This window comes from Dama dama, unplaced genomic scaffold (assembly GCF_033118175.1).
Source record: "Dama dama isolate Ldn47 unplaced genomic scaffold, ASM3311817v1 ptg000085l, whole genome shotgun sequence".
NCBI lineage: Eukaryota > Metazoa > Chordata > Mammalia > Artiodactyla > Cervidae > Dama > Dama dama.
The window spans coordinates 3,480,679-3,624,857 of NW_026870902.1; positions in this window are offsets into that span (position 1 = coordinate 3,480,679).

Consider the following 144,179-nt stretch of genomic DNA (forward strand, 5'->3'; position numbering starts at 1 on the left):
CCTCACGTGGAGATGCGTCCCAATTGCCATGCCAAGACTCGAGGAGAATCCGGAGGTGTCCCTCGCACCTAGGCAGGAGTCCTGACGTCGCTGAACAAACACATGTCTGGAAGGGCCCTCCCCGTCGTAACTCAAGAATATACCCCAGGTTCCGGCCGGAACTCAAGAAAAACCATGAGACTTCCCCCTCGCCGCGAGATGAGGCCCGATGCCCCTGCACTGCGTGCAGAGCAATTCCGTGTTCCACATCAAACGTGAAAGGAGCCTTGATTTCCTTGATGGCACTCCAGAGAAAACCCAAGTTCACTGTCTCAAGTCTAGAGGGATCCTGAGGTCACTGGAGCAACAAGAAAGGGCTCCGTGGACCCCAAATCAACTCGGGATGAGAGCTTAGTCCCTGGCTTCGTCTGAAGAGGAATACCAACTTTCCAGAAGCACATCAAGAGGAGGCTTCTCTAAGCTACAGGTATGTGAGAGGGACATTGAGTTTGTGGCCTCAAGTGGAATGGACACCGAGATGCTCTGACTCGAAGTAAGGCCGGATATGCCTGCAGTGAATGGAATGCAGGCTCGTCTTGCATCTCCGAAGACGAAGGGATGTCTGAATCCCCTGTGGAGACCACAGAGAAAGAACTAGTCGTCCGACTCCACGCGACCGGAGGCCTCACATCCTTTGAAAACTCGAGAGGTCCGCGGAGATCAATGCTTCCAAAGGAGACGATGCCTCACTCCTCTTGAAAATGGATAGCAGTCCCAGGATCAGTGTGGCATGTGGAAAAGGACCCTGGGTCTCCTGCCTCACGTGGAGACGCGTCCCAATTGCCATGCCAAGACTCGAGGAGAATCCCGAGGTGTCCCTCGCACCTTGGCAGGAGTCCTGACGTCGCTGAACAAACACGTGTCTGGAAGGGCCCTCCCCGTCGTAACTCGAGAATATACCCCAGGTTCCGGCCGCAACTCGAGAAAAACCATGACACTTCCCCCTCCCCGCGAGATGAGGCCTGATTCCCCTGCACTGCGTGCAGAGCAATTCCGTGTTCCACATCAAACGTGAAAGGAGCCTTGATTTCCTTGATGGCACCCCAGAGAAAACCCAAGATCACTGTCTCAAGTCTAGAGGGATCCTGAGGTCACTGGAGTAACATGAAAGGGCTCCGTGTACCCCAAATCAACTCTAGATGAGAGCTTAGTCCCTGGCTTCGACTCAAGAGGAATACCAACTTTCCACAAGCACCTCAAGAGGAGGCTTCTCTCAGCTACATGTATGTGTGAGGACCCTGAGTTTGTGGCCTCAAGTGGAGTGGACACCGAGATGCTCTGACTCGAAATAAGGCCGGATATCCATGCAGTGAATTGAATGCAGGCTCGTCTTGCATCTCCCAAGACGAAGGGTTGTCTGAATCCCCTGTGGAGACCACAGAGAAAGACCAAGTTCTCCGCCTCATCGCAACCGGAGGCCTCACATCCTTTGAAAACTCGAGAGGTCCCCGCAGAACAAAGCTTCCAATGGAGACGATGCCTGACTTCTCTTGAAAATGGATAGGAGTCCCAGGATCCCTGTGGCACGTGGAAAGGTACCCTGGGTCTCCCGCCTCACGTGGAGACGCGTCCCAATTGCCATGCCAAGACTCGAGGAGAATCCCGAGGTGTCCCTCGCACCTAGGCAGGAGTCATGACGTCGCTGAACAAACACGTGTCTGGAAGGGACCTCCCCGTCGTAACTCGAGAATATACCCCCGGTTCCGGCCGCAACTCGAGAAAAACCAAGAGACTTCCCCCTCGCCGCGAGATGAGGCCCGATGCCCCTGCACTGCGTGCAGAGCACTTCCGTGTTCCACATCAAACGTGAAAGGAGCCTTGATTTCCTTGATGGCACTCCAGAGAAAACCCAAGTTCACTGTCTCAAGTCTAGAGGGATCCTGAGGTCACTGGAGCAACAAGAAAGGGCTCCGTGGACCCCAAATCAACTCGGGATGAGAGCTTAGTCCCTGGCTTCGTCTGAAGAGGAATACCAACTTTCCAGAAGCACATCAAGAGGAGGCTTCTCTAAGCTACAGGTATGTGAGAGGGACATTGAGTTTGTGGCCTCAAGTGGAATGGACACCGAGATGCTCTGACTCGAAGTAAGGCCGGATATGCCTGCAGTGAATGGAATGCAGGCTCGTCTTGCATCTCCGAAGACGAAGGGATGTCTGAATCCCCTGTGGAGACCACAGAGAAAGAACTAGTCGTCCGACTCCACGCGACCGGAGGCCTCACATCCTTTGAAAACTCGAGAGGTCCGCGGAGATCAATGCTTCCAAAGGAGACGATGCCTCACTCCTCTTGAAAATGGATAGCAGTCCCAGCATCAGTGTGGCATGTGGAAAAGGACCCTAGGTCTCCTGCCTCACGTGGAGACGCGTCCCAATTGCCATGCCAAGACTCGAGGAGAATCCCGAGGTGTCCCTCGCACCTAGGCAGGAGTCCTGACGTCGCTGAACAAACACGTGTCTGGAAGGGCCCTCCCCGTCGTAACTCGAGAATATACCCCAGGTTCCGGCCGCAACTCGAGAAAAACCATGACACTTCCCCCTCGCCGCGAGATGAGGCCTGATTCCCCTGCACTGCGTGCAGAGCAATTCCGTGTTCCACATCAAACGTGAAAGGAGCCTTGATTTCCTTGATGGCACCCCAGAGAAAACCCAAGATCACTGTCTCAAGTCTAGAGGGATCCTGAGGTCACTGGAGTAACATGAAAGGGCTCCGTGTACCCCAAATCAACTCTAGATGAGAGCTTAGTCCCTGGCTTCGACTCAAGAGGAATACCAACTTTCCACAAGCACCTCAAGAGGAGGCTTCTCTCAGCTACAGATATGTGAGAGGGACCCTGAGTTTGTGGCCTCAAGTGGAATGAACACCGAGATGCTCTGACTCGAAGTAAGACCAGATATGCCTGCAGTGAATTGAATGCAGGCTCGTCTTACATCTCCGAAGACGAAGGGATGTCTGAATCCCCTGTGGAGACCACAGAGAAAGACCTAGTCCTCCGCCTCAACGCGAGCTGAGGCCTCACATCTTTGAAAACTCGAGAGGTCCGCGGAGATCAATGCTTCCAAAGGAGACGATGCCTGCCTCCTCTTGAAAATGGATAGGAGTCCCAGGATCCCTGTGGCACGTGGAAAGGGACACTGGGTCTCCCGCCTCACGTGGAGACGCGTCCCAATTGCCATGCCAAGACTCGAGGAGAATCCCGAGTTGTCCCTCACACCTAGGCAGGAGTCCTGCCGTCGCTGAACAAACACGTGTCTGGAAGGGCCCTCCCCGTCATAACTCGAAAATATACCCCAGGTTCCGGCCGCAACTCGAGAAAAACCATGAGACTTCCCCCTCGCCGCGAGATGAGGCCCGATTCCCCTTCACTTCGTGCAGAGCAATTGCGTGTTCCACATCAAACGTGAAAGGAGCCTTGATTTCCTTGATGGCACTCCAGAGAAAACCCAAGATCACTGTCTCAAGTCTAGAGCAATCCTGAGGTCACTGGAGCAACACGAAAGGGCTCCATGGACCCCAAATCAACTCGAGATGAGAGCTTAGTCCCTGGCTTCGACTCAAGAGGAATACCAACTTTCCACAAGCACCTCAAGAGGAGGCTTCTCTCAGCTACAGGTATGTGAGAGGGACCCTGAGTTTGTGGCCTCAAGTGGAATGGACACCGAGATGCTCTGACTCGAAGTAAGGCCAGATATCCCTGCAGTGAATTGAATGCAGGCTCGTCTTGCATCTCCGAAGAAGAAGGGATGTCTGAATCCCCTGTAGAGACCACAGAGAAAGACCTAGTTCTCCGCGTCATCGCGACCAGAGGCCTCACATTCTTTGAAAACTCGAGAGGTCAGCGCAGAACAAAGCTTCCAAAGGAGACGAAGCCTGACTAATCTTGAAAATGGATAGGAGTCCCAGGATCCCTGTGGCACGTGGAAAGGGACCCTGGGTCTCCCGCCTCACGTGGAGACGCGTCCCAATTGCCATGCCAAGACTGGAGGAGAATCCCGAGGTGTCCCTCACACCTAGGCAGGAGTCCTGCCGTCACTGAACAAACACGTGTCTGCAAGGGCCCTCCCCGTCGTAACTCGAGAATATACCCCCGGTTCCGGCCGCAACTCGAGAAAAACCATGAGACTTCCAGCTCGCCGCGAGATGAGGCCCGATTCCCCTGCACTGCGTGCAGAGCAATTCCGTGTTCCACATCAAACGTGAAAGGAGCCTTGATTTCCTTGATGGCACTACAGAGAAACCCCAAGATCACTGTCTCAAATCTAGAGGGATCCTGAGGTCACTGGAGCAACACGAAAGGGCTCCGTGGACCCCAAATCAACTCGAGATGAGAGCTTTTCCCTGGCTTCGACTCAAGAGGAATACCAACTTTCCACAAGCACCTCAAGAGGAGGCTTCTCTCAGCTACAGCTATGTGAGAGGGACCCTGAGTTTGTGGCCTCAAGTGGAATGGACACCGAGATGCTCTGACTCGAAGTAAGGCCGGATATCCCTGCAAAGAATTGAATGCAGGCTCGTCTTGCATCTCCCAAGATGAAGGGATGTCTGAATCCCCTGTGGAGACCACAGAGAATGACCTAGTTTTCCGCCTCATCGCGACCGGAGGCCTCACATCCTTTGAAAACTCGAGAGGTCCGCGCAGAACAAAGCTTCCAAAGGAGACGAAGCCTGACTCATCTTGAAAATGGATAGGAGTCCCAGGATCCGTGTGGCACGTGGAAAGGGACCCTGGGTCTCCGCCTCAGGTGGAGACGCGTCCCAATTGCCATGCCAAGACTCGAGGAGAATCCCGAGGTGTCCCTCGCACCTAGGCAGGAGTCCTGACGTCGCTGAACAAACACGTGTCTGGAAGGGCCCTCCCCGTCGTAACTCGAGAATATACCCCAGGTTCTGGCGGCAACTCGAGAAAAACTATGAGACTTCCACACGCCGCGAGATGAGGCCCGATTCCCCTGCAATGCGTGCAGAGCAATTCCGTGTTCCACATCAAACGTGAAAGGAGCCTTGATTTCCTTGATGGCACTCGAGAGAAAACCCAAGATCACTGTCTCAAGTCTAGAGGGATCCTGAGGTCACTGGAGCAACACGAAAGGGCTCCGTGGACCCCAAATCAACTCGAGATGAGAGCTTAGTCCCTGGCTTCGACTCAAGAGGAATACCAAATTTCCACAAGCACATCAAGAGGAGGCTTTTCTCAGCTACAGGTATGTGAGAGGGACCCTGAGTTTGTGGCCTCAAGTGGAATGGACACCGAGATGCTCTGACTTGAAGTAAGGCAGGATATCCCTGCAGTGAATTGAATGCAGGCTAGTCTTGCATCCCCCAAGACGAAGGGATGTCTGAATCCCCTGCGGAGACCACAGAGAAAGACCTAGTCCTCCGCCTCAACGCGAACGGAGGCCTCACATCCTTTGAAAACTCGAGAGGTCCGCGGAGATCAATGCTTCCAAAGGAGACGATGCCTGACTCCTCTTGAAAATGGATAGGAGTACCAGGATCCCTGTGGCACGTGGAAAGGGACACTGGGTCTCGCGCCTCACGTGGAGCCGCGTCCCAATTGCCATGCCAAGACTCGAGGAGAATCCCGAGGTGTCCCTCGCACCTAGGCAGGAGTCCTGACGTCGCTGAACAAACACGTGTCTGGAAGGGCCCTCCCCGTCGTAACTCGAGAATATACCCCAGGTTCCGGCCGCAACTCGAGAAAAACCATGAGACTTCCCCCTCGCCGCGAGTTGAGCCCCGATTCGCCTGCACTGCGTGCAGAGCAATTCCGTGTTCCACATCAAACATGAAAGGATCCTTGATTTCCTTGATGGCACTCCAGAGAAAACCCAAGATCATTGTCTCAAATCTAGAGAGATCCTGAGGTCACTGGAGCAACACGAAAGGGCTCCGTGGACCCCAAATAAACTCGAGATGAGAGCTTTTCCCTGGCTTCGACTCAAGAGGAATACCAACTTTCCACAAGCACCTCAAGAGGAGGCTTCTCTCAGCTACAGGTATGTGAGAGGGACCCTGAGTTTGTGGCCTCAAGTGGAATGGACACCGAGATGCTCTGACTCGAACTAAGGCCGGATATCCCTGCAGTGAATTGAATGCAGGCTCGTCTTGCATCTCCGAAGACGAAGGGATGTCTGAATCCCCTGTGTAGACCACAGAGAAAGACCTAGTTCTCGGCCTCATCGCGACCGGAGGCCTCACATCCTTTGAAAACTCGAGAGGTCAGCGCAGAACAAAGCTTCCAAAGGAGACGAAGCCTGACTCATCTTGAAAATGGATAGGAGTCCCAGGATCCCTGTGGCACGTGGAAAGGGACCCTGGGTCTCCCGCCTCACGTGGAGACGCGTCCCAATTTCCATGCCAAGACTCGAGGAGAATCCCGAGGTGTCCCTCACACCTAGGCAGGAGTCCTGCCGTCACTGAACAAACACGTGTCTGGAAGGGCCCTCCCCGTCGTAACTCGAGAATATACCCCAGGTTCCGGCCGCAACTCGAGAAAAACCATGAGACTTCCCCTTCGCCGCGAAATGAGGCCCGATTCCCCTTCAACTTCGCGCAGAGCAATTCGTGTTCCACATCAAACGTGAAAGGAGCCTTGATTTCCTTGATGGCACTCCAGAGAAAACCCAAGATCACTGTCACAAGTCTAGAGGGATCCTGAGGTCACTGGAGCAACACGAAAGGGCTCCGTGGACCCCAAATCAACTCGAGATGAGAGCTTAGTCCCTGGCTTCGACTCAAGAGGAATACCAACTTTCCACAAGCACCTCAAGAGGAGGCTTTTGTCAGCTACAGGTATGTGAGAGGGACCCTGAGTTTGTGGCCTCAAGTGGAATGGACACAGAGATTCTCTGACTTGAAGTAAGGCCGGATATCCCTGCTGTGAATTGAATGCAGGCTCATCTTGCATCTCCCAAGACGAAGGGATGTCTGAATCCCCTGTGGAGACCACAGAGAAAGACCTAGTCCTCCGCCTCAACGCGAACGGAGGCCTCACATCCTTTGAAAACTCGAGAGGTCCGGGCAGATCAATGCTTCCAAAGGAGACGAGGCCTGACTCCTCTTGCAAATGGATAGAAGTCCCAGGATCCCTGTGGCACGTGGAAAGGGACCCTGGGTCTCCCGCCTCACGTAGAGACGCGTCCCAATTGCCATGCCAAGACTCGAGGAGAATCCCGAGGTGTCCCTCGCACCTAGGCAGGAGTCCTGACGTCTCTGAACAAACACGTGTCAGGAAGGGCCCTCCCCGTCGTTACTCGAGAATATAAATCAGGTTCCGGCCGCAACTCGAGAAAAAATATGAGACTTCCCCCTCGCTGCGAGATGAGGCCCGATTCCCCTGCACTGCGTGCAGAGCAATTCCGTGTTCCACATCAAACGTGAAAGGAGCCTTGATTTCCTTGATGGCACTCCAGAGAAAACCCAAGATCACTGTCTCAAGTCTAGAGGGTTCCTGAGGTCACTGGAGCAACACGAAAGGGCTCCCTGGACCCCAAATCAACTGGAGATGAGAGCTTAGTCCCTGGCTTCGACTCTAGAGGAATACCAACTTTCCACAAGCACCTCAAGAGGAGGCTTCTCTCAGCTACAGGTATGTGAGAGGGACCCTGAGTTTGTGGCCTCAAGTGGAATGGACACCGAGATGCTCTGACTCGAAGTAAGGCCGGATATGCCTGCAGTGAATTGAATGCAGGCTCGTCTTGCATCTCCGAAGACGAAGGGATGTCTGAAACCCCTGTGGAGACCACAGAGAAAGACCTAGTCGTCCAACACAACGCGACCGGAGGCCTCATATCCTTTGAAAACTCGAGAGGTCCGCGGAGATCAGTGCTTCCAAAGGAGACGATGCCTGCCTCCTCTTGAAAATGGATAGGAGTCCCAGGATCCCTGTGGCACGTGGAAAGGGACCCTGGGTCTCCCGCCTCACGTGGAGACGCGTCCCAAATGCCATGCCAAGACTCGAGGAGAATCCCGAGGTGTCCCTCGCACCTAGGCAGGAGTCCTGACGTCGCTGAACAAACACGTGTCTGGAAGGGCCCTCCCCGTCGTAACTCGAGAATATACCCCAGGTTCCGGCCGCAACTCGAGAAAAATCATGAGACTTCCAGCTCGCCGCGAGATGAGGCCCAATTCCCCTGCACTGCATGCAGAGCAATTCCGTGTTCCACATCAAACGTGAAAGGAGCCTTGATTTCCTTGATGGCACTCCAGAGAAAACCCAAGATCACTGTCTGAAGTCTAGAGGGATCCTGAGGTCACTGGAGCAACACGAAAGAGCTCCGTGGACCCCAAATCAACTTGAGATGAGAGCTTAGTCCCTGGCTTCGACTCAAGAGGAATACCAACTTTCCACAAGCAACTCAAGAGGAGGCTTCTCTCAGCTACAGGTATGTGAGAGGGACCCTGAGTTTGTGGCCTCAAGTGGAATGGACACCGAGATGCTCTGACTCGAAGTAAGGCCGGATATGCCTGCAGTGAATTGAATGCAGGCTCGTCTTGCATCTCCCAAGACGAAGGGATGTCTGAATCCCCTGTGGAGACCACAGAGAAAGTCCTAGTCCACCGCCTCATAGCGACCGGAGGCATCAGATCCTTTGAAAACTCGAGAGGTCTGCGGAGATCAATGCTTCCAAAGGAGACGATGCCTGACTCCTTTTGAAATTGGATAGAAGTCCCAGGATCACTGTGGCACGTGGAAAGGGACGCTGGGTCTCCCGCCTCACGTAGAGACGCGTCCCAATTGCCATGCCAATACTCGAGGAGAATCCCGAGGTGTCCCTCGCACCTAGGAAGGAGTCCTGACGTCGCTGAACAAACACGTGTCTGGAAGGGCCTTCCCCGTCGTAACTCGAGAATATACACCAGGTTCTGGTCGCAACTCGAGAAAAACCATGAGACTTCCATCTCGCCGCGAGATGAGGCCCGATTCCCCTGCACTGCGTGCAGAGCAATTCCGTGTTCCACATCAAACGTGAAAGGAGCCTTGATTTCCTTGATGGCACTCCAGAGAAAACCCAAGATCACTGTCTCAAGTCTAGAGGGATCCTGAGGTCACTGGAGCAACACGAAAGGGCTCCGTGGATCCCAAATCAACTCGAGATGATAGCTTAGTCCCTGGCTTCGACTCAAGAGGAATACCGACTTTCCACAAGCACCTCAAGAGGAGGCTTCTCTCAGCCACAGGTATGTGAGAAGGACCCTCAGTTTCTGGCCTCAAGTGGAATGGACACCGAGATGCTCTGACTCGAAATAAGGCCGGATATCCCTGCAGTGAATTGGATGCAGGCTCGTTTTGCATCTCCCAAGACGAAGCGATGACTGAATCCCCTGTGGAGACCACAGAGAAAGACCTAGTTCTCCGCCTCATCGCGACCGGAGGCCTCACAACATTTGAAAACTCGAGAGGTCCGTGGAGATCAATGCTTCCAAAGGAGACGATGCCTGACTCTTCTTGAAAATGGATAGGAGTGCCAGGATCCCTGTGGCACGTGGAAAGGGACACTGGGTCTCCCGCCTCACGTGGAGACGCGTCCCAATTGCCATGCCAAGACTCGAGGAGAATCCCGAGGTGTCCCTCGCACCTAGGCAGGAGTCCTGACGTCACTGAACAAACACGTGTGTGGAAGGGCCCTCCCCATCGTAACTCGAGAATATACACCAGGTTCTGGTCGCAACTCGAGAAAAACCATGAGACTTCCCCCTCGCCGCGAGATGAGGCCAGATTCCCCTGCACTGCGTGCAGAGCAATTCCGTGTTTCACATCAAACGTGAAAGGAGCCTTGATTTCCTTGATGGCACTCCAGAGAAAACCCAAGATCACTGTCTCAAGTCTAGAGGGATCCTGAGGTCACTGTAGCAACAAGAAAGGGCTCCGTGGACCCCAAATCAACTCGAGATGAGAGCTTAGTCCCTGGCTTCGACTCAAGAGGAATACCAACTATCCACAAGCCCCTGAAGAGTTCGCTTCTCTCAGCCACAGGTATGTGAGAAGGACCCTGAGTTTGTGGCCTCAAGTGGAATGGACACCGAGATGCTCTGACTCGAAGTAAGGCCGGATATCCCTGCAGTGAGTTGAATGCAGGCTCGTCTTGCATCTCCAAAGACAAAGGGATGCCTGAATCCCCTGTGGAGACCACAGAGAAAGACCTAGTCCTCCGCCTCAACGCGACCGGAGGCCTCACATCCTTTGAAAACTCGAGAGGTCCGCGGAGATCAATGCTTCCAAAGGAGACGATGCCTGACTCCTCTTGAAAATGGGTAGGCGTCCCAGGATCCCTGTGGCACGTGGAAAGGGACCCTGGGTCTCCCGCCTCACGTGGAGACGCGTCCCAATTGCCATGCCAAGAATCGCGGAGAATCCCGAGGTGTCCCTCGCACCTAGGCAGGAATCCTGACGTCGCTGAACAAACACGTGTCTGGAAGGGCCCTCCCCGTCGTAACTCGAGAATATACCCCAGGTTCCGGCCGCAACTCGAGAAAAACCATGAGACTTCCCCCTCGCCGCGAGATGAGGCCCGATTCCCCTGCACTGCGTGAAGAGCAATTCCGAGTTCCACATCTAGCCTGAAAGGAGCCTAGATTTCCTTGATGGCACTCCAGAGAAAACCCAAGATCACTCTCTCAAGTCTAGAGGGATCCTGAGGTCACTATACCAACACGAAAGGGTTCCGTGGACCCCAAATCAACTCGAGATGAGAGCTTAGTCCCTGGCTTCGACTCAAGAGGAATAAAAACTTTCCACAAGCACCTCAAGAGGAGGCTTCTCTCAGCTACAGGTATGTGAGAGGGACCCTGAATTTGTGGCCTCAAGTGTAATGGACACCGAGATGCTCTGACTCGAAGTAAGGCCGGATATTCCTCCAGTGAATTGAATGCAGGCTCGTCTTGCATCTCCCAAGACGAAGGGATGTCTGAATCCCCTGTGGAGACGACAGAGAAAGACCTATTCCTCCGCCTCATCGCGAACGGAGGCCTCACATCCTTTGAAAACTCGAGAGGTCTGCGGAGATCATTGCTTCCAAAGAGACGTTGCCTGACTCCTCTTGAAAATGGATAGGAGTCCCAGGATCCCTGTGGCACGTCGAAAGGGACCCTGGGTCTCCCGCCTCACGTGGAGATGCGTCCCAATTGCCATGCCAAGACTCGTGGAGAATCCCGAGGTGTACCTCGCACCTAGGCAGGAGTCCTGACGTCGCTGAACAAACACGTGTCTGGAAGGGCCCTCCCCGTCGTAACTCGAGAATATACTCCAGGTTCCGGCCGCAACTCGAGAAAAACCATGAGACTTCCCCCTCGAAGTGAGATGAGGCCCGATTTCCAAGCACTGCATGCAGAGCAATTCCTTGTTCCACATCAAACGTGAAAGGAGCCTTGATTTCCTTGATTGCACTCCAGAGAAAACCCAAGATCACTGTCTCAAGGCTAGAGGGATCCTGAGGTCACTGGAGCAACACGAAAGGGCTCCGTGGACCCCAAATCAACTCGAGATGAGAGCTTAGTCCCTGGCTTCGACTCAAGAGGAATACCAACTTTCCACAAGCACCTCAAGAGGAGGCTTCTCTCAGCTACAGATATGTGAGAGGGACCCTGAGTTTGTGGCCTCAAGTGGAATGGACACTGAGATGCTCTGACTCGAAGTAAGGCCGGATATGCCTGCAATGAATTGAATGCAGGCTCGTCTTGCATCTCCGAAGACGAAGGGATGTCTGAATCCCCTGTGGAGACCACAGAGAAAGACCTAGTCCTCCGCCTCAACGCGACCGGAGGCCTCACATCCTTTGAAAACTCGAGAGGTCCGCGGAGATCAATGCTTCCAAAGGAGACGATGCCTGCCTCCTCTTGAAAATGGATAGGAGTCCCAGGATCCCTGTGGCACGTGGAAAGGGACCCTGGGTCTCCCGCCTCACGGGGAGCCGCGTCCCAATTGCCATGCCAAGACTCGAGGAGAATCCCGAGGTGTCCCTCGCACCTAGGCAGGAGTCCTGACGTCGCTGAACAAACACGTGTCAGCAAGGGCCCTCCCCGTCGGAACTCGAGAATATTCCCCCGGTTCCGGCCGCAACTCGAGAGAAACCATGAGACTTCCAGCTCGCCGCGAGATGAGGCCCGATTCCGCTGCACTGCGTGCAGAGCAATTCCGTGTTCCACATCAAACGTGAAAGGAGGCTTGATTTCCTTGATGGCACTCCAGAGAAACCCCAAGATCACTGTCTCAAATCTAGAGGGATCCTGAGGTAACTGGAGCAACACGAAAGGGCTCCGTGGACCCCAAATCAACTCGAGATGAGAGCTTTTCCCTGGCTTCGACTCAAGAGGAATACCAACTTTCCACAAGCACCTCAACAGGAGGCTTCTCTCAGCTACAGGTATGTGAGAGGGACCCTGAGTTTGTGGCCTCAAGTGGAATGGACACCGAGATGCTCTGACTCGAAGTAAGGCCCGATATCCCTGCAAAGAATTGAATGCAGGCTCGTCTTGCATCTCCCAAGACGAAGGGATGTCTGAATCCCCTGTGGAGACCACAGAGAATGACCTAGTTCTCCGCCTCATCGCGACCGGAGGCCTCACATCCTTTGAAAACTCGAGAGGTCCGCGCAGAACAAAGCTTCCAAAGGAGACGATGCCTGACTCCTCTTGAAAATGGATAGGAGTCCCAGGATCCGTGTGGCACGTGGAAAGGGACCCTGGGTCTCCGCCTCAGGTGGAGACGCGTCCCAATTGCCATGCCAAGACTTGAGGAGAATCCCGAGGTGTCCCTCGCACCTAGGCAGGAGTCCTGACGTCGCTGAACAAACACGTGTCTGGATGGGCCCTCCCCGTCGTAACTCGAGAATATACCCCAGGTTCTGGAGGCAACTCGAGAAAAACTATGAGACTTCCACACGCCGTGAGATGAGGCCCGATTCCCCTGCACTGCGTGCAGAGCAATTCCGTGTTCCACATCAAACGTGAAAGGAGCCTTGATTTCCTTGATGGCACTCCAGAGAAAACCCAAGATCACTGTCTCAAGTCTAGAGGGATCCTGAGGTCACTGGAGCAACACGAAAGGGCTCCGTGGACCCCAAATCAACTCGAGATGAGAGCTTAGTCCCTGGCTTCGACTCAAGAGGAATACCAAATTTCCACAAGCACATCAAGAGGAGGCTTTTCTCAGCTACAGGTATGTGAGAGGGACCCTGAGTTTGTGGCCTCAAGTGGAATGGACACCGAGATGCTCTGACTTGAAGTAAGGCCGGATATCCCTGCAGTGAATTGAATGCAGGCTAGTCTTGCAACCCCCAAGACGAAGGGATGTCTGAATCCCCTGCGGAGACCACAGAGAAAGACCTAGTCCTCCGCCTCAACGCGCACGGAGGCCTCACATCCTTTGAAAACTCAACAGGTCCGCGGAGATCAATGCTTCCAAAGGAGACGATGCCTGACTCCTCTTGAAAATGGATAGGAGTCCCAGGATCCCTGTGGCACGTGGAAAGGGACACTGGGTCTCGCGCCTCACGTGGAGCCGCGTCCCAATTGCCATGCCAAGACTCGAGGAGAATCCCGAGGTGTCCCTCGCACCTAGGCAGGAGTCCTGACGTCGCTGAACAAACACGTGTCTGGAAGGGCCCTCCCCGTCGTAACTCGAGAATATACCCCAGGTTCCGGCCGCAACTCGAGAAAAACCATGAGACTTCCCCCTCGCCGCGAGTTGAGCCCCGATTCGCCTGCACTGCGTGCAGAGCAATTCCGCGTTCCACATCAAACATGAAAGGATCCTTGATTTCCTTGATGGCACTCTAGAGAAAACCCAAGAACATTGTCTCAAATCTAGAGAGATCCTGAGGTCACTGGAGCAACACGAAAGGGCTCCGTGGACCCCAAATCAACTCGAGATGAGAGCTTTTCCCTGGCTTCGACTCAAGAGGAATACCAACTTTCCACAAGCAACTCAAGAGGAGGCTTCTCTCAGCTACAGGTATGTGAGAGGGACCCTGAGTTTGTGGCCTCAAGTGGAATGGACACCGAGATGCTCTGACTCGAAGTAAGGCCGGATATCCCTGCAGTGAATTGAATGCAGGCTCCTCTTGCATCTCCCAAGACGAAGGGATGTCTGAATCCCCTGTGGAGACCACAGAGAAAGTCCTAGTTCTCCGCCTCATCGCGACCGGAGGCCTCACATCCTTTGAAAACTCGAGAGGTCCGCGGAGATCAATGCTTCCAAAGGAGACGATGCCTGCCTCCTCTTGAAAATGGATAGGAGTCCCAGGATCCCTGTGGCACGTGGAAAGGGACCCTGGGTCTCCCGCCTCACGTGGAGACGCGTCCCAATTGCCATGCCAAGACTCGAGGAGAATCCCGAGGTGTCCCTCGCACCTAGGCAGGAGTCCTGACGTCGCTGAACAAACACGTGTGTGGAAGGGCCCTCCCCATCGTAACTCGAGAATATACCCCTGGTTCCGTCCGTTACTCGAGAAAAACCATGAGACTTCCCCCTCGCCGCGAGATGAGGCCAGAATCCCCTGCACTGCGTGCAGAGCAATTCCGTGTTTCACATCAAACGTGAAAGGAGCCTTGATTTCCTTGATGGCACTCCAGAGAAAACCCAAGATCACTGTCTCAAGTCTAGAGGGATCCTGAGGTCACTGTAGCAACACGAAAGGGCTCCGTGGACCCCAAATCAACTCGAGATGAGAGCTTAGTCCCTGGCTTCGACTCAAGAGGAATACCAACTATCCACAAGCCCCTGAAGAGTTGGCTTCTCTCAGCCACAGGTATGTGAGAAGGACCCTGAGTTTGTGGCCTCAAGTGGAATGGACACCGAGATGCTCTGACTCGAAGTAAGGCCGGATATCCCTGCAGTGAATTGAATGCAGGCTCGTCTTGCATCTCCCAAGACGAAGGGATGTCTGAATCCCCTGTGGAGACCACAGAGAAAGACCTAGTTCTCAGCCTCATCGCGACCGGAGGCCTCACATCCTTTGAAAACTCGAGAGGTCCACGGAGATCAATGCTTCCAAAGGAGACGATGCCTGACTCTTCTTGAAAATGGATAGGAGTCCCAGAATCCCTGTGGCACGTGGAAAGGGACCCTGGGTCTCCCGCCTCACGTGGAGACGCGTCCCAATTGCCATGCCAAGACTAAAGGAGAATACCGAGGTGTCCCTCGCACCTAGGCAGGAGTCCTGACGTCGCTGAACAAACACGTGTCTGGAAGGGCCCTCCCCGTCGTAACTCGAGAATATGCCCCAGGTTCCGTCCGCAACTCGAGAAAAACCAATGAGACTTCCCCCTCGCCCCGAGATGAGGCCCGATTCCGTGCACTGCGTGCAGAGCAATTCCATGTTCCACATCAAATGTGAACGGAGAATTGATTTCCTTGATTGCACTCCAGAGAAAACCCAAGATCACTGTCTCAAGTCTAGAGGGATCCTGAGGTAACTGGAGCAACAGGAAAGGGCTCCATGGACCGCAAATCAACTCGAGATGAGAGGTTTGTCCTTGGCTTCGACTCAAACGGAATACCAACTTTCCACAAGCACCTCAAGAGGAGGCTTCTCTCAGCTACAGGTATGTGAGAGGGACCCTGATTTTGTGGCCTCAAGTGGAATGGACACCGAGATGCTCTGACTCGAAGTAAGGCCAGATATCCCTGCAGTGAATGTAATGAAGGCTCGTCCTGCATCTCCTAAGACAAAGGGATGCCTGAATCCCCTGTGGAGACCACAGAGAAAGACCTAGTCCTCCGCCTCATCGCGACCGGAGGCCTCACATCCTTTGAAAACTCGAGAGGTCTGCGGAGATCATTGCTTCCAAAGAGACGTTGCCTGACTCCTCTTGAAAATGGTTAAGAGTCCCAGGATCCCTGTGGCACGTCGAAAGGGACCCTGGGTCTCCCGCCTCAGGTGGAGACGCGTCCCAATTGTCATGCCAAGACTCGAGGAGAATCCCGAGGTGTCCCTCGCACCTAGGCAGGAGTCCTGACTTCGCTGAACAAACACGTGTCTGGAAGGGCCCTCCCCGTCGTAACTCGAGAATATACCCCAGGGTCCGTCCGCAACTCGAGAAAAACCATGAGACTTCCCCATCGCCCCGAGATGAGGCCCGATTCCGTGCACTGCGTGCAGAGCAATTCCATGTTCCACATCAAATGTGAACGGAGCCTTGATTTCCTTGATGGCACTCCAGAGAAAACCCAAGATCACTGTCTCAAGTCTAGAGGGATCCTGAGGTCACTGGAGCAACACGAAAGGGCTCCGTGGACCCCAAGTCTACTCGAGATGAGAGCTTAGTCCCTGGCTTCGACTCAAGAGGAATACCAACTTTGCACAAGCACCTCAAGAGGAGGCTTCTCTCAGCCACAGGTATGTGAGAGGGACCCTGAGTTTGTGGCCTCAAGTGGAATGGACACATAGATTCTCTGACTCGAAGTAAGGCCGGATATCCCTGCAGTGAATTGAATGCAGGCTTGTCTTGCATCTCCCAAGAAGAAGGGATGTCTGAATCCCCTGTGGAGATGATAGAGAAAGACCTATTCCTCCGCCTCATCGCGACCTGAGGCCTCACATCCTTTGAAAACTCGAGAGTTCCGCGGAGATCAATGCTTCCAAAGGAGACGATGCCTGACTCCTCTTGAAAATGGATAGGAGTCCCAGGATCCCTGTGGCACATGGAAAGGGACCCTGGGTCTACCGCCTCACTTGGTGACACGTCCCAATTGCCATGCCAAGACTCAAGGAGAATCCCGAGGTGTCCCTCGCACCTAGGCATGAGTCCTGACGTCGCTGAACAAACACGTGTCTGGAAGGGCCCTCGCCGTCGTAACTCGAGAATATACCGCAGGTTCCGGCCGCATCTCGAGAAAAACCATGAGACTTCCCCTCGCCGTGAGATGAGGCCCGATTCCCCTGCACTGCGTGCAGAGCAATTCCGTGTTCCACATCAAACGTGAAAGCAGTCTTGATTTCCTTGATGGCACTCCAGAGAAAACCCAAGATCACTGTCTCAAGTCTAGAGGGATCCTGAGGTCACTGGAGCAATACGAAAGGACTCCGTGGACCCCAAATCAACTCGAGATGAGAGCTTAGTCCCTGGCTTCGACTCAAGAGGAATACCAACTTTCCACAAGCACCTCAAGAGGAGGCTTCTCTCAGCTACAGGTATGTGAGAGGACCCTGAGTTTGTGGCCTCAAGTGGAATGGACACCGAGATGCTCTGACTCGAAGTAAGGCCAGATATCCCTGCAGTGAATTGAATGCAGGCTCGTCTTGCATCTCCCAAGACGAAGGGATGTCTGAATCCCCTGTGGAGACCACAGAGAAAGACCTAGTTCTCCGCCTCATCGCGACCGGAGGCCTCACATCCTTTGAAAACTCGAGAGGTACGCGCAGAACAAAGCTTCCAAAGGAGACGAAGCCTGACTCATCTTGAAAATGGATAGGAGTCCCAGGATCCCTGTGGCACGTGGAAAGGGACCCTGGGTCTCCCGCCTCACGTGGAGACGCGTCCCAATTGCCATGCCAAGACTCGAGGAGAATCCCGAGGTGTCCCTCGCACCTAGGCAGGAGTCCTGACGTTGCTGAACAAACACGTGTCTGGAAGGGCCCTCCCCGTCGTAACTCGAGAATATACCCCAGGTTCCGGCCGCAACTCGAGAAAAACCATGAGACTTCCCACTCGCCGCGAGATGAGGACCGATTCCACTGCACTGTGTGCAGAGCAATTCTGTGTTCCACATCAAACGTGAAAGGAGCCTTGATTTCCTTGATGGCACTCCAGAGAAAACCCAAGATCACTGTCTCAAGTCTAGAGGGATCCTGAGGTCACTGGAGCAACACGAAAGGGCTCCGTGGACCACAAATCAACTCGAGATGAGAGCTTAGTCCCTGGCTTCGACTCAAGAGGAATACCAACTTTCCACAAGCACCTCAAGTGGAGGCTTTTGTCAGCTACAGGTATGTGAGAGGGACCCTGAGTTTGTGGCCTCAAGTGGAATGGACACCGAGATGCTCTGACTTGAAGTAAGGCCGGATATGCCTGCAGTGAATTGAATGCAGGCTCCTCTTGCATCTCCCAAGACGAAGGGATGTCTGAATCCCCTGTGGAGACCACAGAGAAAGACCTAGTCCTCCACATCAACGCGACCGGAGGCCTCACATCCTTTGAAAACTCGAGAGGTCCCCGCAGATCAAAGCTTCCAATTGAGACGATGCCTGACTCCTCTTGAAAATGGATAGGAGTCCCAGGATCCCTGTGGCACGTGGAAAGGGACCCTGGGTCTCCCGCCTCACGTGGAGACGCGTTCCAATTGCCATGCCAAGACTCGAGGAGAATCCCAAGGTGTACCTCGCACCTAGGCAGGAGTCCTGACGTCGCTGAACAAACACCTGTCTGCAAGGGCCCTCCCCGTCGTAACTCGAGAATATACCCCCGGTTCCGGCCACAACTCGAGAAAAACCATGAGACTTCCAGCTCGCCGCGAGATGAGTCCCGATTCCCCTGCACTGCGTGCAGAGCAATTCCGTGTTCCACATCAAACGTTAAAGGAGCCTTGATTTCCTTGATTGCACTCCAGAGAAAACCCAAGATCACTGTCTCAAATCTAGAGGGATCCTGAGGTCACTGGAGCAACACGAAAGGGCTCCGTGGACCCCAAATCAACTCGAGATGAGAGCTTTTCCCTGGCTTCGACTCAAGAGGAATACCAACTTTCCACAAGCACCTCAAGAGGAGGCTTCTCTCAGCTACAGGTATGTGAGAGGGACCCTGAGTTTGTGGCCTCAAGTGGAATGGACACCGAGATGCTCTGACTCGAACTAAGGCCGGATATGCCTGCAGTGAATTGAATGCAGGCTCGTCTTGCATCTCCGAAGACGAAGGGATGTCTGAATCCCCTGTGTAGACCACAGAGAAAGACCTAGTTCTCGGCCTCATCGCGACCGGAGACCTCACATCCTTTGAAAACTCGAGAGGTCAGCGCAGAACAAAGCTTCCAAAGGAGACGAAGCCTGACTCATCTTGAAAATGGATAGGAGTCCCAGGATCCCTGTGGCACGTGGAAAGGGACCCTGGGTCTCCCGCCTCACGTGGAGACGCGTCCCAATTGCCATGCCAAGACTCGAGGAGAATCCCGAGTTGTCCCTCGCACCTAGGCAGGAGTCCTGACGTTGCTGAACAAACACGTGTCTGGAAGGGCCCTCCCCGTCGTAACTCGAGAATATACCCCAGGTTCCGGCCGCAACTCGAGAAAAACCATGAGACTTCCAGCTCGCCGCGAGATGAGGCCCAATTCCCCTGCACTGCATGCAGAGCAAGTCCGTGTTCCACATCAAACGTGAAAGGAGCCTTGATTTCCTTGATGGCACTCCAGAGAAAACCCAAGATCACTGTCTGAAGTCTAGAGGGATCCTGAGGTCACTGGAGCAACACGAAAGAGTTCCGTGGACCCCAAATCAACTCGAGATGAGAGCTTAGTCCCTGGCTTCGACTCAAGAGGAATACCAACTTTCCACAAGCACCTCAAGAGGAGGATTCTCTCAGCTACAGGTATGTGAGAGGGACCCTGAGTTTGTGGCCTCAAGTGGAATGGACACCGAGATGCTCTGACTCGAAGTAAGGCTGGATATGCCTGCAGTGAATTGAATGCAGGCTCGTCTTGCATCTCCCAAGACGAAGGGATGTCTGAATCCCCTGTGGAGACCCCAGAGAAAGTCCTAGTCCTCCGCCTCATAGCGACCGGAGGCATCACATCCTTTGAAAACTCGAGAGGTCTGCGGAGATCAATGCTTCCAAAGGAGACGATGCCTGACTCCTTTTGAAATTGGATAGAAGTCCCAGGATCACTGTGGCACGTGGAAAGGGACACTGGGTCTCCCGCCTCACGTAGAGACGCGTCCCAATTGCCATGCCAAGACTCGAGGAGAATCCGGAGGTGTCCCTCGCACCTAGGCAGGAGTCCTGACGTCGCTGAACAAACACGTGTCTGGAAGGGCCCTCCCCGTCGTAACTAGAGAATATACCCCAGGTTCCGGCCGCAACTCGAGAAAAACCATGAGACTTCCCCCTCGCCGCGAGATGAGGCCCGATTCCCCTGCACTGCGTGCAGAGCAATTCCGTATTCCACATCAAAATTGAAAGGAGCCTTGATTTCCTTGATGGCACTCCAGAGAAAACCCAAGATCACTGTCTCAAGTCTAGAGGGATCCTGAGGTCACTGGAGCAACACGAAAGGGCTCCGTGGACCCCAAATCAACTCGAGATGAGAGCTTAGTCCCTGGCTTCGACTCAAGTGGAATACCAACTTTCCACAAGCACCTCAAGAGGAGGCTTCTCTCAGTTACAGGTATGTGAGAGGGACCCTGAGTTTGTGGCCTCAAGTGGAATGGACACCGAGATGCTCTGACTCGAAGTAAGGCCGGATATCCCTGCAATGAATTGAATGCAGGCTCCTCTTGCATCTCCCAAGACGAAGGGTTGTCTGAATCCCCTGTGGAGACCACAGAGAAAGACCTAGTCCTCCGCCTTAACGCGAACGGAGGCCTCACATCCTTTGAAAACTCGAGAGGTCCGCGGAGATCAATGCTTCCAAAGGAGACGATGCCTGACTCCTCTTGAAAATGGATAGGAGTACCAGGATCCCTGTGGCACGTGGAAAGGGACCCTGGGTCTTCCGCCTCAGGTGGAGACTCGTCCCAATTGCCATGCCAAGACTCGAGGAGAATCCCGAGGTGTCCCTCGCACCTAGGCAGGAGTCCTGACGTCGCTGAACAAACACGTGTCTGGAAGGTCCCTCCCCGTCGTAACTCGAGAATATACCCCAGGTTGCGGCCGGAACTCAAGAAAAACCAAGAGACTTCCCCCTCGCCGCGAGATGCGGCCCGATTCCCCTGCACTGAGTGCAGATCAATTCCGTGTTCCCATTCAAACGTGAAAGGAGCCTTGATTTCCTTGATGGCACTCCAGAGAAAACCCAAGATCACTGTCTCAAGTCTAGAGGGATCCTGAGGTCACTGGAGCAATACGAAAGGACTCCGTGGACCCCAAATCAACTCGAGATGAGAGCTTAGTCCCTGGCTTCGACTCAAGAGGAATACCAACTTTCCACAAGCACCTCAAGAGGAGGCTTCTCTCAGCTACAGGTATGTGAGAGGACCCTGAGTTTGTGGCCTCAAGTGGAATGGACACCGAGATGCTCTGACTCGAAGTAAGGCCAGATATCCCTGCAGTGAATTGAATGCAGGCTCGTCTTGCATCTCCCAAGACGAAGGGATGTCTGAATCCCCTGTGGAGACCATAGAGAAAGACCTAGTTCTCCGCCTCATCGCGACCGGAGGCGTCACATCCTTTGAAAACTCGAGAGGTACGCGCAGAACAATGCTTCCAAAGGAGACGATGCCTGACTCCTCTTGAAAATGGATAGGAGTCCCAGGATCCCTGTGGCACGTGGAAAGGGACCCTGGGTCTCCCGCCTCATGTGGAGACGCGTCCCAATTGCCATGCCAAGACTCGAGGAGAATCCCGAGGTGTCCCTCGCACCTGGGCAGGAGTCCTGACGTCGCTGAACAAACACGTGTCTGGAAGGGCCCTCCCCGTCGTAACTCGAGAATATACCCCAGGTTCCGGCCGCAACTCGAGAAAAACCATGAGACTTCCCCCTCGCTGCGAGATGAGGACCGATTCCCCTGCACTGTGTGCAGAGCAATTCTGTGTTCCACATCAAACGTGAAAGGAGCCTTGATTTCCTTGATGACACTCCAGAGAAAACCCAAGATCACTGTCTCAAGTCTAGACGGATCCTGAGGTCACTGGAGCAACACGAAAGGGTTCCGTGGACCACAAATCAACTCGAGATGAGAGCTTAGTCCCTGGCTTCGCCTCAAGAGGAATACCAACTTTCCACAAGCACCTCAAGAGGAGGCTTTTGTCAGCTACAGGTGTGAGAGGGACCCTGAGTTTGTGGCCTCAAGTGGAATGGACACCGAGATGCTCTGACTTGAAGTAAGGCCGGATATGCCTGCAGTGAATTGAATGCAGGCTCCTCTTGCATCTCCCAAGACGAAGGGATGTCTGAATCCCCTGTGGAGACCACAGAGAAAGACCTAGTCCTCCACATCAACGCGACCGGAGGCCTCACATCCTTTGAAAACTCGAGAGGTCCGCGGAGATCAATGCTTCCAAAGGAGACGATGCCTGACTCCTCTTGAAAATGGATAGGAAGCCCAAGATCCCTGTGGCACGTGGAAAGGAACCCTGGGTCTCCCGCCTCACGTGGAGACGCGTCCCAAATGCCATGCCAAGACTCGAGGAGAATCCCGAGGTATCCCTCGCACCTGGGCAGGAGTCCTGACGTCGCTGAACAAACACGTGTCTGGAAGGGCCCTCCCCGTCGTAATTCGAGAATATACCCCAGGTTCCGGCCGCAACTCGAGAAAAACCAAGAGACTTCCCCCTCGCCGCGAGATGAGGCCCGATTCCCCTGCACTGCGGGCAGAGCAATTCCGTGTTCCACATCAAACGTTAAAGGAGCCTTGATTTCCTTGATTGCACTCCAGAGAAAACCCAAGATCACTGTCTCAAGTCTAGAGGGATCCTGAGGTCACTGGAGCAACACGAAAGGACTCCGTGGACCCCAAATCAACTCGAGATGATAGCTTAGTCCCTGGCTTCGACTCAAGAGGAATACCAACTTTCCACCAGCACCTCAAGAGGAGGCTTCTCTCAGCTACAGGTATGTGAGAGGGACCCTGAGTTTGTGGCCTCAAGTGGAATGGACACCGAGATGCTCTGACTCGAAGTAAGGCCGGATATCCCTGCAGTGAATTGAATGCAGGCTCGTCTTGCATCTCCCAAGACGAAGGGATGTCTGAATCCCCTGTGGAGACCACAGAGAAAGACTTAGTTCTCCGCATCATCGTGAACGGAGGCCTCACATCCTTTGAAAACTCGAGAGGTCCGCTTAGATCAATGCTTCCAAAGGAGACGATGCCTGACTCCTCTTGAAAATGGATAGGAGTCCCAGGATCCCTGTGGCACGTGGAAAGGGACCCTGGGTCTCCCGCCTCACGTGGAGACGCGTCCCAATTGCAATGCCAAGACTCGAGGAGAATCCCGAGGTGTCCCTCTCACCTAGGTAGGAGTCCTGACGTCGCTGAACAAACACGTGTCTGGAACGGCCCTCCCCGTCGTAACTCGAGAATATACCCCAGGTTCCGGCCGCAACTCGAGAAAAACCATGAGACTTCCCCCTCGCCGCGAGATGAGCCGCGATTCCCCTGCACTGCGTGCAGAGCAATTCCGTGTTCCACATCAAACGTGAAAGGAGCCTTGATTTCCTTGATGGCACTCCAGAGAAAACCCAAGATCACTGTCTCAAGTCTAGAGGGATCCTGAGGTCACTGGAGCAATACGAAAGGACTCCGTGGACCCCAAATCAACTCGAGATGAGAGCTTAGTCCCTGGCTTCGACTCAAGAGGAATACCAACTATCCACAAGCCCCTGAAGAGTTGGCTTCTCTCAGCCACAGTTATGTGAGAAGGACCCTGAGTTTGTGGCCTCAAGTGGAATGGACACCGAGATGCTCTGACTCGAAGTAAGGCCGGATATCCCTGCAGTGAATTGAATGCAGGCTCGTCTTGCATCTCCCAAGACGAAGGGATGCCTGAATCCCCTGTGGAGACCACAGAGAAAGACCTAGTCCTCCGCCTCAACGCGACCGGAGGCCTCACATCCTTTGAAAACTCGAGAGGTCCGCGGAGATCAATGCTTCCAAAGGAGACGATGCCTGACTCCTCTTGAAAATGGGTAGGCGTCCCAGGATCCCTGTGGCACGTGGAAAGGGACCCTGGGTCTCCCGCCTCACGTGGAGACGCGTCCCAATTGCCATGCCAAGAATCGCGGAGAATCCTGAGGTGTCCCTCGCACCTAGGCAGGAGTCCTGACGTCGCTGAACAAACACGTGTCTGGAAGGGCCCTCCCCGTCGTAACTCGAGAATATACCCCAGGTTCCGGCCGCAACTCGAGAAAAACCATGAGACTTCCCCCTCGCCGCGAGATGAGGCCCGATTCCCCTGCACTGCGTGCAGAGCAATTCCGAGTTCCACATCTAGCCTGAAAGGAGCCTAGATTTCCTTGATGGCACTCCAGAGAAAACCCAAGATCACTGTCTCAAGTCTAGAGGGATCCTGAGGTCACTATACCAACACGAAAGGGTTCCGTGGACCCCAAATCAACTCGAGAGAGAGCTTAGTCCCTGGCTTCGACTCAAGAGGAATACCAACTTTCCACAAGCACCTCAAGAGGAGGCTTCTCTCAGCTACAGGTATGTGAGAGGGACCCTGAATTTGTGGCCTCAAGTGTAATGGAAACCAAGATGTTCTGAATCGAAGTAAGGCCGGATATCCCTGCAGTGAATTGAATGCAGGCTCGTCTTGCATCTCCCAAGACGAAGGGATGTCTGAATCCCCTGTGGAGACCACAGAGAAAGACCTAGTCCTCCGCCTCATTGTGACCGGAGGCCTCACATCCTTTGAAAACTCGAGAGGTCTGCGGAGATCAATGCTGCCAAAGGAGACGATGCCTGACTCCTTTTGAAAATGGATAGAAGTCCCAGGATCCCTGTGGCACGTGGAAAGGGACCCTGGGTCTCCCGCCTCACGTGGAGACGCGTCCCAATTGCCATGCCAATACTCGAGGAGAATCCCGAGGTGTCCCTCGCACCTAGGCAGGAGTCCTGACGTCGCTGAACAAACACGTGTCTGGAAGGGCCCTCCCCGTCGTAACTCGAGAATATACTCCAGGTTCCGGCCGCAACTCGAGAAAAACCATGAGACTTCCCCCTCGAAGTGAGATGAGGCCCGATTCCCCAGCACTGCATGCAGAGCAATCCGTGTTCCACATCAAACGTGAAAGGAGCCTTGATTTCCTTGATGGCACTCCAGAGAAAACCCAAGATCACTGTCTCAAGTCTAGAGGGATCCTGAGGTCACTGGAGCAACACGAAAGGGCTCCGTGGACCCCAAATCAACTCGAGATGAGAGCTTAGTCCCTGGCTTCGACTCAAGTGGAATATCAACTTACCACAAGCACCTCAAGAGGAGGCTTCTCTCAGCTACAGGTATGTGAGAGGGACCCTGAGTTTGTGGCCTCAAGTGGAATGTACACCGAGATGCTCTGACTCGAAGTAAGGCCGGATATCCCTGCAATGAATTGAATGCAGGCTCCTCTTGCATCTCCCAAGACGAAGGGTTGTCTGAATCCCCTGTGGAGACCACAGAGAAAGACCTAGTCCTCCGCCTTAACGCGAACGGAGGCCTCACATCCTTTGAAAACTCGAGAGGTCCGCGGAGATCAATGCTTCCAAAGGACACGATGCCTGACTCCTCTTGAAAATGGATAGGAGTACCAGGATCCCTGTGGCACGTGGAAAGGGACACTGGGTCTTCCGCCTCAGGTGGAGACTCGTCCCAATTGCCATGCCAAGACTCGAGGAGAATCCCGAGGTGTCCCTCGCACCTAGGCAGGAGTCCTGACGTCGCTGAACAAACACGTGTCTGGAAGGGCCCTCCCCGTCGTAACTCGAAAATATACCCCAGGTTCCGGCCGGAACTCAAGAAAAACCAAGAGACTTCCCCCTCGCCGCGAGATGTGGCCCGATTCCCCTGCACTGAGTGCAGATCAATTCCGTGTTCCACATCAAACGTGAAAGGAGCCTTGATTTCCTTGATGGCACTCCAGAGAAAACCCAAGATCACTGTCTCAAGTCTAGAGGGATCCTGAGGTCACTGGAGCAATACGAAAGGACTCCGTGGACCCCAAATCAACTCGAGATGAGAGCTTAGTCCCTGGCTTCGACTCAAGAGGAATACCAACTTTCCACAACCACCTCAAGAGGAGGCTTCTCTCAGCTACAGGTATGTGAGAGGGACCCTGAGTTTGTGGCCTCAAGTGGAATGGACACCGAGATGCTCTGACTCGAAGTAAGGCCAGATATCCCTGCAGTGAATTGAATGCAGGCTCGTCTTGCATCTCCCAAGACGAAGGGATGTCTGAATCCCCTGTGGAGACCACAGAGAAAGACCTAGTTCTCCGCCTCATCGCGACCGGAGGCCTCACATCCTTTGAAAACTCGAGAGGTACGCGCAGAACAATGCTTCCAAAGGAGACGATGCCTGACTCCTCTTGAAAATGGATAGGAGTCCCAGGATCCCTGTGGCACGTGGAAAGGGACCCTGGGTCTCCCGCCTCATGTGGAGACGCGTCCCAATTGCCATGCCAAGACTCGAGGAGAATCCCGAGGTGTCCCTCGCACCTGGGCAGGAGTCCTGACGTCGCTGAACAAACACGTGTCTGGAAGGGCCCTCCCCGTCGTAACTCGAGAATATACCCCAGGTTCCGGCCGCAACTCGAGAAAAACCATGAGACTTCCCCCTCGCCGCGAGATGAGGACCGATTCCCCTGCACTGTGTGCAGAGCAATTCTGTGTTCCACATCAAACGTGAAAGGAGCTTTGATTTCCTTGATGGCACTCCAGAGAAAACCCAAGATCACTGTCTGAAGTCTAGAGGGATCCTGAGGTCACTGGAGCAACACGAAAGGGCTCCGTGGACCACAAATCAACTCCAGATGAGAGCTTAGTCCCTGGCTTCGCCTCAAGAGGAATACCAACTATCCACAAGCCCCTGAAGAGGAGGCTTTTGTCAGCTACAGGTATGTGAGAGGGACCCTGAGTTTGTGGCCTCAAGTGGAATGGACACCGAGATGCTCTGACTTGAAGTAAGGCCGGATATGCCTGCAGTGAATTGAATGCAGGCTCCTCTTGCATCTCCCAAGACGAAGGGATGTCTGAATCCCCTGTGGAGACCACAGAGAAAGACCTAGTCCTCCACATCAACGCGACCGGAGGCCTCACATCCTTTGAAAACTCGAGAGGTCCGCGGAGATCAATGCTTCCAAAGGAGACGATGCCTGACTCCTCTTGAAAATGGATAGGAAGCCCAAGATCCCTGTGGCACGTGGAAAGGAACCCTGGGTCTCCCGCCTCACGTGGAGACGCGTCCCAAATGCCATGCCAAGACTCGAGGAGAATCCCGAGGTGTCCCTCGCACCTGGGCAGGAGTCCTGACGTCGCTGAACAAACACGTGTCTGGAAGGGCCCTCCCCGTCGTAATTCGAGAATATAAACCAGTTTCCGGCCGCAACTCGAGAAAAACCAAGAGACTTCCCCCTCGCCGCGAGATGAGGCCCGATTCCCCTGCACTGCGTGCAGAGCAATTCCGTGTTCCACATCAAACGTGAAAGGAGCCTTGATTTCCTTGATGGCACTCCAGAGAAAACCCAAGATCACTGTGTCATGTCTAGAGGGATCCTGAGGTCACTGGAGCAACACGAAAGGGCTCCATGGACCCCAAATCAACTCGAGATGAGAGCTTAGTCCCTGGCTTCGCCTCAAGAGGAATACCAACTTTCCAAAAGCACCTCAAGAGGAGGCTTCTCTCAGCTACAGATATGTGAGAGGGACCCTGAGTTTGTGGCCTCAAGTGGAATGAACACCGAGATGCTCTGACTCGAAGTAAGGCCGGATATGCCTGCAGTGAATTGAATGCAGGCTCGTCTTGCATCTCCCAAGACGAAGGGATGTCTGAATCCCCTGTGGAGACCACAGAGAAAGACCTAGTTCTCCGCATCATCGTGACCGGAGGCCTCACATCCTTTGAAAACTCGAGAGGTCCGCGGAGATCAATGCTTCCAAAGGAGACGATGCCTGACTCCTCTTGAAAATGGATAGGAGTCCCAGGATCCCTGTGGCACGTGGAAAGGGACCCTGGGTCTCCCGCCTCACGTGGAGACGCGTCCCAAATGCCATGCCAAGACTCGAGGAGAATCCCGAGGTGTCCCTCGCACCTAGGCAGGAATCCTGACGTCGCTGAACAAACACTTGTCTGGAAGGGCCCTCCCCGTCGTAACTCGAGAATATACACCAGGTTCCGGCCGCAACTCGAGAAAAACCAAGAGACTTCCCCCTCGCCGCGAGATGAGGCCCGATTCCCTTGCACTGCGTGCAGAACAATTCCTTGTTCCACATCAAACGTGAAAGGAGCCTTGATTTCCTTGATTGCACTCCAGAGAAAACCCAAGATCACTGTCTCAAGTCTAGAGGGATCCTGAGGTCACTGGAGCAACACGAAAGGGCTCCGTGGACCCCAAATCAACTCGAGATGAGAGCTTAGTCCCTGGCTTCGACTCAAGAGGAATACCAACTTTCCACAAGCACCTCAAGAGGAGGCTTCTCTCAGCTACAGGTATGAGAGAGGGACACTGAGTTTGTGGCCTCAAGTGGAATGGACACCGAGATGCTCTGACTCGAAGTAAGGCCGGATATCCCTGCAGTGAATTGAATGCAGGCTCGTCTTGCATCTCCCAAGACGAAGGGATGTCTGAATCCCCTGTGGAGACCACAGAGAAAGACCTAGTTCTCCGCCTCATCGCGACCGGAGGCCTCACATCCTTTGAAAACTCGAGAGGTCTGAGGAGATCAATGCTTCCAAAGGAGACGATGCCTGACTCCTCTTGAAAATGGATAGGAGTCCCAGGATCCCTGTGGCACTTAGAAAGGGACCCTAGGTCTCCCGCCTCACGTGGAGATGCGTCCCAATTGCCATGCCAAGACTCGAGGAGAATCCCGAGGTGTCCCTCGCACCTAGGCAGGAGTCCTGACGTCGCTGAACAAACACATGTCTGGAATGGCCCTCCCCGTCATAACTCGAGAATATAAATCAGATTTCGGCCGCATCTCGAGAAAAACCAAGAGACTTCCCCCTCGCCGAGAGATGAGGCCCGATTCCCCTGCACTGCGTGCAGAGCAATTCCGTGTTCCACATCAAACGTGAAAGGAGGCTTGATTTCCTTGATTGCACTCCAGAGAAAACCCAAGATCACTGTCTCAAGTCTAGAGGGATCCTGAGGTCACTGGAGCAACACGAAAGGGCTCCGTGGACCCCAAATCAACTCGAGATGAGAGCTTAGTCCCTGGCTTTGACTCAAGAGGAATACCAACTTTCCACAAGCACCTCAAGAGGAGGCTTCTCTCAGCTACAGGTATGTGAGAGGGACCCTGAGTTTGTGGCCTCAAGTGGAATGGACACTGAGATGCTCTGACTCGAAGTAAGGCCGGATATCCCTGCAGTGAATTTAATGCAGGCTCGTCTTGCATCTCCCAAGTCGAAGGAATGTCTGAATCTGATGTGGCGACCACAGAGAAAGACCTAGTCCTCCGCCTCATCACGAGCTGAGGCCTCACATCCTTTGAAAACTCGAGAGGTCCGCTGAGATCAGTACTTCCGAAGGAGACGATGCCTGACTCCTCTTGAAAATGGATAGGAATCCCAGGATATCAGTGGCACGTGGAAAGGGATCCTGGGTCTCCCGCCTCACGGGGAGAGGCATCCCAATTGCAATGCAAAGACTCGAGGAGAATCCCGAGGTGTCCCTCGCACCTAGGCAGGGGTCCTGACGTCGCTGAACAAACACGTGTCTGGAAGGGCCCTCCCCTTCGTAACTCGAGAATATACACCAGGTTCCGGCCGCAACTCGAGAAAAAGCATGAGACTTCCCCCTCGCCACGAGATGAGGCCTGATTCCCCTGCACTGCCTGCAGAGCAATTCCGTGTTCCACATTAAACCTGAAAGGAGCTTTGATTTCCTTGATGGCACTCCAGAGAAAACCCAAGATCCCTGTCTCAAGCCTAGAGGGATCCTGAGGTCACTGGAGCAACACGAAAGGGCTTCGTGGACCCCAAATTAACTCGAGATGAGAGCTTAGTCTCTGGCTTCGACTCAAGAGGAATACCAACTTTCCACAAGCACCTCAAGAGAAGGCTTCTCTCAGCTACAGGTATGTGAGAGGGACCCTGAGTTTGTGGCCTCAAGTGGAATGGACACCGAGATGCTCTGACTCGAAGTAAGGCCTAATATCCCTGCAGTGAATTGAATGCAGGCTCGTCTTGCATCTCCAAAGACGAAGGGATATCTGAATCCCCTGTGGAGACCACAGAGAAAGACCTAATTCTCCGCCTCTTCGCGAGCGGAGGCCTCACATCCTTTGAAAACTTGAGAGGTCCACGGAGAAAATGCTTCCAAAGGAGAAGATGCCTGACTCCTCTTGAAAATGGATAGGAGTCCCAGGATCCCTGTGGCACGTGGAAAGGGACGCTGGGTCTCCCGCCTCACGTGGAGACGCGTCCCAATTGCCATGCCAAGACTCGAGGAGAATCCCGAGGTGTCCCTCGCACCTAGGCAGGAGTCCTGACGTCGCTGAACAAACACGTGTCTGGAAGGCCCTCCCCGTCGTAACTCGAGAATATACCCCAGGTTCCGGCCGCAACTCGAGAAAAACCATGAGACTTCCCCCTCGCCGCGAGATGAGGACCGATTCCCCTGCACTGCGTGCAGAGCAATTCCGTGTTCCACATCAAACGTGAAAGGAGCCTTGATTTCCTTGATGGCACTCCAGAGAAAACCCAAGATCACTGTCTCAAGTCTAGAGGGATCCTGAGGTCACTGGAGCAACACGAAAGGGCTCCGTGGACACCAAGTCAACTCGAGATGAGAGCTTAGTCCTTGGCTTCAACTCAAGAGGAAAACCAACTTTCCACAAGCACCTCAAGAGGAGGCTTCTCTCAGCAACAGGTATGTGAGAGGGACCCTGAGTTTGTGGCCTCAAGTGGAATGGACACCGAGATGCTCTGACTCGAAGTAAGGCCGGATATCCCTGCAGTGAATTGAATGCAGGCTCCTCTTGCATCTCCCAAGATGAAGGGTTGTCTGAATCCCCTGAGGAGACCACAGAGAAAGACCTAGTCCTCCGCCTCAACACGACCGGAGGCCTCACATCCTTTGAAAATTCGAGAGGTCCGCGGAGATCAATGCTTCCAAAGGAGACGATGCCTGACTCCTCTTGAAAATGGATAGGAGTCCCAGGATATCGGTAGCACGTGGAAAGGGACCCTGGGTCTCCCGCCTCACGTGGAGACGCGTCCCAATTGCCATGCCAAGACTCGAGGAGAATCCCGAGGTGTCCCTCGCACCTAGGCAGGAGTCCTGACGTCGCTGAACAAACACGTGTCTGGAAGGGCCCTCCCCGTCGTAACTCGAGAATATACCCCAGGTTCCGTGCACAACTCGAGAAAAACCATGAGACTTCCCCCTCTCCGCGAGATGAGGCCCGATTCCCCTGCACTGCGTGCAGAGCAATACCGTGTTCCACATTAAACGTGAAAAGTGAAATGTTCCACATTACCTTGTTGGCACTCCAGAGAATACACAAGATCACTGTCTCAAGTCTAGAGGGATCCTGAGGTCACTGGAGCAACATGAAAGGGCTCCGTGGACCCCAAATCAACTCGAGATGAGAGCTTAGTCCCTGGCTTCGACTCAAGAGGAATACCACCTTCCACAAGCACCTCAAGAGGAGGCTTCCCTCAGCTACAGGTATGTGAGAGGGCCCCTGAGTTTGTGGCCTCAAGTGGAATGGACACCGAGATGCTCTGACTCGAAGTAAGGCCGGATATCCCTGCAGTGAATTGAATGCAGGCTCGTCATGCATCTCCCAAGACGAAGGGATGTCTGAATCCCCTGTGGAGACCACAGAGAAAGACCTAGTTCTCCGCCTCATCGCGACTGGAGGCCTCACATCCTTTGAAAACTCGAGAGGTCCGCGGAGATCAATGCTTCCAAAGGAGACGATGCCTGACTCCTCTTGAAAATGGATAGGAGTCCCAGGATCCCTGTGGCACGTGGGAAGGGACCCTGGGTCTCCCGCCTCACGTGGAGACGCGTCCCAATTGCCATGCCAAGACTCGAGGAGAATCCCGAGGTGTCCCTCGCACCTAGGCAGGAGTCCTGACGTCGCTGAACAAACACGTGTCTGGAAGGGCCCTCCCCGTCGTAACTCGAGAATATACCCCAGGTTCCGGCCGCAACTCGAGAAAAACCATGAGACTTCCCCCTCGCCGTGAGATGAGGCCCGATTCCCCTGCACTGCATGCAGAGCAATTCCGTGTTCCACATCAAACGTGAAAGGAGCCTTGATTTCCTCGATGGCACTCCAGAGAAAACCCAAGATCACTGTCTCAAGTCTAGAGGGATCCTGAGGTCACTGGAGCAACACGAAAGGGCTCCCTGGACCCCAAATTAACTCGAGATGAGAGCTTAGTCCCTGGCTTCGACTCAAGAGGAATACCAACTTTCCACAAGCACCTCAAGAGGAGGCTTCTCTCAGCTACAGGTATGTGAGAGGGACCCTGAGTTTGTGGCCTCAAGTGGAATGGACACCGAGATGGTCTGACTCGAAGTAAGGCCGGATATTCCTGCAGTGAATTGAATGCAGGCTCGTCTTGCATCTGCCAAGACGAAGGGGTGTCTGAATCCCCTGTGGAGACCACAGAGAAGACCTAGTTCTCCACCTCTTCACGACTGGAGGCCTCACATCCTTTGAAAACTCAAGACGTCCGCGGAGATCAATGCTTCCAAAGGATACGATGCCTGACTCCTCTTGAAAATGGATAGGAGTCCCAGGATCACTGTGGCACGTGGAAAGGGACCCTGGGTCTCCCGCCTCACGTGGAGACGCGTCCCAGTTGCCATGCCAAGACTCGAGGAGAATCCCGAGGTGTCCCTCGTACCTAGGCAGGAGTCCTGACGTCGCTGAACAAACACGTGTCAGGAAGGGCCCTCCCCGTCGTAACTAGAGAATATACCCCAGGTTCCGGCCGCAACTCGAGAAAAACCATGAGACTTCCGCCTCGCTGCGAGATGAGGCCTGATTCCCCTGCACTGCGTGCAGAGCAATTCCGTGTTCCACATCAAACGTGAAAGGAGCCTTGATTTCCTTGATGGCACTCCAGAGAAAACCCAAGATCACTGTCTCAAGTCTAGAGGGATCCTGAGGTCACTGGAGCAACACGAAAGGGCTCCGTGGACCCCAAATCAACTCGAGATGAGAGCTTAGTCCCTGGCTTCGACTCAAGAGGAATACCAACTTTCCACAAGCACCTCAAGAGGAGGCTTCTCTCAGCTACAGGTATGTGAGAGGGACCCTGAGTTTGTGGCCTCAAGTGGAACGGACACCGAGATGCTCTGACTCGAAGTAAGGCCGGATATCCCTGCAGTGAATTGAATGCAGGCTCGTCATGCATCTCCCAAGACGAAGGGATGTCTGAATCCCCTGTGGAGACCACAGTAAAGACCTAGTTCTCCGCCTCATCGCGACTGGAGGCCTCACATCCTTTGAAAACTCGAGAGGTCCGCGGAGATCAATGCTTCCAAAGGAGACGATGCCTGACTCCTCTTGAAAATGGATAGGAGTCCCAGGATCCCTGTGGCACGTGGGAAGGGACCCTGGGTCTCCCGCCTCACGTGGAGACGCGTCCCAATTGCCATGCCAAGACTCGAGGAGAATCCCGAGGTGTCCCTCGCACCTAGGCAGGAGTCCTGACGTCGCTGAACAAACACGTGTCTGGAAGGGCCCTCCCCGTCGTAACTCGAGAATATACCCCAGGTTCCGGCCGCAACTCGAGAAAAACCATGAGACTTCCCCCTCGCCGTGAGATGAGGCCCGATTCCCCTGCACTGCATGCAGAGCAATTCCGTGTTCCACATCAAACGTGAAAGGAGCCTTGATTTCCTCGATGGCACTCCAGAGAAAACCCAAGATCACTGTCTCAAGTCTAGAGGGATCCTGAGGTCACTGGAGCAACACGAAAGGGCTCCCTGGACCCCAAATTAACTCGAGATGAGAGCTTAGTCCCTGGCTTCGACTCAAGAGGAATACCAACTTTCCACAAGCACCTCAAGAGGAGGCTTCTCTCAGCTACAGGTATGTGAGAGGGACCCTGAGTTTGTGGCCTCAAGTGGAATGGACACCGAGATGGTCTGACTCGAAGTAAGGCCGGATATTCCTGCAGTGAATTGAATGCAGGCTCGTCTTGCATCTGCCAAGACGAAGGGGTGTCTGAATCCCCTGTGGAGACCACAGAGAAGACCTAGTTCTCCACCTCTTCACGACTGGAGGCCTCACATCCTTTGAAAACTCAAGACGTCCGCGGAGATCAATGCTTCCAAAGGAGACGATGCCTGACTCCTCTTGAAAATGGATAGGAGTCCCAGGATCCCTGTGGCACGTGGAAAGGGACCCTGGGTCTCCCGCCTCACGTGGAGACACGTCCCAGTTGCCATGCCAAGACTCGAGGAGAATCCCGAGGTGTCCCTCGTACCTAGGCAGGAGTCCTGACGTCGCTGAACAAACACGTGTCAGGAAGGGCCCTCCCCGTCGTAACTAGAGAATATACCCCAGGTTCCGGCCGCAACTCGAGAAAAACCATGAGACTTCCGCCTCGCCGCGAGATGAGGCCTGATTCCCCTGCACTGCGTGCAGAGCAATTCCGTGTTCCACATCAAACGTGAAAGGAGCCTTGATTTCCTTGATGGCACTCCAGAGAAAACCCAAGATCACTGTCTCAAGTCTAGAGGGATCCTGAGGTCACTGGAGCAACACGAAAGGGCTCCGTGGACCCCAAATCAACTCGAGATGAGAGCTTAGTCCCTGGCTTCGACTCAAGAGGAATACCAACTTTCCACAAGCACCTCAAGAGGAGGCTTCTCTCAGCTACAGGTATGTGAGAGGGACCCTGAGTTTGTGGCCTCAAGTGGAACGGACACCGAGATGCTCTGACTCGAAGTAAGGCCGGATATCCCTGCAGTGAATTGAATGCAGGCTCGTCATGCATCTCCCAAGACGAAGGGATGTCTGAATCCCCTGTGGAGACCACAGAAAAGACCTAGTTCTCCGCCTCATCGCGACAGGAGGCCTCACATCCTTTGAAAACTCGAGAGGTCCGCGGAGATCAAGGCTTCCAAAGGAGACGATGCCTGACTCCTCTTGAAAATGGATAGGAGTCCCAGGATCCCTGTGGCACGTGGAAAGGGACCCTGGGTCTCCCGCCTCACGTGGAGACGCGTCCCAATTGCCATGCCAAGACTCGAGGAGAATCCCGAGGTGTCCCTCGCACCTAGGCAGGAGTCCTGACGTCGCTGAACAAACACGTGTCTGGAAGGGCCCTCCCCGTCGAAACTCGAGAATATACCCCAGGTTCCGGCCGCAACTCGAGAAAAACCATTAGACTTCCCCCTCGCCCCGAGATGAGGCCCGATTCCCCTGCACTGTGTGCAGAGCAATTGTGTGTTCCACATCAAACGTGAAAGGAGCCTTGATTTCCTTGATGGCACTCCAGAGAAAACCCAAGATCACTGTCTCAAGTCTAGAGGGATCCTGAGGTCACTGGAGCAACACGAAAGGGCTCCGTGGACCCCAAATCAACTCGAGCTGAGAGCTTAGTCCCTGGCTTCGACTCAATAGGAATACCAACTTCCCACAAGCACCTCAGGAGGAGGCTTCTCTCAGCTACAGGTATGTGAGAGGGACCCTGAGTTTGTGGCCTCAAGTGGAATGGACACCGAGATGCTCTGACTCGAAGTAAGGCCGGATATCCCTGCAGTGAATTGAATGCAGGCTCGTCTTGCATCTCCTAAGACGAAGGGATGTCTGATACCCTGTGGAGACCACAGAGAAAACGTAGTTCTCCACCTCTTCACGACTGGTGGCCTCACATCCTTTGAAAACTCGAGACGTCCGCGGAGATCAATGCTTCCAAAGGAGATGATGCCCGATTCCTCTTGAAAATGGATAGGAGTCCCAGCATCCCTGTGGCACGTGGAAAGGGACACTGGGTCTCCCGCCTCACGTGGAGAGGCATCCCAATTGCCATGCCAAGACTCGAGGAGAATCCTGAGGTGTCCCTCGCACCTAGGTAGGAGTCCTTACGTCGCTGAACAAACACGTGTCTGGAAGGGCCCTCCCCGTCGTAACTCGAGAATATACCCCAGGTTCCGGCCGCAACTCGAGAAAAACCATGAGACTTCCCCCTCGCCGCGAGATGAGGCCCGATTCCCCTGCCCTGCGTGCAGAGCAATTCCGTATTCCACATCAAAAGTGAAAGGAGACTTGATTTCCTTGATGGCACTCCAGAGAAAACCCACGATCACTGTCTCTAGTCTAGAGGGATCCTGAGGTCACTGTAGCAACACGAAAGGGATCCGTGGACCCCAAATCAACTCGAGATGAGAGCTTAGTCCCTGGCTTCGACTCAAGAGGAATACCAACTTTCCACAAGCACCTCAAGAGGAGGCTTCTCTCAGCTCCAGGTATGTGAGAGGGACCCTGAGTTTGTGGCCTCAAGTGGAATGGACACCGAACTGCTCTGACTCGAAGTAAGGCCGGATATTCCTGCAGTGAATTGAATGCAGGCTCGTATTGCATCTCCCAAGACGATGGGATGTCTGAATCCGCTGTGGAAACCACAGAGAAAGACCTAGTCCTCCGCCCCATCGCGACCGGAGGCCTCACATCCTTTGAAATCTCGAGAGGTCCGCGGAGATTAATCTTTCCAAAGGAGACGATGCCTGACTCCTCTTGAAAATGGATAGGAGTCCCAGGATCCCTGTGGCACGTGGAAAGGGACCCTGGGTCTCCCGCCTCACGTGGAGACGCGTCCCAATTGCCATGCCAAGACTCGAGGAGAATCCCGAGGTGTCCCTCGCACCTAGTCAGGAGTCCTGACGTCGCTGAACAAACACGTGTCTGGAAGGGCCCTCCCCGTCGTAACTCGAGAATATACCCCAGGTTCCGGCCGCAACTCGAGAAAAGCCATGAGACTTCCCCCTCGCCGCGACATGAGGCCCGATTATCCAGGACTGCGTGCAGAGCAATTCCGTGTTCGACATCAAACGTGAAAGGAGCCTTGATTTCCTTGATGGCACTCCAGAGAAAACCCAAGATCACTGTCTCAAGTCTATAGGGATCCTGAGGTCACTGTAGCAACACGAAAGTGCTCCGTGGACCCCAAATCAACTCGAGATGAGACCTTAGTCCCTGGCTTCGACTCAAGAGGAATGCCAACTTTCCACAAACACCTCAAGAGGAGGCATCGCTCAGCTACAGGTATGTGAGAGGGACCCTGAGTTTGTGGCCTCAAGTGGAATGGACACCAAGATGCTCTGACTCGAAGTAAGGCCGGATATCCCTGCAGTGAATTGAATGCAGGCTCGTCTTGCATCTCCCAAGACGAACGGTTGTCTGAATCCCCTTTGGAGACCACAGAGAAAGACCTAGTCCTGCGCCTCCTGGCAACCGGAGGCCTCATATCCTTTGAAAACTCGAGAGGTCCGCTGAGATCAATACTTCCGAAGTAGAAGATGCCTGACTCCTCTTGAAAATGGATAGGAGTCCCAGGATATCTGTGGCACGTGGAAAGGGACCCTGGGTCTCCCGCCTCACGTCGAGACGCGTCCCAATTGCAATGCAAAGACTCGAGGAGAATCCCAAGGTGTCCCTCGCACCAAGGCAGGGGTCCTGACGTCGCTGAACAAACACGTGTCTGGAAGGGCCCTCCCCGTCGTAACTCGAGAATATACCCCAGGTTCCGGCCGCAACTCGAGAAAAAGCCTGAGACTTCCCCCTCGCCGCGAGATGAGACCTGATTCCCCTGCAATGCGTGCAGAGCAATTCCGTGTTCCACATCAAACGAGAAAGGAGCCTTGATTTCCTTGATGGCACTCCAGAGAAAACCCAAGATCACTGTCTCAAGTCTAGAGGGATCCTGAGGTCACTGTAGCAACACGAAAGTTCTCCGTGGACCCCAAATCAACTCGAGATGAGAGCTTAGTCCCTGGCTTCGACTCAGGAGGAATACCAATTTTCCACAAGCACCTCAAGAGGAGGCTTCTCTCAGCTTCGGGTATGTGCGAGGGACCCTGAGTTTGTGGCCTCAAGTGGAATGGACACCGAGATGCTCTGACTCGAAGTAAGGCCGGATATCCCTGCTGTGAATTGAAGGCAGGCTCGTCTTGCATCTCCCAAGACGAAGGGATGTCTGAATCTGCTGTGGAGACCAAAGAGAAAGACCTAGTCGTCCACTTCATCGCGAGCTGAGGCCTCACATCCTTTGAAAACACGAGAGGTCTGCAGAGATCAATGCTTCCAAAGGAGACGAGGCCTGACTCTTCTTGAAAATGGATAGGTGTCCCAGCATCCCTGTGGCACGTGGAAAGGGACACTGGGTCTCCCGCCTCACGTGGAGACGCATCCCAATTGCCATGCCAAGACTCGAGGAGAATCCTGAGGTGTCCCTCGCACCTAGGCAGGAGTCCTGACGTCGCTGAACAAACACGTGTCTGGAAGGGCCCTCCCGGTCGTAACTCGAGAATATACCCCAGGTTCTGGCCGCAACTCGAGAAAAACCATGAGACTTCCCCCTCGCCGTGAGATGAGGCACGATTCCCGTGCCCTGCGTGCAGAGCAATTCCGTATTCCACATCAAAAGTGAAAGGAGCCTTGATTTCCTTGATGGCACTCCAGAGAAAACCCAAGATCACTGTCTCAAGTCTAGAGGGATCCTGAGGTCACTGTAGCAACACGAAAGGGCTCCGTGGACCCCAAATCAACTCGAGATGAGAGCTTAGTCCCTGGCTTCAACTCAAGAGGAATACCAACTTTCCACAAGCACCTCAAGAGGATGCTTCTCTCCGCTCCAGGTATGTGAGAGGGCCCCTGAGTTTGTGGCCTCAAGTGGAATGGATACCGAAATGCTCTGACTCGAAGTAAGGCCGGATATCCCTGCAGTGAATTGAATGCAGGCTCGTCTTGCATCTCCCAAGACGATGGGATGTCTGAATACACTGTGGAGACCACAGAGAAAGACCTAGTCCTCCGCCTCATCGCGACCGGAGGCCTCACATCCTTTGAAAACTCGAGAGATCCGCGCAGATCAATGCTTCCAAAGGAGACGATGCCTGACTCCTCTTGAAAATGGATAGGAGTCCCAGGATCACTGTGGCACGTGGAAAGGGACCCTGGGTCTCCCGCCTCACGTGGAGACGCGTCCCCATTGCCATGCCAAGACTCGAGGTGAATCCGGAGGTGTCCCTCGCACCTAGGCAGGAGTCCTGACGTCGCTGAACACACACGTGTCTGGAAAAGCCCTCCCCGTCGTAACTCGAGAATATACCCCAGGTTCCGGCCGCAACTTGAGAAAAACCATGAGACATCCCCCTTGCCACGAGATGAGGCCCAATTCCCCTGCCCAACGTGCAGAGCAATTCCAAGTTCCACATCAAACGTGAAAGGAGCCTTGATTTCCTTGATGGCACTCCAGAGAAAACCCAAGATCACTGTCTCAAGTCTAGAGGGATCCTGAGGTCACTTTTGCAACACGAAAGGGCTCCATAGACCCCAAATCAACTCGAGATGAGAGCTTAGTCCCTGGCTTCGACTCAAGAGGAATACCAACTATCCACAAGCACCTCAAGAGGAGGCTTCTCTCAGCTACAGGTATGTGAGAGGGACCCTGAGTTGGTGGCCTCAAGTGGAATGGACACCGAGAAGCTCTGACTCGAAGTTAGGCCGGATATCCCTGCAGTGAATTGAATGCAGGCTCGTCTTGCATCTCCCAAGACGAAGGGATGTCTGAATCCCCTGTGGAGACCACAGAGAAAGACCTAGTTCTCCGCCTTATCGCGACCGGAAGCCTCACATCCTTTGAAAACTCGAGAGGTCCGCGGAGATCAATGTTTCCAAAGGAGACGATGCCTGACTCCTCTTGAAAATGGATAGGAGTCCCAGGATCCCTGTGGCACGTGGAAAGGGACCCTGGGTCTCCCGCCTCACGTGGAGACGCGTCCCAATTGCCATGTCAGGACTCGAGGAGAATCCCGAGGTGTCCCTCGCACCTAGGCAGGAGTTCTGACATCGCTGAACAAACACTTGTCGGAAGGGCCCTCCCCGTCGTAACTCGAGAATATACCCCAGGTTCCGGCCGCTACTCGAGATAAACCATGAGACTTCCCCCTCGCCGCGAGATGAGGCCCGATTCCCCTGCACTGCGTGCAGATCAATTCCGTGTTCCACATCAAACGTGAAAGGAGCCTTGATTTCCTTGATGGCACTCCAGAGAAAACCCAAGATCACTGTCTCAAGTCTAGCGGGGTGTTGAGGTCACTGTAGCAAAACGAAAGGGCTCTGTGGACCCCAAATCAACTCGAGATGAGAGCTTAGTCCCTGGCTTCGAATCAAGAGGAATACCAACTTTCCACAAGCACCTCAAGAGGAGGCTTCTCTCAGCTACAGGTATGTGAGAGGGACCCTGAGTTTGTGGCCTCAAGTGGAATGGACACCGAGATGCTCTGACTCGAAGTAAGGCCGGATATCCCTGCAGTGAATTGAATGCAGGCTCGTCTTGCATCTCCCAAGACGAAGGGATGTCTGAATCTGCTGTGGAGACCAAAGAGAAAGACCTAGTCGTCCACTTCATCGCGAGCTGAGGCCTCACATCCTTTGAAAACTCGAGAGGTCTGCAGAGATCAATGCTTCCAAAGGAGACGATGCCTGACTCCTCTTGAAAATGGATAGGAGTCCCAGCATCCCTGTGGCACGTGGAAAGGGACACTGGGTCTCCCGCCTCACGTGGAGACCCATCCCAATTGCCATGCCAAGACTCGAGGAGAATCCTGAGGTGTCCCTCGCACCTATGCAGGAGTCCTGACGTCGCTGAACAAACACGTGTCTGGAAGGGCCCTCCCCGTCGTAACTCGAGAATATACCCCAGGTTCCGGCCGCAACTCGAGAAAAACCATGAGACTTCCCCCTCGCCGCGAGATGAGGCCCGATTCCCCTGCACTGCGTGCAGAGCAATTCCGTATTCCACATCATAGTTGAAAGGAGCCTTGATTTCCTTGATGGCACTCCAGAGAAAACCCAAGATCACTGTCTCAAGTCTAGAGGGATCCTGAGGTCACTGTAGCAACACGAAAGGGCTCCGTGGACCCCAAATCAACTCGAGATGAGAGCTTAGTCCCTGGCTTCGAATCAAGAGGAATATCAACTTTCCACAAGCACCTCAAGAGGAGGCTTCTCTCAGCTCCAGGTATGTGAGAGAGACCCTGAGTTTGTGGCCTCAAGTGGAATGGACACCGAGATGCTCTGACTCGAAGTAAGGCCGGATATCCCTGCAGTGAATTGAATGCAGGCTCGTCTTGCATCTCCCAAGACGATGGGATGTCTGAATCCACTGTGGAGACCACAGAGAAAGACCTAGTCCTCCGCCTCATCGCGACCGGAGGCCTCACATCCTTTGAAAACTTGAGAGATCCGCGCAGATCAATGCTTCCAAAGGAGACGATGCCTGACTCCTCTTGAAAATGGATAATAGTCCCAGGATCACTGTGGCACGTGGAAAGGGACCCTGGGTCTCCCGCCTCACGTGGAGACGCGTCCCAATTGCCATGCCAAGACTCGAGGTGAATCCGGAGGTGTCCCTCGCACCTAGGCAGGAGTCCTGACGTCGCTGAACAAACACGTGTCTGGAAGGGCCCTCCCCGTCGTAACTCGAGAATATACCCCAGGTTCCGGCCGCAACTTGAGAAAAACCATGAGACATCCCCCTTGCCGCGAGATGAGGCCCGATTCCCCTGCACTGCGTGCAGAGCAATTCCGTGTTCCACATCAAACGAGAAAACAAGCCTTGATTTCCTTGATGGCACTCCAGAGAAAACCCAAGATCACTGTCTCAAGTCTAGAGGGATCCTGAGGTCACTGGAGCAACACGAAAGGGCTCCGTGGACCCCAAATCAACTCGAGATGAGAGCTTAGTCCCTGGCTTCGATTCAAGAGGAATACCAACTTTCCACAAGCACCTCAAGAGGAGGCTTCTCTCAGCTACAGGTATGTGAGAGGGACCCTGAGTTTGTGGCCTCAAGTGGAATGGACACCGAGAAGCTCTGACTCGAAGTTAGGCCGGATATCCCTGCAGTGAATTGAATGCAGGCTCGTCTTGCATCTCCCAAGACGAAGGGATGTCTGAATCCCCTGTGGAGACCACAGAGAAAGACCTAGTTCTCCGCCTCGTCGCGACCGAAAGCCTCACATCCTTTGAAAACTCGAGAGGTCCGCGGAGATCAATGATTCCAAAGGAGACGATGCCTGACACCTCTTGAAAATGGATAGGAGTCCCAGGATCCGTGTGGTACGTGGAAACGGAACCTGGGTCTCCCGCCGCACGTGGAGACGCGTCCCAATGGCATGCCAAGACTCGAGGAGAATCCCGAGGTGTTCCTCGCACCTAGGCAGGAGTCCTGAAGTTGCTGAAAAAACACGCGTCTGGAAGGGCCCTCCCCGTCGTAACTCGAGAATATACCCCAGGTTCCGGCCACAACTCGAGAAAAACCATGAGACTTCCCCCTCGCCTCGAGATGAGGCCCGATTCCCCTGCAATGCGTGCAGAGCAATTCCGTGTTCCACATCAAAGTTGAAAGGAGCCTTGATTTCCTTGATGGCACTCCAGAGAAAACCCAAAGTCACTGTCTCTAGACTAGAGGGATCCTGAGGTCACTGGAGCAACACGAATGGGCTCCGTGGACCCCAAATCAACTCGAGATGATAGCTTAGTCCCTGGCTTCGACTCAAGAGGAATACCAACTTTCCACAAGCACCTCAAGAGGAGGCTTCTCTCAGCTACAGGTATGTGAGAGGGACCCTGAGTTTGTGGCCTCAAGTGGAATGGACACCGAGATGCTCTGACTCAAAGTAAGGCCGGATATGCCTGCAGTGAATTGAATGCAGGCTCGTCTTGCATCTCCCAAGACGAAGGGATGTCTGAATCCCCTGTGGAGAACACCGAGAAAGTCCTAGTTCTCCGCCTCATCGCGACCGGAGGCCTCACATCCTTTGAAAACTCGAGAGGTGGGCGGAGATCAATGCTTCCAAAGGAGACGATGCCTGACTCCTCTTGAAAATGGATAGGAGTCCCAGGAACCCTGTGGCACGTGGAAAGGGACCCTGGGTCTCCCGCCTCACGTGGAGACGCGTCCCAATTGCCATGCCAAGACTCGAGGAGAATCCCGAGGTGTCCCTCGTACCTAGGCAGGAGTCCTGATGTCGCTGAACAAACACGTGTCTGGAAGGGCCCTCCCCGTCGAAACTCGAGAATATACCCCAGGTTCCGGCGGCAACTCGAGAAAAACCATGAGACTTCCCCCTCGCCGCGAGATGAGGCCCGATTCCCCTGCACTTGGTGCAGAGCTATTCCGTGTTCCACATCAAACTTGAAAGGAGCCTCGATTTCCTTGATGACACTCCAGAGAAAACCCAAGATCACTGTCTCAAGTCTAGAGGGATCCTGAGGTCACTGTAGCAACACGAAAGGGCTCCGTGGACCCCAAATCAACTCGAGATGAGAGCTGAGTCCCTGGCTTCAACTCAAGAGGAATACCAACTTTCCAAAAGCACCTCAAGAGGAGGCTTTTCTCAGCTACAGGTATGTGAGAGGGACCCTGAGTTTGTGGCCTCAAGTGGAATGGACACCGAGATGCTCTGACTTGAAATAAGGCCGGATATCCGTGCACTGAATTGAATGAAGGCTTGTCTTGCCTCTCCCAAGAAGAAGGGATGTCTTAATCCCCTGTGGAGGCCACAGAGAAAGACCTAGTCCTCCGCCTCAACGCGACCGGAGGCCTCACATCCTTTAAAACTCGAGAGGTCCGCGGAGATCAATGCTTCCAAAGGAGACGATGCCTGACTCCTCTTGAAAATGGATAGGAGTCCCAGGATCACTGTGGCACGTGGAAAGGGTCCCTGGGTCTCCCGCCTCACGTGGAGACGCGTCCCAATTGCCATGCCAAGACTCGAGGAGAATCCCGAGGTGTCCCTCGCACCTAGGCAGGAGTCCTGACGTCGCTGAACAAACACGTGTTTGGAAGGGCCCTCCCCGTCGTAACTCGAGAATATACCACAGGTTCCGGCCGCAACTCGAGAAAAACCATGAGACTTCCCCCTCGCCGCAAGATGAGGCCCGATTCCCCTGCACTGCGTGCAGAGCAATTCCGTGTTCCACATCAAACGTGAAAGGAGCCTTGATTTCCATGATGGCACACAAGAGAAAACCCAAGATCACTGTCTCAAGTCTAGAGGGATCCTGAGGTCACTGGAGCCACAGGAAAGGGCTCTGTGGACCATAAGTCAACTCGAGATGATAGCTTAGTCCTTGACTTCGACTCAAGAGGAACACCAACTTTCCACAAGCACCTCAAGAGGAGGCTTCTCTCAGCTACAGGTATGTGAGAGGGACCCTGAGTTTGTGGCCTCAAGTGGAATGGACACCGAGATGCTCTGACTCGAAGTAAGGCCGGATATCCCTGCAGTGAATTGAATGCAGGCTCGTCTTGCATCTCCCAAGACGAAGGGATGTCTGAATCCCCTGTGGAGACCATAGAGAAAGACCTAGTTCTCCGCCTCATCGCGACCGGAAGCCTCACATCCTTTGAAAACTCGAGAGGTCCGCGGAGATCAATGCTTCCAAAGGAGACGATGCCTGACTCCTCTTGAAAATGGATAGGAGTCCCAGGATCCCTGTGGCACGTGGAAAGGGACCCTGGGTCTCCCACCTCACGTGGAGACGCGTCCCAATTGCCATGTCAAGACTCGAGGAGAATCCAGAGGTGTCCCTGGCACCTAGGCAGGAGTCCTGACGTCACTGAACAAACACGTGTCTGGAAGGGCCCTCCCCGTCGTAACTCGAGAATATACCCCAGGTTCCGGCCGCAACTCGAGAAAAACCATGAGACTTCCCCCTCGCTGCAAGATGAGGCCCGATTCCCCTGCACTGCGTGCAGAGCAATTACGTGTTCCACATCAAACGTGAAAGGAGCCTTGATTTCCTTGATGGCACTCTAGAGAAAACCAAAGATCACTGTCTCAAGTCTAGAGGGATCCTGAGGTCACTTTAGCAACACGAAAGGGCTCCGTGGACCCCAAATCAACTCGAGATGAGAGCTTAGTCCCTGGCTTCGACTCAAGAGGAATACCAACTTTCCACAAGCACCTCAAGAGGAGGCTTCTCTCAGCTACAGGTATGTGGGAGGGACCCTGAGTTTGTGGCCTCAAGTGGAATGGACACTGTGATGCTCTGACTCGAAGTAAGGCCGGATATCCCTGCAGTGAATTTAATGCAGGCTCGTCTTGCATCTCCCAAGACGAAGGGATGTCTGAATCCCCTGTGGAGACCACAGAGATAGACCTAGTTCTCCGCCTCATCGCGACCGGAGGCCTCACATCCTTAGAAAACTCGAGAGGTCCACGGGGATCAATGCTTCCAAAGGAGACGATGCCTGACTCCTCTTGAAAATGGATAGGAGTCTCAGGATCCCTGTGGCACGTGGAAAGGGACCCTGGGTCTCCCGCCTCACGTTTAGACGCATCCCAATTGCCATGCCAAGACTCGAGGAGAATCCCGAGGTGTCCCTCGCACCTAGGCAGGAGTCCTGAAGTCGCTGAACAAACACATGTCTGGAAAGGCCCTCCCCGTCGTAACTCGAGAATATACCCCAAGTTCCGGCCACAACTCGAGAAAAACCATGAGACTTCCCCCTCGCCGCGAGATGATGCCCGATTCCCCTGCACTGCGTGCAGAGCAATTCCGTGTTCTACATCAAACGTGAAAGGAGCCTTGATTTCCTTAATGGCACTCCAGAGAAAACCCAAGATCACTGTCTCAAGTCTAGAGGGATCCAGAGGTCACTGGAGCAACACCAAAGGGCTCCGTGGACCCCAAATCTACTCGAGATGAGAGCTTAGTCCCTGGCTTCGACTCAAGAGGGATACCAAGTTTCCACAAGCACCTCAAGAGGAGGCTTCTCTCAGCAGCAGGTATGTGAGAGGGACCCTGAGTTTGTGGCCTGAAGTGGAAAGGACACCGAGATGCTCTGACTCGAAGTAAGGCTGGATATCCCGGCAGTGAATTGAATGCAGGCTCGTCTTGCATCTCCCAAGACGAAGGGATGTCTGAATCCCCTGTGGAGACCACAGAGAGACCTAGTCCGTCTCCTCAACGGGACCGGAGGCCTCACATCCTTTGAAAACTCGAGAGGTCCACGGAGATCAATGCTTCCAAAGGAGACGATGCCTGACTCCTCTTGAAAATGGATAGGAGTCCCAGGATCCCTGTGGCACGTGGAAAGGGACCCTGGGTCTCCCGCCTCACGTGGAGACGCGTCCCAATTGCCATGCCAAGACTCGAGGAGAATCCCGAGGTGTCCCTCGCACCTAGGCAGGAGTCCTGACGTCGCTGAACAAACACGTGTCTGGAAGGGCCCTCCCCGTCTTAACTCGAGAATATACCACAGGTTCCGGCCGCAACTCGAGAAAAACCATGAGACTTCCCCCTCGCCGCAAGATGAGGCCCGATTCCCCTGCACTGCGTGCAGAGCAATTCCGTCTTCCACATCAAACGTGAAAGGAGCCTTGATTTCCATGATGGCACACAAGAGAAAACCCAAGATCACTGTCTCAAGTCTAGAGGGATCCTGAGGTCACTGGAGCAACATGAAAGGGCTCTGTGTACCATAAGTCAACTCGAGATGATAGCTTAGTCCTTGACTTCGACTCAAGAGGAACACCAACTTTCCACAAGCACCTCAAGAGGAGGCTTCTCTCAGCTACAGGTATGTGAGAGGGACCCTGAGTTTGTGGCCTCAAGTGGAATGGACACCGAGATGCTCTGACTCGAAGTAAGGCCGGATATCCCTGCAGTGAATTGAATGCAGGCTCGTCTTGCATCTCCCAAGACGAAGGGATGTCTGAATCCCCTGTGGAGACCACAGAGAGACCTAGTCCGTCTCCTCAACGGGACCGGAGGCCTCACATCCTTTGAAAACTCGAGAGGTCCACGGAGATCAATGCTTCCAAAGGAGACGATGCCTGACTCCTCTTGAAAATGGATAGGAGTCCCAGGATCCCTGTGGCACGTGGAAAGGGACACTGGGTCTCCCGCCTCACGTGGAGAAGCGTCCCAATTGCCATGCCAAGACTCGAGGAGAATCCCGAGGTGTCCCTCGCACCTAGGCAGGAGTCCTGAAGTTGCTGAAAAAACACGCGTCTGGAAGGGCCCTCCCCGTCGTAACTCGAGAATATACCCCAGGTTCCGGCGGCAACTCGAGAAAAACGATGAGACTTCCCCTCGCCGCGAGATGAGGCCCGATTCCACTGCAGTGCGTGCAGAGCAATTCCGTGTTCCACATCAAACATGATAGGACCCTTGATTTCCTTGATGGCACTCCAGAGAAAACCCAAGATCACTGTTTCACGTCTAGAGGGATCCTGATGTCACTGGAGCAACACGAAAGGGCTCCGAGGACCCCAAATCAACTCGAGATGAGCGCTTAGTCCCTGGCTTCGACTCAAGAATAATACCAAGTTTCCACAAGCACCTCAAGAGGAGGCTTCTCTCAGCTACAGGTATGTGAGAGGGACCCTGAGTTTGTGGCCTCAAGTGGAGTGGACACTGAGATGCTCTGACTCGAAGTAAGGCCGGATATCCCTGCAGTGAATTGAATGCAGGCTCGTCTTGCATCTCCCAAGACGAAGGGATGTCTGAATCCCCTGTGGAGACCACAGAGAAAGTCTAGTCCTCCGCCTCAACGCGACCGGAGGCCTCACATCCTATGAGAACTTGAGAGGTCTTCGGAGATCAATGCTTCCAAAGGAGACGATGCCTGACTCCTCTTGAAAATGGATAGGAGTCCCAGGATCCCTGTGGCACGTCAAAGGGACCCTGGGTCTCCCGCCTCACGTGGAGACGCGTCCCAATTGCCATGCCAAGACTCGAGGAGAATCCCGAGGTGTCCCTCGCACCTAGGCAGGAGTCCTGAAGTCGCTGAAAAAACACGTGTCTGGAAGGGCCCTCCCCGTCGTAACTCGAGACTATACCCCAGGTTCCGGCCGCAACTCGAGAAAAACCATGAGATTTCCCCTTCACCACGAGATGAGCCCCGATTCCCCTGCACTGCGTGCAGAGCAATTCCGTGTTCCACATCAAACGTGAAAGGAGCCTTGATTTCCTTGATGGCACTCCAGAGAAAACCCAAGATCACTGTCTCAAGCCTAGAGGGATCCTGAGGTCACTGGAACAACACGAAAGGGCTCCGTGGACCCCAAATCAACTCGAGATGAGAGCTTAGTCCCTGGCTTCGACTCAAGAGGAATACCAACTTTCCACAAGCACCTCAAGAGGAGGCTTCTCTCAGCTACAGGTATGTGAGAGGGACCCTGAGTTTGTGGCCTCAAGTGGAATGGACACCGAGATGCTCTGACTCGAAGTAAGGCCGGATATCCCATAAGTGAATTGAATGCAGGCTCGTCTTGCATCTCCCAAGATGAAGGGATGCCTGAATCCCATGTATAGACCACAGAGAAAGACCTAGTACTCCGCCTCAAAGCGAACGAAGACCTCACATCCTTTGAAAACTCGAGAGGTCCGCGGAGATCAATGCTTCCAAAGGAGACGATGCCTGACACCTCTGGAAAATGGATAGGAGTCCCAGGATCCCTGTGGCACGTGGAAAGGGACCCTGGGTCTCCCGCCTCACTTGGAGACGCGTCCCAATTGCCATGCCAAGACTCGAGGAGAATCCCGAGGTGTCCCTCGCACCTAGGCAGGAGTCCTGACGTCGCTGAACAAACACGTGTCTGGAAGGGCCCTCCCCGTCATAACTCGAGAATATACCCCAGGTTCTGGCGGCAACTCGAGAAAAACCATGAGACTTCCCCCTCGCTGCGAGATGAGGCCCGATTCCCCTGCACTTGGTGCAGAGCAATTCCGTGTTCCACATCAAACTTGAAAGGAGCCTCGATTTCCTTAATGACACTCCAGAGAAAACCCAAGATCACTGTCTCAAGTCTAGAGGGATCCTGAGGTCACTGTAGCAACACGAAAGGGCTCCGTCGACCCCAAATCAACTTGAGATGAGAGCTTAGTCCCTGGCTTCGACTCAAGAGGAATACCAACTTTCCACAAGCACCTCAAGAGGAGGCTTCTCTCAGCTACAGGTATGAGAGAGGGACCCTGAGTTTGTGGCTTCAAGTGGAATGGACACCGAGAACCTCTGACTCGAAGTTAAGCCGGATATCCCTGCAGTGAATTGAATGCAGGCTCGTCTTGCATCTACCAAGACGAAGGGATGTCTGAATCCCCTGTGGAGACCACAGAGAAAGACCTAGTTCACCACCTCATCGCGACCGGAAACCTCATATCCTTTGAAAAGTCGAGAGGTCCACGGAGATCAATGCTTCCAAAGGAGACGATGCCTAACTCCTCTTGAAAATGGATAGGAGTCCCAGGATCCGTGTGGCACGTGGAAAGGGACCCTGGTCTCCTGCCTCACGTGGAGACAAGTCCCAATTGCCATGTCAAGACTCGAGGAGAATCGAGAGGTGTCCCTCACACCTAGGTAGGAGTCCTGACGTCGCTGAACAAACACGTGTCTGGAAGGGCCCTCCCCGTCGTAAGTAGAGAATATAACGCAGGTTCCGGCCGCAACTCGAGAAAAACCTTGAGACTTCCCCCTCGCCGCGAGATGAGGCCCGATTCCCCTGCACTGCGTGCAGAGCAATTCCGTGTTCCACATCAAAGGGGAAAGGAGCCTTGATTTCCTTGATGGCACTCCAGAGAAAACCCAAGATCACTGTCTCAAGTCTAGAGGGATCCTGAGGTCACTGGAGCAACACGAAAGCGCTCCGTGGACCCCAAATCAACTCGAGATGAGAGCTTAGTCCCTGGCTTCGACTCAAGAGGAATACCATCTTTCCACAAGCACCTCAAGAGGAGGCTTCTCTCCGCTACAGGTATGTGAGAGGGACCCTGAGTTTGTGGCCTCAAGTAAAATGGACACCGAGATGCTCTGAATCGAAGTAAGGCCGGATATCCCTGCAGTGAATTGAATGCAGGCTCGTCTTGCATCTCCCAAGACGAAGGGATGTCTGAATCCCCTGTGGAGACCACAGAGAAAGACCTAGTTCTCCGCCTCATCGAGACTGGAGCCCTCACATCCTTTGAAAACTCGAGAGTTCCGCGCAGAACAATGCTTCCAAAGGAGACGACGCCTGACTCCTCTTGAAAATGGATTGGAGTCCCAGGATCCCTGTCGCACGTGGAAAGGGACACTGGGTCTCCCGCTTCACGTGGAGAAGTGTCCCAATTGCCATGACAAGACTCGAGGAGAATCCCGAGGTGTCCCTCGCACCTAGGCAGGAGTCCTGACGTCGCTGAACAAACACGTGTCTGGAAGGGCCCTCGCCGTCGTAACTCGAGAATATACCCCAGGTTCCGGCCGCAACTCGAGAAAAAATATGAGACTTCCCCCTGGCCGCGAGATGAAGCCCGATTCCCATGCACTGCGTGCAGAGCAATTCCGTGTTCGACATCAAACGTGAAAGGAGCCTTGATTTCCTTGATGGCACTCCAGAGGAAACCCAAGATCACTGTCTCAAGTCTAGAGGGATCCAGAGGTCACTGGAGCAACACGAAAAGGCTCCGTGTACGCCAAATCAACTCGAGATGATATCTTAGTCCCTGGCTTCGACTCAAGAGGAATACCAACTTTCCACAAGCACCTCAAGAGGAGGCTTCTCTCAGCTACAGGTGTGTGAGAGGGACCCTGAGTTTGTGGCCTCAAGTGGAATGGACACTGAGATGCTCTGACTCGAAGTAAGGCTGGATATCCCTGCAGTGAATTGAATGCAGGCTCGTCTTGCATCTCCCAAGACGAAGGGATGTCTGAATCCCCTGTGAAGACCACAGAGAAAGACCTAGTTCTCCGCCTCATCGCGACCGGAGGCCTCACATCCTTTGAGAACTTGAGAGGTCTGCGGAGATCAATGCTTCCAAAGGAGGCGAGGCCTGACTCCTCTTGAAAATGGATAGGAGTCCCAGGATCCCTGTGGCATGTCAAAGGGACCCTGGGTCTCCCGCCTCACGTGGAGACGCGTCCCAATTGCCATGCCAAGACTCGAGGAGAATCCCGAAGTGTCCCTCGCACCTAGGCAGGAGTCCTGAAGTCGCTGAAAAAACACGTGTCTGGAAGGGCCCTCCCCGTCGTAAATCGAGAATATACACCAGGTTCCGGCCGCAACTCGAGAAAAACCATGAGACTTCCCCCTCGCCCCGAGATGAGGCCCGATTCCCCTGCACTGCGTGCAGAGCAATTGCCTGTTCCACATCAAACGTGAAAGGAGCCTTGATTTCCTTGATGGCACTCCAGAGAAAACCCAAGATCACTGTCTCAAGTCTAGAGGGATTCTGAGGTCACTGGAGCAACACGAAAGGGCTCCATGGACCCCAAATCAACTCGAGATAAGTGCTTAGTCCCTGGCTTCGACTCAAGAGGAATACGAACTTTCCACAAGCACCTCAAGAGGAGGCTTCTCTCAGCTACTGGTATGTGAGAGGGACCCTGCGTTTGTGGCCTCAAGTGGAATGGACCCCGAGATGCTCTGACTCGAAGTAAGGCCGGATATCCCTGCAGTGAACTGAATGCAGGCTCGTCTTGCATCTCCCAAGAAGAAGGGTTGTCTGAATCCCCTGTGGAGACCACAGAGAAAGACCTAGTCCTCCGCCTCAACGCGAACGGAGGCCTCACATCCTTTGAAAACTCGAGAGGTCCGCGGAGATCAATGCTTCCAAAGGAGACGACGCCTGACTCCTCTTGAAAATGGATAGGAGTCCCAGGATCCCTGTGGCACGTGGAAAGGGACCCTGGGTCTCCCGCCTCACGTGGAGACGCGTCCCAATTGCCATGCCAAGACTCGAGGAGAATCCCGAGGTGTCCCTCGCACCTAGGCAGGAGTCCTGACGTCGCTGAACAAACACGTGTCTGGAAGGGCCCTCCCCGTCGTAACTCGAGAATATACCCCAGGTTCCGGCCGCAACTCGAGAAAAACCATGAGACTTCCCCCTCGCTGCAAGATGAGGCCCGATTCCCCTGCACTGCGTGCAGAGCAATTACGTGTTCCACATCAAACGTGAAAGGAGCCTTGATTTCCTTGATGGCACTCTAGAGAAAACCAAAGATCACGGTCTCAAGTCTAGAGGGATCCTGAGGTCACTTTAGCAACACGAAAGGGCTCCGTGGACCCCAAATCAACTCGAGATGAGAGCTTAGTCCCTGGCTTTGACTCAAGAGGAATACCAACTTTCCACAAGCACCTCAAGAGGAGGCTTCTCTCAGCTACAGGTATGTGAGAGGGACCTTGAGTTTGTGGCCTCAAGTGGAATGGACACTGAGATGCTCTGACTCGAAGTAAGGCCGGATATCCCTGCAGTGAATTTAATGCAGGCTCGTCTTGCATCTCCCAAGACGAAGGGATGTCTGAATCCCCTGTGGAGACCACAGAGATAGACCTAGTTCTCCGCCTCATCGCGACCGGAGGCCTCACATCCTTAGAAAACTCGAGAGGTCCACGGGGATCAATGCTTCCAAAGGAGACGATGCCTGACTCCTCTTGAAAATGGATAGGAGTCTCAGGATCCCTGTGGCACGTGGAAAGGGACACTGGGTCTCCCGCCTCACGTTTAGACGCATCCCAATTGCCATGCCAAGACTCGAGGAGAATCCCGAGGTGTCCCTCGCACCTAGGCAGGAGTCCTGAAGTCGCTGAACAAACACATGTCTGGAAAGGCCCTCCCCGTCGTAACTCGAGAATATACCCCAAGTTCCGGCCACAACTCGAGAAAAACCATGAGACTTCCCCCTCGCCGCGAGATGAGGCCCGATTCCCCTGCACTGCGTGCAGAGCAATTCCGTGTTCCACATCAAACGTGAAAGGAGCCTTGATTTCCTTAATGGCACTCCAGAGAAAACCCAAGATCACTGTCTCAAGTCTAGAGGGATCCAGAGGTCACTGGAGCAACACCAAAGGGCTCCGTGGACCCCAAATCTACTCGAGATGAGAGCTTAGTCCCTGGCTTCGACTCAAGAGGGATACCAAGTTTCCACAAGCACCTCAAGAGGAGGCTTCTCTCAGCAGCAGGTATGTGAGAGGGACCCTGAGTTTGTGGCCTCAAGTGGAAAGGACAACGAGATGCTCTGACTCGAAGTAAGGCTGGATATCCCTGCAGTGAATTGAATGCAGGCTCGTCTTGCATCTCCCAAGACGAAGGGATGTCTGAATCCCCTGTGGAGACCACAGAGAGACCTAGTCCGTCGCCTCAACGCGACCGGAGGCCTCACATCCTTTGAAAACTCGAGAGGTCCGCGGAGATCAATGCTTCCAAAGGAGACGATGCCTGACTCCTCTTGAAAATGGATAGGAGTCCCAGGATCCCTGTGGCACGTGGAAAGGGACACTGGTCTTCCGCCTCACGTGGAGACGCGTCCCAATTGCCATGCCAAGACTCGAGGAGAATCCCGAGGTGTCCCTCGCACCTAGGCAGGAGTCCTGAATTTGCTGAAAAAACATGCGTCTGGAAGGGCCCTCCCCGTCGTAACTCGAGAATATACCCCAGGTTCCGGCCACAACTCGAGAAAAACCATGAGACTTCCCCCTCGCCGCGAGATGAGGCCCGATTCCCCTGCAATGCGTGCAGAGCAATTCCGTGTTCCACATCAAAGGTGAAAGGAGCCTTGATTTCCTTGATGGCACTCCAGAGAAAACCCAAAGTCACTGTCTCTAGACTAGAGGGATCCTGAGGTCACTGGAGCAACACGAATGGGCTCCGTGGACCCCAAATCATCTCGAGATGAGAGCTTAGTCCCTGGCTTCGACTCAAGAGGAATACCAACTTTCCACAAGCACCTCAAGAGGAGGCTTCTCTCAGCTACAGGTATGTGAGAGGGACCCTGAGTTTGTGGCCTCAAGTGGAATGGACACCGAGATGCTCTGACTCAAAGTAAGGCCGGATATGCCTGCAGTGAATTGACTGCAGGCTCGTCTTGCATCTCCCAAGACGAAGGGATGTCTGAATCCCCTGTGGAGAACACCGAGAAAGTCCTAGTTCTCCGCCTCATCGCGACCGGAGGCCTCACATCCTTTGAAAATTCGAGTGGTGGGCGGAGATCAATGCTTCCAAAGGAGACGATGCCTGACTCCTCTTGAAAATGGATAGGAGTCCCAGGAACCCTGTGGCACGTGGAAAGGGACCCTGGGTCTCCCGCCTCACGTGGAGACGCGTCCCAATTGCCATGCCAAGACTCGAGGAGAATCCCGAGGTGTCCCTCGCACCTAGGCAGGAGTCCTGATGTCGCTGAACAAACACGTGTCTGGAAGGGCACTCCCCGTCGTAACTCGAGAATATACCCCAGGTTCCGGCCGCAACTCGAGAAAAACCATGAGACTTCCCCCTCGCCGCGAGATGAGGCCCGATTCCACTGCACTGCGTGCAGAGCAATTCCGTGTTCCACATCAAACATGATAGGACCCTTGATTTTTTTGATGGCACTCCAGAGAAAACCCAAGATCACTGTCTCAAGTCTAGAGGGATCCTGATGTCACTGGAGCAACACGAAAGGGCTCCGAGGACCCCAAATCAACTCGAGATGAGCGCTTAGTCCCTGGCTTCGACTCAAGAATAATACCAAGTTTCCACAAGCACCTCAAGAGGAGGCTTCTCTCAGCTACAGGTATGTGAGAGGAACCCTGAGTTTGTGGCCTCAAGTGGAATGGACACTGAGATGCTCTGACTCGAAGTAAGGCCGGATATCCCTGCAGTGAATTGAATGCAGACTCGTCTTGCATCTCCCAAGACGAAGGGATGTCTGAATCCCCTGTGGAGACCACAGAGAAAGTCTAGTCCTCCGCCTCAACGCGAACGGAGGCCTCACATCCTTTGAAAACTCGAGATGTCTGCGGAGATCAATGCTTCCAAAGGAGACGATGCCTGACTGCTATTGAAAATGGATAGGAGTCCCAGGATCCCTGTGGCACGTGGAAAGGGACCCTGGGTCTCCTGCCTCATGTGGAGACGCGTCCCAATTGCCATGCCAAGACTCGAGGAGTATCCCGAGGTGTCCCTCGCACCTAGGCAGGAGTCCTGACGTCGCTGAACAAACACGTGTCTGGAAGGGCCCTCCCCGTCGTAACTCGAGAATATACCCCAGGTTCCGGCCACAACTCGAGAAACATCATGAGACTTCCCCCTCGCCGCGAGATGAGGCCCGATTCCCCTGCACTGCGTGCAGAGCAATTCCGTGTTCCACATCAAACGTGAAAGGAGCCTTGATTTCCTTGATGGCACTCCAGAGAAAACCCAAGATCACTGTCTCCCGTCTAGAGGGATCCTGAGGTCACTGGAGCAACACGAAAGGGCTCCGTGGACTCAAAATCAACTCGAGATGAGAGCTTAGTCCCTGGCTTCGACTCAAGAGGAATACCAACTTTCCACAAGCACCTCAAGAGGAGGCTTCTCTCAGCTACAGGTATGTGAGAGGGACCCTGAGTTTGTGACCTCAAGTGGAATGGACACTGAGAAGCTCTGACTCGAAATAAGGCCGGATATCCCTGCAGTGAATTGAATGCAGGCTCGTCTTGCATCTCCCAAGACGAAGGGATGTCTGAATCCCCTGTGGAGACCATAGAGAAAGACCTAGTTCTCCGCCTCATCGCGACCGGAAGCCTCACATCCTTTGAAAACTCGAGAGGTCCGCGGAGATCAATGCTTCCAAAGGAGACAATGCCTGACTCCTCTTGAAAATGGATAGGAGTCCCAGGATCCCTGTGGCACGTGGAAAGGGACCCTGGGTCTCCCGCCTCACGTGGAGACACGTCCCAATTGCCATGTGAAGACTCGAGGAGAATCCAGAGGTGTCCCTGGCACCTAGGCAGGAGTCCTGACGTCGCTGAACAAACACGTGTCTGGAAGGGCTCTCACCGTCGTAACTCGAGAATATACCTCAGGTTCCGGCCGCAACTAGAGAAAAACCATGAGACTTCCCCCTCGCTGCAAGATGAGGCCCGATTCCCCTGCACTGCGTGCAGAGCAATTACGTGTTCCACATCAAACGTGAAAGGAGCCTTGATTTCCTTGATGGCACTCTAGAGAAAACCAAAGATCACTGTCTCAAGTCTAGAGGGATCCTGAGGTCACTTTAGCAACACGAAAGGGCTCCGTGGACCCCAAATCAACTCGAGATGAGAGCTTAGTCCCTGGCTTCGACTCAAGAGGAATACCAACTTTCCACAAGCACCTCAAGAGGAGGCTTCTCTCAGCTACAGGTATGTAAGAGGGACCCTGAGTTTGTGGCCTCAAGTGGAATGGACACTGAGATGCTCTGACTCGAAGTAAGGCCGGATATCCCTGCAGTGAATTTAATGCAGGCTCGTCTTGCATCTCCCAAGACGAAGGGATGTCTGAATCCCCTGTGGAGACCACAGAGATAGACCTAGTTCTCCGCCTCATCGCGACCGGAGGCCTCACATCCTTAGAAAACTCGAGAGGTCCACGGGGATCAATGCTTCCAAAGGAGACGATGCCTGACTCCTCTTGAAAATGGATAGGAGTCTCAGGATCCCTGTGGCACGTGGAAAGGGAAACTGGGTCTCCCGCTTCACGTTTAGACGCATCCCAATTGCCATTCCAAGACTCGAGGAGAATCCCGAGTTGTCCCTCGCACCTAGGCAGGAGTCCTGAAGTCGCTGAACAAACACATGTCTGGAAAGGCCCTCCCCGTCGTAACTCGTGAATATACGCCAAGTTCCGGCCTCAACTCGAGAAAAACCATGAGACTTCCCCCTCGCCGCGAGATGATGCCCGATTCCCCTGCACTGCGTGCAGAGCAATTCCGTGTTCCACATCAAACGTGAAAGGAGCCTTGATTTCCTTAATGGCACTCCAGAGAAAACCCAAGATCACTGTCTCAAGTCTAGAGGGATCCAGAGGTCACTGGAGCAACACCAAAGGGCTCCGTGGACCCCAAATCTACTCGAGATGAGAGCTTAGTCCCTGGCTTCGACTCAAGAGGGATACCAAGTTTCCACAAGCACCTCAAGAGGAGGCTTCTCTCGGCAGCAGGTATGTGAGAGGGACCCTGAGTTTGTGGCCTGAAGTGGAAAGGACACCGAGATGCTCTGACTCGAAGTAAGGCTGGATATCCCTGCAGTGAATTGAATGCAGGCTCGTCTTGCATCTCCCAAGACGAAGGGATGTCTGAATCCCCTGTGGAGACCACAGAGAGACCTAGTCCGTCGCCTCAACGCGACCGGAGGCCTCACATCCTTTGAAAACTCGAGAGGTCCGCGGAGATCAATGCTTCCAAAGGAGACGATGCCTGACTCCTCTTGAAAATGGATAGGAGTCCCAGGATCCCTGTGGCACGTGGAAAGGGACACTGGGTCTCCCGCCTCACGTGGAGACGCGTCCCAATTGCCATGCCAAGACTCGAGGAGAATCCCGAGTTGTCACTCGCACCTAGGCAGGAGTCCTGAAGTTGCTGAAAAAACACGCGTCTGGAAGGGCCCTCCCAGTCGTAACTCGAGAATATACCCCAGGTTCCGGCCACAACTCGAGAAAAACCATGAGACTTCCCCCTCGCCGTGAGAAGAGGCCCGATTCCCCTGCAATGCGTGCAGAGCAATTCCGTGTTCCACATCAAAGGTGAAAGGAGCCTTGATTTCCTTGATGGCACTCCAGAGAAAACCCAAAGTCACTGTCTCTAGACTAGAGGGATCCTGAGGTCACTGGAGCAACACGAAAGGGCTCCGTGGACTCAAAATCAACTCGAGATGAGAGCTTAGTCCCTGGCTTCGACTCAAGAGGAATACCAACTTTCCACAAGCACCTCAAGAGGAGGCTTCTCTCAGCTACAGGTATGTGAGAGGGACCCTGAGTTTGTGACCTCAAGTGGAATGGACACTGAGAAGCTCTGACTCGAAATAAGGCCGGATATTCCTGCAGTGAATTGAATGCAGGCTCGTCTTGCATCTCCCAAGACGAAGGGATGTCTGAATCCACTGTGGAGACCATAGAGAAAGACGTAGTTCTCAGCCTCATCGCGACCGGAAGCCTCACATCCTTTGAAAACTCGAGAGGTCCGCGGAGATCAATGCTTCCAAAGGAGACAATGCCTGACTCCTCTTGAAAATGGATAGGAGTCCCAGGATCCCTGTGGCACGTGGAAAGGGACCCTGGGTCTCCCGCCTCACGTGGAGACACGTCCCAATTGCCATGTCAAGACTCGAGGAGAATCCAGAGGTGTCCCTGGCACCTAGGCAGGAGTCCTGACGTCGCTGAACAAACACGTGTCTGGAAGGGCCCTCGCCGTCGTAACTCGAGAATATACCCCAGGTTCCGGCCGCAACTCGAGAAAAACCATGAGACTTCCCCCTCGCTGCAAGATGAGGCCCGATTCCCCTGCACTGCGTGCAGAGCAATTACGTGTTCCACATCAAACGTGAAAGGAGCCTTGATTTCCTTGATGGCACTCTAGAGAAAACCAAAGATCACTGTCTCAAGTCTAGAGGGATCCTGAGGTCACTTTAGCAACACGAAAGGGCTCCGTGGACCCCAAATCAACTCGAGATGAGAGCTTAGTCCCTGGCTTCGACTCAAGAGGAATACCAACTTTCCACAAGCACCTCAAGAGGAGGCTTCTCTCAGCTACAGGTATGTGAGAGGGACCCTGAGTTTGTGGCCTCAAGTGGAATGGACACTGAGATGCTCTGACTCGAAGTAAGGCCGGATATCCCTGCAGTGAATTTAATGCAGGCTCGTCTTGCATCTCCCAAGACGAAGGGATGTCTGAATCCCCTGTGGAGACCACAGAGATTGACCTAGTTCTCCGCCTCATCTCGACCGGAGGCCTCACATCCTTAGAAAACTCGAGAGGTCCACGGGGATCAATGCTTCCAAAGGAGACGATGCCTGACTCCTCTTGAAAATGGATAGGAGTCTCAGGATCCCTGTGGCACGTGGAAAGGGAAACTGGGTCTCCCGCCTCACGTTTAGACGCATACCAATTGCCATGCCAAGACTCGAGGAGAATCCCGAGTTGTCCCTCGCACCTAGGCAGGAGTCCTGAAGTCGCTGAACAAACACATGTCTGGAAAGGCCCTCCCCGTCGTAACTCGAGAATATACCCCAAGTTCCGGCCACAACTCGAGAAAAACCATGAGACTTCCCCCTCGCCGCGAGATGATGCCCGATTCCCCTGCACTGCGTGCAGAGCAATTCCGTGTTCCACATCAAACGTGAAAGGAGCCTTGATTTCCTTAATGGCACTCCAGAGAAAACCCAAGATCACTGTCTCAAGTCTAGAGGGATCCAGAGGTCACTGGAGCAACACCAAAGGGCTCCGTGGACCCCAAATCTACTCGAGATGAGAGCTTAGTCCCTGGCTTCGACTCAAGAGGGATACCAAGTTTCCACAAGCACCTCAAGAGGAGGCTTCTCTCGGCAGCAGGTATGTGAGAGGGACCCTGAGTTTGTGGGTGAAATGGAAAGGACACCGAGATGCTCTGACTCGAAGTAAGGCTGGATATCCCTGCAGTGAATTGAATGCAGGCTCGTCTTGCATCTCCCAAGACGAAGGGATGTCTGAATCCCCTGTGGAGACCACAGAGAGACCTAGTCCGTCGCCTCAACGCGACCGGAGGCCTCACATCCTTTGAAAACTCGAGAGGTCCGCGGAGATCAATGCTTCCAAAGGAGACGATGCCTGACTCCTCTTGAAAATGGATAGGAGTCCCAGGATCCCTGTGGCACGTGGAAAGGGACACTGGGTCTCCCGCCTCACGTGGAGACGCGTCCCAATTGCCATGCCAAGACTCGAGGAGAATCCCGAGGTGTCCCTCGCACCTAGGCAGGAGTCCTGAAGTTGCTGAAAAAACACGCGTCTGGAAGGGCCCTCCCCGTCGTAACTCGAGAATATACCCCAGGTTCCGGCCACAACTCGAGAAAAACCATGAGACTTCCCCCTCGCCGCGAGAAGAGGCCCGATTCCCCTGCAATGCGTGAAGAGCCATTCCGTGTTCCACATCAAAGGTGAAAGGAGCCTTGATTTCCTTGATGGCACTCCAGAGAAAACACAAAGTCACTGTCTCTAGACTAGAGGGATCCTGAGGTCACTGGAGCAACACGAAAGGGCTCCGTGGACTCAAAATCAACTCGAGATGAGAGCTTAGTCCCTGGCTTCGACTCAAGAGGAATACCAACTTTCCACAAGCACCTCAAGAGGAGGCTTCTCTCAGCTACAGGTATGTGAGAGGGACCCTGAGTTTGTGACCTCAAGTGGAATGGACACTGAGAAGCTCTGACTCGAAATAAGGCCGGATATCCCTGCAGTGAATTGAATGCAGGCTCGTCTTGCATCTCCCAAGACGAAGGGATGTCTGAATCCCCTGTGGAGACCACAGAGAGACCTAGTCCGTCGCCTCAACGCGACCGGAGGCCTCACATCCTTTGAAAACTCGAGAGGTCCGCGGAGATCAATGCTTCCAAAGGAGACGATGCCTGACTCCTCTTGAAAATGGATAGGAGTCCCAGGATCCCTGTGGCACGTGGAAAGGGACACTGGTCTTCCGCCTCACGTGGAGACGCGTCCCAATTGCCATGCCAAGACTCGAGGAGAATCCCGAGGTGTCCCTCGCACCTAGGCAGGAGTCCTGAATTTGCTGAAAAAACATGCGTCTGGAAGGGCCCTCCCCGTCGTAACTCGAGAATATACCCCAGGTTCCGGCCACAACTCGAGAAAAACCATGAGACTTCCCCCTCGCCGCGAGATGAGGCCCGATTCCCCTGCAATGCGTGCAGAGCAATTCCGTGTTCCACATCAAAGGTGAAAGGAGCCTTGATTTCCTTGATGGCACTCCAGAGAAAACCCAAAGTCACTGTCTCTAGACTAGAGGGATCCTGAGGTCACTGGAGCAACACGAATGGGCTCCGTGGACCCCAAATCATCTCGAGATGAGAGCTTAGTCCCTGGCTTCGACTCAAGAGGAATACCAACTTTCCACAAGCACCTCAAGAGGAGGCTTCTCTCAGCTACAGGTATGTGAGAGGGACCCTGAGTTTGTGACCTCAAGTGGAATGGACACCGAGATGCTCTGACTCAAAGTAAGGCCGGATATGCCTGCAGTGAATTGACTGCAGGCTCGTCTTGCATCTCCCAAGACGAAGGGATGTCTGAATCCCCTGTGGAGAACACCGAGAAAGTCCTAGTTCTCCGCCTCATCGCGACCGGAGGCCTCACATCCTTTGAAAATTCGAGTGGTGGGCGGAGATCAATGCTTCCAAAGGAGACGATGCCTGACTCCTCTTGAAAATGGATAGGAGTCCCAGGAACCCTGTGGCACGTGGAAAGGGACCCTGGGTCTCCCGCCTCACGTGGAGACGCGTCCCAATTGCCATGCCAAGACTCGAGGAGAATCCCGAGGTGTCCCTCGCACCTAGGCAGGAGTCCTGATGTCGCTGAACAAACACGTGTCTGGAAGGGCCCTCCCCGTCGTAACTCGAGAATATACCCCAGGTTCCGGCCACAACTCGAGAAACATCATGAGACTTCCCCCTCGCCGCGAGATGAGGCCCGATTCCCCTGCACTGCGTGCAGAGCAATTCCGTGTTCCACATCAAACGTGAAAGGAGCCTTGATTTCCTTGATGGCACTCCAGAGAAAACCCAAGATCACTGTCTCCCGTCTAGAGGGATCCTGAGGTCACTGGAGCAACACGAAAAGGCTCCGTGGACTCAAAATCAACTCGAGATGAGAGCTTAGTCCCTGGCTTCGACTCAAGAGGAATACCAACTTTCCACAAGCACCTCAAGAGGAGGCTTCTCTCAGCTACAGGTAGGTGAGAGGGACCCTGAGTTTGTGGCCTCAAGTGGAATGGACAACGAGATGCTCTGACTTGAAGTAAGGCCGGATATCCCTGCAGAGAATTGAATGCAGGCTCGTCTTGCATCTCCCAAGACGAAGGGATGTCTGAATCCCCTGTGGAGACCATAGAGAAAGACCTAGTTCTCCGCCTCATCGCGACCGGAAGCCTCACATCCTTTGAAAACTCGAGAGGTCCGCGGAGATCAATGCTTCCAAAGGAAACGATGCCTGACTCCTCTTGAAAATGGATAGGAGTCCCAGGATCCCTGTGGCACGTGGAAAGGGACCCTGGGTCTCCCGCCTCACGTGGAGACGCGCCCCAATTGCCTTGTCAAGACTCGAGGAGAATCCACAGGTGTCCCTGGCACCTAGGCAGGAGTCCTGACGTCGCTGAACAAACACGTGTCTGGAAGGGCCCTCGCCGTCGTAACTCGAGAATATACCCCAGGTTCCGGCCGCAACTCGAGAAAAACCATGAGACTTCCCCCTGGCTGCAAGATGAGGCCCGATTCCCCTGCACTGCGTGCAGAGCAATTACGTGTTCCACATCAAACGTGAAAGGAGCCTTGATTTCCTTGATGGCACTCTAGAGAAAACCAAAGATCACTGTCTCAAGTCTAGAGGGATCCTGAGGTCACTTTAGCAACACGAAAGGGCTCCGTGGACCCCAAATCAACTCGAGATGAGAGCTTAGTCCCTGGCTTCGACTCAAGAGGAATACCAACTTTCCACAAGCACTTCAAGAGGAGGCTTCTCTCAGCTACAGGTATGTGAGAGGGACCCTGAGTTTGTGGCCTCAAGTGGAATGGACACTGAGATGCTCTGACTCGAAGTAAGGCCGGATATCCCTGCAGTGAATTTAATGCAGGCTCGTCTTGCATCTCCCAAGACGAAGGGATGTCTGAATCCCCTGTGGAGACCACAGAGATAGACCTAGTTCTCCGCCTCATCGCGACCGGAGGCCTCACATCCTTAGAAAACTCGAGAGGTCCACGGGGATCAATGCTTCCAAAGGAGACGATGACTGACTCCTCTTGAAAATGGATAGGAGTCTCAGGATCCCTGTGGCACGTGGAAAGGGAAACTGGGTCTCCCGCCTCACGTTTAGACGCATCCCAATTGCCATGCCAAGACTCGAGGAGAATCCCGAGTTGTCCCTCGCACCTAGGCAGGAGTCCTGAAGTCGCTGAACAAACAAATGTCTGGAAAGGCCCTCCCCTTTGTAACTCGAGAATATACCCCAAGTTTCGGCCACAACTCGAGAAAAACAATGAGACTTCCCCCTCGCCGCGAGATGATGCCCGATTCCCCTGCACTGCGTGCAGAGCAATTCCGTGTTCCACATCAAACGTGAAAGGAGCCTTGATTTCCTTAATGGCACTCCAGAGAAAACCCAAGATCACTGTCTCAAGTCTAGAGGGATCCAGAGGTCACTGGAGCAACACCAAAGGGCTCCGTGGACCCCAAATCTACTCGAGATGAGAGCTTAGTCCCTGGCTTCGACTCAAGAGGGATACCAAGTTTCCACAAGCACCTCAAGAGGAGGCTTCTCTCGGCAGCAGGTATGTGAGAGGGACCCTGAGTTTGTGGCCTGAAGTGGAAAGGACACCGAGATGCTCTGACTCGAAGTAAGGCTGGATATCCCTGCAGTGAATTGAATGCAGGCTCGTCTTGCATCTCCCAAGACGAAGGGATGTCTGAATCCCCTGTGGAGACCACAGAGAGACCTAGTCCGTCGCCTCAACGCGACCGGAGGCCTCACATCCTTTGAAAACTCGAGAGGTCCGCAGAGATCAATGCTTCCAAAGGAGACGATGCCTGACTCCTCTTGAAAATGGATAGGAGTCCCAGGATCCCTGTGGCACGTGGAAAGGGACACTGGGTCTCCCGCCTCACGTGGAGACGCGTCCCAATTGCCATGCCAAGACTCGAGGAGAATCCCGAGGTGTCCCTCACACCTAGGCAGGAGTCCTGAAGTTGCTGAAAAAACACGCGTCTGGAAGGGCCCTCCCCGTCGTAACTCGAGAATATACCCCAGGTTCCGGTCACAACTCGAGAAAAACCATGAGACTTCCCCCTCGCCGCGAGAAGAGGCCCGATTCCCCTGCAATGCGTGCAGAGCAATTCCGTGTTCCACATCAAAGGTGAAAGGAGCCTTGATTTCCTTGATGGCACTCCAGAGAAAACCCAAAGTCACTGTCTCTAGACTAGAGGGATCCTGAGGTCACTGGAGCAACACGAAAGGGCTCCGTGGACTCAAAATCAACTCGAGATGAGAGCTTAGTCCCTGGCTTCGACTCAAGAGGAATACCAACTTTCCACAAGCACCTCAAGAGGAGGCTTCTCTCAGCTACAGGTATGTGAGAGGGACCCTGAGTTTGTGACATCAAGTGGAATGGACACTGAGAAGCTCTGACTCGAAATAAGGCCGGATATCCCTGCAGTGAATTGAATGCAGGCTCGTCTTGCATCTCCCAAGACGAAGGGATGTCTGAATCCCCTGTGGAGACCATAGAGAAAGACCTAGTTCTCCGCCTCATCGCGACCGGAAGCCTCACATCCTTTGAAAACTCGAGAGGTCCGCGGAGATCAATGCTTCCAAAGGAGACAATGCCTGACTCCTCTTGAAAATGGATAGGAGTCCCAGGATCCCTGTGGCACGTGGAAAGGGACCCTGGGTCTCCCGCCTCACGTGGAGACACGTCCCAATTGCCATGTCAAGACTCGAGGAGAATCCAGAGGTGTCCCTGGCACCTAGGCAGGAGTCCTGACGTCGCTGAACAAACACGTGTCTGGAAGGGCTCTCGCCGTCGTAACTCGAGAATATACCTCAGGTTCCGGCCGCAACTAGAGAAAAACCATGAGACTTCCCCCTCGCTGCAAGATGAGGCCCGATTCCCCTGCACTGCGTGCAGAGCAATTACGTGTTCCACATCAAACGTGAAAGGAGCCTTGATTTCCTTGATGGCACTCTAGAGAAAACCAAAGATCACTGTCTCAAGTCTAGAGGGATCCTGAGGTCACTTTAGCAACACGAAAGGGCTCCATGGACCCCAAATCAACTCGAGATGAGAGCTTAGTCCCTGGCTTCGATTCAAGAGGAATACCAACTTTCCACAAGCACCTCAAGAGGAGGCTTCTCTCAGCTACAGGTATGTGAGAGGGACCCTGAGTTTGTGGCCTCAAGTGGAATGGACACTGAGATGCTCTGACTCGAAGTAAGGCCGGATATCCCTGCAGTGAATTTAATGCAGGCTCGTCTTGCATCTCCCAAGACGAAGGGATGTCTGAATCCCCTGTGGAGACCACAGAGATAGACCTAGTTCTCCGCCTCATCGCGACCGGAGGCCTCACATCCTTAGAAAACTCGAGAGGTCCACGGGGATCAATGCTTCCAAAGGAGACGATGCCTGACTCCTCTTGAAAATGGATAGGAGTCTCAGGATCCCTGTGGCACGTGGAAAGGGAAACTGGGTCTCCCGCCTCACGTTTAGACGCATCCCAATTGCCATGCCAAGACTCGAGGAGAATCCCGAGTTGTCCCTCGCACCTAGGCAGGAGTCCTGAAGTCGCTGAACAAACACATGTCTGGAAAGGCCCTCCCCGTCGTAACTCGAAAATATACGCCAAGTTCCGGCCACAACTCGAGAAAAACCATGAGACTTCCCCCTCGCCGCGAGATGATGCCCGATTCCCCTGCACTGCGTGCAGAGCAATTCCGTGTTCCACATCAAACGTGAAATTAGCCTTGATTTCCTTAATGGCACTCCAGAGAAAACCCAAGATCACTGTCTCAAGTCTAGAGGGATCCAGAGGTCACTGGAGCAACACCAAAGGGCTCCGTGGACCCCAAATCTACTCGAGATGAGAGCTTAGTCCCTGGCTTCGACTCAAGAGGGATACCAAGTTTCCACAAGCACCTCAAGAGGAGGCTTCTCTCGGCAGCAGGTATGTGAGAGGGACCCTGAGTTTGTGGCCTGAAGTGGAAGGGACACCGAGATGCTCTGACTCGAAGTAAGGCTGGATATCCCTGCAGTGAATTGAATGCAGGCTCGTCTTGCATCTCCCAAGACGAAGGGATGTCTGAATCCCCTGTGGAGACCACAGAGAGACCTAGTCCGTCGCCTCAACGCGACCGGAGGCCTCACATCCTTTGAAAACTCGAGAGGTCCGCGGAGATCAATGCTTCCAAAGGAGACGATGCCTGACTCCTCTTGAAAATGGATAGGAGTCCCAGGATCCCTGTGGAACGTGGAAAGGGACACTGGGTCTCCCGCCTCACGTGGAGACGCGTCCCAATTGCCATGCCAAGACTCGAGGAGAATCCCGAGGTGTCCCTCGCACCTAGGCAGGAGTCCTGAAGTTGCTGAAAAAACACGCGTCTGGAAGGGCCCTCCCCGTCGTAACTCGAGAATATACCCCAGGTCCGGCCACAACTCGAGAAAAACCATGAGACTTCCCCCTCGCCGCGAGAAGAGGCCCGATTCCCCTGCAATGCGTGCAGAGCAATTCCGTGTTCCACATCAAAGGTGAAAGGAGCCTTGATTTCCTTGATGGCACTCCAGAGAAAACACAAAGTCACTGTCTCTAGACTAGAGTGATCCTGAGGTCACTGGAGCAACACGAAAGGGCTCCGTGGACTCAAAATCAACTCGAGATGAGAGCTTAGTCCCTGGCTTCGACTCAAGAGGAATACCAACTTTCCACAAGCACCTCAAGAGGAGGCTTCTCTCAGCTACAGGTATGTGAGAGGGACCCTGAGTTTGTGACCTCAAGTGGAATGGACACTGAGAAGCTCTGACTCGAAATAAGGCCGGATATCCCTGCAGTGAATTGAATGCAGGCTCGTCTTGCATCTCCCAAGACGAAGGGATGTCTGAATCCCCTGTGGAGACCATAGAGAAAGACCTAGTTCTCCGCCTCATCGCGACCGGAAGCCTCACATCCTTTGAAAACTCGAGAGGTCCGCGGAGATCAATGCTTCCAAAGGAGACGATGCCTGACTCCTCTTGAAAATGGATAGGAGTCCCAGGATCCCTGTGGCACGTGGAAAGGGACCCTGGGTCTCCCGCCTCACGTGGAGACGCGTCCCAATTGCCATGTCAAGACTCGAGGAGAATCCAGAGGTGTCCCTGGCACCTAGGCAGGAGTCCTGACGTCGCTGAACAAACACGTGTCTGGAAGGGCCCTCCCCGTCGTAACTCGAGAATATACCCCAGGTTCCGTCCGCAACTCGAGAAAAACCATGAGACTTCCCCCTCGCTGCAAGATGAGGCCCGATTCCCCTGCACTGCGTGCAGAGCAATTACGTGTTCCACATCAAACGTGAAAGGAGCCTTGATTTCCTTGATGGCACTCTAGAGAAAACCAAAGATCACTGTCTCAAGTCTAGAGGGATCCTGAGGTCACTTTAGCAACACGAAAGGGCTCCGTGGACCCCAAATCAACTCGAGATGAGAGCTTAGTCCCTGGCTTTGACTCAAGAGGAATACCAACTTTCCACAAGCACCTCAAGAGGAGGCTTCTCTCAGCTACAGGTATGTGAGAGGGACCCTGAGTTTGTGGCCTCAAGTGGAATGGACACTGAGATGCTCTGACTCGAAGTAAGCCCGGATATCCCTGCAGTGAATTTAATGCAGGCTCGTCTTGCATCTCCCAAGACGAAGGGATGTCTGAATCCCCTGTGGAGACCACAGAGATAGACCTAGTTCTCTGCCTCATCGCGACCGGAGGCCTCATATCCTTAGAAAACTCGAGAGGTCCACGGGGATCAATGCTTCCAAAGGAGACGATGCCTGACTCCTCTTGAAAATGGATAGGAGTCTCAGGATCCCTGTGGCACGTGGAAAGGGACCCTGGGTCTCCCGCCTCACGTTTAGACGCATCCCAATTGCCATGCCAAGACTCGAGGAGAATCCCGAGTTGTCCCTCGCACCTAGGCAGGAGTCCTGAAGTCGCTGAACAAACACATGTCTGGAAAGGCCCTCCCCGTCGTAACTCGAGAATATACCCCAAGTTCCGGCCACAACTCGAGAAAAACCATGAGACTTCCCCCTCGCCGCGAGATGATGCCCGATTCCCCTGCACTGCGTGCAGAGCAATTCCGTGTTCCACATCAAACGTGAAAGGAGCCTTGATTTCCTTAATGGCACTCCAGAGAAAACCCAAGATCACTGTCTCAAGTCTAGAGGGATCCAGAGGTCACTGGAGCAACACCAAAGGGCTCCGTGGACCCCAAATCTACTCGAGATGAGAGCTTAGTCCCTGGCTTCGACTCAAGAGGGATACCAAGTTTCCACAAGCACCTCAAGAGGAGGCTTCTCTCAGCAGCAGGTATGTGAGAGGGACCCTGAGTTTGTGGCCTGAAGTGGAAAGGACACCGAGATGCTCTGACTGGAAGTAAGGCTGGATATCCCTGCAGTGAATTGAATGCAGGATCGTCTTGCATCTCCCAAGACGAAGGGATGTCTGAATCCCCTGTGGAGAACACCGAGAAAGTCCTAGATCTCCGCCTCATCGCGACCGGAGGCCTCACATCCTTTGAAAAGTCGAGAGGTCCACGGAGATCAATGCTTCCAAACGAGACGATGCCTGACTCCTCTTGAAAATGGATAGGAGTCCCAGGATCCGTGTGGCACGTGGAAAGGGACCCTGGTCTCCCGCCTCACGTGGAAACAAGTCCCAATTGCCATGTCAAGACTCGAGGAGAATCCAGAGGTGTCCCTGGCACCTAGGCAGGAGTCCTGACGTCGCTGAACAAACACGTGTCTGGAAGGGCCCTCGCCGTCGTAACTCGAGAATATACCCCAGGTTCTGGCCGCAACTCGAGAAAAACCATGAGACTTCCCCCTCGCTGCAAGATGAGGCCCGATTCCCCTGCACTGCGTGCAGAGCAATTCCGTGTTCCACATCAAACGTGAAAGGAACCTTGATTTCCTTGATGGCACTCTAGAGAAAATCAAAGGTCACTGTCTCAAGTCTAGAGGGATCCTGAGGTCACTTTAGCAACACGAAAGGGCTCCGTGGACCCCAAATCAACTCGAGATGAGAGCTTAGTCCCTGGCTTCGACTCAAGAGGAATACCAACTTTCCACAAGCACCTCAAGAGGAGGCTTCTCTCAGCTACAGGTATGTGAGAGGGACCCTTAGTTTTTGGCCTCAAGTGGAATGGACACCGAGATGCTGACTCGAAGTAAGGCCGGATATACCTGCAGTGAATTGAATGCAGGCTCGTCTTGCATCCCCCAAGACGAAGGGATGTCTGAATCCCCTGTGGAGACCACAGAGAAAGACCTAGTTCTCCGCCTCAACGCGAACGGAGGCCTCACATCCTTTGAAGACTCGAGAGGTACGCGGAGATCAACGCTTCCAAAGGAGACGATGCCTGACTCCTCTTGAAAATGGATAGGAGTCCCAGGATCCCTGTGGCACGTGGAAAGGGACTCTGAGTCTCCCGCCTCACGTGGAGACGCGTCCCAATTGCCATGCCAAGGCTCGAGGAGAATCCCGAGGTGTCCCTCACACCTAGGCAGGAGTCCTGACGTCGCTGAACAAACACGTGTCTGGAAGGGCCCTCCCCGTCATAACTCGAGAATATACCCCAGGTTCCGGCGGCAACTCGAGAAAAACCATGAGACTTCCTCCTCGCCGCGAGATGAGGCCCAATTCCCCTGCACTGCGTGCAGAGCAATTCCGTGTTCCACATCAAACGTGAAAGGAGCCTTGATTTCCTTGATGGCACTCCAGAGAAAACCCAAGATCACTGTCTCAAGTCTAGAGGGATCCTGAGGTTACTGGAGCAACACGAAAGGGCTCCATGGACCACAAATCAACTCGAGATGAGAGCTTAGTCCCTTGCTTCGACTCAAGAGGAATGACAACTTTCCACAAGCACCTCAGGAGGAGGCTTCTCTCAGCTACAGGTATGTGAGAGGGCCCCTGAGTTTGTGGCCTCAAGTGGAATGGACACCGAGATGCTCTGACTCGAAGTAAGGCCGGATATTCCTGCAGTGAATTGAATGCAGGCTCGTCTTGCATCTCCCAAGACGAAGGGTTGTCTGAATCCCCTGTGGAGACCACAGAGAAAGACCTAGTCCTCCGCCTCAATGCGACCGGAGGCCTCACATCCTTTGAAAACTCAAGAGGTCCGGACAGATCAATGCTTCCAAAGGAGACGATGCCTGACTCCTCTTGAAAATGGATCGGAGTCCCAGGATCCCTGTGGCACGTGGAAAGGGACCCTGGGTCTCCCGCCTCAGGTGGAGACGCGTCCCAATTGCCATGCCAAGACTCGAGGAGAATCCCGAGGTGTCCCTCGCACCTAGGCAGGAGTCCTGACGTCGCTGAACAAACAGGTGTCTGGAAGGGCCCTCCCCGTCGTAACTCGAGAATATACCCCAGGTTCTGGCGGCAACTCGAGAAAAACTATGAGACTTCCACCTCGCCGCGAGATGAGGCCCGATTCCCCTGCACTGCGTGCAGAGCAATTCCGTGTTCCACATCAAACGTGAAAGGAGCCTTGATTTCCTTGATGGCACTCCAGAGAAAACCCAAGATCACTGTCTCAAGTCTAGAGGGATCCTGAGGTCACTGGAGCAACACGAAAGGGCTCCGTGGACCCCAAATCAACTCGACATGAGAGCTTAGTCCCTGGCTTCGACTCAAGAGGAATACCAACATTCCACACGCACCTCAAGAGGAGGCTTCTCTCAGCTACAGGTAGGTGAGAGGGACCCTGAGTTTGTGGCCTCAAGTGGAATGGACACCGAGATGCTCTGACTCGAAGTAAGGCCAGATATCCCTGCAGTGAATTGAATGCAGGCTCGTCTTGCATCTCCCAAGGCGAAGGGATGTCTGAATCCCCTGTGGAGACCACAGAGAAAGACCTAGTTCTCCGCCTCATCGCGACCGGAGGCCTCACATCCTTTGAAAACTCGAGAGGTCTGAGGAGATCAATGCTTCCAAAGGAGACGATGCCTGACTCCTCTTGAAAATGGATAGGAGTCCCAGGATCCCTGTGGCACGTCGAAAGGGACCCTGCGTCTCCCGCCTCACGTGGAGACGCGTCCCAATTGCCATGCCAAGACTCGAGGAGAATCCCGAGGTGTCCCTCACACCTAGGCAGGAGTCCTGACGTTGCTGAACAAACAGGTGTCTGGAAGGGCCCTCCCCGTCGTAACTCGAGAATATAAATCAGGTTCCGGCCGCAACTCGAGAAAAAATATGAGACTTCCCCCTCGCCGCGAGATGAGGCCCGATTCCCCTGCACTGCGTGCAGAGCAATTCCGTGTTCCACATCAAACGTGAAAGGAGCCTTGATTTCCTTGATGGCACTCCAGAGAAAAAACAAGATCACTGTCTCAAGTCTAGAGGGATCCTGAGGTCACTGGAGCAACACGAAAGGGCTCCGTGGACCCCAAATCAACTCGAGATGAGAGCTTAGTCCCTGGCATCGACTCAAGAGGAATACGAACTTTCCACAAGCACCTCAAGCGGAGGCTTTTCTCAGCTACAGGTATGTGAGAGGGACCCTGAGTTTGTGGCCTCAAGTGGAATGGACACCGAGATTCTCTGCCTTGAAGTAAGGCCGGATATCCCTGCTGTGAATTGAATGCAGGCTCATCTTGCATCTGCCAAGACGAAGGGATGTCTGAATCCCCTGTGGAGACCACAGAGAAAGACCTAGTCCTCCGCCTCAACGCGAACGGAGGCCTCACATCCTTTGAAAACTCGAGAGGTCCGGGCAGATCAATACTTCCAAAGGAGACGAGGCCTGACTCCTCTTGCAAATGGATAGAAGTCCCAGGATCCCTGTGGCACGTGGAAAGGGACACTGGGTCTCGCGCCTCACGTGGAGCCGCGTCCCAATTGCCATGCCAAGACTCGAGGAGAATCCCGAGGTGTCCCTCGCACCTAGGAAGGAGTCCTGACGTCGCTGAACAAACACGTGACTGGAAGGGCCCTCCCCGTCGTAACTCGAGAATATACCCCAGGTTCCGGCCGCAACTCGAGAAAAATCATGAGACTTCCCCCTCGCCGCGAGATGAGGCCCTTTTTCACTGCACTGTGTGCAGAGCAATTCCGTATCCCTTATCAAACTTGAAATGAGGCTTGATTTCCTTGATGGCACTCCAGAGAAAAAGCAAGATCACTGTCTCAAGTCTAGAGGGATCCTGAGGTCACTGGAGCAACACGAAATTTCTCCGTGGACCCCAAATCAACTCGAGATGAGAGCTTAGTCCCTGGCATCGTCTCAAGTGGAATACCAACTTTCCACAAGCACCTCAAGAGGAGGCTTCTCTCAACTACAGGTATGTGAGAGGGACCCTGAGTTTGTGGCCTCAAGTGGAATGGACACCGAGATGCTCTGACTCGAAGTAAGGCCGGATATCCCTGCAGTGAATTGAATGCAGGCTCGTCTTGCATCTCCCAAGACGAAGGGATGTCTGAATCCCCTGTGGAGACCACAGAGAAAGACCTAGTCCTCCGCCTCCTCGCGACCGAAGGCCTCACAACCTTTGAAAACTCGAGAGGTCTGCGGAGATCAATGCTTTCAAAGGAGACGATGCCTGACTCTTCTTGAAAATGGATAGGAGATCCAGGATCACTGTGGCACGTGGAAAGGGAACCTGGGTCTCCCGCTTCACGTGGAGACGCGTCCCAATTGCCATGCCAAGACTCGAGGAGAATCCCGAGGTGTCCCTCGCACCTAGGCAGGAGTCCTGACGTCGCTGAACACACACGTGTCTGGAAGGGCCCTCCCCGTCGAAACTCGAGAATATACCCCAGGTTCCGGCCTCCACTCGAGAAAAACCATGAGACTTCCCCCTCGCCGCGAGATGAGGCCCGATTCCCCTGCACTGCGTGCAGAGCAATTCCGTGTTCCACATCAAACGTGAAAGGAGCCTTGATTTCCTTGATGGCACTCCAGAGAAAACCCAAGATCACTGTCTCAAGTCTAGAGGGATCCTGAGGTCACTGGAGCAACACGAAAGGGATCCGTGGACCCCAAATCAACTCGAGATGAGAGCTTAGTCCCTGGCTTCGACTCAAGAGGAATGCCAACTTTCCACAAGCACCTCAAGAGGAGGCTTCTCTCAGCTACAGGTATGTGAGAGGGACCCTGAGTTTGTGGCCTCAAGTGGAATGGACACCGAGATGCTCTGACTCGAAGTAAGGCCAGATATCCCTGCAGTGAATTGAATGCAGGCTCGTCTTGCATCTCCCAAGACGAAGGGTTGTCTGAATCCCCTGTGGAGACCACAGAGAAAGACCTAGTCCTCCGCCTCCTCGCGACCGGAGGCCTCATATCCTTTGAAAACTCGAGAGGTCCGCTGAGATGAATACTTCCGAAGGAGACGATTCCTGACTCCTCTTGAAAATGGATAGGAGTCCCAGGATATCTCTGGCACGTGCATAGGGACCCTGGGTCTCCCGCCTCACGTGGAGACACGTCCCAATTGCAATGCAAAGACTCGAGGAGAATCCCGAGGTGTCCCTCGCACCTAGGCAGGGGTCCTGACGTCGCTGAACAAACACGTGTCTGGAAGGGCCCTCCCCGTCGTAACTCGAGAATATACCCCAGATTCTGGCCGCAACTCGAGAAAAAGCATGAGACTTCCCCCTCGCCGCTAGATGAGGCCTGATTCCCCTGCACTGCGTGCAGAGCAATTCAGTGTTCCACATCAAACGTGAAAGGAGCCTTGATTTCCTTGATGGCACTGCAGAGAAAACCCAAGATCACTGTCTCAAGTCTAGAGGGATCCTGAGGTCACTGTAGCAACACGAAAGTTCTCCGTGGACCCCAAATCAACTCGAGATGAGAGCTAAGTCCCTGGCTTCGATTCAAGAGGAATACCAACTTTCCACAAGCACCTCAAGAGGAGGCTTCTGTCAGCTACAGGTATGTGAGAGGGACCCTGATTTTGTGGCCTCAAGTGGAATGGACACCGAGATGCTCTGACTCGAAGTAAGGCTGGATATCCCTGCAGTGAATTGAATGCAGGCTCGTCCTGGATCTCCCAAGACGAAGGGATGTCTGAATCCCCTGTGGAGACCACAGAGAAAGACCTAGTCCTCCGCCTCATCGCGACCGGAGGCCTCACATCCTTTGAAAATTCGAGAGGTCCGCGGAGATCAATGCTTCCAAAGGAGACGATGCCTGACTCCTCTTGAAAATGGATAGGAGTCCCAGGATATCGGTAGCACGTGGAAAGGGACCCTGGGTCTCCCGCCTCACGTGGAGACGCGTCCCAATTGCCATGCCAAGACTCGAGGAGAATCCCGAGGTGTCCCTCGCACCTAGGCAGGAGTCCTGACGTCGCTGAACAAACACGTGTCTGGAAGGGCCCTCCCCGTCGTAACTCGAGAATATACCCCAGGTTCCGTGCACAACTCGAGAAAAACCATGAGACTTCCCCCTCTCCGCGAGATGAGGCCCGATTCCCCTGCACTGCGTGCAGAGCAATACCGTGTTCCACATTAAACGTGAAAAGTGAAATGTTCCACATTACCTTGTTGGCACTCCAGAGAATACACAAGATCACTGTCTCAAGTCTAGAGGGATCCTGAGGTCACTGGAGCAACATGAAAGGGCTCCGTGGACCCCAAATCAACTCGAGATGAGAGCTTAGTCCCTGGCTTCGACTCAAGAGGAATACCACCTTCCACAAGCACCTCAAGAGGAGGCTTCCCTCAGCTACAGGTATGTGAGAGGGCCCCTGAGTTTGTGGCCTCAAGTGGAATGGACACCGAGATGCTCTGACTCGAAGTAAGGCCGGATATCCCTGCAGTGAATTGAATGCAGGCTCGTCATGCATCTCCCAAGACGAAGGGATGTCTGAATCCCCTGTGGAGACCACAGAGACAGACCTAGTTCTCCGCCTCATCGCGACTGGAGGCCTCACATCCTTTGAAAACTCGAGAGGTCCGCGGAGATCAATGCTTCCAAAGGAGACGATGCCTGACTCCTCTTGAAAATGGATAGGAGTCCCAGGATCCCTGTGGCACGTGGGAAGGGACCCTGGGTCTCCCGCCTCACGTGGAGACGCGTCCCAATTGCCATGCCAAGACTCGAGGAGAATCCCGAGGTGTCCCTCGCACCTAGGCAGGAGTCCTGACGTCGCTGAACAAACACGTGTCTGGAAGGGCCCTCCCCGTCGTAACTCGAGAATATACCCCAGGTTCCGGCCGCAACTCGAGAAAAACCATGAGACTTCCCCCTCGCCGTGAGATGAGGCCCGATTCCCCTGCACTGCATGCAGAGCAATTCCGTGTTCCACATCAAACGTGAAAGGAGCCTTGATTTCCTCGATGGCACTCCAGAGAAAACCCAAGATCACTGTCTCAAGTCTAGAGGGATCCTGAGGTCACTGGAGCAACACGAAAGGGCTCCCTGGACCCCAAATTAACTCGAGATGAGAGCTTAGTCCCTGGCTTCGACTCAAGAGGAATACCAACTTTCCACAAGCACCTCAAGAGGAGGCTTCTCTCAGCTACAGGTATGTGAGAGGGACCCTGAGTTTGTGGCCTCAATGGAATGGACACCGAGATGGTCTGACTCGAAGTAAGGCCGGATATTCCTGCAGTGAATTGAATGCAGGCTCGTCTTGCATCTGCCAAGACGAAGGGGTGTCTGAATCCCCTGTGGAGACCACAGAGAAGACCTAGTTCTCCACCTCTTCTCGACTGGAGGCCTCACATCCTTTGAAAACTCAAGACGTCCGCGGAGATCAATGCTTCCAAAGGATACGATGCCTGACTCCTCTTGAAAATGGATAGGAGTCCCAGGATCCCTGTGGCACGTGGAAAGGGACCCTGGGTCTCCCGCCTCACGTGGAGACGCGTCCCAGTTGCCATGCCAAGACTCGAGGAGAATCCCTAGGTGTCCCTCGTACCTAGGCAGGAGTCCTGACGTCGCTGAACAAACACGTGTCAGGAAGGGCCCTCCCTGTCGTAACTAGAGAATATACCCCAGGTTCCGGCCGCAACTCGAGAAAAACCATGAGACTTCCGCCTCGCCGCGAGATGAGGCCTGATTCCCCTGCACTGCGTGCAGAGCAATTCCGTGTTCCACATCAAACGTGAAAGGAGCCTTGATTTCCTTGATGGCACTCCAGAGAAAACCCAAGATCACTGTCTCAAGTCTAGAGGGATCCTGAGGTCACTGGAGCAACACGAAAGGGCTCCGTGGACCCCAAATCAACTCGAGATGAGAGCTTAGTCCCTGGCTTCGACTCAAGAGGAATACCAACTTTCCACAAGCACCTCAAGAGGAGGCTTCTCTCAGCTACAGGTATGTGAGAGGGACCCTGAGTTTGTGGCCTCAAGTGGAACGGACACCGAGATGCTCTGACTCGAAGTAAGGCCGGATATCCCTGCAGTGAATTGAATGCAGGCTCGTCATGCATCTCCCAAGACGAAGGGATGTCTGAATCCCCTGTGGAGACCACAGAAAAGACCTAGTTCTCCGCCTCATCGCGACAGGAGGCCTCACATCCTTTGAAAACTCGAGAGGTCCGCGGAGATCAAGGCTTCCAAAGGAGACGATGCCTGACTCCTCTTGAAAATGGATAGGAGTCCCAGGATCCCTGTGGCACGTGGAAAGGGACCCTGGGTCTCCCGCCTCACGTGGAGACGCGTCCCAATTGCCATGCCAAGACTCGAGGAGAATCCCGAGGTGTCCCTCGCACCTAGGCAGGAGTCCTGACGTCGCTGAACAAACACGTGTCTGGAAGGGCCCTCCCCGTCGAAACTCGAGAATATACCCCAGGTTCCGGCCGCAACTCGAGAAAAACCATTAGACTTCCCCCTCGCCCCGAGATGAGGCCCGATTCCCCTGCACTGTGTGCAGAGCAATTGTGTGTTCCACATCAAACGTGAAAGGAGCCTTGATTTCCTTGATGGCACTCCAGAGAAAACCCAAGATCACTGTCTCAAGTCTAGAGGGATCCTGAGGTCACTGGAGCAACACGAAAGGGCTCCGTGGACCCCAAATCAACTCGAGCTGAGAGCTTAGTCCCTGGCTTCGACTCAATAGGAATACCAACTTCCCACAAGCACCTCAGGAGGAGGCTTCTCTCAGCTACAGGTATGTGAGAGGGACCCTGAGTTTGTGGCCTCAAGTGGAATGGACACCGAGATGCTCTGACTCGAAGTAAGGCCGGATATCCCTGCAGTGAATTGAATGCAGGCTCGTCTTGCATCTCCTAAGACGAAGGGATGTCTGATACCCTGTGGAGACCACAGAGAAGACGTAGTTCTCCACCTCTTCACGACTGGTGGCCTCACATCCTTTGAAAACTCGAGACGTCCGCGGAGATCAATGCTTCCAAAGGAGATGATGCCCGATTCCTCTTGAAAATGGATAGGAGTCCCAGCATCCCTGTGGCACGTGGAAAGGGACACTGGGTCTCCCGCCTCACGTGGAGAGGCATCCCAATTGCCATGCCAAGACTCGAGGAGAATCCTGAGGTGTCCCTCGCACCTAGGTAGGAGTCCTTACGTCGCTGAACAAACACGTGTCTGGAAGGGCCCTCCCCGTCGTAACTCGAGAATATACCCCAGGTTCCGGCCGCAACTCGAGAAAAACCATGAGACTTCCCCCTCGCCGCGAGATGAGGCCCGATTCCCCTGCCCTGCGTGCAGAGCAATTCCGTATTCCACATCAAAAGTGAAAGGAGACTTGATTTCCTTGATGGCACTCCAGAGAAAACCCAAGATCACTGTCTCTAGTCTAGAGGGATCCTGAGGTCACTGTAGCAACACGAAAGGGATCCGTGGACCCCAAATCAACTCGAGATGAGAGCTTAGTCCCTGGCTTCGACTCAAGAGGAATACCAACTTTCCACAAGCACCTCAAGAGGAGGCTTCTCTCAGCTCCAGGTATGTGAGAGGGACCCTGAGTTTGTGGCCTCAAGTGGAATGGACACCGAACTGCTCTGACTCGAAGTAAGGCCGGATATTCCTGCAGTGAATTGAATGCAGGCTCGTATTGCATCTCCCAAGACGATGGGATGTCTGAATCCGCTGTGGAAACCACAGAGAAAGACCTAGTCCTCCGCCCCATCGCGACCGGAGGCCTCACATCCTTTGAAATCTCGAGAGGTCCGCGGAGATTAATCTTTCCAAAGGAGACGATGCCTGACTCCTCTTGAAAATGGATAGGAGTCCCAGAATCCCTGTGGCATGTGGAAAGGGACCCTGGGTCTCCCGCCTCACGTGGAGACGCGTCCCAATTGCCATGCCAAGACTCGAGGAGAATCCCGAGGTGTCCCTCGCACCTAGTCAGGAGTCCTGACGTCGCTGAACAAACACGTGTCTGGAAGGGCCCTCCCCGTCGTAACTCGAGAATATACCCCAGGTTCCGGCCGCAACTCGAGAAAAGCCATGAGACTTCCCCCTCGCCGCGACATGAGGCCCGATTATCCAGGACTGCGTGCAGAGCAATTCCGTGTTCGACATCAAACGTGAAAGGAGCCTTGATTTCCTTGATGGCACTCCAGAGAAAACCCAAGATCACTGTCTCAAGTCTATAGGGATCCTGAGGTCACTGTAGCAACACGAAAGTGCTCCGTGGACCCCAAATCAACTCGAGATGAGACCTTAGTCCCTGGCTTCGACTCAAGAGGAATGCCAACTTTCCACAAACACCTCAAGAGGAGGCATCGCTCAGCTACAGGTATGTGAGAGGGACCCTGAGTTTGTGGCCTCAAGTGGAATGGACACCAAGATGCTCTGACTCGAAGTAAGGCCGGATATCCCTGCAGTGAATTGAATGCAGGCTCGTCTTGCATCTCCCAAGACGAACGGTTGTCTGAATCCCCTTTGGAGACCACAGAGAAAGACCTAGTCCTGCGCCTCCTCGCAACCGGAGGCCTCATATCCTTTGAAAACTCGAGAGGTCCGCTGAGATCAATACTTCCGAAGTAGAAGATGCCTGACTCCTCTTGAAAATGGATAGGAGTCCCAGGATATCTGTGGCACGTGGAAAGGGACCCTGGGTCTCCCGCCTCACGTCGAGACGCGTCCCAATTGCAATGCAAAGACTCGAGGAGAATCCCAAGGTGTCCCTCGCACCAAGGCAGGGGTCCTGACGTCGCTGAACAAACACGTGTCTGGAAGGGCCCTCCCCGTCGTAACTCGAGAATATACCCCAGTTTCCGGCCGCAACTCGAGAAAAAGCCTGAGACTTCCCCCTCGCCGCGAGATGAGACCTGATTCCCCTGCAATGCGTGCAGAGCAATTCCGTGTTCCACATCAAACGTGAAAGGAGCCTTGATTTCCTTGATGGCACTCCAGAGAAAACCCAAGATCACTGTCTCAAGTCTAGAGGGATCCTGAGGTCACTGTAGCAACACGAAAGTTCTCCGTGGACCCCAAATCAACTCGAGATGAGAGCTTAGTCCCTGGCTTCGACTCAGGAGGAATACCAATTTTCCACAAGCACCTCAAGAGGAGGCTTCTCTCAGCTTCGGGTATGTGCGAGGGACCCTGAGTTTGTGGCCTCAAGTGGAATGGACACCGAGATGCTCTGACTCGAAGTAAGGCCAGATATCCCTGCAGTGAATTGAATGCAGGCTCGTCTTGCATCTCCCAAGACGAAGGGATGTCTGAATCTGCTGTGGAGACCAAAGAGAAAGACCTAGTCGTCCACTTCATCGCGAGCTGAGGCCTCACATCCTTTGAAAACTCGAGAGGTCTGCAGAGATCAATGCTTCCAAAGGAGACGATGCCTGACTCCTCTTGAAAATGGATAGGAGTCCCAGCATCCCTGTGGCACGTGGAAAGGGACACTGGGTCTCCCGCCTCACGTGGAGACCCATCCCAATTGCCATGCCAAGACTCGAGGAGAATCCTGAGGTGTCCCTCGCACCTAGGCAGGAGTCCTGACGTCGCTGAACAAACACGTGTCTGGAAGGGCCCTCCCCGTCGTAACTCGAGAATATACCCCAGGTTCCGGCCGCAACTCGAGAAAAACCATGAGACTTCCCCCTCGCCGCGAGATGAGGCCCGATTCCCCTGCACTGCGTGCAGAGCAATTCCGTATTCCACATCATAGTTGAAAGGAGCCTTGATTTCCTTGATGGCACTCCAGAGAAAACCCAAGATCACTGTCTCAAGTCTAGAGGGATCCTGAGGTCACTGTAGCAACACGAAAGGGCTCCGTGGACCCCAAATCAACTCGAGATGAGAGCTTAGTCCCTGGCTTCGAATCAAGAGGAATATCAACTTTCCACAAGCACCTCAAGAGGAGGCTTCTCTCAGCTCCAGGTATGTGAGAGAGACCCTGAGTTTGTGGCCTCAAGTGGAATGGACACCGAGATGCTCTGACTCGAAGTAAGGCCGGATATCCCTGCAGTGAATTGAATGCAGGCTCGTCTTGCATCTCCCAAGACGATGGGATGTCTGAATCCACTGTGGAGACCACAGAGAAAGACCTAGTCCTCCACCTCATCGCGACCGGAGGCCTCACATCCTTTGAAAACTTGAGAGATCCGCGCAGATCAATGCTTCCAAAGGAGACGATGCCTGACTCCTCTTGAAAATGGATAATAGTCCCAGGATCACTGTGGCACGTGGAAAGGGACCCTGGGTCTCCCGCCTCACGTGGAGACGCGTCCCAATTGCCATGCCAAGATTCGAGGTGAATCCGGAGGTGTCCCTCGCACCTAGGCAGGAGTCCTGACGTCGCTGAACACACACGTGTCTGGAAGGGCCCTCCCCGTCGTAACTCGAGAATATACCCCAGGTTCCGGCCGCAACTTGAGAAAAACCATGAGACATCCCCCTTGCCGCGAGATGAGGCCCGATTCCCCTGCACTGCGTGCAGAGCAATTCCGTGTTCCACATCAAACGAGAAAACAAGCCTTGATTTCCTTGATGGCACTCCAGAGAAAACCCAAGATCACTGTCTCAAGTCTAGAGGGATCCTGAGGTCACTGGAGCAACACGAAAGGGCTCCGTGGACCCCAAATCAACTCGAGATGAGAGCTTAGTCCCTGGCTTCGATTCAAGAGGAATACCAACTTTCCACAAGCACCTCAAGAGGAGGCTTCTCTCAGCTACAGGTATGTGAGAGGGACCCTGAGTTTGTGGCCTCAAGTGGAATGGACACCGAGATGCTCTGACTCGAAGTTAGGCCGGATATCCCTGCAGTGAATTGAATGCAGGCTCGTCTTGCATCTCCCAAGACGAAGGGATGTCTGAATCCCCTGTGGAGACCACAGAGAAAGACCTAGTTCTCCGCCTCGTCGCGACCGGAAGCCTCACATCCTTTGAAAACTCGAGAGGTCCGCGGAGATCAATGATTCCAAAGGAGACGATGCCTGACACCTCTTGAAAATGGATAGGAGTCCCAGGATCCGTGTGGTACGTGGAAACGGAACCTGGGTCTCCCGCCGCACGTGGAGACGCGTCCCAATGGCATGCCAAGACTCGAGGAGAATCCCGAGGTGTCCCTCGCACCTAGGCAGGAGTCCTGAAGTTGCTGAAAAAACACGCGTCTGGAAGGGCCCTCCCCGTCGTAACTCGAGAATATACCCCAGGTTCCGGCCACAACTCGAGAAAAACCATGAGACTTCCCCCTCGCCTCGAGATGAGGCCCGATTCCCCTGCAATGCGTGCAGAGCAATTCCGTGTTCCACATCAAAGTTGAAAGGAGCCTTGATTTCCTTGATGGCACTCCAGAGAAAACCCAAAGTCACTGTCTCTAGACTAGAGGGATCCTGAGGTCACTGGAGCAACACGAATGGGCTCCGTGGACCCCAAATCAACTCGAGATGATAGCTTAGTCCCTGGCTTCGACTCAAGAGGAATACCAACTTTCCACAAGCACCTCAAGAGGAGGCTTCTCTCAGCTACAGGTATGTGAGAGGGACCCTGAGTTTGTGGCCTCAAGTGGAATGGACACCGAGATGCTCTGACTCAAAGTAAGGCCGGATATGCCTGCAGTGAATTGAATGCAGGCTCGTCTTGCATCTCCCAAGACGAAGGGATGTCTGAATCCCCTGTGGAGAACACCGAGAAAGTCCTAGTTCTCCGCCTCATCGCGACCGGAGGCCTCACATCCTTTGAAAACTCGAGAGGTGGGCGGAGATCAATGCTTCCAAAGGAGACGATGCCTGACTCCTCTTGAAAATGGATAGGAGTCCCAGGAACCCTGTGGCACGTGGAAAGGGACCCTGGGTCTCCCGCCTCACGTGGAGACGCGTCCCAATTGCTATGCCAAGACTCGAGGAGAATCCCGAGGTGTCCCTCGTACCTAGGCAGGAGTCCTGATGTCGCTGAACAAACACGTGTCTGGAAGGGCCCTCCCCGTCGAAACTCGAGAATATACCCCAGGTTCCGGCGGCAACTCGAGAAAAACCATGAGACTTCCCCCTCGCCGCGAGATGAGGCCCGATTCCCCTGCACTTGGTGCAGAGCTATTCCGTGTTCCACATCAAACTTGAAAGGAGCCTCGATTTCCTTGATGACACTCCAGAGAAAACCCAAGATCACTGTCTCAAGTCTAGAGGGATCCTGAGGTCACTGTAGCAACACGAAAGGGCTCCGTGGACCCCAAATCAACTCGAGATGAGAGCTGAGTCCCTGGCTTCGACTCAAGAGGAATACCAACTTTCCAAAAGCACCTCAAGAGGAGGCTTTTCTCAGCTACAGGTATGTGAGAGGGACCCTGAGTTTGTGGCCTCAAGTGGAATGGACACCGAGATGCTCTGACTTGAAATAAGGCCGGATATCCGTGCAGTGAATTGAATGAAGGCTTGTCTTGCCTCTCCCAAGAAGAAGGGATGTCTTAATCCCCTGTGGAGGCCACAGAGAAAGACCTAGTCCTCCGCCTCAACGCGACCGGAGGCCTCACATCCTTTAAAACTCGAGAGGTCCGCGGAGATCAATGCTTCCAAAGGAGACGATGCCTGACTCCTCTTGAAAATGGATAGGAGTCCCAGGATCACTGTGGCACGTGGAAAGGGTCCCTGGGTCTCCCGCCTCACGTGGAGACGCGTCCCAATTGCCATGCCAAGACTCGAGGAGAATCCCGAGGTGTCCCTCGCACCTAGGCAGGAGTCCTGACGTCGCTGAACAAACACGTGTTTGGAAGGGCCCTCCCCGTCGTAACTCGAGAATATACCCCAGGTTCCGGCCGCAACTCGAGAAAAACCATGAGACTTCCCCCTCGCCGCAAGATGAGGCCCGATTCCCCTGCACTGCGTGCAGAGCAATTCCGTGTTCCACATCAAACGTGAAAGGAGCCTTGATTTCCATGATGGCACACAAGAGAAAACCCAAGATCACTGTCTCAAGTCTAGAGGGATCCTGAGGTCACTGGAGCAACATGAAAGGGCTCTGTGGACCATAAGTCAACTCGAGATGATAGCTTAGTCCTTGACTTCGACTCAAGAGGAACACCAACTTTCCACAAGCACCTCAAGAGGAGGCTTCTCTCAGCTACAGGTATGTGAGAGGGACCCTGAGTTTGTGGCCTCAAGTGGAATGGACACCGAGATGCTCTGACTCGAAGTAAGGCCGGATATCCCTGCAGTGAATTGAATGCAGGCTCGTCTTGCATCTCCCAAGACGAAGGGATGTCTGAATCCCCTGTGGAGACCATAGAGAAAGACCTAGTTCTCCGCCTCATCGCGACCGGAAGCCTCACATCCTTTGAAAACTCGAGAGGTCCGCGGAGATCAATGCTTCCAAAGGAGACGATGCCTGACTCCTCTTGAAAATGGATAGGAGTCCCAGGATCCCTGTGGCACGTGGAAAGGGACCCTGGGTCTCCCGCCTCACGTGGAGACGCGTCCCAATTGCCATGTCAAGACTCGAGGAGAATCCAGAGGTGTCCCTGGCACCTAGGCAGGAGTCCTGACGTCACTGAACAAACACGTGTCTGGAAGGGCCCTCCCCGTCGTAACTCGAGAATATACCCCAGGTTCCGGCCGCAACTCGAGAAAAACCATGAGACTTCCCCCTCGCTGCAAGATGAGGCCCGATTCCCCTGCACTGCGTGCAGAGCAATTACGTGTTCCACATCAAACGTGAAAGGAGCCTTGATTTCCTTGATGGCACTCTAGAGAAAACCAAAGATCACTGTCTCAAGTCTAGAGGGATCCTGAGGTCACTTTAGCAACACGAAAGGGCTCCGTGGACCCCAAATCAACTCGAGATGAGAGCTTAGTCCCTGGCTTCGACTCAAGAGGAATACCAACTTTCCACAAGCACCTCAAGAGGAGGCTTCTCTCAGCTACAGGTATGTGGGAGGGACCCTGAGTTTGTGGCCTCAAGTGGAATGGACACTGTGATGCTCTGACTCGAAGTAAGGCCGGATATCCCTGCAGTGAATTTAATGCAGGCTCGTCTTGCATCTCCCAAGACGAAGGGATGTCTGAATCCCCTGTGGAGACCACAGAGGTAGACCTAGTTCTCCGCCTCATCGCGACCGGAGGCCTCACATCCTTAGAAAACTCGAGAGGTCCACGGGGATCAATGCTTCCAAAGGAGACGATGCCTGACTCCTCTTGAAAATGGATAGGAGTCTCAGGATCCCTGTGGCACGTGGAAAGGGACCCTGGGTCTCCCGCCTCACGTTTAGACGCATCCCAATTGCCATGCCAAGACTCGAGGAGAATCCCGAGGTGTCCCTCGCACCTAGGCAGGAGTCCTGAAGTCGCTGAACAAACACATGTCTGGAAAGGCCCTCCCCGTCGTAACTCGAGAATATACCCCAAGTTCCGGCCACAACTCGAGAAAAACCATGAGACTTCCCCCTCGCCGCGAGATGATGCCCGATTCCCCTGCACTGCGTGCAGAGCAATTCCGTGTTCTACATCAAACGTGAAAGGAGCCTTGATTTCCTTAATGGCACTCCAGAGAAAACCCAAGATCACTGTCTCAAGTCTAGAGGGATCCAGAGGTCACTGGAGCAACACCAAAGGGCTCCGTGGACCCCAAATCTACTCGAGATGAGAGCTTAGTCCCTGGCTTCGACTCAAGAGGGATACCAAGTTTCCACAAGCACCTCAAGAGGAGGCTTCTCTCAGCAGCAGGTATGTGAGAGGGACCCTGAGTTTGTGGCCTGAAGTGGAAAGGACACCGAGATGCTCTGACTCGAAGTAAGGCTGGATATCCCGGCAGTGAATTGAATGCAGGCTCGTCTTGCATCTCCCAAGACGAAGGGATGTCTGAATCCCCTGTGGAGACCACAGAGAGACCTAGTCCGTCTCCTCAACGGGACCGGAGGTCTCACATCCTTTGAAAACTCGAGAGGTCCACGGAGATCAATGCTTCCAAAGGAGACGATGCCTGACTCCTCTTGAAAATGGATAGGAGTCCCAGGATCCCTGTGGCACGTGGAAAGGGACACTGGGTCTCCCGCCTCACGTGGAGACGCGTCCCAATTGCCATGCCAAGACTCGAGGAGAATCCCGAGGTGTCCCTCGCACCTAGGCAGGAGTCCTGAAGTTGCTGAAAAAACACGCGTCTGGAAGGGCCCTCCCCGTCGTAACTCGAGAATATACCCCAGGTTCCGGCCACAACTCGAGAAAAACCATGAGACTTCCCCCTCGCCGCGAGATGAGGCCCGATTCCCCTGCAATGCGTGCAGAGCAATTCCATGTTCCACATCAAAGTTGAAAGGAGACTTGATTTCCTTGATGGCACTCCAGAGAAAACCCAAAGTCACTGTCTCTAGACTAGAGGGATCCTGAGGTCACTGGAGCAACACGAATGGGCTCCGTGGACCCCAAATCAACTCGAGATGAGAGCTTAGTCCCTGGCTTCGACTCAAGAGGAATACCAACTTTCCAAAAGCACCTCAAGAGGAGGCTTTTCTCAGCTACAGGTATGTGAGAGGGTCCCTGAGTTTGTGGCCTCAAGTGGAATGGACACCGAGATGCTCTGACTTGAAGTAAGGCCGGATATCCATGCAGTGAATTGAATGAAGGCTTGTCTTGCCTCTCCCAAGAAGAAGGGATGTCTTAATCCCCTGTGGAGACCACAGAGAAAGACCTAGTCCTCCGCCTCAACGCGACCGGAGGCCTCACATCCTTTAAAACTCGAGAGGTCCGCGGAGATCAATGCTTCCAAAGGAGACGATGCCTGACTCCTCTTGAAAATGGATAGGAGTCCCAGGATCACTGTGGCACGTGGAAAGGGTCCCTGGGTCTCCCGCCTCACGTGGAGACGCGTCCCAATTGCCATGCCAAGACTCGAGGAGAATCCCGAGGTGTCCCTCGCACCTAGGCAGGAGTCCTGACGTCGCTGAACAAACACGTATCTGGAAGGGCCCTCCCCGTCTTAACTCGAGAATATACCACAGGTTCCGGCCGCAACTCGAGAAAAACCATGAGACTTCCCCCTCGCCGCAAGATGAGGCCCGATTCCCCTGCACTGCGTGCAGAGCAATTCCGTCTTCCACATCAAACGTGAAAGGAGCCTTGATTTCCATGATGGCACACAAGAGAAAACCCAAGATGACTGTCTCAAGTCTAGAGGGATCCTGAGGTCACTGGAGCAACATGAAAGGGCTCTGTGTACCATAAGTCAACTCGAGATGATAGCTTAGTCCTTGACTTCGACTCAAGAGGAACACCAACTTTCCACAAGCACCTCAAGAGGAGGCTTCTCTCAGCTACAGGTATGTGAGAGGGACCCTGAGTTTGTGGCCTCAAGTGGAATGGACACCGAGATGCTCTGACTCGAAGTAAGGCCGGATATCCCTGCAGTGAATTGAATGCAGGCTCGTCTTGCATCTCCCAAGACGAAGGGATGTCTGAATCCCCTGTGGAGACCACAGAGAGACCTAGTCCGTCTCCTCAACGGGACCGGAGGCCTCACATCCTTTGAAAACTCGAGAGGTCCACGGAGATCAATGCTTCCAAAGGAGACGATGCCTGACTCCTCTTGAAAATGGATAGGAGTCCCAGGATCCCTGTGGCACGTGGAAAGGGACACTGGGTCTCCCGCCTCACGTGGAGAAGCGTCCCAATTGCCATGCCAAGACTCGAGGAGAATCCCGAGGTGTCCCTCGCACCTAGGCAGGAGTCCTGAAGTTGCTGAAAAAACACGCGTCTGGAAGGGCCCTCCCCGTCGTAACTCGAGAATATACCCCAGGTTCCGGCCACAACTCGAGAAAAACCATGAGACTTCCCCCTCGCCGCGAGATGAGGCCCGATTCCCCTGCAATGCGTGCAGAGCAATTCCGTGTTCCACATCAAAGTTGAAAGGAGCCTTGATTTCCTTGATGGCACTCCAGAGAAAACCCAAAGTCACTGTCTCTAGACTAGAGGGATCCTGAGGTCACTGGAGCAACACGAATGGGCTCCGTGGACCCCAAATCAACTCGAGATGAGAGCTTAGTCCCTGGCTTCGACTCAAGAGGAATACCAACTTTCCACAAGCACCTCAAGAGGAGGCTTCTCTCAGCTACAGGTATGTGAGAGGGACCCTGAGTTTGTGGCCTCAAGTGGAATGGACACCGAGATGCTCTGACTCAAAGTAAGGCCGGATATGCCTGCAGTTAATTGAATGCAGGCTCGTCTTGCATCTCCCAAGACGAAGGGATGTCTGAATCCCCTGTGGAGAACACCGAGAAAGTCCTAGTTCTCCGCCTCATCGCGACCGGAGGCCTCACATCCTTTGAAAACTCGAGAGGTGGGCGGAGATCAATGCTTCCAAAGGAGACGATGCCTGACTCCTCTTGAAAATGGATAGGAGTCCCAGGAACCCTGTGGCACGTGGAATGGGACCCTGGGTCTCCCGCCTCACGTGGAGACGCGTCCCAATTGCCATGCCAAGACTCGAGGAGAATCCCGAGGTGTCCCTCGCACCTAGGCAGGAGTCCTGATGTCGCTGAACAAACACGTGTCTGGAAGGGCCCTCCCCGTCGTAACTCGAGAATATACCCCAGGTTCCGGCGGCAACTCGAGAAAAACGATGAGACTTCCCCCTCGCCGCGAGATGAGGCCCGATTCCACTGCAGTGCGTGCAGAGCAATTCCGTGTTCCACATCAAACATGATAGGACCCTTGATTTCCTTGATGGCACTCCAGAGAAAACCCAAGATCACTGTTTCACGTCTAGAGGGATCCTGATGTCACTGGAGCAACACGAAAGGGCTCCGAGGACCCCAAATCAACTCGAGATGAGCGCTTAGTCCCTGGCTTCGACTCAAGAATAATACCAAGTTTCCACAAGCACCTCAAGAGGAGGCTTCTCTCAGCTACAGGTATGTGAGAGGGACCCTGAGTTTGTGGCCTCAAGTGGAGTGGACACTGAGATGCTCTGACTCGAAGTAAGGCCGGATATCCCTGCAGTGAATTGAATGCAGGCTCGTCTTGCATCTCCCAAGACGAAGGGATGTCTGAATCCCCTGTGGAGACCACAGAGAAAGTCTAGTCCTCCGCCTCAACGCGACCGGAGGCCTCACATCCTATGAGAACTTGAGAGGTCTTCGGAGATCAATGCTTCCAAAGGAGACGATGCCTGACTCCTCTTGAAAATGGATAGGAGTCCCAGGATCCCTGTGGCACGTCAAAGGGACCCTGGGTCTCCCGCCTCACGTGGAGACGCGTCCCAATTGCCATGCCAAGACTCGAGGAGAATCCCGAGGTGTCCCTCGCACCTAGGCAGGAGTCCTGAAGTCGCTGAAAAAACACGTGTCTGGAAGGGCCCTCCCCGTCGTAACTCGAGACTATACCCCAGGTTCCGGCCGCAACTCGAGAAAAACCATGAGATTTCCCCTTCACCACGAGATGAGCCCCGATTCCCCTGCACTGCGTGCAGAGCAATTCCGTGTTCCACATCAAACGTGAAAGGAGCCTTGATTTCCTTGATGGCACTCCAGAGAAAACCCAAGATCACTGTCTCAAGCCTAGAGGGATCCTGAGGTCACTGGAGCAACATGAAAGGGCTCCGTGCACCCCAAATCAACTCGAGATGAGAGCTTAGTCCCTGGCTTCGACTCAAGAGGAATACCAACTTTCCACAAGCACCTCAAGAGGAGGCTTCTCTCAGCTACAGGTATGTGAGAGGGACCCTGAGTTTGTGGCCTCAAGTGGAATGGACACCGAGATGCTCTGACTCGAAGTAAGGCCGGATATCCCATAAGTGAATTGAATGCAGGCTCGTCTTGCATCTCCCAAGATGAAGGGATGCCTGAATCCCATGTATAGACCACAGAGAAAGACCTAGTACTCCGCCTCAAAGCGAACGAAGACCTCACATCCTTTGAAAACTCGAGAGGTCCGCGGAGATCAATGCTTCCAAAGGAGACGATGCCTGACACCTCTGGAAAATGGATAGGAGTCCCAGGATCCCTGTGGCACGTGGAAAGGGACCCTGGGTCTCCCGCCTCACTTGGAGACGCGTCCCAATTGCCATGCCAAGACTCGAGGAGAATCCCGAGGTGTCCCTCGCACCTAGGCAGGAGTCCTGACGTCGCTGAACAAACACGTGTCTGGAAGGGCCCTCCCCGTCATAACTCGAGAATATACCCCAGGTTCTGGCGGCAACTCGAGAAAAACCATGAGACTTCCCCCTCGCTGCGAGATGAGGCCCGATTCCCCTGCACTTGGTGCAGAGCAATTCCGTGTTCCACATCAAACTTGAAAGGAGCCTCGATTTCCTTAATGACACTCCAGAGAAAACCCAAGATCACTGTCTCAAGTCTAGAGGGATCCTGAGGTCACTGTAGCAACACGAAAGGGCTCCGTCGACCCCAAATCAACTTGAGATGAGAGCTTAGTCCCTGGCTTCGACTCAAGAGGAATACCAACTTTCCACAAGCACCTCAAGAGGAGGCTTCTCTCAGCTACAGGTATGAGAGAGGGACCCTGAGTTTGTGGCTTCATGTGGAATGGACACCGAGAACCTCTGACTCGAAGTTAAGCCGGATATCCCTGCAGTGAATTGAATGCAGGCTCGTCTTGCATCTACCAAGACGAAGGGATGTCTGAATCCCCTGTGGAGACCACAGAGAAAGACCTAGTTCTCCACCTCATCGCGACCGGAAACCTCATATCCTTTGAAAAGTCGAGAGGTCCACGGAGATCAATGCTTCCAAAGGAGACGATGCCTAACTCCTCTTGAAAATGGATAGGAGTCCCAGGATCCGTGTGGCACGTGGAAAGGGACCCTGGTCTCCTGCCTCACGTGGAGACAAGTCCCAATTGCCATGTCAAGACTCGAGGAGAATCGAGAGGTGTCCCTCACACCTAGGTAGGAGTCCTGACGTCGCTGAACAAACACGTGTCTGGAAGGGCCCTCCCCGTCGTAAGTCGAGAATATAACGCAGGTTCCGGCCGCAACTCGAGAAAAACCTTGAGACTTCCCCCTCGCCGCGAGATGAGGCCCGATTCCCCTGCACTGCGTGCAGAGCAATTCCGTGTTCCACATCAAAGGTGAAAGGAGCCTTGATTTCCTTGATGGCACTCCAGAGAAAACCCAAGATCACTGTCTCAAGTCTAGAGGGATCCTGAGGTCACTGGAGCAACACGAAAGCGCTCCGTGGACCCCAAATCAACTCGAGATGAGAGCTTAGTCCCTGGCTTCGACTCAAGAAAAATACCATCTTTCCACAAGCACCTCAAGAGGAGGCTTCTCTCCGCTACAGGTATGTGAGAGGGACCCTGAGTTTGTGGCCTCAAGTAAAATGGACACCGAGATGCTCTGAATCGAAGTAAAGCCGGATATCCCTGCAGTGAATTGAATGCAGGCTCGTCTTGCATCTCCCAAGATGAAGGGATGTCTGAATCCCCTGTGGAGACCACAGAGAAAGACCTAGTTCTCCGCCTCATCGAGACTGGAGCCCTCACATCCTTTGAAAACTCGAGAGTTCCGCGGAGATCAATGCTTCCAAAGGAGACTATGCCTGACTCCTTTTGAAAATGGATAGGAGTCCCAGGATCACTGTGGCACGTGGAAAGGGACCTGGATCTCCCGCCTCACGTGGAGACGCGTCCCAATTGCCATGCCAAGACTTGAGGAGAATCCCGAGGTGTCCCTCCCATCTAGGCAGGAGTCCTGACGTCGTTGAACAAACACGTGTCTGGAAGGGCCCTCCCCGTCGTAACTCGAGAATATACCCCAGGTTCCGGCCCCAACTTGAGAAAAACCATGAGACTTACCCCTCGCGGCGAGATGAGGCCCGTATCCACTGCCCTGCGTGCAGAGCAATTCCGTATTCCACATCAAAAATGAAAGGAGCCTTGATTTCCTTGATGGCACTCCAGAGAAAACCCAAGATCACTGTCTCAAGTCTAGAGGGATCCTGAGGTCACTGAAGCAACATGAAAGGGCTCCGTGGACCCCAAATAAACTCGAGATGAGAGCTTAGTCCCTGGCTTCGACTCAAGAGGCATACCAACTTTCCACAAGCACCTCAAGAGTAGGCTTCTCTCAGCTACAGGTATGTGAGAGGGACCCTGAGTTTGTGGCCTCAAGTGGAATGGACACCGAGATGCTCTGACTCGAAGTAAGGCCGGATATCCCTGCAGTGAATTGAATGCAGGCTCGTCTTGCATCTCCCAAGACGAAGGGATGTCTGAATCCCCTGTGGAGACCACAGAGAAAGACCTAGTCCTCCGCCTCATCGCGACCGGAGACCTCACATCCTTTGAAAACTCGAGAGGTTGGGGAGTTCAATGCTTCCAAAGGAGACGATGCCTGACTCCTCTTGAAAATGGATAGGAGTCCCAAGATCTCTGTGGCACTTGGGAAGGGACCCTGGGTCTCCCGCCTCACGTGGAGACGCGTCCCAATTGCCATGCCAAGACTCGAGGAGAATCCCGAGGTGTCCCTCGCACCTAGGCAGGAGTCCTGACGTCGTTGAACAAACACGTGTCTGGAAGGGCCCTCCCCATCGTAACTCGAGAATATACCCCAGGTTCCGGCCGCAACTCGAGAAAAACCATGAGACTTCCACCTCGCCGAGAGATGAGGCCCGAATCCCCTGCACTGCGTGCAGAGCAATTCTGTGTTCCACATCAAACGTGAAAGGAGCCTTGATTTCCTTGATGGCACTCCAGAGAAAACCCAAGATCACTGGCTCAAGTCTAGAGGGATCCTGAGGTCACTGGAGCAACACGAAAGGGCTCCGTGGACCCCAAGTCAACTCAAGATGAGAGCTTAGTCCTTGGCTTCAACTCAAGAGGAACACCACCTTTCCACAAGCACCTCAAGAGGAGGCTTCTCTCAGCTACAGGTATGTGAGAGGGACCATGAATTTGTGGCCTCAAGTGGAATGGACACCGAGATGCTCTGACTCGAAGTAAGGCCGGATATCCCTGCAGTGAATTGAATGCAGGCTCGTCTTGTATCTGCCAAGACGAAGGGATGTCTGAATCCCCTGTGGAGACGACAGAGAAAGACCTAGTCCTCGGCCTCATCGCGACCGGAGGCCTCACATCCTTTGAAAACTCGAGAGGTCTGCGGAGATCAATGCTTCCAAAGGAGATGATGCCTGACTCCTCTTGAAAATGGATAGGAGTCCCAGGATCCCTATGGCAAGTGGAAAGGTACCCTAGGTCTCCCGCCTCACGTGGAGACGCGTCCCAATTGCCATGCCAAGACTCGAGAAGAATCCCGAGGTGTCCCTCGCACCTTGGCAGGAGTCCTGACGTCGCTGAACAAACACGTGTCTGGAAGGGCCCTCCCCGTCGTAACTCGCGAATATACCCCAGGTTCCGGCCGCAACTCGAGAAAAACCATGAGACTTCCCCCTCGCAGCGAGATGAGGCCCGATTCCCCTGCATTGCGTGCAGAGCAATACCGTGTTCCACATCAAACGTGAAAGGAGCCTTGATTTCCTTGATGGAACTGCAGAGAAAACCCAAGATCACTGGCTCATGTCTAGAGGGATCCTGAGGTCACTATAGCAACACGAAACGGCTCCTGGACCCCAAATCAACTCGAGATGAGAGCTTAGTCCCTGGCTTCGACTCAAGAGGCATACCAACTTTCCACAAGCACCTCAAGAGGAGGCTTCTCTCAGCTACAGGTATGTGAGTGGGACCCTGAATTTGTGGCCTCAAGTGGAATGGACACCGAGATGCTCTGACTCGAAGTAAGGCCGAATATCCCTGCAGTGAATTGAATGCAGGCCCCTCTTGCATCTCCCAAGACGAAGGGATGTCTGAATCTCCTGTGGAGACCACTGAGAAAGACCTAGTTCTCCTCCTCATCGCGACCGGAGGCCTCACATCCTTTGAAAACTCAAGAGGTCCGCGGAGATCAATGCTTCCAAGGGAGACGATGCCTGACTCCTCTTGAAAATGGATAGGAGTCCCAGGATCCCTGTGCCACGTGGAAAGGGACCCTGGGTCTCCCGCCTCACGTGGAGACACGTGCCAATTGCCATGGCAAGACTCGAGGAGAATCCAGAGGTGCCCCTCGCACCTAGGCAGGAGTCCTGACGTCGCTGAATAACACGTGTCTGGAAGGGCCCTCCCCGACGTAACTCGAGAATATACCCCAGGTTCCGGCCGCAACTCAGGAAAAACCATGAGACTTCCCCCTCGCCGCGAGATGAGTCCCGATTCCCCTGCAATGCGTGCAGAGCAATTTCGTATCCCACATCAAACGTGAAAGGAGCCTTGATATCCTTGATGCCCCTCCAGAGAAAACCCAAGATAAATTTCTCAAGTCTAGAGGGATCCTGAGGTCACTGTAGCAACATGAAAGGGCTCCGTGGACCCCAAACAACTCGAGATGAGAGCTTAGTCCCTGGTTTCGACTCAAGAGGAATACCAACTTTCCACAAGCACCTCAAGAGGAGGCTTCTCTCAGCTACAGGTATGTGAGAGGGACCCTGAGTTTTTGGCCTCAAGTGGAATGGACACCGAGATGCTCTGACTCGAAGTAAGGCCGGATATCCCTGCAGTGAATTGAATGCAGGCTCATCTTGCATCTCCCAAGACGAAGGGATGTCTGAATCCCCTGTGGAGACCACAGAGAAAGACCTAGTTCTCCGCCTCATCGCGACCGGAGGTCTCATATCATTTGAAAACTCGAGAGGTCCGCGGAGATCAATGCTTCCAAAGACAAGATGGCTGACTCCTCTTGAAAATGGATAGGAGTCCCAAGATCCCTGTGGCACGTGGAAAGGGACCCTGGGTCTCCCGCCTCACGTGGAGACGCGTCCCAATTGCCATGCCAAGACTCGACGAAAATCCCGAGGTGTCCCTCGCACCTAGGCAGGAGTCCTGACATCACTGAACATAAACGTGTCTGGAAGGGCCCTCCCCGTCGCAACTCGAGAATATACCCCAGGTTCCGGCCACAACTCGAGAAAAACCGTGAGACTTCCCCCTCGCCAGGAGATGAGTCCCGGTTCCCCTGCACTGCATGCAGAGCAATTCCGTGTTCCACATCAAACGTGAAAGGAGCCTTGATTTCCTTGATGGCACTCCAGACAAAACCCAAGATCACTGTCTCAAGTCTAGAGGGATATGAGGTCACTGTAGCAACAAGAAAGGGCTCCGTGGACCACAAATTAACTCGAGATGAGAGCTTAGTCCCGGGCTTCGACTCAAGAGGAATACCAAGTTTCCACAAGCACCTCAAGAGGAGGCTTCTCTCAGCTACAGGTATGTGAGAGGGCCCCTGAGTTTGTGGCCTCAAGTGGAACGGACACCGAGATGCTCTGACTCGAAGTAAGGCCGGATATCCCTGCAGTGAATTGAATGCAGGCTCGTCTTGCATCTCCCAAGACGAAGGGATGTCTGAATCCCCTGTGGAGACGACAGAGAAAGAACTAATTCTCTGCCTCATCGCGAGCGGAGGCCTCACATCCTTTGAAAACTCGAGAGGTCAGCGGAGATCAATGCTTCCAACGGAGACGATGCCTGACTCCTTTTGAAAATGGATAGGAGGCCCAGGATCCCTGTGGCACGTGGAAAGGGACCCTGGGTCCCGCCTCACGTGGAGCCGCGTCCCAGTTGCCATGCCAGAGTCGAGGAAAATCCCGAGGTGTCCCTCGCACCTAGGCAGGAGTCCTGACGTCGCTGAACAAACACGTGTCTGGAAGGGCCCTCCCCGTCATAACTCGAGCATATACCCCAGGTTCCGGCGGCAACTCGAGAAAAACCATGAGACTTCCCCCTCGCTGCGAGATGAGGCCCGATTCCCCTGCACTTGGTGCAGAGCAATTCCGTGTTCCACATCAAACTTGAAAGGAGATTCGATTTCCTTAATGACACTCCAGAGAAAACCCAAGATCACTGTCTCTAGTCTAGAGGGATCCTGAGGTCACTGGAGCAACACGAATGGGCTCCGAGGACCCCAAATCATCTCGAGATGAGAGCTTAGTCCCTGGCTTCGACTCAAGAGGAATACCAACTTTCCACAAGCACCTCAAGAGGAGGCTACTCTCAGCTACAGGTATGTGAGAGGGACCCTAAGTTTGTGGCCTCAAGTGGAATGGACACCGAGATGCTCTGACTCAAAGTAAGGCCGGATATGCCTGCAGTGAATTGAATGCAGGCTCGTCTTGCATCTCCCAAGACGAAGGGATGTCTGAATCCCCAGTGGAGAACACCGAGAAAGTCCTAGTTCTCCGCCTCATCGCGACCGGAGGCCTCACATCCTTTGAAAACTCGAGAGGTGGGCGGAGATCAATGCTTCCAAAGGAGACGATGCCTGACTCCTCTTGAAAATGGATAGGAGTCCCAGGAACCCTGTGGCACGTGGAAAGGGACCCTGGGTCTCCCGCCTCACGTGGAGACGCGTCCCAATTGCCATGCCAAGACTCGAGGATAATCCCGAGTTGTCCCTCGCACCTAGGCAGGAGTCCTGATGTCGCTGAACAAACACGTGTCTGGAAGGGCCCTCCCCGTCGTAACTCGAGAATATACCCCAGGTTCCGGCCGCAACTCGAGAAAAACCATGAGACTTCCCCCTCGCCGCGAGATGAGGCCCGATTCCCCTGCACTGCGTGCAGAGCAATTCCGTGTTCCACATCAAACATGATAGGACCCTTGATTTCCTTGATGGCACTCCAGAGAAAACCCAAGATCACTGTCTCAAGTCTAGAGGGATCCTGATGTCACTGGAGCAACACGAAAGGGCTCCGAGGACCCCAAATCAACTCGAGATGAGCGCTTAGTCCCTGGCTTCGACTCAAGAATAATACCAAGTTTCCACAAGCACCTCAAGTGGAGGCTTCTCTCAGCTACAGGTATGTGAGAGGGACCCTGAGTTTGTGGCCTCAAGTGGAATGGACACTGAGATGCTCTGACCCGAAGTAAGGCCGGATATCCCTGCAGTGAATTGAATGCAGGCTTGTCTTGCATCTCCCAAGACGAAGGGATGTCTGAATCCCCTGTGGAGACCACAGAGAAAGTCTAGTCCTCCGCCTCAACGCGACCGTAGGCCTCACATCCTTTGAAATCTCGAGATGTCTGCGGAGATCAATGCTTCCAAAGGAGACGATGCCTGACTGCTCTTGAAAATGGATAGGAGTCCCAGGATCCTGTGGCACGTGGAAAGGGACCCTGGGTCTCCCGCCTCACGTGGAGACGCGTCCCACTTGCCATGCCAAGACTCGAGGAGAATCCCGAGGTGTCCCTCGCACCTAGGCAGGAGTCCTGACGTCGCTGAACAAACACGTGTCTGGAAGGGCCCTCCCGGTCGTAACTCGAGAATATACCCCAGGTTCCGGCCACAACTCGAGAAACATCATGAGACTTCCACCTCGCCGCGAGATGAGGCCCGATTCCCCTGCACTGCGTGCAGAGCAATTCCGTGTTCCACATTAAACCTGAAAGGAGCCTTGATTTCTTTGATGGCACTCCAGAGAAAACCCAAGATCACTGTCTCAAGTCTAGAGGGATCCTGAGGTCACTGGAGCAACACCAAAGGGCTCCGTGGACCCCAAATCAACTTCTGATGAGAGCTTAGTCCCGGGCTTCGACTCAAGAGGAATACCAAGTTTCCACAAGCACCTCAAGAGGAGGCTTCTCTCAGCTACAGGTATGTGAGAGGGACCCTGAGTTTGTGGCCTCAAGTGGAACGGACACCGAGATGCTCTGACTCGAAGTAAGGCCGGATATCCCTGCAGTGAATTGAATGCAGGCTCGTCTTGCATCTCCCAAGACGAAGGGATGTCTGAATCCCCTGTGGAGACCACAGAGAAAGACCTAATTCTCTGCCTCATCGCGAGCGGAGGCCTCACATCCTTTGAAAACTCGAGAGGTCCGCGGAGATCAATGCTTCCAACGGAGACGATGCCTGACTCCTTTTGAAAATGGATAGGAGTCCCAGGAACCCTGTGGCACGTGGAAAGGGACCCTGGGTCCCGCCTCACGTGGAGCCGCGTCCCAGTTGCCATGCCAAGAGTCGAGGAAAATCCCGAGGTGTTCCTCGCACCTAGGCAGGAGTCCTGACGTCCCTGAACAAACACGTGTCTGGAAGGGCCCTCCCCGTCATAACTCGAGCATATACCCCAGGTTCCGGCGGCAACTCGAGAAAAACCATGAGACTTCCCCCTCGCTGCGAGATGAGGCCCGATTCCCCTGCACTTGGTGCAGAGCAATTCCGTGTTCCACATCAAACTTGAAAGGAGCCTCGATTTCCTTAATGACACTCCAGAGAAAACCCAAGATCACTGTCTCAAGTCTAGAGGGATCCTGAGGTCACTGTAGCAACACGAAAGGGCTCCGTGGACCCCAAATCAACTCGAGATGAGAGCTTAGTCCCTGGCTTCGACTCAAGAGGAATACCAACTTTCCACAAGCACCTCAAGAGGAGGCTTCTCTCAGCTACAGGTATGAGAGAGGGACCCTGAGTTTGTGGCTTCAAGTGGAATGGACACCGAGAACTTCTGACTCGAAGTTAAGCCGGATATCCCTGCAGTGAATTGAATGCAGGCTCGTCTTGCATCTCCCAAGACGAAGGGATGTCTGAATCCCCTGTGGAGACCACAGAGAAAGACCTAGTTCTCCACCTCATCGCGACCGGAAGCCTCATATCCTTTGAAAAGTCGAGAGGTCCATGGAGATCAATGCTTCCAAAGGAGACGATGCCTGACTCCTCTGGAAAATGGATAGGAGTCCCAGGATCCGTGTGGCACGTGGAAAGGGACCCTGGTATCCCGCCTCACGTGGAGACAAGTCCCAATTGCCATGTCAAGACTCGAGGAGAATCCAGAGGTGTCCCTCACACCTAGGTAGGAGTCCTGACGTCGCTGAACAAACACGTGTCTGGAAGGGCCCTCCCCGTCGTAAGTCGAGAATATAACGCAGGTTCCGGCCGCAACTCGAGAAAAACCTTGAGACTTCCCCCTCGCCGCGAGATGAGGCCCGATTCCCCTGCAATGCGTGCAGAGCAATTCCGTGTTCCACATCAAAGGTGAAAGGAGCCTTGATTTCCTTGATGGCACTCCAGAGAAAACCCAAAGTCACTGTCTCTAGACTAGAGGGATCCTGAGGTCACTGGAGCAGCACGAATGGGCTCCGTGAACCCCAAATCATCTCGAGATGAGAGCTTAGTCCCTGGCTTCGACTCAAGAGGAATACCAACTTTCCACAAGCACCTCAAGAGGAGGCTTCTCTCAGCTACATGTATGTGAGAGGGACCCTGAGTTTGTGGCCTCAAGTGGAATGGACACCGAGATGCTCTGACTCAAAGTAAGGCCGGATATGCCTGCAGTGAATTGAATGCAGGCTCGTCTTGCATCTCCCAAGACGAAGGGATGTCTGAATCCCATGTTTAGACAACAGAGAAAGACCTAGTTCTCTGTGTCATCGCGACCGGAGGCCTCACATCCTTTGAAAACTCGAGAGGTCCGCTGAGATCAATGCTTCCAAAGGAGACGATGCCTGACTCCTCTTGAAAATGGATAGGAGTCCCAGGATCCCTGTGGCAAGTGCAAAGGGAACCTGGGTCTCCCGCCTCACGTGGAGACGCGTCCCAACTGCCATTCCAAGACTCGAGGAGAATCCCGAGGTGTCCCTCGAACCTAGGCAGGAGTCCTGACGTCGCTGAACAAACACGTGTCTGGAAGGGCCCTCCCCGTCGTAACTCGAGAATATACCCCAGGTTCCGGCCGCAACTCGAGAGAAACCATGAGACTTCCCCCTCGCCGCGAGATGAGGCCAGATTCCCGTGCACTGTGTGCAGAGCAATGCCGTGTTCCACATCAAACAGGAAAGGAGCCTTGATTTCCTTGATGGCACTCCAGAGCAAACCCAAGATCACTGTCTCAAATCTAGAGGGATCGTGCGGTCACTGGAGCAACACCAAAGGGCTCCGTGGACCCCAAATCTACTCGAGATGAGAGCTTAGTCCCTGGCTTCGACTCAAGAGGAATACCAACTTTCCACAAGCACCTCAAGAGGAGGCTTCTCTCAGCTACAGGTATGTGAGAGGGACCCTGAGTTTGTTGCCTCAAGTGGAATGGACACCGAGAGGCTCTGACTCGAAGTAATGCCGGATATCCCTGCAGTGAATTGAATGCAGGCTCGTCTTGCATCCCCCAAGATAAAGGGATGTCTGAATCCCCTGTGGAGACCACAGAGAAAGACCTAGTTCTCCGCCTCATGGCGACCGGATGCCTCATATCCTTTGAAAACTCTAGAGGTCCACAGAGATCAATTCTTCAAAAGGAGACTTTCCTGACTCCTCTTGAAAATGGATAGGAGTCCCAGGATCACTGTGGCACGTGGAAAGGGTCCCTGGGTCTCCCGCCTCACGTGGAGACGCGTCCCAATTGCCATGCCAAGACTCGAGGAGAACCCCGAGGTGTCCCTCGCACCTAGGCAGGAGTCCTGACGTCGCTGAACAAACACGTGTCTGGAAGGGCCCTCCCCGTCATAACTCGAGATTATACCCCAGGTTCCGGCCGCAACTCGAGAAAAACCATGAGACTTCCCCCTCGCCGCGACATGAGGCCCGATTCCCCTTCACTGCGGGCAGAGCAATTCCGTGTTCCACATCAAACGTGAAAGGAGCCTTGATTTCCTTGATGGCACTCCAGAGAAAAGCCAAGATCACTGTCTCAAGTCTAGAGGGATCCTGAGGTCACTGGAGTAACACGAAAGGGCTCTGTGGACCCCAAATCAACTCGAGATGAGAGCTTAGTCCCTGGCTTCGACTCAAGAGGAATACCAACTTTCCACAAGCAGCTCAAGAGGAGGCTTCTCTCAGAGCAGGTTTGTGAGAGGGACCATGATTTTGTGTCCTCAAGTGGTATGGACACCGAGATGCTCTGACTCGAAGTAAGGCCGGATATCCCTGCAGTGAATTGAATGCAGGCTTGTCTTGCATCTCCCAAGACGAAGGGATGTCTGAATCCCCTGTGGAGACCACAGAGAAAGACCTAGTTCTCCGCCTCATCGCGACCGGAGGCCTCACGTCCGTTGAAAATTCGAGAGGTCCGCGGATATCAATGCTTCCAAAGGTGACGATGACTTGAAAATGGATAGGAGTCCCAGGATCCCTGTGGCATGTGGAAAGGGACCCTGGGTCTCCCGCCTCCCTTGGAGACGCGTCCCAATTGCCAATGCAAGACTCGAGGAGAATCCCGAGGTATCCCTCGCACCTAGGCAGGAGTCCTGACGTCGCTGAACAAACACGTGTCTGGAAGGGCCCTCCCCGTCGTAACTCGAGAATATACCCCTGGTTCTGGCCGCAACTCGAGAAAAACCATGAGACTACCCCTCGCCGCGAGATTAGGCCCGATTCCCCTGCACTGCGTGCAGAGCAATTCCGTGTTCCACATCAAACGTGAAAGGAGCCTTGATTTCCTTGATGGCACTCCAGAGAAAACCCAAGATCACTGTCTAGAGTCTAGAGGGATCCTGAGGTCACTGGAGCAACACGAAAGGGCTCCGTGGACCCCAAATCAACTCGAGATGAGAGCTTAGTCCCTGGCTTCGACTCAAGAGGAATACCAACTTTCCACAAGCATCTCAAGAGGAGGCTTCTCTCAGCTACAGGTATGTGAGAGGGCCCCTGAGTTTGTGGCCTCAAGTGGAATGGACACCGAGATGCTCTGACTCGAAGTAAGGCCGGATATCCCTGCAGTGAATTGAATGCAGGCTCGTCTTGCATCTCCCAAGACGAAGGGATGTCTGAATCCCCTGTGGAGACCACAGAGAAAGACCTAGTCCTCGGCCTCAACCCGAACGGTGGCCTCACATCCTTTGAAAACTCGAGAGGTCCGCTGAGATCAATGCTTCCAAAGGAGACGATGCCTGACTCCTCTTGAAAGTGGATAGGAGTCCCAGGATCCCTGTGGCACGTGGAAAGGGACCCTGGGTCTCCCGCCTCACGTGGAGACGCGTCCCAATTGCCATGCCAAGACTCGAGGAGAATCCCGAGGTGTCCCTCGCACCTAGGCAGGAGTCCTGACGTCGCTGAACAAACACGTGTCTGGAAGGGCCCTCCCCGTCGTAACTCGAGAATATACCCCAGGTTCCGGCCGCAACTCTAGAAAAACCATGAGACTTCCCCCTCGCCGAGAGATGAGGCCCGAATCCCCTGCACTGCGTGCAGAGCAATTCAGTGTTCCACATCAAACGTGAAAGGAGCCTTGATTTACTTGATGGCACTCCAGAGAAAACCCAAGATAACTGGCTCAAGTCTAGAGGGATCCTGAGGTCACTGGAGCAACACGAAAGGGATCCGTGGACCCCAAATCAACTCGAGATGAGAGCTTAGTCCCTGGCTTCGACTCAAGTGGAATACCAACTTTCCACAAGCACCTCAAGAGGAGGCTTCTCTCAGCTACAGGTATGTGAGAGGGACCCTGAGTTTGTGGCCTCAAGTGGAATGGACACCGAGATGCTCTGACTCGAAGTAAGGCCGGACATCCCTGCAGTGAATTGAATGCAGGCTCGTCTTGCATCTCCCAAGATGAAGGGATGTCTGAATCCCCTGTGGAGACCACAGAGAAGGACCTAGTCCTCCGCCTCAACGCGAACGGAGGCCTCACATCCTTTGAAAACTCGAGAGGTCCGAGGAGATCAATGCTTCCCAAGGAGACGATGCCTGACTCCTCTTGAAAGTGGATAGGAGTCCCAGGATCTCTGTGGAACGTGGAATGGGACCCTGGGTCTGCCGCCTCACGTGGAGACGCGTCCCAATTGCCATGCCAAGACTCGAGGAGAATCCCGAGGTGTCCCTCGCACCTAGGCAGGAGTCCTGACGTTGCTGAACAAACAGGTGTCTGGAAGGGCCCTCCCCGTCGTAACTCGAGAATATACCCCAGGTTCCGGCCACAACTCGAGAAAAACCATGAGACTTCCCCCTCGCCGCGAGATGAGGCCCGATTCCCCTGCACTGCGTGCAGAGCAATTCAGTGTTCCACATCAAAAGTGAAAGGAGCCTTGATTTCCTTGATGGCACTCCAGAGAAAACCCAAGATCACTGTCTCAAGTCTAGAGGGATCCTGAGGTCACTGGAGCAACACGAAAGGGCTCCGTGGACCCCAAGTCAACTCGAGATGAGAGCTTAGTCCTTGGCTTCGACTCAAGAGGAACACCAACTATCAACAAGCACCTCAAGAGGAGGCTTCTCTCAGCTACAGGTATGTGAGAGGGACCCTGAGTTTGTGGCCTCAAGTGGAATGGACACCGAGATGCTCTGACTCGAAGTAAGGCCGGATATCCCTGCAGTGAATTGAATGCAAGTTCGTCTTGCATCTCCCAAGACGAAGGGATGTCTGAATCCCCTGTAGAGACCACAGAGAAAGACCTAGTCCTCCGCTTCATCGCGACCGGAGGCCTCACATCCTTTGAAAACTCGAGAGGTCCGCGGAGATCAAGGCTTCCAAAGGAGACGATGCCTGACTCCTCTTGAAAATGGATAGGAGTTCCAGGATCCCTGTGGCACGTGGAAAGGGACCCTGGGTCTCCCGCCTCACGTGGAGACGGGTCCCAATTGCCATGCCAAGACTCGAGGAGAATCCGGAGGTGTCCCTCGCACCTAGGCAGGAGTCCTGACGTCGCTGAACAAACACGTGTCTGGAAGGGCCCTCCCCGTCGTAACTCGAGAATATACCACAGGTTCCAGCCGCAACTCGAGAAAAACCATGAGACTTCCCCCTCGCCGCGAGATGAGGCCCGATTCCCCTGCACTGCGTGCAGAGCAATTCCGTGTTCCACATCAAACGTGAAAGGAACCTTGATTTCCTTGATGGCACTCCAGAGAAAACCCAAGATCACTGTCTCAAGTCTAGAGGGATCCTGACGTCACTGGAGCAAGACGAAAGGACTCCGTGGACCCCAAATTAAATCGAGATGAGAGCTTAGTCCCTGGCTTCGACTCAAGAGGAATACCAACTTTCCACAAGCACCTCAAGAGGAGGCTTCTCTCAGCTACAGGTATGTGAGAGGGACCCTGAGTTTGTGGCCTCAAGTGGAATGGACACCGAGATGCTCTGACTCGAAGTAAGGCCGGATATCCCTGCAGTGAATTGAATGCACGCTCGTCTTCCATCTCCCAAGATGAAGGGATGTCTGAATCCCCTGTGGAGACCACAGAGAAGACCTAGTTCTCCACCTCTTCACTACTGGAGGCCTCACATCCTTTGAAATCTCGACACGTCCGCGGAGATCAATGCTTCCAAAGGAGACGATGCCTGACTCCTCTTGAAAATGGATAGGAGTCCCAGGATCCCTGTGGCTCGTGGAAAGGGACCCTGGGTCTCCCGCCTCACGTGGAGACGCGTCCCAATTGCCATGCCAAGACTCGAGGAGAATCCCGAGGTGTCCCTCGCACCTAGGCAGGAGTCCTGACGTCGCTGAACAAACACGTGTCTGGAAGGGCCCTCCCTGTCGTAACTCGAGAATATACCCCAGGTTACGGCCGCAACTCGAGAAAAACCATGAGACTTCCCCCTCGCCGAGAGATGAGGCCCAATTCCCCTGCACTGCGTGCAGAGCAATTCAGTGTTCCACATCAAACGTGAAAGGAGCCTTGATTTCCTTGATGGCACTCCAGAGAAAACCCAAGATCCCTGTCTCAAGTCTAGAGGGATCCTGAGGTCACTGGAGCAACACGAAAGGGCTCCGTGGACCCCAAATCAACTCAAGATGAGAGCTTAGTCCCTGGCTTCGACTCAAGAGGAATACCAACTTTCCACAAGCACCTCAAGAGGAGGCTTCTCTCAGCTACAGGTATGTGAGAGGGACCCTGAGTTTGTGGCCTCAAGTGGAATGGACACCGAGATGCTCTGACTTGAAGTAAGGCTGTATATCCCTGCAGTGAATTGAATGCAGGCTCGTCTTGCATCTCCCAAGACGAAGGGATGTCTGAATCCCCTGTGGAGACGACAGAGAAAGACCTAGTCCTCCGCCTCAACGCGACCTGAGGCCTCACATCCTTTGAAAACTCGAGAGGTCCGCGGAGATCAATGCTTCGAAAGGAGACAATGCGTGACTCCTCTTGAAAATGGATAGGAGTCCCAGGATCCCTGTGGCATGTGGAAAGGGACCCTGGGTCTCCCGCCTCACGTGGAGACGCCTCCCAATTGCCATGCCAAGACTCGAGGGGAATCCCGATGTATCCCTCGCACCTAGGCAGGAGTCCTGACGTCGCTGAACAAACACGTGTCTGGAAGGGCCCTCCCCGTCGTAACTCGAGAATATACCCCAGGTTTCGGCCGCAACTGGAGAAAAACCATGAGACTTCCCCCTCGCTGCGAGATGAGGCCCGATTCCCCTGCACTGCATGCAGAGCAAGTGCGTGTTCCACATCAATCGGGAAAGGAACCTTGATTTCCTTGATGGCACTCCAGAGAAAACCGAAGATCACTTTCTCAAGTCCAGAGGGATCCTGAGGTCCCTGTAGCAACACGAAATGGCTCCGTGGACCCAAAATCAACTCGAGATGAGAGCTTAGTCGCTGGCTTCGAGTCAAGAGTAATACCAACTTTCCACAAGCACCTCAAGAGGAGGCTTCTCTCAGCTACAGGTATGTGAGAGGGACCCTGAGTTTGTTGCCTCAAGTGGAATGGACACCGAGAGGCTCTGACTCGAAGTAATGCCGGATATCCCTGCAGTGAATTGAATGCAGGCTCGTCTTGCATCTCCCAAGATAAAGGGATGTCTGAATCCCCTGTGGAGACCACAGAGAAAGACCTAGTTCTCCGCCTCATGGCGACCGGATGCCTCATACCCTTTGAAAACTCTAGAGGTCCACAGAGATCAATTCTTCAAAAGGAGACTTTCCTGACTCCTCTTGAAAATGGATAGGAGTCCCAGGATCACTGTGGCACGTGGAAAGGGTCCCTGGGTCTCCCGCCTCACGTGGAGACGCGTCCCAATTGCCATGCCAAGACTCGAGGAGAACCCCGAGGTGTCCCTCGCACCTAGGCAGGAGTCCTGACGTCGCTGAACAAACACGTGTCTGGAAGGGCCCTCCCCGTCGTAACTCGAGATAATACCCCAGGTTCCGGCCGCAACTCGAGAAAAACCATGAGACTTCCCCCTCGCCGCGACATGAGGCCCGATTCCCCTTCACTGCGGGCAGAGCAATTCCGTGTTCCACATCAAACGTGAAAGGAGCCTTGATTTCCTTGATGGCACTCCAGAGAAAAGCCAAGATCACTGTCTCAAGTCTAGAGGGATCCTGAGGTCACTGGAGTAACACGAAAGGGCTCTGTGGACCCCAAATCAACTCGAGATGAGAGCTTAGTCCCTGGCTTCGACTCAAGAGGAATACCAACTTTCCACAAGCAGCTCAAGAGGAGGCTTCTCTCAGCTGCAGGTTTGTGAGAGGGACCATGATTTTGTGTCCTCAAGTGGTATGGACACCGAGATGCTCTGACACGAAGTAAGGCCGGATATCCCTGCAGTGAATTGAATGCAGGCTTGTCTTGCATCTCCCAAGACGAAGGGATGTCTGAATCCCATGTGGAGACCACAGAGAAAGACCTAGTTCTCCGCCTCATCGCGACCGGAGGCCTCCCGTCCGTTGAAAATTCGAGAGGTCCGCGGATATCAATGCTTCCAAAGGTGACGATGACTTGAAAATGGATAGGAGTCCCAGGATCCCTGTGGCATGTGGAAAGGGACCCTGGGTCTCCCGCCTCCCTTGGAGACGCGTCCCAATTGCCAATGCAAGACTCGAGGAGAATCCCGAGGTGTCCCTCGCACCTAGGCAGGAGTCCTGACGTCGCTGAACAAACACGTGTCTGGAAGGGCCCTCCCCGTCGTAACTCGAGAATATACCCCTGGTTCTGGCCGCAACTCGAGAAAAACCATGAGACTACCCCTCGCCACGAGATGAGGCCCGATTCCCATGCACTGCGTGCAGAGCAATTCCGTGTTCCACATCAAACGTGAAAGGAGCCTTGATTTCCTTGATGGCACTCCAGAGAAAACCCAAGATCACTGTCTAGAGTCTAGAGGGATCCTGAGGTCACTGGAGCAACACGAAAGGGCTCCGTGGACCCCAAATCAACTCGAGATGAGAGCTTAGTCCCTGGCTTCGACTCAAGAGGAATACCAACTTTCCACAAGCACCTCAAGAGGAGGCTTCTTTCAGCTACAGGTATGTGAGAGGGCCCCTGAGTTTGTGGCCTCAAGTGGAATGGACACCGAGATGCTCTGACTCGAAGTAAGGCCGGATATCCCTGCAGTGAATTGAATGCAGGCTCGTCTTGCATCTCCCAAGACGAAGGGATGTCTGAATCCCCTGTGGAGACCACAGAGAAAGACCTAGTCCTCGGCCTCAACGCGAACGGTGGCCTCACATCCTTTGAAAACTCGAGAGGTCCGCTGAGATCAATGCTTCCAAAGGAGACGATGCCTGACTCCTCTTGAAAGTGGATAGGAGTCCCAGGATCCCTGTGGCACGTGGAAAGGGACACTGGGTCTCCCGCCTCACGTGGAGACGCGTCCCAATTGCCATGCCAAGACTCGAGGAGAATCCCGAGGTGTCCCTCACACCTAGGCAGGAGTCCTGACGTCGCTGAACAAACACGTGTCTGGAAGGGCCCTCCCCGTCGTAACTCGAGAATATACCCCAGGTTCCGGCCGCAACTCGAGAAAAACCATGAGACTTCCCCCTTGCCGAGAGATGAGGCCCGAATCCCCTGCACTGCGTGCAGAGCAATTCAGTGTTCCACATCAAACGTGAAAGGAGCCTTGATTTACTTGATGGCACTCCAGAGAAAACCCAAGATAACTGGCTCAAGTCTAGAGGGATCCTGAGGTCACTGGAGCAACACGAAAGGGATCCGTGGACCCCAAATCAACTCGAGATGAGAGCTTAGTCCCTGGCTTCGACTCAAGTGGAATACCAACTTTCCACAAGCACCTCAAGATGAGGCTTCTCTCAGCTACAGGTATTTGAGAGGGACCCTGAGTTTGTGGCCTCAAGTGGAATGGACACCGAGATGCTCTGACTCGAAGTAAGGCCGGATATCCCTGCAGTGAATTGAATGCAGGCTCGTCTTGCATCTCCCAAGATGAAGGGATGTCTGAATCCCCTGTGGAGACCACAGAGAAGGACCTAGTCCTCCGCCTCAACGCGAACGGAGGCCTCACATCCTTTGAAAACTCGAGAGGTCCGAGGAGATCAATGCTTCCCAAGGAGACGATGCCTGACTCCTCTTGAAAGTGGATAGGAGTCCCAGGATCTCTGTGGAACGTGGATTGGGACCCTGGGTCTGCCGCCTCACGTGGAGACGCGTCCCAATTGCCATGCCAAGACTCGAGGAGAATCCCGAGGTGTCCCTCGCACCTAGGCAGGAGTCCTGACGTTGCTGAACAAACACGTGTTTGGAAGGGCCCTCCCCGTCGTAACTCGAGAATATACCCCAGGTTCCGGCCACAACTCGAGAAAAACCATGAGACTTCCCCGTCGCCGCGAGATGAGGCCCGATTCCCCTGCACTGCGTGCAGAGCAATTCCGTGTTCCACATCAAACGTGAAAGGAGCCTTGATTTCCATGATGGCACACAAGAGAAAACCCAAGATCACTGTCTCAAGTCTAGAGGGATCCTGAGGTCACTGGAGCATCATGAAAGGGCTCTGTGGACCATAAGTCAACTCGAGATGATAGCTTAATCCTTGACTTCGACTCAAGAGGAACACCAACTTTCCACAAGCACCTCAAGAGGAGGCTTCTCTCAGCTACAGGTATGTGAGAGGGACCCTGAGTTTGTGGCCTCAAGTGGAATGGACACCGAGATGCTCTGACTCGAAGTAAGGCCGGATATCCCTGCAGTGAATTGAATGCAGGCTCGTCTTGCATCTCCCAAGACGAAGGGTTGTCTGAATCCCCTGTGGAGACCACAGAGAAAGACCTAGTCCTCCACCTCAACGCGAACGGAGGCCTCACATCCTTTGAAAACTCGAGAGGTCCGCGGAGATCAATGCTTCCAAAGGAGACGATGCCTGACTCTTCTTGAAAATGGATAGGAGTCCCAAGATCCCTGTGGCACTTGGAAAGGGATCCTGGGTCTTCCGCCTCACGTGGAGACACGTCCCAAATGCCATGCCAAACTCGAGGAGAATCCCGAGGTGTCCCTCGCACCTAGGCAGGAGTCCTGACGTCGCTGAACAAACACGTGTCTGGAAGGGCCCTCCCCGTCGTAACTCGAGAATATACCACAGGTTCCGGCCGCAACTCGAGAAAAACCATGAGACTTCCCCCTCGCCGCGAGATGAGGCCCGATTCCCCTGCACTGCGTGCAGAGCAATTCCGTGTTCCACATCAAACGAGAAAGGAGCCTTGATTTCCTTGATGGCACTACAGAGAAAACCCAAGATCACTGTCTCAAGTCTAGAGGGATCCTGAGGTCACTGGAGCAACAGGAAAGGGATTCGTGGACCCCAAATCAACTCGAGATGAGAGATTACTCCCTGGCTTCGACTCAAGAGGAATACCAACTTTCCACAAGCACCTCAAGAGGAGGCTTCTCTCAGCTACAGGTATGTGAGAGGGATCCTGAGTTTGTGGCCTCAAGTGGAATGGACACCGAGATGAGCTGACTCGAAGTAAGTCCGGATATCCCTGCAGTGAATTGAATGCAGGCTCGTCTTGCATCTCGCAAGACGAAGGTTTGTCTGAATCCCCAGTGGAGACCACAGAGAAAGGCCTAGTCCTCGGCCTCAACGCGAACGGAGGCCTCACATCCTTTGAAAATTCGAAAGGTCCGCTGAGATCAATGCTTCCAAAGGAGACGATGCCTGACTCCTCTTGAAAATGGATAGGAGTCCCAGGATCCCTGTGGCACGTGGAAAGGGACCCTTGGTCTCCCGCCTCATGTGGAGACGCGTCCCAATTGCCATGCCAAGACTCGAGGAGAATCCCGAGGTGTCCCTCGCACCTAGGCAGGAGTCCTGACGTCGCTGAACAAACACGTGTCTGGAAGGGCCCTCCCCGTCGTAACTCGAGATTATACCACAGGTTCCAGCCGCAACTCGAGAAAAACCATGAGACTTCCCCCACGCCGCGAGATGAGGCCCGATTCCCCTGCACTGCGTGCAGAGCAATTCCGTGTTCCACATCAAACGTGAAAGGAGCCTTGATTTCCTTGATGGCAGTCCAGAGAAAACCCAAGATCACTGTCTCAAGTCTAGAGGGATCCTGAGGTCACTGGAGCAACACGAAAGGGCTCCGTGGACCCAAAGTCAACTCGAGATGAGAGCTTAGTCCTTGGCTTCGACTCAAGAGGAACACCAACTATCAACAAGCACCTCAAGAGGAGGCTTCTCTCAGCTACAGGTATGTGAGAGGGACCCTGAGTTTGTGGCCTCAAGTGGAATGGACACCGAGATGCTCTGACTCGAAGTAAGGCCGGATATCCCTGCAGTGAATTGAATGCAAGTTCGTCTTGCATCTCCCAAGACGAAGGGATGTCTGAATCCCCTGTAGAGACCACAGAGAAAGACCTAGTCCTCCGCTTCATCGCGACCGGAGGCCTCACATCCTTTGAAAACTCGAGAGGTCCGCGGAGATCAAGGCTTCCAAAGGAGACGATGCCTGACTCCTCTTGAAAATGGATAGGAGTTCCAGGATCCCTGTGGCACGTGGAAAGGGACCCTGGGTCTCCCGCCTCACGTGGAGACGGGTCCCAATTGCCATGCCAAGAATCGAGGAGAATCCGGAGGTGTCCCTCGCACCTAGGCAGGAGTCCTGACGTCGCTGAACAAACACTAGTCTGGAAGGGCCCTCCCCGTCGTAACTCGAGAATATACCACAGGTTCCAGCCGCAACTCGAGAAAAACCATGAGACGTCCCCCTCGCCGCGAGATGAGGCCCGATTCCCCTGCACTGCGTGCAGAGCAATTCCGTGTTCCACATCAAACGTGAAAGGAACCTTGATTTCCTTGATGGCACTCCAGAGAAAACCCAAGATCACTGTCTCAAGTCTAGAGGGATCCTGAGGTCACTGGAGCAAGACGAAAGGACTCCGTGGACCCCAAATTAAATCGAGATGAGAGCTTAGTCCCTGGCTTCGACTCAAGAGGAATACCAACTTTCCACAAGCACCTCAAGAGGAGGCTTCTCTCAGCTACAGGTATGTGAGAGGGACCCTGAGTTTGTGGCCTCAAGTGGAATGGACACCGAGATGCTCTGACTCGAAGTAAGGCCGGATATCCCTGCAGTGAATTGAATGCAGGCTCGTCTTGCATCTCCCAAGACGAAGGGATGTCTGAATCCCCTGTGGAGACCACAGAGAAGACCTAGTTCTCCACCTCTTCACTACTGGAGGCCTCACATCATTTGAAATCTCGACACGTCCGCGGAGATCAATGCTTCCAAAGGAGACGATGCCTGACTCCTCTTGAAAATGGATAGGAGTCCCAGGATCCCTGTGGCTCGTGGAAAGGGACCCTGGGTCTCCCGCCTCACGTGGAGACGCGTCCCAATTGCCATGCCAAGACTCGAGGAGAATCCCGAGGTGTCCCTCGCACCTAGGCAGGAGTCCTGACGTCGCTGAACAAACACGGGTCTGGAAGGGCGCTCCCAGTCGTAACTCGAGAATATACCCCAGGTTACGGCCGCAACTCGAGAAAAACCATGAGACTTCCCCCGCGCTGCGACATGAGGCCCAATTCCCCTGCACTGCGTGCAGAGCAATTCAGTGTTCCACATCAAACGTGAAAGGAGCCTTGATTTCCTTGATGGCACTCCAGAGAAAACCCAAGATCCCTGTCTCAAGTCTAGAGGGATCCTGAGGTCACTGGAGCAACACGAAAGGGCTCCGTGGACCCCAAATCAACTCGAGATGAGAGCTTAGTCCCTGGCTTCGACTCAAGAGGAATACCAACTTTCCACAAGCACCTCAAGAGGAGGCTTCTCTCAGCTACAGGTATGTGAGAGGGACCCTGAGTTTGTGGCCTCAAGTGGAATGGACACCGAGATGCTCTGACTCGAAGTAAGGCTGGATATCCCTGCAGTGAATTGAATGCAGGCTCGTCTTGCATCTCCCAAGACGAAGGGATGTCTGAATCCCCTGTGGAGACGACAGAGAAAGACCTAGTCCTCCGCCTCAACGCGACCGGAGGCCTCACATCCTTTGAAAACTCGAGAGGTCCGCGGAGATCAATGCTTCGAAAGGAGACAATGCCTGACTCCTCTTGAAAATGGATAGGAGTCCCAGGATCCCTGTGGCATGTGGAAAGGGACCCTGGGTCTCCCGCCTCACGTGGAGACGCGTCCCAATTGCCATGCCAAGACTCGAGGGGAATCCCGATGTATCCCTCGCACCTAGGCAGGAGTCCTGACGTCGCTGAACAAACACGTGTCTGGAAGGGCCCTCCCCGTCGTAACTCGAGAATATACCCCAGGTTTCGGCCGCAACTGGAGAAAAACCATGAGACTTCCCCCTCGCTGCGAGATGAGGCCCGATTCCCCTGCACTGCATGCAGAGCAAGTGCGTGTTCCACATCAAACGGGAAAGGAACCTTGATTTCCTTGATGGCACTCCAGAGAAAACCGAAGATCACTTTCTCAAGTCCAGAGGGATCCTGAGGTCCCTGTAGCAACACGAAATGGCTCCGTAGACCGAAAATCAACTCGAGATGAGAGCTTAGTCGCTGGCTTCGAGTCAAGAGTAATACCAACTTTCCACAAGCACCTCAAGAGGAGGCTTCTCTCAGCTACAGGTATGTGAGAGGGACCCTGAGTTTGTTGCCTCAAGTGGAATGGACACCGAGAGGCTCTGACTCGAAGTAATGCCGGATATCCCTGCAGTGAATTGAATGCAGGCTCGTCTTGCATCTCCCAAGATAAAGGGATGTCTGAATCCCCTGTGGAGACCACAGAGAAAGACCTAGTTCTCCGCCTCATGGCGACCGGATGCCTCATATCCTTTGAAAACTCTAGAGGTCCACAGAGATCAATTCTTCAAAAGGAGACTTTCCTGACTCCTCTTGAAAATGGATAGGAGTCCAAGGATCACTGTGGCACGTGGAAAGGGTCCCTGGGTCTCCCGCCTCACGTGGAGACGCGTCCCAATTGCCATGCCAAGACTCGAGGAGAACCCCGAGGTGTCCCTCTCACCTAGGCTGGAGTCCTGACGTCGCTGAACAAACACGTGTCTGGAAGGGCCCTCCCCGTCGTAACTCGAGATTATACCCCAGGTTCCGGCCGCAACTCGAGAAAAACCATGAGACTTCCCCCTCGCCGCGACATGAGGCCCGATTCCCCTTCTCTGCGGGCAGAGCAATTCCGTGTTCCACATCAAACGTGAAAGGAGCCTTGATTTCCTTGATGGCACTCCAGAGAAAAGCCAAGATCACTGTCTCAAGTCTAGAGGGATCCTGAGGTCACTGGAGTAACACGAAAGGGCTCTGTGGAACCCAAATCAACTCGAGATGAGAGCTTAGTCCCTGGCTTCGACTCAAGAGGAATACCAACTTTCCACAAGCAGCTCAAGAGGAGGCTTCTCTCAGCTGCAGGTTTGTGAGAGGGAACATGATTTTGTGTCCTCAAGTGGTATGGACACCGAGATGCTCTGACTCGAAGTAAGGCCGGATATCCCTGCAGTGAATTGAATGCAGGCTTGTCTTGCATCTCCCAAGACGAAGGGATGTCTGAATCCCCTGTGGAGACCACAGAGAAAGACCTAGTTCTCCGCCTCATCGCGACCGGAGGCCTCACGTCCGTTGAAAATTCGAGAGGTCCGCGGATATCAATGCTTCCAAAGGTGACGATGACTTGAAAATGGATAGGAGTCCCAGGATCCCTGTGGCATGTGGAAAGGGACCCTGGGTCTCCCGCCTCCCTTGTAGACGCGTCCCAATTGCCAATGCAAGACTCGAGGAGAATCCCGAGGTATCCCTCGCACCTAGGCAGGAGTCCTGACGTCGCTGAACAAACACGTGTCTGGAAGGGCCCTCCCCGTCGTAACTCGAGAATATACCCCTGGTTCTGGCCGCAACTCGAGAAAAACCATGAGACTACCCCTCGCCACGAGATGAGGCCCGATTCCCCTGCACTGCGTGCAGAGCAATTCCGTGTTCCACATCAAACGTGAAAGGAGCCTTGATTTCCTTGATGGCATTCCAGAGAAAACCTAAGATCACTGTCTAGAGTCTAGAGGGATCCTGAGGTCACTGGAGCAACAGGAAAGGGCTCCGTGGACCCCAAATCAACTCGAGATGAGAGCTTAGTCCCTGGCTTCGACTCAGGAGGAATACCAACTTTCCACAAGCACCTCAAGAGGAGGCTTCTCTCAGCTACAGGTATGTGAGAGGGACCCTGAGTTTGTGGCCTCAAGTGGAATGGACACCGAGATGCTCTGACTCGAAGTAAGGCCGGATATCCCTGCAGTGAATTGAATGCAGGCTCGTCTTGCATCTCCCAAGACGAAGGGATGTCTGAATCCCCTGTGGAGACCACAGAGAAAGACCTAGTCCTCGGCCTCAACGCGAACGGTGGCCTCACATCCTTTGAAAACTCGAGAGGTCCGCTGAGATCAATGCTTCCAAAGGAGACGATGCCTGACTCCTCTTGAAAGTGGATAGGAGTCCCAGGATCCCTGTGGCACGTGGATAGGGACACTGGGTCTCCCGCCTCACGTGGAGACGCGTCCCAATTGCCATGCCAAGACTCGAGGAGAATCCCGAGGTGTCCCTCGCACCTAGGCAGGAGTCCTGACGTCGCTTAACAAACACGTGTCTGGAAGGGCCCTCCCCGTCGTAACTCGAGAATATACCCCAGGTTCCGGCCGCAACTCGAGAAAAACCATGAGACTTCCCCCTCGCCGAGAGATGAGGCCCGAATCCCCTGCACTGCGTGCAGAGCAATTCAGTGTTCCACATCAAACGTGAAAGGAGCCTTGATTTACTTGATGGCACTCCAGAGAAAACCCAAGATAACTGGCTCAAGTCTAGAGGGATCCTGAGGTCACTGGAGCAACACGAAAGGGATCCGTGGACCCCAAATCAACTCGAGATGAGAGCTTAGTCCCTGGCTTCGACTCAAGTGGAATACCAACTTTCCACAAGCACCTCAAGATGAGGCTTCTCTCAGCTACAGGTATGTGAGAGGGACCCTGAGTTTGTGGCCTCAAGTGGAATGGACACCGAGATGCTCTGACTCGAAGTAAGGCCGGATATCCCTGCAGTGAATTGAATGCAGGCTCGTCTTGCATCTCCCAAGATGAAGGGATGTCTGAATACCCTGTGGAGACCACAGAGAAGGACCTAGTCCTCCGCCTCAACGCGAACGGAGGCCTCACATCCTTTGAAAACTCGAGAGGTCCGAGGAGATCAATGCTTCCCAAGGAGACGATGCCTGACTCCTCTTGAAAGTGGATAGGAGTCCCAGGATCTCTGTGGAACGTGGAATGGGACCCTGGGTCTGCCGCCTCACGTGGAGACGCGTCCCAATTGCCATGCCAAGACTCGAGGAGAATCCCGAGGTGTCCCTCGCACCTAGGCAGGAGTCCTGACGTCGCTGAACAAACACGTGTTTGGAAGGGCCCTCCCCGTCGTAACTCGAGAATATACCCCAGGTTCCGGCCACAACTCGAGAAAAACCATGAGACTTCCCCGTCGCCGCGAGATGAGGCCCGATTCCCCTGCACTGCGTGCAGAGCAATTCCGTGTTCCACATCAAACGTGAAAGGAGCCTTGATTTCCATGATGGCACACAAGAGAAAACCCAAGATCACTGTCTCAAGTCTAGAGGGATCCTGAGGTCACTGGAGCATCATGAAAGGGCTCTGTGGACCATAAGTCAACTCGAGATGATAGCTTAATCCTTGACTTCGACTCAAGAGGAACACCAACTTTCCACAAGCACCTCAAGAGGAGGCTTCTCTCAGCTACAGGTATGTGAGAGGGAACCTGAGTTTGTGGCCTCAAGTGGAATGGACACCGAGATGCTCTGACTCGAAGTAAGGCCGGATATCCCTGCAGTGAATTGAATGCAGGCTCGTCTTGCATCTCCCAAGACGAAGGGTTGTCTGAATCCCCTGTGGAGACCACAGAGAAAGACCTAGTCCTCCGCCTCAACTCGAACGGAGGCCTCACATCCTTTGAAAACTCGAGAGGTCCGCGGAGATCAATGCTTCCAAATGAGACGATGCCTGACTCTTCTTGAAAATGGATAGGAGTCCCAGGATCCCTGTGGCACTTGGAAAGGGACACTGGGTCTTCCGCCTCACGTGGAGACACGTCCCAAATGCCATGCCAAGACTCGAGGAGAATCCCGAGGTGTCCCTCGCACCTAGGCAGGAGTCCTGACGTCGCTGAACAAACACGTGTCTGGAAGGGCCCTCCCCGTCGTAACTCGAGAATATACCCCAGGGTACGGCCGCAACTCGAGAAAAACCATGAGACTTCCCCCTCGCCGCGAGATGAGGCCCGATTCCCCTGCACTGCGTGCAGAGCAATTCCGTGTTCCACATCAAACGAGAAAGGAGCCTTGATTTCCTTGATGGCACTCCAGAGAAAACCCAAGCTCACTGTCTCAAGTCTAGAGGGATCCTGACGTCACTGGAGCAACACGAAAGGTCTCCGTCCACCCGAAATCAACTCGAGATGAGAGCTTAGTCCCTAGCTTCGACTCAAGAGGAATACCAATTTACCACAAGCACCTCAAGAGGAGGATTCTCTCAGCTACAAGTATGTGAGCGGTACACTGAGTTCGTGGCCTCAAATGGAATGGACACCGAGGTGTTCTGACTCGAAGGAAGGCCGGATATCCCTGCAGTGAATTGAATGCAGGCTCGTCTTCATCTCCCAAGACGAAGGGATGTCTGAATCCCCTGTGGAGACCACAGAGAAAGACCTAGTTCTCTGCCTCATCGCGACCGGAGGCCTCACATCCTTTGAAAACTCGAGAGGTCCGCGGAGATCAATGCTTCCAAAGGAGACGATGCCTGACTCCTCTTGAAAATGGATAGGAGTCCCAGGATCCCTGTGGCACGTGGAAAGGGACACTGCGTCTCCTGCCTCACCTGGAGCCGTGTCCCAATTGCCATGCCAAGACTCGAGGAGAATCCCGAGGTGTCCCTCGCACCTAGGCAGGAGTCCTGACTTCGCTGAACAAACACGTGTCTGGAAGGGCCCTCCCCGTCGTAACTCGAGAATATACCCCAGGGTACGGCCGCAACTCGAGAAAAACCATGAGACTTTCCCCTCGCTGCGACATGAGGCCCAATTCCCCTGCACTGCGTGCAGAGCAATTCCGTGTTCCACATCAAACGTGAAAGGAGCCTTGATTTCCTTGATGGCACTCCAGAGAAAACCCAAGATCACTGTCTCAAGTCTAGAGGGATCCTGAGGTCACTGGAGCAACATGAAAGGGCTCCGTGGACCCCAAATCAACTCGAGATGAGAGCTTAGTCCCTGGCTTCCACTCAAGAGGAATACCACCTTCCACAAGCACCTCAAGAGGAGGCTTCCCTCAGCTACAGGTATGTGAGAGGGCCCCTGAGTTTGTGGCCTCAAGTGGAATGGACACCGAGATGCTCTGACTCGAAGTAAGGCCGGATATCCCTGCAGTGAATTGAATGCAGGCTCGTCATGCATCTCCCAAGACGAAGGGATGTCTGAATCCCCTGTGGAGACCACAGAGAAAGACCTAGTTCTCCGCCTCATCGAGACCGGAGGCCTCACATCCTTTGAAAACTCGAGAGGTCCGCGGAGATGAATGCTTCCAAAGGAGACGAAGCCTGACTCCTCTTGAAAATGGATAGGAGTCCCAGGATCCCTGTGGCACGTGGAAAGGGACCCTGGGTCTCCCGCCTCACGTGGAGACGCGTCCCAATTGCCATGTCAAGACTCGAGGAGAATCCAGAGGTGTCCCTGGCACCTAGGCAGGAGTCCTGACGTCACTGAACAAACACGTGTCTGGAAGGGCCCTCCCCGTCGTAACTCGAGAATATACCCCAGGTTCCGGCCGCAACTCGAGAAAAACCATGAGACTTCCCCCTCGCTGCAAGATGAGGCCCGATTCCCCTGCACTGCGTGCAGAGCAATTACGTGTTCCACATCAAACGTGAAAGGAGCCTTGATTTCCTTGATGGCACTCTAGAGAAAACCAAAGATCACTGTCTCAAGTCTAGAGGGATCCTGAGGTCACTTTAGCAACACGAAAGGGCTCCGTGGACCCCAAATCAACTCGAGATGAGAGCTTAGTCCCTGGCTTCGACTCAAGAGGAATACCAACTTTCCACAAGCACCTCAAGAGGAGGCTTCTCTCAGCTACAGGTATGTGGGAGGGACCCTGAGTTTGTGGCCTCAAGTGGAATGGACACTGTGATGCTCTGACTCGAAGTAAGGCCGGATATCCCTGCAGTGAATTTAATGCAGGCTCGTCTTGCATCTCCCAAGACGAAGGGATGTCTGAATCCCCTGTGGAGACCACAGAGATAGACCTAGTTCTCCGCCTCATCGCGACCGGAGGCCTCACATCCTTAGAAAACTCGAGAGGTCCACGGGGATCAATGCTTCCAAAGGAGACGATGCCTGACTCCTCTTGAAAATGGATAGGAGTCTCAGGATCCCTGTGGCACGTGGAAAGGGACCCTGGGTCTCCCGCCTCACGTTTAGACGCATCCCAATTGCCATGCCAAGACTCGAGGAGAATCCCGAGGTGTCCCTCGCACCTAGGCAGGAGTCCTGAAGTCGCTGAACAAACACATGTCTGGAAAGGCCCTCCCCGTCGTAACTCGAGAATATACCCCAAGTTCCGGCCACAACTCGAGAAAAACCATGAGACTTCCCCCTCGCCGCGAGATGATGCCCGATTCCCCTGCACTGCGTGCAGAGCAATTCCGTGTTCTACATCAAACGTGAAAGGAGCCTTGATTTCCTTAATGGCACTCCAGAGAAAACCCAAGATCACTGTCTCAAGTCTAGAGGGATCCAGAGGTCACTGGAGCAACACCAAAGGGCTCCGTGGACCCCAAATCTACTCGAGATGAGAGCTTAGTCCCTGGCTTCGACTCAAGAGGGATACCAAGTTTCCACAAGCACCTCAAGAGGAGGCTTCTCTCAGCAGCAGGTATGTGAGAGGGACCCTGAGTTTGTGGCCTGAAGTGGAAAGGACACCGAGATGCTCTGACTCGAAGTAAGGCTGGATATCCCGGCAGTGAATTGAATGCAGGCTCTTCTTGCATCTCCCAAGACGAAGGGATGTCTGAATCCCCTGTGGAGACCACAGAGAAAGACCTAGTCCTCCGCCTCAACGCGACCGGAGGCCTCACATCCTTTAAAACTCGAGAGGTCCGCGGAGATCAATGCTTCCAAAGGAGACGATGCCTGACTCCTCTTGAAAATGGATAGGAGTCCCAGGATCCCTGTGGCACGTGGAAAGGGACACTGGGTCTCCCGCCTCACGTGGAGAAGCGTCCCAATTGCCATGCCAAGACTCGAGGAGAATCCCGAGGTGTCCCTCGCACCTAGGCAGGAGTCCTGAAGTTGCTGAAAAAACACGCGTCTGGAAGGGCCCTCCCCGTCGTAACTCGAGAATATACCCCAGGTTCCGGCGGCAACTCGAGAAAAACGATGAGACTTCCCCCTCGCCGCGAGATGAGGCCCGATTCCACTGCAGTGCGTGCAGAGCAATTCCGTGTTCCACATCAAACATGATAGGACCCTTGATTTCCTTGATGGCACTCCAGAGAAAACCCAAGATCACTGTTTCACGTCTAGAGGGATCCTGATGTCACTGGAGCAACACGAAAGGGCTCCGAGGACCCCAAATCAACTCGAGATGAGCGCTTAGTCCCTGGCTTCGACTCAAGAATAATACCAAGTTTCCACAAGCACCTCAAGAGGAGGCTTCTCTCAGCTACAGGTATGTGAGAGGGACCCTGAGTTTGTGGCCTCAAGTGGAGTGGACACTGAGATGCTCTGACTCGAAGTAAGGCCGGATATCCCTGCAGTGAATTGAATGCAGGCTCGTCTTGCATCTCCCAAGACGAAGGGATGTCTGAATCCCCTGTGGAGACCACAGAGAAAGTCTAGTCCTCCGCCTCAACGCGACCGGAGGCCTCACATCCTATGAGAACTTGAGAGGTCTTCGGAGATCAATGCTTCCAAAGGAGACGATGCCTGACTCCTCTTGAAAATGGATAGGAGTCCCAGGATCCCTGTGGCACGTCAAAGGGACCCTGGGTCTCCCGCCTCACGTGGAGACGCGTCCCAATTGCCATGCCAAGACTCGAGGAGAATCCCGAGGTGTCCCTCGCACCTAGGCAGGAGTCCTGAAGTCGCTGAAAAAACACGTGTCTGGAAGGGCCCTCCCCGTCGTAACTCGAGACTATACCCCAGGTTCCGGCCGCAACTCGAGAAAAACCATGAGATTTCCCCTTCACCACGAGATGAGCCCCGATTCCCCTGCACTGCGTGCAGAGCAATTCCGTGTTCCACATCAAACGTGAAAGGAGCCTTGATTTCCTTGATGGCACACCAGAGAAAACCCAAGATCACTGTCTCAAGCCTAGAGGGATCCTGAGGTCACTGGAGCAACACGAAAGGGCTCCGTGGACCCCAAATCAACTCGAGATGAGAGCTTAGTCCCTGGCTTCGACTCAAGAGGAATACCAACTTTCCACAAGCACCTCAAGAGGAGGCTTCTCTCAGCTACAGGTATGTGAGAGGGACCCTGAGTTTGTGGCCTCAAGTGGAATGGACACCGAGATGCTCTGACTCGAAGTAAGGCCGGATATCCCATAAGTGAATTGAATGCAGGCTCGTCTTGCATCTCCCAAGATGAAGGGATGCCTGAATCCCATGTATAGACCACAGAGAAAGACCTAGTACTCCGCCTCAAAGCGAACGAAGACCTCACATCCTTTGAAAACTCGAGAGGTCCGCGGAGATCAATGCTTCCAAAGGAGACGATGCCTGACACCTCTGGAAAATGGATAGGAGTCCCAGGATCCCTGTGGCACGTGGAAAGGGACCCTGGGTCTCCCGCCTCACTTGGAGACGCGTCCCAATTGCCATGCCAAGACTCGAGGAGAATCCCGAGGTGTCCCTCGCACCTAGGCAGGAGTCCTGACGTCGCTGAACAAACACGTGTCTGGAAGGGCCCTACCCGTCATAACTCGAGAATATACCCCAGGTTCTGGCGGCAACTCGAGAAAAACCATGAGACTTCCCCCTCGCTGCGAGATGAGGCCCGATTCCCCTGCACTTGGTGCAGAGCAATTCCGTGTTCCACATCAAACTTGAAAGGAGCCTCGATTTCCTTAATGACACTCCAGAGAAAACCCAAGATCACTGTCTCAAGTCTAGAGGGATCCTGAGGTCACTGTAGCAACACGAAAGGGCTCCGTCGACCCCAAATCAACTTGAGATGAGAGCTTAGTCCCTGGCTTCGACTCAAGAGGAATACCAACTTTCCACAAGCACCTCAAGAGGAGGCTTCTCTCAGCTACAGGTATGAGAGAGGGACCCTGAGTTTGTGGCTTCAAGTGGAATGGACATCGAGAACCTCTGACTCGAAGTTAAGCCGGATATCCCTGCAGTGAATTGAATGCAGGCTCGTCTTGCATCTACCAAGACGAAGGGATGTCTGAATCCCCTGTGGAGACCACAGAGAAAGACCTAGTTCTCCACCTCATCGCGACCGGAAACCTCATATCCTTTGAAAAGTCGAGAGGTCCACGGAGATCAATGCTTCCAAAGGAGACGATGCCTAACTCCTCTTGAAAATGGATAGGAGTCCCAGGATCCGTGTGGCACGTGGAAAGGGACCCTGGTCTCCTGCCTCACGTGGAGACAAGTCCCAATTGCCATGTCAAGACTCGAGGAGAATCGAGAGGTGTCCCTCACACCTAGGTAGGAGTCCTGACGTCGCTGAACAAACACGTGTCTGGAAGGGCCCTCCCCGTCGTAAGTCGAGAATATAACGCAGGTTCCGGCCGCAACTCGAGAAAAACCTTGAGACTTCCCCCTCGCCGCGAGATGAGGCCCGATTCCCCTGCACTGCGTGCAGAGCAATTCCGTGTTCCACATCAAAGGTGAAAGGAGCCTTGATTTCCTTGATGGCACTCCAGAGAAAACCCAAGATCACTGTCTCAAGTCTAGAGGGATCCTGAGGTCACTGGAGCAACACGAAAGCGCTCCGTGGACCCCAAATCAACTCGAGATGAGAGCTTAGTCCCTGGCTTCGACTCAAGAGGAATACCATCTTTCCACAAGCACCTCAAGAGGAGGCTTCTCTCCGCTACAGGTATGTGAGAGGGACCCTGAGTTTGTGGCCTCAAGTAAAATGGACACCGAGATGCTCTGAATCGAAGTAAGGCCGGATATCCCTGCAGTGAATTGAATGCAGGCTCGTCTTGCATCTCCCAAGACGAAGGGATGTCTGAATCCCCTGTGGAGACCACAGAGAAAGACCTAGTTCTCCGCCTCATCGAGACTGGAGCCCTCACATCCTTTGAAAACTCGAGAGTTCCGCGCAGAACAATGCTTCCAAAGGAGACGACGCCTGACTCCTCTTGAAAATGGATAGGAGTCCCAGGATCCCTGTCGCACGTGGAAAGGGACCCTGGGTGTCCCGCTTCACGTGGAGAAGTGTCCCAATTGCCATGACAAGACTCGAGGAGAATCCCGAGGTGTCCCTCGCACCTAGGCAGGAGTCCTGACGTCGCTGAACAAACACGTGTCTGGAAGGGCCCTCGCCGTCGTAACTCGAGAATATACCCCAGGTTCCGGCCGCAACTCGAGAAAAAATATGAGACTTCCCCCTGGCCGCGAGATGAAGCCCGATTCCCATGCACTGCGTGCAGAGCAATTCCGTGTTCGACATCAAACGTGAAAGGAGCCTTGATTTCCTTGATGGCACTCCAGAGGAAACCCAAGATCACTGTCTCAAGTCTAGAGGGATCCAGAGGTCACTGGAGCAACACGAAAAGGCTCCGTGTACGCCAAATCAACTCGAGATGATATCTTAGTCCCTGGCTTCGACTCAAGAGGAATACCAACTTTCCACAAGCACCTCAAGAGGAGGCTTCTCTCAGCTACAGGTGTGTGAGAGGGCCCCTGAGTTTGTGGCCTCAAGTGGAATGGACACCGAGATGCTCTGACTCGAAGTAAGGCCGGATATCCCTGCAGTGAATTGAATGCAGGCTCGTCTTGCATCTCCCAAGACGAAGGGTTGTCTGAATCCCCTGTGGAGACCACAGAGAAAGACCTAGTCCTCCGCCTCAATGCGACCGGAGGCCTCACATCCTTTGAAAACTCAAGAGGTCCGGACAGATCAATGCTTCCAAAGGAGACGATGCCTGACTCCTCTTGAAAATGGATCGGAGTCCCAGGATCCCTGTGGCACGTGGAAAGGGACCCTGGGTCTCCCGCCTCAGGTGGAGACGCGTCCCAATTGCCATGCCAAGACTCGAGGAGAATCCCGAGGTGTCCCTCGCACCTAGGCAGGAGTCCTGACGTCGCTGAACAAACAGGTGTCTGGAAGGGCCCTCCCCGTCGTAACTCGAGAATATACCCCAGGTTCTGGCGGCAACTCGAGAAAAACTATGAGACTTCCACCTCGCCGCGAGATGAGGCCCGATTCCCCTGCACTGCGTGCAGAGCAATTCCGTGTTCCACATCAAACGTGAAAGGAGCCTTGATTTCCTTGATGGCACTCCAGAGAAAACCCAAGATCACTGTCTCAAGTCTAGAGGGATCCTGAGGTCACTGGAGCAACACGAAAGGGCTCCGTGGACCCCAAATCAACTCGACATGAGAGCTTAGTCCCTGGCTTCGACTCAAGAGGAATACCAACATTCCACACGCACCTCAAGAGGAGGCTTCTCTCAGCTACAGGTAGGTGAGAGGGACCCTGAGTTTGTGGCCTCAAGTGGAATGGACACCGAGATGCTCTGACTCGAAGTAAGGCCAGATATCCCTGCAGTGAATTGAATGCAGGCTCGTCTTGCATCTCCCAAGGCGAAGGGATGTCTGAATCCCCTGTGGAGACCACAGAGAAAGACCTAGTTCTCCGCCTCATCGCGACCGGAGGCCTCACATCCTTTGAAAACTCGAGAGGTCTGAGGAGATCAATGCTTCCAAAGGAGACGATGCCTGACTCCTCTTGAAAATGGATAGGAGTCCCAGGATCCCTGTGGCACGTCGAAAGGGACCCTGCGTCTCCCGCCTCACGTGGAGACGCGTCCCAATTGCCATGCCAAGACTCGAGGAGAATCCCGAGGTGTCCCTCACACCTAGGCAGGAGTCCTGACGTTGCTGAACAAACAGGTGTCTGGAAGGGCCCTCCCCGTCGTAACTCGAGAATATAAATCAGGTTCCGGCCGCAACTCGAGAAAAAATATGAGACTTCCCCCTCGCCGCGAGATGAGGCCCGATTCCCCTGCACTGCGTGCAGAGCAATTCCGTGTTCCACATCAAACGTGAAAGGAGCCTTGATTTCCTTGATGGCACTCCAGAGAAAAAACAAGATCACTGTCTCAAGTCTAGAGGGATCCTGAGGTCACTGGAGCAACACGAAAGGGCTCCGTGGACCCCAAATCAACTCGAGATGAGAGCTTAGTCCCTGGCATCGACTCAAGAGGAATACGAACTTTCCACAAGCACCTCAAGCGGAGGCTTTTCTCAGCTACAGGTATGTGAGAGGGACCCTGAGTTTGTGGCCTCAAGTGGAATGGACACCGAGATTCTCTGCCTTGAAGTAAGGCCGGATATCCCTGCTGTGAATTGAATGCAGGCTCATCTTGCATCTGCCAAGACGAAGGGATGTCTGAATCCCCTGTGGAGACCACAGAGAAAGACCTAGTCCTCCGCCTCAACGCGAACGGAGGCCTCACATCCTTTGAAAACTCGAGAGGTCCGGGCAGATCAATACTTCCAAAGGAGACGAGGCCTGACTCCTCTTGCAAATGGATAGAAGTCCCAGGATCCCTGTGGCACGTGGAAAGGGACACTGGGTCTCGCGCCTCACGTGGAGCCGCGTCCCAATTGCCATGCCAAGACTCGAGGAGAATCCCGAGGTGTCCCTCGCACCTAGGAAGGAGTCCTGACGTCGCTGAACAAACACGTGACTGGAAGGGCCCTCCCCGTCGTAACTCGAGAATATACCCCAGGTTCCGGCCGCAACTCGAGAAAAATCATGAGACTTCCCCCTCGCCGCGAGATGAGGCCCTTTTTCACTGCACTGTGTGCAGAGCAATTCCGTATCCCTTATCAAACTTGAAATGAGGCTTGATTTCCTTGATGGCACTCCAGAGAAAAAGCAAGATCACTGTCTCAAGTCTAGAGGGATCCTGAGGTCACTGGAGCAACACGAAATTTCTCCGTGGACCCCAAATCAACTCGAGATGAGAGCTTAGTCCCTGGCATCGTCTCAAGTGGAATACCAACTTTCCACAAGCACCTCAAGAGGAGGCTTCTCTCAACTACAGGTATGTGAGAGGGACCCTGAGTTTGTGGCCTCAAGTGGAATGGACACCGAGATGCTCTGACTCGAAGTAAGGCCGGATATCCCTGCAGTGAATTGAATGCAGGCTCGTCTTGCATCTCCCAAGACGAAGGGATGTCTGAATCCCCTGTGGAGACCACAGAGAAAGACCTAGTCCTCCGCCTCCTCGCGACCGAAGGCCTCACAACCTTTGAAAACTCGAGAGGTCTGCGGAGATCAATGCTTTCAAAGGAGACGATGCCTGACTCTTCTTGAAAATGGATAGGAGATCCAGGATCACTGTGGCACGTGGAAAGGGAACCTGGGTCTCCCGCTTCACGTGGAGACGCGTCCCAATTGCCATGCCAAGACTCGAGGAGAATCCCGAGGTGTCCCTCGCACCTAGGCAGGAGTCCTGACGTCGCTGAACACACACGTGTCTGGAAGGGCCCTCCCCGTCGAAACTCGAGAATATACCCCAGGTTCCGGCCTCCACTCGAGAAAAACCATGAGACTTCCCCCTCGCCGCGAGATGAGGCCCGATTCCCCTGCACTGCGTGCAGAGCAATTCCGTGTTCCACATCAAACGTGAAAGGAGCCTTGATTTCCTTGATGGCACTCCAGAGAAAACCCAAGATCACTGTCTCAAGTCTAGAGGGATCCTGAGGTCACTGGAGCAACACGAAAGGGATCCGTGGACCCCAAATCAACTCGAGATGAGAGCTTAGTCCCTGGCTTCGACTCAAGAGGAATGCCAACTTTCCACAAGCACCTCAAGAGGAGGCTTCTCTCAGCTACAGGTATGTGAGAGGGACCCTGAGTTTGTGGCCTCAAGTGGAATGGACACCGAGATGCTCTGACTCGAAGTAAGGCCAGATATCCCTGCAGTGAATTGAATGCAGGCTCGTCTTGCATCTCCCAAGACGAAGGGTTGTCTGAATCCCCTGTGGAGACCACAGAGAAAGACCTAGTCCTCCGCCTCCTCGCGACCGGAGGCCTCATATCCTTTGAAAACTCGAGAGGTCCGCTGAGATGAATACTTCCGAAGGAGACGATTCCTGACTCCTCTTGAAAATGGATAGGAGTCCCAGGATATCTCTGGCACGTGCATAGGGACCCTGGGTCTCCCGCCTCACGTGGAGACACGTCCCAATTGCAATGCAAAGACTCGAGGAGAATCCCGAGGTGTCCCTCGCACCTAGGCAGGGGTCCTGACGTCGCTGAACAAACACGTGTCTGGAAGGGCCCTCCCCGTCGTAACTCGAGAATATACCCCAGATTCTGGCCGCAACTCGAGAAAAAGCATGAGACTTCCCCCTCGCCGCTAGATGAGGCCTGATTCCCCTGCACTGCGTGCAGAGCAATTCAGTGTTCCACATCAAACGTGAAAGGAGCCTTGATTTCCTTGATGGCACTGCAGAGAAAACCCAAGATCACTGTCTCAAGTCTAGAGGGATCCTGAGGTCACTGTAGCAACACGAAAGTTCTCCGTGGACCCCAAATCAACTCGAGATGAGAGCTAAGTCCCTGGCTTCGATTCAAGAGGAATACCAACTTTCCACAAGCACCTCAAGAGGAGGCTTCTGTCAGCTACAGGTATGTGAGAGGGACCCTGATTTTGTGGCCTCAAGTGGAATGGACACCGAGATGCTCTGACTCGAAGTAAGGCTGGATATCCCTGCAGTGAATTGAATGCAGGCTCGTCCTGGATCTCCCAAGACGAAGGGATGTCTGAATCCCCTGTGGAGACCACAGAGAAAGACCTAGTCCTCCGCCTCATCGCGACCGGAGGCCTCACATCCTTTGAAAATTCGAGAGGTCCGCGGAGATCAATGCTTCCAAAGGAGACGATGCCTGACTCCTCTTGAAAATGGATAGGAGTCCCAGGATATCGGTAGCACGTGGAAAGGGACCCTGGGTCTCCCGCCTCACGTGGAGACGCGTCCCAATTGCCATGCCAAGACTCGAGGAGAATCCCGAGGTGTCCCTCGCACCTAGGCAGGAGTCCTGACGTCGCTGAACAAACACGTGTCTGGAAGGGCCCTCCCCGTCGTAACTCGAGAATATACCCCAGGTTCCGTGCACAACTCGAGAAAAACCATGAGACTTCCCCCTCTCCGCGAGATGAGGCCCGATTCCCCTGCACTGCGTGCAGAGCAATACCGTGTTCCACATTAAACGTGAAAAGTGAAATGTTCCACATTACCTTGTTGGCACTCCAGAGAATACACAAGATCACTGTCTCAAGTCTAGAGGGATCCTGAGGTCACTGGAGCAACATGAAAGGGCTCCGTGGACCCCAAATCAACTCGAGATGAGAGCTTAGTCCCTGGCTTCGACTCAAGAGGAATACCACCTTCCACAAGCACCTCAAGAGGAGGCTTCCCTCAGCTACAGGTATGTGAGAGGGCCCCTGAGTTTGTGGCCTCAAGTGGAATGGACACCGAGATGCTCTGACTCGAAGTAAGGCCGGATATCCCTGCAGTGAATTGAATGCAGGCTCGTCATGCATCTCCCAAGACGAAGGGATGTCTGAATCCCCTGTGGAGACCACAGAGAAAGACCTAGTTCTCCGCCTCATCGCGACTGGAGGCCTCACATCCTTTGAAAACTCGAGAGGTCCGCGGAGATCAATGCTTCCAAAGGAGACGATGCCTGACTCCTCTTGAAAATGGATAGGAGTCCCAGGATCCCTGTGGCACGTGGGAAGGGACCCTGGGTCTCCCGCCTCACGTGGAGACGCGTCCCAATTGCCATGCCAAGACTCGAGGAGAATCCCGAGGTGTCCCTCGCACCTAGGCAGGAGTCCTGACGTCGCTGAACAAACACGTGTCTGGAAGGGCCCTCCCCGTCGTAACTCGAGAATATACCCCAGGTTCCGGCCGCAACTCGAGAAAAACCATGAGACTTCCCCCTCGCCGTGAGATGAGGCCCGATTCCCCTGCACTGCATGCAGAGCAATTCCGTGTTCCACATCAAACGTGAAAGGAGCCTTGATTTCCTCGATGGCACTCCAGAGAAAACCCAAGATCACTGTCTCAAGTCTAGAGGGATCCTGAGGTCACTGGAGCAACACGAAAGGGCTCCCTGGACCCCAAATTAACTCGAGATGAGAGCTTAGTCCCTGGCTTCGACTCAAGAGGAATACCAACTTTCCACAAGCACCTCAAGAGGAGGCTTCTCTCAGCTACAGGTATGTGAGAGGGACCCTGAGTTTGTGGCCTCAATGGAATGGACACCGAGATGGTCTGACTCGAAGTAAGGCCGGATATTCCTGCAGTGAATTGAATGCAGGCTCGTCTTGCATCTGCCAAGACGAAGGGGTGTCTGAATCCCCTGTGGAGACCACAGAGAAGACCTAGTTCTCCACCTCTTCTCGACTGGAGGCCTCACATCCTTTGAAAACTCAAGACGTCCGCGGAGATCAATGCTTCCAAAGGATACGATGCCTGACTCCTCTTGAAAATGGATAGGAGTCCCAGGATCCCTGTGGCACGTGGAAAGGGACCCTGGGTCTCCCGCCTCACGTGGAGACGCGTCCCAGTTGCCATGCCAAGACTCGAGGAGAATCCCTAGGTGTCCCTCGTACCTAGGCAGGAGTCCTGACGTCGCTGAACAAACACGTGTCAGGAAGGGCCCTCCCTGTCGTAACTAGAGAATATACCCCAGGTTCCGGCCGCAACTCGAGAAAAACCATGAGACTTCCGCCTCGCCGCGAGATGAGGCCTGATTCCCCTGCACTGCGTGCAGAGCAATTCCGTGTTCCACATCAAACGTGAAAGGAGCCTTGATTTCCTTGATGGCACTCCAGAGAAAACCCAAGATCACTGTCTCAAGTCTAGAGGGATCCTGAGGTCACTGGAGCAACACGAAAGGGCTCCGTGGACCCCAAATCAACTCGAGATGAGAGCTTAGTCCCTGGCTTCGACTCAAGAGGAATACCAACTTTCCACAAGCACCTCAAGAGGAGGCTTCTCTCAGCTACAGGTATGTGAGAGGGACCCTGAGTTTGTGGCCTCAAGTGGAACGGACACCGAGATGCTCTGACTCGAAGTAAGGCCGGATATCCCTGCAGTGAATTGAATGCAGGCTCGTCATGCATCTCCCAAGACGAAGGGATGTCTGAATCCCCTGTGGAGACCACAGAAAAGACCTAGTTCTCCGCCTCATCGCGACAGGAGGCCTCACATCCTTTGAAAACTCGAGAGGTCCGCGGAGATCAAGGCTTCCAAAGGAGACGATGCCTGACTCCTCTTGAAAATGGATAGGAGTCCCAGGATCCCTGTGGCACGTGGAAAGGGACCCTGGGTCTCCCGCCTCACGTGGAGACGCGTCCCAATTGCCATGCCAAGACTCGAGGAGAATCCCGAGGTGTCCCTCGCACCTAGGCAGGAGTCCTGACGTCGCTGAACAAACACGTGTCTGGAAGGGCCCTCCCCGTCGAAACTCGAGAATATACCCCAGGTTCCGGCCGCAACTCGAGAAAAACCATTAGACTTCCCCCTCGCCCCGAGATGAGGCCCGATTCCCCTGCACTGTGTGCAGAGCAATTGTGTGTTCCACATCAAACGTGAAAGGAGCCTTGATTTCCTTGATGGCACTCCAGAGAAAACCCAAGATCACTGTCTCAAGTCTAGAGGGATCCTGAGGTCACTGGAGCAACACGAAAGGGCTCCGTGGACCCCAAATCAACTCGAGCTGAGAGCTTAGTCCCTGGCTTCGACTCAATAGGAATACCAACTTCCCACAAGCACCTCAGGAGGAGGCTTCTCTCAGCTACAGGTATGTGAGAGGGACCCTGAGTTTGTGGCCTCAAGTGGAATGGACACCGAGATGCTCTGACTCGAAGTAAGGCCGGATATCCCTGCAGTGAATTGAATGCAGGCTCGTCTTGCATCTCCTAAGACGAAGGGATGTCTGATACCCTGTGGAGACCACAGAGAAGACGTAGTTCTCCACCTCTTCACGACTGGTGGCCTCACATCCTTTGAAAACTCGAGACGTCCGCGGAGATCAATGCTTCCAAAGGAGATGATGCCCGATTCCTCTTGAAAATGGATAGGAGTCCCAGCATCCCTGTGGCACGTGGAAAGGGACACTGGGTCTCCCGCCTCACGTGGAGAGGCATCCCAATTGCCATGCCAAGACTCGAGGAGAATCCTGAGGTGTCCCTCGCACCTAGGTAGGAGTCCTTACGTCGCTGAACAAACACGTGTCTGGAAGGGCCCTCCCCGTCGTAACTCGAGAATATACCCCAGGTTCCGGCCGCAACTCGAGAAAAACCATGAGACTTCCCCCTCGCCGCGAGATGAGGCCCGATTCCCCTGCCCTGCGTGCAGAGCAATTCCGTATTCCACATCAAAAGTGAAAGGAGACTTGATTTCCTTGATGGCACTCCAGAGAAAACCCAAGATCACTGTCTCTAGTCTAGAGGGATCCTGAGGTCACTGTAGCAACACGAAAGGGATCCGTGGACCCCAAATCAACTCGAGATGAGAGCTTAGTCCCTGGCTTCGACTCAAGAGGAATACCAACTTTCCACAAGCACCTCAAGAGGAGGCTTCTCTCAGCTCCAGGTATGTGAGAGGGACCCTGAGTTTGTGGCCTCAAGTGGAATGGACACCGAACTGCTCTGACTCGAAGTAAGGCCGGATATTCCTGCAGTGAATTGAATGCAGGCTCGTATTGCATCTCCCAAGACGATGGGATGTCTGAATCCGCTGTGGAAACCACAGAGAAAGACCTAGTCCTCCGCCCCATCGCGACCGGAGGCCTCACATCCTTTGAAATCTCGAGAGGTCCGCGGAGATTAATCTTTCCAAAGGAGACGATGCCTGACTCCTCTTGAAAATGGATAGGAGTCCCAGAATCCCTGTGGCACGTGGAAAGGGACCCTGGGTCTCCCGCCTCACGTGGAGACGCGTCCCAATTGCCATGCCAAGACTCGAGGAGAATCCCGAGGTGTCCCTCGCACCTAGTCAGGAGTCCTGACGTCGCTGAACAAACACGTGTCTGGAAGGGCCCTCCCCGTCGTAACTCGAGAATATACCCCAGGTTCCGGCCGCAACTCGAGAAAAGCCATGAGACTTCCCCCTCGCCGCGACATGAGGCCCGATTATCCAGGACTGCGTGCAGAGCAATTCCGTGTTCGACATCAAACGTGAAAGGAGCCTTGATTTCCTTGATGGCACTCCAGAGAAAACCCAAGATCACTGTCTCAAGTCTATAGGGATCCTGAGGTCACTGTAGCAACACGAAAGTGCTCCGTGGACCCCAAATCAACTCGAGATGAGACCTTAGTCCCTGGCTTCGACTCAAGAGGAATGCCAACTTTCCACAAACACCTCAAGAGGAGGCATCGCTCAGCTACAGGTATGTGAGAGGGACCCTGAGTTTGTGGCCTCAAGTGGAATGGACACCAAGATGCTCTGACTCGAAGTAAGGCCGGATATCCCTGCAGTGAATTGAATGCAGGCTCGTCTTGCATCTCCCAAGACGAACGGTTGTCTGAATCCCCTTTGGAGACCACAGAGAAAGACCTAGTCCTGCGCCTCCTCGCAACCGGAGGCCTCATATCCTTTGAAAACTCGAGAGGTCCGCTGAGATCAATACTTCCGAAGTAGAAGATGCCTGACTCCTCTTGAAAATGGATAGGAGTCCCAGGATATCTGTGGCACGTGGAAAGGGACCCTGGGTCTCCCGCCTCACGTCGAGACGCGTCCCAATTGCAATGCAAAGACTCGAGGAGAATCCCAAGGTGTCCCTCGCACCAAGGCAGGGGTCCTGACGTCGCTGAACAAACACGTGTCTGGAAGGGCCCTCCCCGTCGTAACTCGAGAATATACCCCAGTTTCCGGCCGCAACTCGAGAAAAAGCCTGAGACTTCCCCCTCGCCGCGAGATGAGACCTGATTCCCCTGCAATGCGTGCAGAGCAATTCCGTGTTCCACATCAAACGTGAAAGGAGCCTTGATTTCCTTGATGGCACTCCAGAGAAAACCCAAGATCACTGTCTCAAGTCTAGAGGGATCCTGAGGTCACTGTAGCAACACGAAAGTTCTCCGTGGACCCCAAATCAACTCGAGATGAGAGCTTAGTCCCTGGCTTCGACTCAGGAGGAATACCAATTTTCCACAAGCACCTCAAGAGGAGGCTTCTCTCAGCTTCGGGTATGTGCGAGGGACCCTGAGTTTGTGGCCTCAAGTGGAATGGACACCGAGATGCTCTGACTCGAAGTAAGGCCAGATATCCCTGCAGTGAATTGAATGCAGGCTCGTCTTGCATCTCCCAAGACGAAGGGATGTCTGAATCTGCTGTGGAGACCAAAGAGAAAGACCTAGTCGTCCACTTCATCGCGAGCTGAGGCCTCACATCCTTTGAAAACTCGAGAGGTCTGCAGAGATCAATGCTTCCAAAGGAGACGATGCCTGACTCCTCTTGAAAATGGATAGGAGTCCCAGCATCCCTGTGGCACGTGGAAAGGGACACTGGGTCTCCCGCCTCACGTGGAGACCCATCCCAATTGCCATGCCAAGACTCGAGGAGAATCCTGAGGTGTCCCTCGCACCTAGGCAGGAGTCCTGACGTCGCTGAACAAACACGTGTCTGGAAGGGCCCTCCCCGTCGTAACTCGAGAATATACCCCAGGTTCCGGCCGCAACTCGAGAAAAACCATGAGACTTCCCCCTCGCCGCGAGATGAGGCCCGATTCCCCTGCACTGCGTGCAGAGCAATTCCGTATTCCACATCATAGTTGAAAGGAGCCTTGATTTCCTTGATGGCACTCCAGAGAAAACCCAAGATCACTGTCTCAAGTCTAGAGGGATCCTGAGGTCACTGTAGCAACACGAAAGGGCTCCGTGGACCCCAAATCAACTCGAGATGAGAGCTTAGTCCCTGGCTTCGAATCAAGAGGAATATCAACTTTCCACAAGCACCTCAAGAGGAGGCTTCTCTCAGCTCCAGGTATGTGAGAGAGACCCTGAGTTTGTGGCCTCAAGTGGAATGGACACCGAGATGCTCTGACTCGAAGTAAGGCCGGATATCCCTGCAGTGAATTGAATGCAGGCTCGTCTTGCATCTCCCAAGACGATGGGATGTCTGAATCCACTGTGGAGACCACAGAGAAAGACCTAGTCCTCCACCTCATCGCGACCGGAGGCCTCACATCCTTTGAAAACTTGAGAGATCCGCGCAGATCAATGCTTCCAAAGGAGACGATGCCTGACTCCTCTTGAAAATGGATAATAGTCCCAGGATCACTGTGGCACGTGGAAAGGGACCCTGGGTCTCCCGCCTCACGTGGAGACGCGTCCCAATTGCCATGCCAAGATTCGAGGTGAATCCGGAGGTGTCCCTCGCACCTAGGCAGGAGTCCTGACGTCGCTGAACACACACGTGTCTGGAAGGGCCCTCCCCGTCGTAACTCGAGAATATACCCCAGGTTCCGGCCGCAACTTGAGAAAAACCATGAGACATCCCCCTTGCCGCGAGATGAGGCCCGATTCCCCTGCACTGCGTGCAGAGCAATTCCGTGTTCCACATCAAACGAGAAAACAAGCCTTGATTTCCTTGATGGCACTCCAGAGAAAACCCAAGATCACTGTCTCAAGTCTAGAGGGATCCTGAGGTCACTGGAGCAACACGAAAGGGCTCCGTGGACCCCAAATCAACTCGAGATGAGAGCTTAGTCCCTGGCTTCGATTCAAGAGGAATACCAACTTTCCACAAGCACCTCAAGAGGAGGCTTCTCTCAGCTACAGGTATGTGAGAGGGACCCTGAGTTTGTGGCCTCAAGTGGAATGGACACCGAGATGCTCTGACTCGAAGTTAGGCCGGATATCCCTGCAGTGAATTGAATGCAGGCTCGTCTTGCATCTCCCAAGACGAAGGGATGTCTGAATCCCCTGTGGAGACCACAGAGAAAGACCTAGTTCTCCGCCTCGTCGCGACCGGAAGCCTCACATCCTTTGAAAACTCGAGAGGTCCGCGGAGATCAATGATTCCAAAGGAGACGATGCCTGACACCTCTTGAAAATGGATAGGAGTCCCAGGATCCGTGTGGTACGTGGAAACGGAACCTGGGTCTCCCGCCGCACGTGGAGACGCGTCCCAATGGCATGCCAAGACTCGAGGAGAATCCCGAGGTGTCCCTCGCACCTAGGCAGGAGTCCTGAAGTTGCTGAAAAAACACGCGTCTGGAAGGGCCCTCCCCGTCGTAACTCGAGAATATACCCCAGGTTCCGGCCACAACTCGAGAAAAACCATGAGACTTCCCCCTCGCCTCGAGATGAGGCCCGATTCCCCTGCAATGCGTGCAGAGCAATTCCGTGTTCCACATCAAAGTTGAAAGGAGCCTTGATTTCCTTGATGGCACTCCAGAGAAAACCCAAAGTCACTGTCTCTAGACTAGAGGGATCCTGAGGTCACTGGAGCAACACGAATGGGCTCCGTGGACCCCAAATCAACTCGAGATGATAGCTTAGTCCCTGGCTTCGACTCAAGAGGAATACCAACTTTCCACAAGCACCTCAAGAGGAGGCTTCTCTCAGCTACAGGTATGTGAGAGGGACCCTGAGTTTGTGGCCTCAAGTGGAATGGACACCGAGATGCTCTGACTCAAAGTAAGGCCGGATATGCCTGCAGTGAATTGAATGCAGGCTCGTCTTGCATCTCCCAAGACGAAGGGATGTCTGAATCCCCTGTGGAGAACACCGAGAAAGTCCTAGTTCTCCGCCTCATCGCGACCGGAGGCCTCACATCCTTTGAAAACTCGAGAGGTGGGCGGAGATCAATGCTTCCAAAGGAGACGATGCCTGACTCCTCTTGAAAATGGATAGGAGTCCCAGGAACCCTGTGGCACGTGGAAAGGGACCCTGGGTCTCCCGCCTCACGTGGAGACGCGTCCCAATTGCTATGCCAAGACTCGAGGAGAATCCCGAGGTGTCCCTCGTACCTAGGCAGGAGTCCTGATGTCGCTGAACAAACACGTGTCTGGAAGGGCCCTCCCCGTCGAAACTCGAGAATATACCCCAGGTTCCGGCGGCAACTCGAGAAAAACCATGAGACTTCCCCCTCGCCGCGAGATGAGGCCCGATTCCCCTGCACTTGGTGCAGAGCTATTCCGTGTTCCACATCAAACTTGAAAGGAGCCTCGATTTCCTTGATGACACTCCAGAGAAAACCCAAGATCACTGTCTCAAGTCTAGAGGGATCCTGAGGTCACTGTAGCAACACGAAAGGGCTCCGTGGACCCCAAATCAACTCGAGATGAGAGCTGAGTCCCTGGCTTCGACTCAAGAGGAATACCAACTTTCCAAAAGCACCTCAAGAGGAGGCTTTTCTCAGCTACAGGTATGTGAGAGGGACCCTGAGTTTGTGGCCTCAAGTGGAATGGACACCGAGATGCTCTGACTTGAAATAAGGCCGGATATCCGTGCAGTGAATTGAATGAAGGCTTGTCTTGCCTCTCCCAAGAAGAAGGGATGTCTTAATCCCCTGTGGAGGCCACAGAGAAAGACCTAGTCCTCCGCCTCAACGCGACCGGAGGCCTCACATCCTTTAAAACTCGAGAGGTCCGCGGAGATCAATGCTTCCAAAGGAGACGATGCCTGACTCCTCTTGAAAATGGATAGGAGTCCCAGGATCACTGTGGCACGTGGAAAGGGTCCCTGGGTCTCCCGCCTCACGTGGAGACGCGTCCCAATTGCCATGCCAAGACTCGAGGAGAATCCCGAGGTGTCCCTCGCACCTAGGCAGGAGTCCTGACGTCGCTGAACAAACACGTGTTTGGAAGGGCCCTCCCCGTCGTAACTCGAGAATATACCCCAGGTTCCGGCCGCAACTCGAGAAAAACCATGAGACTTCCCCCTCGCCGCAAGATGAGGCCCGATTCCCCTGCACTGCGTGCAGAGCAATTCCGTGTTCCACATCAAACGTGAAAGGAGCCTTGATTTCCATGATGGCACACAAGAGAAAACCCAAGATCACTGTCTCAAGTCTAGAGGGATCCTGAGGTCACTGGAGCAACATGAAAGGGCTCTGTGGACCATAAGTCAACTCGAGATGATAGCTTAGTCCTTGACTTCGACTCAAGAGGAACACCAACTTTCCACAAGCACCTCAAGAGGAGGCTTCTCTCAGCTACAGGTATGTGAGAGGGACCCTGAGTTTGTGGCCTCAAGTGGAATGGACACCGAGATGCTCTGACTCGAAGTAAGGCCGGATATCCCTGCAGTGAATTGAATGCAGGCTCGTCTTGCATCTCCCAAGACGAAGGGATGTCTGAATCCCCTGTGGAGACCATAGAGAAAGACCTAGTTCTCCGCCTCATCGCGACCGGAAGCCTCACATCCTTTGAAAACTCGAGAGGTCCGCGGAGATCAATGCTTCCAAAGGAGACGATGCCTGACTCCTCTTGAAAATGGATAGGAGTCCCAGGATCCCTGTGGCACGTGGAAAGGGACCCTGGGTCTCCCGCCTCACGTGGAGACGCGTCCCAATTGCCATGTCAAGACTCGAGGAGAATCCAGAGGTGTCCCTGGCACCTAGGCAGGAGTCCTGACGTCACTGAACAAACACGTGTCTGGAAGGGCCCTCCCCGTCGTAACTCGAGAATATACCCCAGGTTCCGGCCGCAACTCGAGAAAAACCATGAGACTTCCCCCTCGCTGCAAGATGAGGCCCGATTCCCCTGCACTGCGTGCAGAGCAATTACGTGTTCCACATCAAACGTGAAAGGAGCCTTGATTTCCTTGATGGCACTCTAGAGAAAACCAAAGATCACTGTCTCAAGTCTAGAGGGATCCTGAGGTCACTTTAGCAACACGAAAGGGCTCCGTGGACCCCAAATCAACTCGAGATGAGAGCTTAGTCCCTGGCTTCGACTCAAGAGGAATACCAACTTTCCACAAGCACCTCAAGAGGAGGCTTCTCTCAGCTACAGGTATGTGGGAGGGACCCTGAGTTTGTGGCCTCAAGTGGAATGGACACTGTGATGCTCTGACTCGAAGTAAGGCCGGATATCCCTGCAGTGAATTTAATGCAGGCTCGTCTTGCATCTCCCAAGACGAAGGGATGTCTGAATCCCCTGTGGAGACCACAGAGGTAGACCTAGTTCTCCGCCTCATCGCGACCGGAGGCCTCACATCCTTAGAAAACTCGAGAGGTCCACGGGGATCAATGCTTCCAAAGGAGACGATGCCTGACTCCTCTTGAAAATGGATAGGAGTCTCAGGATCCCTGTGGCACGTGGAAAGGGACCCTGGGTCTCCCGCCTCACGTTTAGACGCATCCCAATTGCCATGCCAAGACTCGAGGAGAATCCCGAGGTGTCCCTCGCACCTAGGCAGGAGTCCTGAAGTCGCTGAACAAACACATGTCTGGAAAGGCCCTCCCCGTCGTAACTCGAGAATATACCCCAAGTTCCGGCCACAACTCGAGAAAAACCATGAGACTTCCCCCTCGCCGCGAGATGATGCCCGATTCCCCTGCACTGCGTGCAGAGCAATTCCGTGTTCTACATCAAACGTGAAAGGAGCCTTGATTTCCTTAATGGCACTCCAGAGAAAACCCAAGATCACTGTCTCAAGTCTAGAGGGATCCAGAGGTCACTGGAGCAACACCAAAGGGCTCCGTGGACCCCAAATCTACTCGAGATGAGAGCTTAGTCCCTGGCTTCGACTCAAGAGGGATACCAAGTTTCCACAAGCACCTCAAGAGGAGGCTTCTCTCAGCAGCAGGTATGTGAGAGGGACCCTGAGTTTGTGGCCTGAAGTGGAAAGGACACCGAGATGCTCTGACTCGAAGTAAGGCTGGATATCCCGGCAGTGAATTGAATGCAGGCTCGTCTTGCATCTCCCAAGACGAAGGGATGTCTGAATCCCCTGTGGAGACCACAGAGAGACCTAGTCCGTCTCCTCAACGGGACCGGAGGTCTCACATCCTTTGAAAACTCGAGAGGTCCACGGAGATCAATGCTTCCAAAGGAGACGATGCCTGACTCCTCTTGAAAATGGATAGGAGTCCCAGGATCCCTGTGGCACGTGGAAAGGGACACTGGGTCTCCCGCCTCACGTGGAGACGCGTCCCAATTGCCATGCCAAGACTCGAGGAGAATCCCGAGGTGTCCCTCGCACCTAGGCAGGAGTCCTGAAGTTGCTGAAAAAACACGCGTCTGGAAGGGCCCTCCCCGTCGTAACTCGAGAATATACCCCAGGTTCCGGCCACAACTCGAGAAAAACCATGAGACTTCCCCCTCGCCGCGAGATGAGGCCCGATTCCCCTGCAATGCGTGCAGAGCAATTCCATGTTCCACATCAAAGTTGAAAGGAGACTTGATTTCCTTGATGGCACTCCAGAGAAAACCCAAAGTCACTGTCTCTAGACTAGAGGGATCCTGAGGTCACTGGAGCAACACGAATGGGCTCCGTGGACCCCAAATCAACTCGAGATGAGAGCTTAGTCCCTGGCTTCGACTCAAGAGGAATACCAACTTTCCAAAAGCACCTCAAGAGGAGGCTTTTCTCAGCTACAGGTATGTGAGAGGGTCCCTGAGTTTGTGGCCTCAAGTGGAATGGACACCGAGATGCTCTGACTTGAAGTAAGGCCGGATATCCATGCAGTGAATTGAATGAAGGCTTGTCTTGCCTCTCCCAAGAAGAAGGGATGTCTTAATCCCCTGTGGAGACCACAGAGAAAGACCTAGTCCTCCGCCTCAACGCGACCGGAGGCCTCACATCCTTTAAAACTCGAGAGGTCCGCGGAGATCAATGCTTCCAAAGGAGACGATGCCTGACTCCTCTTGAAAATGGATAGGAGTCCCAGGATCACTGTGGCACGTGGAAAGGGTCCCTGGGTCTCCCGCCTCACGTGGAGACGCGTCCCAATTGCCATGCCAAGACTCGAGGAGAATCCCGAGGTGTCCCTCGCACCTAGGCAGGAGTCCTGACGTCGCTGAACAAACACGTATCTGGAAGGGCCCTCCCCGTCTTAACTCGAGAATATACCACAGGTTCCGGCCGCAACTCGAGAAAAACCATGAGACTTCCCCCTCGCCGCAAGATGAGGCCCGATTCCCCTGCACTGCGTGCAGAGCAATTCCGTCTTCCACATCAAACGTGAAAGGAGCCTTGATTTCCATGATGGCACACAAGAGAAAACCCAAGATGACTGTCTCAAGTCTAGAGGGATCCTGAGGTCACTGGAGCAACATGAAAGGGCTCTGTGTACCATAAGTCAACTCGAGATGATAGCTTAGTCCTTGACTTCGACTCAAGAGGAACACCAACTTTCCACAAGCACCTCAAGAGGAGGCTTCTCTCAGCTACAGGTATGTGAGAGGGACCCTGAGTTTGTGGCCTCAAGTGGAATGGACACCGAGATGCTCTGACTCGAAGTAAGGCCGGATATCCCTGCAGTGAATTGAATGCAGGCTCGTCTTGCATCTCCCAAGACGAAGGGATGTCTGAATCCCCTGTGGAGACCACAGAGAGACCTAGTCCGTCTCCTCAACGGGACCGGAGGCCTCACATCCTTTGAAAACTCGAGAGGTCCACGGAGATCAATGCTTCCAAAGGAGACGATGCCTGACTCCTCTTGAAAATGGATAGGAGTCCCAGGATCCCTGTGGCACGTGGAAAGGGACACTGGGTCTCCCGCCTCACGTGGAGAAGCGTCCCAATTGCCATGCCAAGACTCGAGGAGAATCCCGAGGTGTCCCTCGCACCTAGGCAGGAGTCCTGAAGTTGCTGAAAAAACACGCGTCTGGAAGGGCCCTCCCCGTCGTAACTCGAGAATATACCCCAGGTTCCGGCCACAACTCGAGAAAAACCATGAGACTTCCCCCTCGCCGCGAGATGAGGCCCGATTCCCCTGCAATGCGTGCAGAGCAATTCCGTGTTCCACATCAAAGTTGAAAGGAGCCTTGATTTCCTTGATGGCACTCCAGAGAAAACCCAAAGTCACTGTCTCTAGACTAGAGGGATCCTGAGGTCACTGGAGCAACACGAATGGGCTCCGTGGACCCCAAATCAACTCGAGATGAGAGCTTAGTCCCTGGCTTCGACTCAAGAGGAATACCAACTTTCCACAAGCACCTCAAGAGGAGGCTTCTCTCAGCTACAGGTATGTGAGAGGGACCCTGAGTTTGTGGCCTCAAGTGGAATGGACACCGAGATGCTCTGACTCAAAGTAAGGCCGGATATGCCTGCAGTTAATTGAATGCAGGCTCGTCTTGCATCTCCCAAGACGAAGGGATGTCTGAATCCCCTGTGGAGAACACCGAGAAAGTCCTAGTTCTCCGCCTCATCGCGACCGGAGGCCTCACATCCTTTGAAAACTCGAGAGGTGGGCGGAGATCAATGCTTCCAAAGGAGACGATGCCTGACTCCTCTTGAAAATGGATAGGAGTCCCAGGAACCCTGTGGCACGTGGAATGGGACCCTGGGTCTCCCGCCTCACGTGGAGACGCGTCCCAATTGCCATGCCAAGACTCGAGGAGAATCCCGAGGTGTCCCTCGCACCTAGGCAGGAGTCCTGATGTCGCTGAACAAACACGTGTCTGGAAGGGCCCTCCCCGTCGTAACTCGAGAATATACCCCAGGTTCCGGCGGCAACTCGAGAAAAACGATGAGACTTCCCCCTCGCCGCGAGATGAGGCCCGATTCCACTGCAGTGCGTGCAGAGCAATTCCGTGTTCCACATCAAACATGATAGGACCCTTGATTTCCTTGATGGCACTCCAGAGAAAACCCAAGATCACTGTTTCACGTCTAGAGGGATCCTGATGTCACTGGAGCAACACGAAAGGGCTCCGAGGACCCCAAATCAACTCGAGATGAGCGCTTAGTCCCTGGCTTCGACTCAAGAATAATACCAAGTTTCCACAAGCACCTCAAGAGGAGGCTTCTCTCAGCTACAGGTATGTGAGAGGGACCCTGAGTTTGTGGCCTCAAGTGGAGTGGACACTGAGATGCTCTGACTCGAAGTAAGGCCGGATATCCCTGCAGTGAATTGAATGCAGGCTCGTCTTGCATCTCCCAAGACGAAGGGATGTCTGAATCCCCTGTGGAGACCACAGAGAAAGTCTAGTCCTCCGCCTCAACGCGACCGGAGGCCTCACATCCTATGAGAACTTGAGAGGTCTTCGGAGATCAATGCTTCCAAAGGAGACGATGCCTGACTCCTCTTGAAAATGGATAGGAGTCCCAGGATCCCTGTGGCACGTCAAAGGGACCCTGGGTCTCCCGCCTCACGTGGAGACGCGTCCCAATTGCCATGCCAAGACTCGAGGAGAATCCCGAGGTGTCCCTCGCACCTAGGCAGGAGTCCTGAAGTCGCTGAAAAAACACGTGTCTGGAAGGGCCCTCCCCGTCGTAACTCGAGACTATACCCCAGGTTCCGGCCGCAACTCGAGAAAAACCATGAGATTTCCCCTTCACCACGAGATGAGCCCCGATTCCCCTGCACTGCGTGCAGAGCAATTCCGTGTTCCACATCAAACGTGAAAGGAGCCTTGATTTCCTTGATGGCACTCCAGAGAAAACCCAAGATCACTGTCTCAAGCCTAGAGGGATCCTGAGGTCACTGGAGCAACATGAAAGGGCTCCGTGCACCCCAAATCAACTCGAGATGAGAGCTTAGTCCCTGGCTTCGACTCAAGAGGAATACCAACTTTCCACAAGCACCTCAAGAGGAGGCTTCTCTCAGCTACAGGTATGTGAGAGGGACCCTGAGTTTGTGGCCTCAAGTGGAATGGACACCGAGATGCTCTGACTCGAAGTAAGGCCGGATATCCCATAAGTGAATTGAATGCAGGCTCGTCTTGCATCTCCCAAGATGAAGGGATGCCTGAATCCCATGTATAGACCACAGAGAAAGACCTAGTACTCCGCCTCAAAGCGAACGAAGACCTCACATCCTTTGAAAACTCGAGAGGTCCGCGGAGATCAATGCTTCCAAAGGAGACGATGCCTGACACCTCTGGAAAATGGATAGGAGTCCCAGGATCCCTGTGGCACGTGGAAAGGGACCCTGGGTCTCCCGCCTCACTTGGAGACGCGTCCCAATTGCCATGCCAAGACTCGAGGAGAATCCCGAGGTGTCCCTCGCACCTAGGCAGGAGTCCTGACGTCGCTGAACAAACACGTGTCTGGAAGGGCCCTCCCCGTCATAACTCGAGAATATACCCCAGGTTCTGGCGGCAACTCGAGAAAAACCATGAGACTTCCCCCTCGCTGCGAGATGAGGCCCGATTCCCCTGCACTTGGTGCAGAGCAATTCCGTGTTCCACATCAAACTTGAAAGGAGCCTCGATTTCCTTAATGACACTCCAGAGAAAACCCAAGATCACTGTCTCAAGTCTAGAGGGATCCTGAGGTCACTGTAGCAACACGAAAGGGCTCCGTCGACCCCAAATCAACTTGAGATGAGAGCTTAGTCCCTGGCTTCGACTCAAGAGGAATACCAACTTTCCACAAGCACCTCAAGAGGAGGCTTCTCTCAGCTACAGGTATGAGAGAGGGACCCTGAGTTTGTGGCTTCATGTGGAATGGACACCGAGAACCTCTGACTCGAAGTTAAGCCGGATATCCCTGCAGTGAATTGAATGCAGGCTCGTCTTGCATCTACCAAGACGAAGGGATGTCTGAATCCCCTGTGGAGACCACAGAGAAAGACCTAGTTCTCCACCTCATCGCGACCGGAAACCTCATATCCTTTGAAAAGTCGAGAGGTCCACGGAGATCAATGCTTCCAAAGGAGACGATGCCTAACTCCTCTTGAAAATGGATAGGAGTCCCAGGATCCGTGTGGCACGTGGAAAGGGACCCTGGTCTCCTGCCTCACGTGGAGACAAGTCCCAATTGCCATGTCAAGACTCGAGGAGAATCGAGAGGTGTCCCTCACACCTAGGTAGGAGTCCTGACGTCGCTGAACAAACACGTGTCTGGAAGGGCCCTCCCCGTCGTAAGTCGAGAATATAACGCAGGTTCCGGCCGCAACTCGAGAAAAACCTTGAGACTTCCCCCTCGCCGCGAGATGAGGCCCGATTCCCCTGCACTGCGTGCAGAGCAATTCCGTGTTCCACATCAAAGGTGAAAGGAGCCTTGATTTCCTTGATGGCACTCCAGAGAAAACCCAAGATCACTGTCTCAAGTCTAGAGGGATCCTGAGGTCACTGGAGCAACACGAAAGCGCTCCGTGGACCCCAAATCAACTCGAGATGAGAGCTTAGTCCCTGGCTTCGACTCAAGAAAAATACCATCTTTCCACAAGCACCTCAAGAGGAGGCTTCTCTCCGCTACAGGTATGTGAGAGGGACCCTGAGTTTGTGGCCTCAAGTAAAATGGACACCGAGATGCTCTGAATCGAAGTAAGGCCGGATATCCCTGCAGTGAATTGAATGCAGGCTCGTCTTGCATCTCCCAAGATGAAGGGATGTCTGAATCCCCTGTGGAGACCACAGAGAAAGACCTAGTTCTCCGCCTCATCGAGACTGGAGCCCTCACATCCTTTGAAAACTCGAGAGTTCCGCGGAGATCAATGCTTCCAAAGGAGACTATGCCTGACTCCTTTTGAAAATGGATAGGAGTCCCAGGATCACTGTGGCACGTGGAAAGGGACCTGGATCTCCCGCCTCACGTGGAGACGCGTCCCAATTGCCATGCCAAGACTTGAGGAGAATCCCGAGGTGTCCCTCCCATCTAGGCAGGAGTCCTGACGTCGTTGAACAAACACGTGTCTGGAAGGGCCCTCCCCGTCGTAACTCGAGAATATACCCCAGGTTCCGGCCCCAACTTGAGAAAAACCATGAGACTTACCCCTCGCGGCGAGATGAGGCCCGTATCCACTGCCCTGCGTGCAGAGCAATTCCGTATTCCACATCAAAAATGAAAGGAGCCTTGATTTCCTTGATGGCACTCCAGAGAAAACCCAAGATCACTGTCTCAAGTCTAGAGGGATCCTGAGGTCACTGAAGCAACATGAAAGGGCTCCGTGGACCCCAAATAAACTCGAGATGAGAGCTTAGTCCCTGGCTTCGACTCAAGAGGCATACCAACTTTCCACAAGCACCTCAAGAGTAGGCTTCTCTCAGCTACAGGTATGTGAGAGGGACCCTGAGTTTGTGGCCTCAAGTGGAATGGACACCGAGATGCTCTGACTCGAAGTAAGGCCGGATATCCCTGCAGTGAATTGAATGCAGGCTCGTCTTGCATCTCCCAAGACGAAGGGATGTCTGAATCCCCTGTGGAGACCACAGAGAAAGACCTAGTCCTCCGCCTCATCGCGACCGGAGACCTCACATCCTTTGAAAACTCGAGAGGTTGGGGAGTTCAATGCTTCCAAAGGAGACGATGCCTGACTCCTCTTGAAAATGGATAGGAGTCCCAAGATCTCTGTGGCACTTGGGAAGGGACCCTGGGTCTCCCGCCTCACGTGGAGACGCGTCCCAATTGCCATGCCAAGACTCGAGGAGAATCCCGAGGTGTCCCTCGCACCTAGGCAGGAGTCCTGACGTCGTTGAACAAACACGTGTCTGGAAGGGCCCTCCCCATCGTAACTCGAGAATATACCCCAGGTTCCGGCCGCAACTCGAGAAAAACCATGAGACTTCCACCTCGCCGAGAGATGAGGCCCGAATCCCCTGCACTGCGTGCAGAGCAATT